Source organism: Sparus aurata, chromosome 15 (assembly GCF_900880675.1).
Source record: "Sparus aurata chromosome 15, fSpaAur1.1, whole genome shotgun sequence".
Taxonomy (NCBI): domain Eukaryota; kingdom Metazoa; phylum Chordata; class Actinopteri; order Spariformes; family Sparidae; genus Sparus; species Sparus aurata.
Genome location: NC_044201.1, coordinates 21,277,549 through 21,411,606, shown reverse-complemented (window position 1 = coordinate 21,411,606; position 134,058 = coordinate 21,277,549). Strand labels below are relative to the sequence as shown.

The following is a 134,058-nucleotide window of genomic DNA, read 5'->3' as shown; positions in this document are numbered from 1 at the left end:
AGTGAGAAAAGTTTCCTGCATCTTTATCAGGATTCGCTAAAAAAACGTTAATGGGCTTAATTCTGTGCCGAAACCTGTTTTTTCGGAAATCCGTTGAGTATCCTTTGTGTAATCCTGCCGACAAACGAAAAAACATAACCCACTTTGGGGGGGGACAATTTCACAGTATTTACTAGGTAACAATTTTAAACTCTCGATCCACCAGAACACTGTCTGAAAATAGAAAGGTGGCAGGATCCAACAAATATAAACAAACAGTTAAAACACTATGAAATTGTGTAAAATTCAGTCAGTGAAGATGTTAGGATTTCTTCCCCAAAACTACATTTAATCAAGCCTAATCCAAATCCACTACATACATCCATGTTTTATTCCTTAAATGAATGAAGATGTTGACAAACGCCCTGGCTCGCGATGTCAAAGAAAGTGAGAAAAACATCCTGGAAATGTCCCTTTGTCCCGATTGGCATGAAATTTTCATGTGTTCTACTCTGGGGTGAGACTCGTCCTCCAGCCACGTTTAGTGAAAATCCGTTCAGTAGTTTTTGTGCAATCCTGCCGTCAAACCAACCAATAAAAGGACACGTGTGGGAAAATAACCTCCGATAATAATTCAACTGGATAATCTGTAGACACATTTTCTATTAAATAAACACCCATCACAAGTTATTTACTGCCACCAGAGCTGTGAAAAGTTTCTTTTCTGTTTCAAAGACTACATTTCCAATTATTGTGCTCTAAAAAAATCAGATTGGGGCTTTAATCAGCTCTTACAGAATGGTGTCTGTAAATTTGTCCAGCAGCAGTTGTTAGAGCCACCTGTTCCTGTCACTGAAGCTGTCGCCCAGCCTTGCAGATTAAACAGGTGAGATTAAGGCAAAGCTCTGGGCAGTTTGCAGAACATCCCCGAACACAGCCTACAAACACCCCTTCTGTGAGTGTGTACGTTTGTGTGTGTGTGTGTGTGTGTGTGTGTGTGTGCGTGTGTGCGTGTGTGTGTGCGTGCACGCTCTGGTCCATTTGATGGTCATCCAAGTGTCTCTGTGTGTTTACTTGGACTGTGAGGCAGAGCCTTCCTCTCTCGCCGAGTCGCACAGCCCCGTCGCTGGCCTGAAGATGAATTTGTGATCTGCTTATTTGTTGCAGAAAACTTTCCTCTTTTTTTCCAAATTTTTCTAGCGACTTAAAACAAACCATTTCTGTGTCAACACCACCTGCTTATGTCTTATCAGCATGCCAGTTTCTGCTCCTTTAGCAACTGCCATGTGTTGTCATAATGTAACTCCATTTACCACAAAGTGTTGAACGACACTTTCAGACGAGCCAGCACCTCGCACAACAAAGCGGCCCAATTATAGAGCCATTTATGTGTTTGTCAGGGGCTTCAAATGGGCACTGGTTTCTCGGGGTAGCCATATTGGCGAGGTCAGGCACAGCATCTGAAAAGGCAGCTTTATTACAGAGCAACCCATCCCTCTCTTAGATGAACACCCAAGAAGAAGAAAAAAAAATGACAAAAAGAGGAAGAAATAAAAAATGACAACTTTGTTCTTTATAACAGTTTGGCTGAGCCAGCCTGTCTGGCTGCTCTGCGGAGCGCAGCAGCATGTGTTTCAGGGATTGTCCTGGAAGCGGGAGTGCAGAAACAGCAGGGAGCAGAAGACAAACAGGCAATTCGTGACTCATTAAACACGGTGACGGTGGCCAGCACAGTGGAGGGGTGTGAGGACCCGCGTTCCAACCGGGCGATAAACCCCCCCTGTACCAGCTGGAGCAGGCATCTGTCAGCCGCACGCCGCACCACGCCACGCCACCGATTATCAGCAACAAGCCATATCTGAGTTGCCGGCCGCAGCCATTTCCAAACACCCTACACTTACATAACAGCCCTGATTGGCTCACATGGGACCGGCAGGTCCACTGACAGGCTTCATGTTGGACGGTCGTTGCAGGCCGGGTCATGGAGGGAGGCAAAGCAAGTCTCTCTCTCGCTACACCAGAGGTCAACTCGTGTCATTTTGTCATTTCATTATGAGCAGCAGGTTGGCAGTTTTGTTTGGAAGGCCCCTCTGCTAACATGGCCCATAACACCAAAGCGAAGAAAGGACACCAAACCCAGAATAACAACCTGTTCCCAGGGCAAGAGAAGTCCAGGTAATTTCAACTATTAACTCACATACTGCACAGACAGCTGAGACTTACTTAAAATAGGCCATTGTCCTTTTAGATGTCCTTTAAAGAAATAAAAAAAAAAGAAGTACGAACACTATTGCGCAGGGTATGGGTTGAGACCCAGCTCTTTCTGACCTGCAACAATTTGTGTGTAAAATTGTTTTAAAAGTGGTGGAATGTTACATATTTCAGTGCAAAATAGAGATAAAGCAATGTCTTTAAAGGTCCAATACGTAAGAATTTTAGCTGAAAAACAAGAAAATTGACTTGAATTACAAAGAAAGAAAAAGAAACAACAGCCTTGACACTGTGACATCTGTGTATTGTGGTGCAGAGATATATCTATTGCCTGTTCCGGCACTCTCTACTTCAGCTCTCCTGTACTCTGAGATCCTAGTCTGGACCACTGCATGCACGGCTAATCAAGCTAACTAGCTAACAGCAGCTCCAGTTAGCAACAGCTGTTGTTCATGAATTCACAGGTTGACAATTCTTGCATATTGCACCTTTAAAGCAGCTATGATTAATACTTTTAGAACACCAGATCAAATGACAATCAAATATTAAAACGGTCATGCACAGAGAATTATTTCCTGATTCTGCAGGTCATATCTAAACAATATGATAGGTTTCCTCAGCAGCATGATCATTGCAGTGTATCAGCAACAGGAATACCAGACCGTTATTGTAACAGTTTGATTCAGTTGTTATGCTTAGTAAATTCTCTGGTTTGGGTTGAAATAAGTATGTTACTTATGTAACTTAAAGGTGCAATATGTAAAAAAAATGTTAGTTTCTAACATTAAAAAATAATCAACAGAAGAAAAAAAGAAATAGCAGTTTTTAACCTTATACCATCTATGTTCGACTCACCACTAGATGCATGGCTAACTGAGATAACTCGCTATCAGCAGCTAAAGTTAGCAGTTACTGATATGTCTTCCTACCGATGTGGACTTCGTCGCTCTGCATGCCATTTCGCCTGACTTCCATCTTTGCAACCATAATTATTATTACAGGCACTAGAGGTCGCTGCTTAATGAGAAATGTAAATGTGGGTCATAATAAGCTGCTATCACAGGGTTGTTTTTCTGATGAGGACAGGCTGGTTTCTGGCATTGTTCAGCTAATTATTTTGGTTTTACAGCCCACAAATGTATTTTTGATTCTCTCTCTCACCTGTTTTTCAATGAAAAACCTCTGATAAACCCATTATACGCTACCTGCCCGGCCCCAAACACCAGGCAAACTAAGCAACTATCTGGTGAACATAATGGAGCATTTTGCTGCTTTAGCCAAAAATGTCCTCCAGACGTTGGTGGAGACCAAAAACAGAGCTATAAGGAGAAGAATTATTGGATTTCTATTTATCAGCTGGACAAAAAGATGACAACAAATTATGCTAACGTTCCTACTTGTTTGTTGAATGTAAAAATAGGCAACTGTTTCACAATTTTGCTTTAATATCCTAAAAGATGATGATATCTGAGTGTCTAGTTTACTGCAAGAACTCTAAATGTTTTGGTCAAAAAAACTTAGTGTACTCACAATAGCCTCGGAAATAGCATTTCCGTGGGATGAAAACTTGTCAATTGCTTATTTTGAGCAAGAAACACCTTGTATTAATTTAGTTTTAACATATTTTTTGTAGAATCTTTCCAGTGCTGCCCCCAAGTGGCCAATCAGTCAGTCACTGCAGCGTCAGCAATTGCTTCTTTCAAGCTGTGATACCATCTTTAATCTGTACACAGTTTCACACATTTTTTTTTTCATAGACTCCAGTTTCTTTAACAACTATTTATCCCTCCATCTGTCTCAATGAGATGAAAAAAAAAACAAATCTCCCAGATAAAATGAGGCTCTAAACCACCAGGACAACATATCTCAATAATAACTTATGACACTCTGAATGCAAGGTAATCAAATTCCTTCATCGCCTGGAAAAGCTCGACATCAGCACAACTTTGCAACGAGGTAAAAGTTTGCTCTCAATAGAATTTAACGAGCTGCTAACTGCCTAATTAAACGCTGAGAGCAGATAAAAGCATGAAATATAGATAAGCTGGAAACGCTGCCTATAGCTCTGCGGCCCATGCTGAGGAAGCCGGTGATGTCTCCTAAAGCCACAATCAGCAGAGCGACTAAACCGTGCCTCGTCCTCCGCCCGGTTGTGAATGTTTAATAAGAAAAGGAAGCTAAACATGCTGCCTCACAAGCCATGAATAACGCTGAGTCGTCTGCCAATGGAGCAGTGTTAAAAAGTGTCTAACTTTCAATGGAAAGCCAACGTTAATGTGGTGCTTTGGAAGCCCATGGCACTTTCTAGGACTGCGGGATCGGGGGCTTTAACAGCGCTCGTGGTGTGACAGAAGGGGCCTCTCCCTCTTCTCACCAGTGGTAGCCAGGGTTGTAATTCTGACTTTAGCAGTCTTTACGACTCCCTCTCCTCATTTCTCTGGAATATGAAAACATCAGCATATGGCCGCCGACAGCACCGAGGCTAAGGAGTCAATTTCCCCTAAGTAACATTGGGACGGGGGTGACATTCATTTCCGTACTGCCCCCCTGGCTCGAAAAGAGGACAGAGGAGAGACAGAAAGAGAGACAGAGCAAGAGGAGACAGATGGTGAGATGCGCAAGGACGGAGAAATTCGGAGGGAAAGAAAGAGACAAAGATGGTTTGACTCTCATTTTCTTGTAGCAGCAGGTCTTCATTGCCGCTCTGTCTCAGTGTGTTCAGTGTGCAGTTCACAGAGTTTCATGTGGCTACCAGGAACAGAAAATCTGTCCGTCAGCTGCCAAAGGTTCCAGCTCTGCTCCGTTCCTCTGAGCGCTCTTAAAAACCCGCTGTTTCACACCCATGAATTACACTATTTATGGCCCTGGTTAAAATGGGCAGTTTCTGGGCACGCTGCATGTGTGTGCCTCTGTTTCTGTGTGTGTGTGTGTGTGGGTGTGTGTGTGTGTGCCATGTGGCAGATGGGAAGCAATATGGCACACCTCTGCCCGGACAGATGTGACACAGCACATCACAGCGAGCCGGGAGAGGGATCGCAAACCTCCGGAACATCTGGACCTGTGGCAACCTTCACCCTCAGCCAACAAGCTAACTTTACCTAGCTGCTGAGGACCTGGGAGGAGAGGCGAGGAGGAAACACGGGCTCCCAACATGTCACCAGTCCCCGTGATCCCTCACATCGCATCTTCATCTCCAGCGGCACTTTGACTGACAGAGGAGGAATCCCACCTCCCTCAGTGAGGGTTGTCAATCAATTGCTCTGTGGAGTGGAGCGCTGAGGCCTGTCCCGACATGGGCCTGTCATGGCCTGCTGCACAGGAGAACATTCCCACCACTCAGGGGGCAGCCTGGCTGGGGCGGACTGGGGCTTCTAGGAGGGTCAGGGTGGTGAGAAAAACAGAGAGGGCAATCCCAGAGAGAGACGATGACGATGAGGACAGGAAACAGGCTTGTGAAAGAGACTTACTGGGGAAAAACTGGATGTGATGTCCGAGCGTGTGCTTATGTGTGGCGATGTAGCGACAGGTAATCAAGTTCTGATGTGATCCAAATCTACAGAAGTGTAAATAAAGTCCTCTGGAGGCCAGGATTACACCAAACAAGCAGTGTGGAGCTGTTTTCTGTTTCTTTTTTGCTTTTTTTTGCTTGTTTGTTTACATAGCTGATTTAGGATTATTTTATTATTTAGAAAAATGGTCTATTCGCTCGTCCCTTGGTCACAGTTGATGTATCCCAAAAACTCTGGTGATCACTTGACTTGTGGTTTCGCGTTTGTGTTTTTCAGAGAAATCTCTTGACAGCTCCTGTTATGAACTTTGTTACATTCACGACCACCTCAGGATGAATCACAATCCCTTTGACAGGCCCCTGACGTTTCATCTCACCTTATATGTCGAGATTTTATGACCAAGAACCTGCCAAGCACTGACGACCACATCAGGTCATCAGGTTTCATGCTACTTAATCGTGACCTTAAAATAAGAAAAATCTAATTTAATCCAGGATTTGACGAGTTGTGACACCCTCATAGCATAGTCATATGATAATGCTAACATTAGCAAATAGCTCGAAAAGCACCACGCTTCAGCCTCACAAAGCTGATAGTATGCCTGTACAATCTTGTACAAAGTCTAGCTCTTTAATTGAAAGATCACTAAAAATATGATATAAATATAATATTATAATAAATGTTAGGACTCCTTTGAACACACCTACAGTAAAAGGTGCTGTAAACAAGCTGTGGTTGCATCTGCATATCACAATTCTGACAATGAGTAGATATACAGAAAATACTGCAACAGGCTTTAATGTTGGAAGAAAATGTTTTTTCCAAACTTCCGAATTTGTTGATAAAGGGCTCTAGCATGCCCCTGATCATGACGCATTAAAATCATTATTATTTATTTTTATTATTATTATTATTGATGCTGCAGTTTAATGAACCCAAAACTGTTAAAATGCTAAAGTTTGTCAAATTGACTGGATCTGAAACTAATTCTACGATTTGAGAAGAAAAATAAGCGGCGAAGTCATTTTGAAAAACAAGTTTCCCTCCTGCCAAGACCGTGATGAAACATTAAAAGTATTTCAGTGCAGTGTGTTTCGCAGATAATATTCAACATTAGGTAGACCATAATAACACACTGAAGCTCAATTAAACAATCAGAGAACAATTTCACAGTAGAGCAGGCAACAGTTAATTAGCTGACTTTCCAGGGTGAGAATAAAGCAAACAATTGTGTTGTGGTTTACTGTAACATACAGGACGGAGAGACGGGACGGCAGTGTGAGACGGTCAGAGAAGTAAAAGCTGTTTTCGTGATTTTTTGCATGATTAATTAATTAAATTGTTGGGTGAGGCTTTTTACTCTGTGACTTCCTGCTGTCTTATTGTTCTATTTTTCGGAACAGACATGAGAAGATCAGTTCCTCGGATTCATTTTGTGTATCTGTTGCTGCCAAACCGACTCATGAACGACTCTTTTGATTCTAGATTTTTTCCATATTATATATCATTATTCATACTGTCTTCTCTTAGCTTTCTCAGTCTCATTACTACTTTGCAAAATAGCTATACTTTGTAAATCTTACAGTCAGAAAGATACTGAAAGATTGCAGACACATTAAAATGGATTCACTCACACGTGCGGATTAACTCGTTCCTAAATAAAAGAGCTAGGATCAACACATGCACATATCTCACTCCCTAAACAACATATATCACAGTTCCCAAAACCACATGACCCTCGCAACGTACGAGCGACAGGCGTGACAAACCTTCATCGTACACTTGCACTTTTGTAAGGCTGAGGAAAGAAAAGTACTTGAAAATATTGTGGTCTGGATGAAATAAGTACGTTACTGAAGTAACATTATTTAGAGACGTAACTTAACGACGCTAGCTAGGTGAAATAACTAACATTTGACTTTTGTCCCAGACCTTTGTTGAGTTTAAAGAAGCAGAACTACGTGGTTAGGTTTAGGAAAACATCACAGTTTGGCATAAAATAACTATGAAGAAATAATACTATGTACGTGACTTAACTTCTGGTCACTTTTCAACAGTTGACAGCAGTCGCTTGCATTAACAGCAGTTTCCTGGATGATCTTCCCCCTCTGCGGACTTGTCGCTCTACACCACTTTCCCGACTTCTTCCTTTGCTGCTGCTGTAATTATTACTACAGCCACCAGATGTTGCCGCCTAAAAAGAAACACAGATATTGGTAGTAATAAGCTGCTCTCACAGTCGACTCACAGTATATGGTTGTTTGTCCGATGAGAACAGCCTTGCTAGAATTAGCTTTTTTCTTTTCTTTATTTATGGATTATCAAAACGGAGTGAGGACTTCACTCAATCCTGGATGAAGACATGCAAACGCACCGGAGAAACCGATTCAATGGAATACCTTTTTTCATGTAGATGATGAGAAGAGGCTTTTCAACACTTTTTCTGGGTTTACAAAGAGGCGTTTATGTTTCTAGGAAAATCTCATGCACTGCTTTGTGACTCGATTATACGGGTGTATAAAGTCGTTTGTTGCCTAACTGTTACGGTAAAGCCTGTTTGAGGTACAACTGTTCATCGAGACGTCGACAGCTGGTAGAAGCCGATTCACTCTGACAGAGAAAAACAGTCCGACCCATCCATGTTATTACGACCCCCAGAGTCAACAGAAGTCCTTGGACAATGTAACACAATCAGTCTTAATCACAGAGTTTTTCTACCCACATACAAATTAAAATGTTTGCATAAAGAAACATTTCTGGACAACAACAGATTGTCGATTGATAACATTTTCTGTCTGCTTTTGTTTTCTTATCCCCCGCAACATCAAAGATCGAATCGTTTAAAAGCATTTTCATTATTTCCTGTGCCATTAGGAAGCTCCCGTGGGAATAAAATCAGACGTATGTTGGACAGAGACGTGCTGGATGCCTGTAGACTGCAGCACAGATGTCCCCCTGTTCTCACTAAACACAGTCAATATGGACCCCATCCTCTCACTTCAAACCAAAACACTGAAACTTTGCAACAGGAAATCTTTCCATTGACAGTGTTTCCTCACATATATCAGTTAATGACCCTCTGAATGTTTGTAATATACGAGACATTTTTCACTAACAGTCACTTAACTTTAATTGTATACCATGTAAAGTGAGTAAATCAGTGTCTATATAATTTATGCATATGAATGTATCATATTCTTTTACATTTTCTGTGATTGGGAGGCGTACATAGATTTTAATGAGAAGTGTAGTATCATTCTTTATTCCTTCCTTACTAAATGTGTCTGTAAACTAATAGCACTTTTTTAACTTTACCGGAAGAAAGTAAAACAAATGTGTTATCTTAATTATGTAATCGTACTATAAGTAGTTGGTTATACCCCACACTGTAAAATCTGACACAGTGATCTTACTTTAAAAAATCCGATTACCTCCAAATTACAAGCCTATGTCCTTTTCAAAGATGTTTCTTTTTCTATTATAAGAGCTTGCAATCTCTTATAGCTGGACTCTAAATACTTTTTAATTTATGAATTTCTTGATTTCAAAATTAGATTTTTTTTTCTATTTGATCTTTTTGTTTGCGATGTAAAATCTGAGAGGTAAAATCAAAAGTAAAAAGTGATTGAAACGTTTCAGCTCGTACAACTTAAATGTAACAATCTACTCTTCCTGAGGTCATCAGCCCTGACTTTTTTTTAAAGGGGCACTATGTAGTTTTGGAGAAGAAATTCAAATTCAGAACTTTAATATTTACGTAATGCAAAATCAGAAATATGTATATTTTCCATAACTGAATAAACACTGTTTTAGCTAGAAAGGTGGCAGGGTCTGCCAAATGTAAACCACACAAAACAGCATAAAATTGTGTTGTCCTTTAAGGGTCAGTTTGTTTATTGAGAGCCTGCTTATAGCCGAGTACAAATGAACGCATAGAGGGTCAGTGAAGGCATACGCACTTGTTTAAGTTAGAGTGTAAGCTCACATTACATTACAGGGAGAAATCCAACCGACAGACGCCTTCCTCCGCTCCCTCTCTCTCCTCTCCCTCAGCTCTTTGAATAATTAGTGATGTGTGTCAATATTGTGGCCCATAGTAACCATATGGTGGGTGCAGGCAGACAGGCCATTGTTGGGAGCTGTGAAATATTGTGTATCCCTGCGAGGGCTGGAGCCAGCAGAGGCAGGAAGTGTTGTCGGGACTGACAGGGACATTGTGCGCTTGAATGGGCGAGTCCTCGGTGGCAGGGAGCACCGCGGACCCAGACAGAAAGTCTTGACCCTGGCGAGAAAGGCTGATTAGGCATGGTGCTGCAGGCCTCTCCTTCATCCACCCCCACCACCTCCACCGACAACCCCTCTCATCCACACCCCCCACTGGAAGCCGTTAGAGCCCGAGCAGAATACAACAAGGCCACTTAACTCAGCGGCGCCTTTTCACTGCGCACATAAAAACACTCATATATTCATGTCAGGGGTGGAGAGGAGAGGAGAGGAGAGGAGAGGGGACGGGGTCTCGGGGCTGCTCAGTCAGTGTGTGAACTGATGAGAGTGTGTGTGAGACCGACGACTGATCTGACGCCTCTTAGGTGGAATATTTTCTTTCAGCAAGTCCAGACGCACTTTTCAACATGTATCAAAACTAAGTGATGTCATTAGCGCGCTGTGTAGAGGACAGATTGGAAATGATGCTAAGCTTTTGTTTTACAGTCCTCATCTCGCCACAGTATAATCACACAAACACATTAGTTCAGATGTAATAGAAGGAGGCCAACATTATCCTGTCACATTAACAAGCTGTGGAGTGCAGGGAAAAACCGAGCAGCCAGTGCATCCTGACACTACACAAATCCTTAAAATACCATCTAACACCCCGGCAAATATCCGACTCTCAACTCTGCAAACATTTAAATTCAGGGAATCCTTCAAACACGTCGAGGAGAGACATTTCACTGGCAAACATCTGAGCTTTATGGCAAACAGTTTATTTGCTAATTTGCTAATTTATTTAAACTTTATGTCGCAGAGAGAAAGTCCACGTCACTCACAAGATCACTGAACAAATCAATGTCGTAATTAATGATGCGTTTAAATGATTACAGGCAGTTAAGGTTAAGAGGATCCGGCGACTTCTAAAGTTTTCAAATTGAGCTCTGAAATTATGCTAATATGAACATTTCACCACCAAATTTACTACATTTTTGGATTTTTACGAAGCAGCCGGGGCTCAGTTGTGTATTTTGTAATTACAGTCGGGGGACTTATTTCCTCGCTGCAAAACAAGCTGGATAGCTTCAACAGAGGAGCGAGTTCATCTGGTTCAGCTTAATTTCATCGTCCTCTGAGTCTGCTGCTCCTCTCTGCTCCATAACTGCCTGATCAAATACGCTTCCATCCGCGTCCCCTCTCCTCCTCGTCTCTCCATCCTTCTCCTCTTTCATCCCGTCCTCCTTTCCCCTCTCTGCCAATTATCTCTCTGTCAGTCTGTCACACTTTGTAGTCTAATAAAGGCGTCCTAAATTGATGCCCATCCCGCCTTTATCCCCCTGATAAAGCACAACAATTAAGGCTCATGTCTCTTTGCTCAGGGCCTTTGATGGTGCACAAAGCTGCGCCCAGAAAGAGGGAGAGGTGGTGGAGCTGCACTCATGTTAGCGAGCAGCGCTCTGTCTCTCTTTCTCTCTCTCTCCAGTATATGAACACATGATGCAGGTATGAACCGATCAAATGAAGACAAATGTGTGAGCAACCTGCACATTAAAGGTTCGGAGTTGTCTGATGACTTTAAACTGGACTTGACAAAATTATGAGAGACTTGGAGCTCAACTTTAGCAACCGGGGCCTCTGGACTTTGATTTGTATTAAGAGGTGAGGTGACAGATGTCAGGGAAGAACAACAACTCTTCACAAACAGTATCTTTTTTAGGTTCATCATTTTATTGGAGGTTAGTACAAGAATAAGTTAACATGCTTTAATGCTCAAAAACACTAAAACAGAGTGTTTAAAGACAGATACCAGTATTGGCTCCTGTTTCTTTAAGCTTCCCCTTTCAAAGTACCCAGTCTGCTGTGATTGGTCAGCTCACACATGCCTGAGCCAGTCCCGCTAACGACAAAAAAGCCGCTGTGCTAAATAAATTCTTACATGCCATACTAGCTGCTTAGGTTATACAAATGCATGACTCGGTGAAGTAGCATGATGTCACAAAGTCACGGAATTAAAGGTGGACTACTGACGAGGCATTTGAGGAGCAGTGTTTTCTGTGGGAGAGAGGAGGACTCAAAATAAATGTCTCTTTTCAATATGGAATAAGCATCGAAACCCAGCGTCAACCCGCAGCTGTTTCTGCATCTGAACCTGCATTAATATTAATCAGCGAGTATTTTTGACAATCTTTTCGTGTTTGTGTTGCTTCTTCAAACACACTTCGAAGGCAGCACATGTGTCCCGCCTCAGTGTCGTGGATCACCAAAGTCAAGATCCATCCTTGTCCATGTCTGAACAACACTTGGTGCATCCAGCAGATGTTTTCACAGAAAAAGGGCTGAGCAGCATAAATGACTTAGTTGTTGAGATATTTCAAACTGAACCAAAGTGATGGATCGGCTGACTGGTCATGCCACCAGCCTGGCTAAAACAATACCCCTGGAGATAATCTATTATAAGCCCGATTCTCAGGGGACTAGCATCATAAGGGGAGCTCGTTTGATTTAGATATGTGGAAGTCTGTTATTTACGTATATATTTACGGACATAATCTCCTGAAAAACGAGGCCTCCGTCATTCGAGATAGAAGACAAGTTACAAACTAATTTTCATCCAAACGAGATGCATGAAATTACATTGTTGTCTAGATGCAGCTAGCTGTCAAGCCAGTGTGCAGAAACCGTCTACAAAGTGCAACAGGGAAAGAAGAAAAAATTCAATAACGTGTCACCAGAATCACTTCATACATCTGTGGCCACCAGTTGGTTCTTAAAACTTATTTTGAATTTGCATGTGTGGAGGGAATTTGGTGCCACTCTGTAGACAGTCCCTGGGTCGCCTGGCTGAACTGAGCAAGCTTTGGTTGCTCCCGACATCTTTTAAACATCTTTTAAATGCTTTTTCAACACATTATGAGTCAGGTTCAAATCTCAGAACTGTTCAGTTGTCTGACAACAGAAAACAGCTGTTTAAGAAGAACTACGACCCCAAATCACAGACGTGCCAATTTGCACAGGACTTATATTATCAATTGACTAACAACTGACTTTTTTTATTTAGATATTGTAATTTATATAATGCACTAATGTACTATGTATTTGTTTAAGACCAAACCGTCACCTTTTCCTAATTCTACAAGTCAACATTGACCATGTCTCCAGGGGGAAAGTCCCTTGTTTGACTCTTCCAACCTCCTTCCTACATGGACTTTCTCACTCTTCATTCGCCACCAGTAATTACTGTCTAACATTAATGTAAATACGGGTTGTGATACCGTACGCAGCAGGGTTGTTTCTGTTGTTTAGGTAGGAGGACGTGTTGTTGTGTGTCTGTTTTGTAAAATTAATAACACATCACAAGTAATTTCCCGGTTAACAAGGATCAAATAAACCCTGCTGTTAAAATCCTGCCTTAGCTTAATGAACAACCGACATGTCAACAAGAGAGTCATGTGAAAGCAGTGATAATGATGTGAGTTTATGTAGTGCGATAATATGACAAACACAAGGAGATTGTGTCATTATATTCCCAGTTGTCCTGCTGTGAAATGTGAAAAATTGACAAACTCCTAACTTTACCTTTTCGGGGGGGGGGGGGACCAAAGTTTGTGTTTTTCTTTAGCAAAAGAGAAAATTGTTTGGAAATGATTGATAAGAGTCTTGAAACAGCAAAATGTGGTAAACAATCATATTTCCTCAGGGTATTTCAAATTTGGTTGATGAGAATTAAAGCATAGATAATTACTGAGTAAATGCCAAAACATTTAGAACGACAAAAAAAAAAAAAGAAAAGGCAAACGTTTAAAAAACACAGCGTGATTCCTACAAGAATGTTCAACATGTTTCCTCTTTGTTTATTGATTTTTTTCTCTCTCTTTTCTTTCCTTTGGTATATGCCATGACACCAGGGGGTAGGCTGGGAATTTGAATAGTCGGTGGAAGTAAATGGAAAGGTGTGAAGGAAAGCAGAAGACACAACGTCGTTTAAATCCATCTCCGGTCTGTGAAGGATTCGGATACACAAGAGTAGCTCTGCTGCTACGGTAGACGACTGAAATCAAATCTGCACCCTGTTATTATACCGCATCTTTTCACCAGAGATGGATCTGAGCAGATGTGAACGCAGTGAAACTTTTCTCCCTCAAAGAAACACAAAATGATTGAAAAGCCAAAATAATATTCGTCTGAATCATTTAAACGTTGCATTGGACATAGAAAGCTGAACTTATCCTACCTACAAGTCTGTGTCCTTAAAGGGATATTACGCTTTTCTCTGCTTAAATATCCCGTTTTTTGTCTTGTATTAAATTTACTTAAAGCAAAAAAAAATGGTTAGCTTTTCCATCCTGTTCTCCCAGACTCACCAAACAGCAGCCTGGTCAATAGCTCTTGGCTTTTAAGTTTGACGCTGTCACTTCTTGAAGAGCCGCCCTATTATAAACAGCAAGAAAGGCTGAGTCAGGAGATGGATGGGGTCGTCAGGTGGGTTATTCCTAAGACTTTACATAAGTTAAGGAACGTACATAAATGACGTAAGCGATATACGTAACTTGTGTTATTTATTCTAACCCAAAGAAGGATCTGTTGTAACCTAATGAAGTTTTTTTTTTCTCCTAACCCAAATTAAGTAGTTTTTTTGTTTAAATCTAGCAAAACCGCGACTATCTGACAACATGAGTAACATTTCTCATCATGCGGCTTGCTTTTTTAAAGTATAACTAATCGTCGTTTAAGTACGTAGTGTTGCGAACTTGACCGAGGAGCCTTTATTTTGAAAGTCTAACTGGACGTTGCATGATGTATTAGTGTTAACTTGACTGCGGAGGAAAAGGCTGTTTGACGGCAATGTGAAGCACCAAAAATATTCAAAACATAATGTACACTGATGTATATATATTTTTGAGGTGGGACTTATTTAAGTTGAGCAGACACAACACCGGCGCTCCCCATTGAGTGAATGCAGAACCGGCGCTCTCCATTGAGTGAATGCCCATCAGTTCACTCTTGTTTTAGCTCAGTTTCTATCACTCTCCCTCTTTGCCTTCTTTGCCTCCTCCATCAGCTGGGTTCTTCTTTCTATTGCAGCGTAGAGTTACCACACTTATTCCAGTTGTTCCACCGTTACCAAACAATGTCTCTTCCTGTTTTGGTTGCATAATGGCAGACCAGCTTCCCTCATTTAATTCGTCCTTCATTTTTTGAAGGAAAAATTGAGCCCAGCGGCATCTGAATGGCAAAATGAAAGGGAGGTTTATAGGGAACCAATCTACATGCAGATGTCATTTTTCTACAATATGCCACTTTTCAATCAATGTTTACTTTAGAAATATTAGATAACAAAGTTTTGCCAGTTTGAGCAGCAAAAGTACAAGTAGAAATAACTTTATACTAGACTGATATATGGATATATGCAGAACAAGATGAGGATGCTTGAGATAATTTAGGATTATTAGAAAATCAGTTATTCTTTAATTATCGCCAAACAGGCTGTGGTCACTCTGTCTGTATTTTGTGTCTTCTGTTCACAGAAAATCTCCCGTTGAGTGCCTGAAAACATTTAGGTTTACTTTGAGGTTTTGCATAAAATGTGTTTGTCTTCTTTATCCGATCAATCCACATTTTGTGAGTGCTGTGCTGCGTCTGTGTCCCGTCTGTCCCTCCCTCCGGCAGCACCAGCTCAGCAGTATAGTTACCTGGGAGGCAGGGCCCTGTGAGTGAGTAATGCTGCTGAAACAAAAGCCCTGACAGCAGAAGTGTGGAGAGAGTGATGAGACGCCCTGCTGGTGTGTTAGCTGGCCCGGCCTCGGAGTCTCCTCCCCGGCTTTCCCTTTCACACTCCTGCCCCTGAGGGCTCGGAGTCCTGGAGACACCGGCATCCCGGAGAGGCCCGGGTCCTGGTTCACCAGTGGTCAGCTCGTATGGGAATGTTGTCGCCAACTTTTGCTTGATTCCAAAACAGATTTCTGATTTAAGATGATATGACTGGATGTTTAAAGAGGGTTATTATCAGATTTATACTTTTTTTTCTAGTTCTACTTTGCACGGAGCATCTGGAACAAAAACAATTTCCCCCCGGGGATTAATAAAGTATTCTGATTCTGACTCTGATTCTGATACTTTTAGTTCGTATGAAGGTAGCTTCACTTTGACCGGCAGCCAAATCAACATGCCTCTTACATGAAAATGCATCAAAAATAATATTTAGATAACACAAAATTTCACTCTAAATCAGGAACTACTGACATGAAGTACACTTTGCTGCCATACTTGTGTACATTTACTCAGCATGTACATGTATTTAAACTATGCGATTGTGCTCCTTTTACTTCAATAAATATCCAAATGCTTACTTCAACACTTGTCATTAAAAATAAGGAGAAAGGGGGAAAATTAAGCTTTAACTTTTGAGTTTGATGACCATTTCTCTGGTTGTTCCACACTCTCAAAACAAGCTGTAAACACACTATGGGACTGATTATTTCAAGCTTTGTCTGAGTATGAGGAGTAAAACTGTATAATTAAGTTTGATAAAAAACATGACAGTCGAAGTATCTCCACACTTATAGGAACACCAAAAAAATGCATAAACATATGAGACCCCGCTTTCCATGGCTCTGACTTGGGGTGACACAACACCACCAACTTCCCTCCGGCTCCCCCGTCTCTGCCAGCCTCTTGTGGTTGCCAAGGTAAACGTCACGGGACCATGGGATCGGCTGCAGGCTCGGAGGGACGCCCGGCTGTGATGGGGCGCGTGACATGATACTCAACAATCAGACGCCATGACAACCTGGCAACAATGCTGTTGATTCAGCAACCCAAACTGTATGGAAAGCTGGAGAGAGGGGACGATGAACATGTTGCCGAGTGGATGTGACGGGATGGGACGAGGCTGTGTTTTTGATACCTGAAGTCTCTTTTTCTGTTTCTCTCCGCGTCTCTCTTTGTTGTCCACACTTTTACATTTAGAAAGTAAAAGACATATATTTAAGCTTTTGAAATGTCTTGCAAATTTTTACTGGGGGATACAGGAATAATGTTTCATGAGTAAATGGAGACACCGGTCCAGGAGTCGGAAATGCAGATTTTGTGTTTTATCAGGATATGTTGTCTCCATCCCTTGCTTTGCTTCACAACAGTCTGATAAAGAAACCAAAAGGAAGAAAATTGTTTATTATTTACAATAAGACAACCATTACTTTTGTGCACATATTCAGGACGACTTACCTGAAATATTAAAAGCCACAGGAGAAGTTTTTAATTTAGATTTTTAAGTTTCCATCTGTGTGCAGCATCGTAGCTGAAATCAGCCTCACCGTGTTCGATGCTGCTTCTTGAAGAACCTGTTCTGTTTATATTCTTCAGACAGATCAGAGATGCATATTGTCCCCCAGGTTGTTAAGTGACTAATAAACCGGCATCACCACTAAAATCCACTCAATAACTAACAGGGAGCTGGTTTTAAGATTTAAGATCAAGGGGTCATGTGTGTCTTGTTAAAACTCTGGCAGCAATGTTCAGACTGTGCTGAAGGTGTCTAATGGTATTTTTTGAAGGGAACAGAATGGAGATCGTCACAACAGTATTTAAAATGCTGGTTTGGTCAATGCCTTATTGTGACTGCTGAAGCTCAGACTTGAGTCTAAATGACAGATGTCATTTCAGGGAAAACCCCAAATTAGTTTAAACGAGCTCTAATTTTAGGCCCCGATAGAGTGAAGGCAGGACAGGAGAAACAAACAGATAATATCGATGTAAGACTGACAATAATTATTATCTTTACTCTCTACTTGCCACGAACAACCTTTACTTTGGCACGGCTGGCTTCACAAACTCAACCAGGCCTGCACTGCCTCCATGTGGCAGCAATCGAAACAGATTTTCTAATTTATTTCTGTACTCAGCAGTGTCCTGGAGATATTCTGTCTGTGGATATATACAGCCGGATGACCATCAAAAGTTTACACATCTATAGTTACCAAAAAAAAAGAAGAATGTGAAGTTTTAGTGAGATTCTGCATCTGTGTTGTACTGTTAGCTATACTGACAGTAGAGTAGATGACGTGTAGAGCATAAACAAGTGTATATTTGTTAAACTGCTGTCAGTTTTACACATTTTTGCCCCAGACTTCTGAACCATGAAGATTTAAAGGTTTTCAGAGCTTTCAGATTTGATCCATCACCTTATGTGACAAATGATGATTACATATTGTCTTATTTGAAGCAGGAACATCATATAACTTTGCAGTAAAGGTATAAAAGGTCCCAAATGATTAATAGTGATTAGACTGTAGACTCTTTTCACGCACAGACATATGTACAGTATGTCAAACGATGGGCTTTGACCTGACTTATTGCTGTTTGTGGCTGTATTTCTTTCTCCCGCAGATGTACTTCATAATGCGTGCACTAGAGGGAGTCCTTTACTCAGTCTTCACAACTTGCTGAGGGCAAAAAGATGTACAGTAAATGCTAATTCTGTCCAGACTGACTGCAACATGAGGCCAAGGGGTCCTGCGTCCAAATATGACGTGAATTTTGATTGAAGGGAGATGTATAAATAGGACTCAGGAGGGAAGAAATTCCTTGAATTAGGTCCCACGTAGAGGAATTTACACTCCTCCACACCATCCTGACACACATCTGGAGCTCAGTCCTGGTTCTGGGGTTCTGACACTGTTCTGTGACCCTCTCTCTAAATTTACCAGAGCCTGTCACCACGTGTGTCTCTCATATTTCTGCCGGCCGGTGGGACCAGCTAAGAATAGATGAGCACTGACACAGATTAACACAGCCGATCCTCGCTCTCCCTCTCACTCTTTCAGAAAACCAATTATTTTCCATCTGTCACTCTTGCGGGCATGAACCTCCTCGCCGGCGTGTGTCTTGACCTTTAAGTATGTTTAACCACTGACCTTATCTACTGTAGTGTATGGAGGACGAGGGGGGAAGGATATGACCACAACAACACAGACAAGCCAGAGAGTAGATACTGACAGGAGGTTTTCTATCTTACATTTGTTGTATAGGGGGCATTCAAATACAGTTTTAAAGTTTACAACAATCGATTTTCCCTCACACAAAGCTTTAGCGGTGACTTTGAATGTGTAGCAGCACAGGAAAAGACGAGAGAGTCGTTCAGTGACTCCGAAATGTCACATGTAATCCCAGGATGGAGCAGGATCTCCTGCATACGAGGGGTTGTCCCTCTGGAAGAGAGTGTTGATCCAGCACTTGTCAGACACCCAATCACAGTCAGCTGACTCCATCCTGATTGGCTCGTGTTCGGGGTTACTTCGGGTGAGCGTTGAATGAGTCTTCATTTCTTTCATCCTCCATCTTTGTCTCTTTGTGTAAACTGTGGTGATCTGTGTGTGTCTGTGTGCGTCCGGGTCACATCACTCAGTTGAAGGTGAGAGTTGGAACGTTACAACATTAGTTTTTGTGAGGTCGTGCTTCTTGAGTGTTTAGATTAGCTAAATGCCAGAGCAAACACACCTCACTGTGTGCAGCTAATGCAAACAGACCATACTGAGGCCAACAAGTCATTTAAGGAAGCAGTAAAGCTGCCATTGGACAAGTGGATGTTGATGCTCAATGCAATGGCTTCAGAATTATGACACAATCTGCGTTTGAACTGGTTTTTCAATATTTTCATTAATATAAGAGGGAAAAATGCACAGGCCATGATGAAAAGAATTAGGCTTATTTAGGTGGCTGGTATCTATGAGTGTGCACAATTTGATGCCGGTTCTAGATCTGATGAGCTTAAATTATGGTTAAGAAGTTATGGGTGGTTTAACATTTAGAGGAATACGCAGCTATTGAGTTTGATATCGGATACGGCTTGATTGAATCAACTATTGAGCCTCGGAGGATGTTTCACGTCTCCATTCCAGACTACACGGATGAAAAAACTCATGTTTTGTCTTGTGTCGTTGGTTGTTTCCACTCTGACAAAAACAGAGAGCGATTCGAGTATGTCAACAACGATATATTCAATGGCGAGCCATGAGACTTTGTACTGGCATTCAGAGGATGAATTCTAACAAAACTGATGATCCTGACTTTTACCCCTGCACCGCCATTAGGTTGACTTTTATTGAAGTTTATATGTCTCGACAACTATTAGATGGACATTTTAGTAATGCAGTAGAGACATGTTCCCTTAGAAGAATGTAAGAGATGTAATTTGGTGACCCCTTAACTTTTAACGTAATGCTATCAAAAGTGTCCAATACTTTTTTTTGATTTATGAACAAATGTCGATCCGCCTCAGTTGAAGCCTACTCAGTGTGTTTAGTGCTGATTAGTGAACTAATATGATGAACATGGCAACGTGTCCGGTACACATTAGACATGCATTGTCTTTGTAAGCATGCTGCATAAAATAAGTTAAGATAAAACTTTATTAATTAACAGCTTCAGAGTCATAGGCAGAGGGAAAAGAACAACAGCAACTGAGTTATAGATAAAAAAGTAAAACATAACAAGCGAGACAAAATGGAATAATATAAAGACACAGTAAAAAAGTAATAATAATAATAATAATAATAATAATAATAATAATACAACTATATACACTATTTCCCTTTTACTCACAGATATGACCAAGGATGTTGGTGTTGCTGGCTACTGTGCCTGAATACACCCTCAGAGAGCCATTAGCATCAAGATAAGACTCTTATCTTCAACACATTCAAATCCCCACACACTTTATTGTAATGAGTCTACTGACAGTTTTAAACTCATATCGTCCCCAACCAGCAAACTGAACACCAGGCCTCCACAGCCAAGAGGAATCTGACATAGGATTACAGAGGCTTGAAGAAAAGCTGCCCTCCTATTTATGCATCTCTGTCAGCAGATAGTCTCTCCGCAATGTCGGACCATAATGTCAGACGTGAACAGCTGGGTAAACACGTGAAGTTTATCCTCTGAGGTGAAGAGCTTTTACTGCGTTTTGTCATAATCGCTCAGAGCAGTTAAAACACCATAAAGCTGGCAAGTGAAGCACCGCCGCAGAACGGATGTCTGGATAAACACAGGAGATAGGTGCTGTTATTACTGTGGGCAGTCCACCTGCGAAAGCAAAGTAACCTTCATCAAGGTAGTGAGTAAACAGGGGGAGGAAGTGTGGTTAGTATACTCTGACTACTGGAGGCCACAGAAAGTATTAGGTAACGTGTGTGTGTGAAGAAATGAATGAATATTATATTATGTGTGTCATATATAAACAAACCTAAAGATATACTAGTAGCTCTGGGGCTCTTAAGCAAAGTGATGTCTTTAGCTAAATGCTTATGTCAACATCACATGCTCAAAGGACAATGCTAACTTAGATTCATAAGTCATAGAAGACATAATTCTGACTTTTTATCGTGATCAACAGATGAAAACTAAGCGAATCTCAATGGCAGATATGAGATACGTGCTCTTGTTTCTTATGACTGAACCCAAACAAAACAGAGCAAAATGAGCACAGGCAGTCCGGAGACATATTGAGGAAATGGATCCAATTTCCCCTGAGATTCCTATCTCATATCCTTTCAGATGGGAACCAGCATTGTTGATGATGATGAAATAAGTGGATGGGATACACGTGACAGAAGTCTAGACAAAAGAAGAATGAGGCCCAGTAGCATCATTGAAAGGGAAATGATTATGATGTTGTGGTAGTGAAGCTGCAGCTTCAAATGAACCAGCCTGTTATTAGAAGAGTAGAACTAAATGGAGAGGATGGTAAACTATTGCCTGTATTCAGTGATCATTTGAGAACACCAAAACCACCAATCTAAACAAAAATGAATAATAAATGAACTGCAAATAAGGTGAATTATGATTATTTTGGATCCATGGAGGTTTCATATTTGTAATTGATTTAAATCTGAGTGACGTCATCATAAGACGAACATCGTTTTTAGTGAATGTGCCAGGCCAGCAGTTCTTAATGGACTAAATAGCTGCCATCTTAGGATCCAGTATTTAGTGCTCGTCTAATCCTTTGAGTTTGACTGGTGCTAAGACTGTGGAAATACATAATTATAAAGACAACACAGCCATCAGTCACATTAGAGACAGCATCTCGTTGAACTGTCACCTAAACCAGTCATTTTGAATTTTTGTCTTGTCATGTCATCATAGTCTATATTATAGAAGGTATAGGTCTGTTGTGTTTCATATGACTCAGCCTACAATTAAAAATATATAGTATTTATTCCTATCTCATAATATATCAGACCTGACCTAGTATATTGCATTTTGAAAGAAACTTGTCAAAAACTATTGACATACGTTATGTGCAAAGATATAGTTCACTTAGCAGTTTGACACAAAACTAGATGATATTTTACTTTATTTACGAGGAACTGCAACTTACTTGACTTGGATCTTTAAAATTGACAAACGTGTGTGATTCATGACACAATTCAGACGGGATTTTAAAATGATTAGTTTCCTTCCATTCATGAACACACAAAGTTTTTCAAAATAAGGTCGAATGCGGTCCACCGGAAGGGGCGTGGCCTCGGGATTCTGTATTTCTGTCAGGGGTCCAGAATGCTTTGCTACGCCCCTGAGTTCAGACTACGAACTACTGTCAAAGAAACACACTTTTAATTATTTTGAGGCAACATAAATCTAAAAGGATGTGTGCTCTTAAAAAATCATGACAATAAAGTACGGTTTGCTCTCTTGAAATAATAGAAATAGTTCGCATAGCATCGCCGGGTATCTGACCCAGCTGCGGCTGGCAGTCTGAAGTTCAGCAGACAGCGTGAGAAGAAAAAAGCTCTTTTGACGTCAGCCACGTTAGATTTCAGTAGTCCAAGATGGCGGAGGTGAGCGGGTTGAGGAGCAGAAATCACTTCGAACCCAACTGTAAAAGCCGAGCCGTTGACGAAGGTAAACCTTTGTTTATTTCGTCTAATAGGTGTGTGAGAGTTAGTCGACTTCGGAGCCAACGAGGGGAACTGAATTTAGACGTGTTTCACAGTTTCTGTCGTCTTTGTCTTTGTGAGTGGCAAACTCTCGCTTTTCCGTTAGCCAGACGCTTCTGTTTTCAGTTGGGGGACCCGCGGTGTCCTGCCAAATGTGGTACCCCTGCCAGAATATGTCTCCTGCAGCTAGCGAACATAGCGTCAACACGGTCCAAACTGTGTGAAATTGAGCTAGAGGGATATACATGTTCATCGGCGTTTGTTTTCTCGCTTTTAAAAACATGTTTTCCCTCCGAAAGCTGTTGTTTGAAACTGATTCTGACCCGGATACGAACACGACCGGGACACCACCTGTCGGCGGCTCAGTTGTCCGGGCCGTCACTTTCACCTGGCCCGCAGAGAGCCGGCGGGTCTGTCCGGGGTGTTCGGTCTGTAAACCCGCCTGGAGGTGCACAGTCACCGCGTGTTGGCTTCGGCTGCACCGGGGTTTGAACTTTGAAACAGTCCGCGTTACACCAGTTTCCTGCAACGAGGTTTCGGCGTAACTACTCAGAACACACACGTTAATCTTCTCATCCTGCTAATGACTCGGATATTTTTAAATACTCTATAATTAACTTAGGCAGGTCAGTTTGCCAGCAGACCTATACACGTAATTACGAAGATAATGTTGACCCCGAATACAACTACACGAGGGTGTGTGACTTTTACAGCCAGAAAAGTAAAAGTAATTGTTATACGACAGGGTCACACTATTTGAGTTTGTTCCTGCATCACTTAAGTTGAAAGTGCTTTAGAAAATGGATCTTTTATTTGACTGTGTGAACAGGAGGTATGACTAGAGCAAGTTAAACCTGTTTCAATGTCTACATGTTTGCCTTACTACTGCTTTAAGATACCCTTTAAAAACTATGAACCTATAAATCACAACAAATGAAGATAAATAAATCATGGGGTAATCATTTAAATTCATTTAAATTCATTTATTTTCCCATAATTGAACAAACAAGCTGCCCTCAGAGGAAAATAATGTCCCTGGAACACTGTTTCAGAATAGAAAGTTGGCAAGGTCTGCCAATTATAAACGGTGTAAAACAGTATGAAACTGTGTTGTTTTTTTAAGATCAGTCTGTTTATTCAATTTATGCAGTCATGAAAACAGAGTTTTGTCTATAGGCATAAAATAAGTCAAGTCAGAGAAGATGTTTATCTTCTGCTTAAAATTTTTAATTTGATTTAAAGCAGTATGTTGTGATTTTGTAGGGATGCAAGTAACAATTATTTTAATCATCGATCCTTTTCTTGATTAACCGATCAGTTGTTTGGTCTATAAGATGTCAGAAGATGTTGGAAATTGTTGTTTCCCAAAGCTCAAAATAACGTCCACAGTTGAAAGATATTCAGTTAACCGTTGTAGTCAGATGAAAGGAACCAAGAAAATATTTACATTTATGAAGCTGGAATCAGATAATTTCGACTTCTGAAAACAATACTTCTCAAAGTGATCACTTGGGCATCCAAAAAGTACGTGATTTATTTAAATGTTGACAACAAATTGCCCATCTCGCTCGGTAGATAAGTTGATTGACATCAGCAACAACTTTAATATATATATTATATGCTGCTGAAGAACTCCTTTTGGTTTTGGACTTTTGGTCAGATGGGACAAGGCAATTTTAGACATTTTATAAACCAGAAAACTAGAAGACATCTTGCACACTGCAGGGCTCCAATATCCAAATTATTTAATGAACCGCAGCAGTTGCTGTCTAATGAAGAGCAGGTTTGTGTGAAATGTCACTACTTTGTTGTTTCCTCTTTTGACTCTGCTCATTTTTTACTTGGCAACTACCCCTTTTGTGTGCGTACACTCGTATTTTTGCCTTTTATCATTCTATATGATTATTGTTTTTATTTTATGTCCTAAAAAACAATCTGATACATTTTTCTTTTTGCTAGTAGAACAGCAGAAAATGAATGGTCAAAACAAATTCACTCTGCACACTCTCAATTTAAGTTAATTTTTGTATGCTTCTATAAACTTTGTATCGACTGGTAATCAAGTAGTAAATTGTCTCATCGTTGAATTATGACCAGGAGCATCTTATCATGATAACCCTTATGTCAACTTTCATACAGCTGACTCTGTGGCAACAACATCACAAACTGCAGCTGCTTTAATGTGCACTTTGTCCTCAGATCACAGACTCCCTTTGGTCTGCCTGCTGCAATTGAACATTTGCCCTCCTTGACTCTTGTCCAGGGAGGCCTTGTCAGGTTGTCGTTTGGCTCTGGTGTGCAGGGAAGTCAGTGTACCTGCATCTTAATGGGCTACAGTGTATTCCTCGTTCTCTTTTAAAAATCTTGCCTCTGCATTCCTGTAGTCTTGACATAATAGACACAAGTTGCTTGACATAAAGGTTATTCTCCAGGTTATTTATAATGCATTGGCCAGGATCAGAGGGTGTTGAAATCCCAAATTTCAACACTTAAATTTCCAGTGTTCTCCCTTAGGGTTGAAATAAAACATTTAAATGTCGTAAACCACAAGATGTTTGCAAAATCTTTTCATAATCATGCTTGCAGTGTACTTGCAGTGGACTTCACTCCCACAGATGTGTACGTTTCTTAAATCCTACACTAAATCTCTTGAAAGAGCGCCTTTTAAAGTATAAAACCTCCCATGTTTAGCCAGCTGCTTAAGTTAAATGGACCACAGCCTTATCAGAGTCTGCCTCAGATATAGTGCAGGAGTCCAGGGAAAGGAGAGCTGATTTGGGACGCACTGGTGAGATGTAGGCTAGCTTGCATAGACACTCTCTATTCTTGCCATGCATAGTTAAAGATAGATCCTCACCAGAACTGGAGGGATGCAAGACTGAATTTACTTGTGTGTTTATGTGTGATGTACCGTACAAACTCGTCCCTTGGTGACTTTGTGTGTTTAGTTCATGGGCAGGAAAACATGTGGGCCACTGAACATCTGCTCAGTGCCTCCACAAGATAAGAAGTAATGCAGCTAATTTTAGTTCTGCCTTCGTTTTCTGCCAGCTGAGGACTGGGGCAGTGCATTAGCCACTTTATCAAGTGTGGTTGAGTGTAGCAAATGTACGTATCAGCAGTGCTAATGGTTTCTCACTGGCTGCAAAGCTTCCTCACATGCTTACTTATTATGTTTTGTCTCTCATACACATTCTGCTGCAATACAAACTCCTTGCAGTCCCAGCAGAATAGTGTCTTTGTGTGGGTCCCCTCTGTGGCTGCAGTCTGTGCCACTTCATGCTGCTGAGTGCTGCTCTGGACTTCAGGAGAACCTGCACTGCCACAAACTGGGAAAATGTGCAGGGCTAATTTGTGTGCTGAGCAGATTACTGTATCTGCTTTTTGCTTGCAGCAACTCTTCCAACACTAGCACAGCATTGCTGCTGTCCTCTGGGAATTTGCAGGACCTCCAGGTTGATCCTTCAGTGCCCCATTTGCAGTTGTCTTTTTGAGCAAGCATATTACTTAATTTTCTCAATACTACCTTCCCGCCACCTTAAAATGGCCCCGGGTTTTGACAGAGCCCAGCGCCTGGGAGTCAAGCCTGCATTTCCAACTCTTTAAAATAGTACATAAAATAAAAAACACAATGACTACATTTTACACCTTAATTAGCAGGTATATGTAGGTTTTCAAACGCAAGTAAACCCTCTAACAATAGGGGATTGACTCCTTTACCAGCGTCTGTGGACGAGTTTGCCTTTATTCATGTGCACCAAAGTGATTGAGATTGTCATGAATCTGCAACAACGCAACTGGCTGATATCTTTATTGCTTCAGCTGTTATAAAGCAGATAATTGGCTTTTGAGGGGAAGGGGCGTAATATGTGTCATATAACCACCATCTCGGTGTTACAGACTTTTCTGGTCAAAACGCCTTAAGTGGTTTGTCTCTTAAAAGGTCTCTGACATCCCAAACACGGCAGAAAAAGGGAAGCATAGAAAGCAAAATGATGGCTACTTTTTAAATATCTTTTACTTCAGCCTCTTTCAGACTGAGTGATGTTCGAGTTTTTGTGATCTAAAGGTGGATGGGAAACTATTTACATGCCAGCATTTGCGACTAGAGCATTTAATCCATTTGGTTTGGTTTGTTTTTCACCACAATATCACAGTTTTTCCGGCTTAGACCAACAGTTTATTAGGACAGTGTTGATTTTTCTGATAGAGAACCAGTTTATTTGTTGTAAATGCTCATTTGAAAATGTATTATGTACTGATGAACTTCTTGTGAAAAGGCATATTCTCTGGCAGTCTTGCTTTCTAGCTTTAGTGGTTGGAAAAGTAATTTATGTGCTCATGACTAGACACAACCTGGGGCCCCGCAGTGATGACAAGCTTGTAATAAACTTGTTTGTGCAGCATAAGATGTTCTCTTCTTGTGCCAACCTCACAGGTCATGTCTCAGAATCCAGCAGCCAGGGCACATCATTTTGGCTGTCAGTTGGACAAAAAAAAGGAATCTAAAGATGGCCCCTTGTTCTTTAGGAAATCAATCAATTAATTCAGAAAATTATTATTAGTTGCAGCTCGGCATCTGTGTGCTTTAGTAGTGAAGTGTAAATCATTGGTAGAAGCTCTTACACAACCTTATGGATAACATCTGAATGAGTCTTCATGACGGTTGGTTGTATTCCAGGTTGATGTGCCATTAGAACTTGTTCTTACTTGCTAGAGTAGACTATATATGTTTCCCATCAGATGTTTTTCTCACTGTTGGATACAGGTGGTGCATCCAAGGTGTGTCTATGAATCTGTTGGGTTCTGTTGGTATTCTGAAACCTTATTTGAATGTGCTAAGAGACACTGGTCCTACCGCTCAGTCCAGTTGAATGGCTGATGCAAACATTGAATCACTTGTAATGTTTGAATGAGTAATGCCTGATACATGCTGTCTGACCTGTTCAGTGGACTCAAGTATCTGGCCAAGGAATTGTCACTTTCCGTATGTACTTCAGGGAGTGTCAACTTAATCCTTAATGTTATTTTTACTTTGTGAATATTGTAGAGATCTAAAAACAGCTCCATGAAAGGGAAGGGTTATTACGTTTTACCTTTCTTTAAATTGAAAATATTGGAAATGCAGTTTTGTCACATAAGATGATTATTAGATGACCTTTTTTTTCCTTTAAAGAATAAAGAGCCAAATTCCCCAGGTTCAAGCTGCTCTAATATGAATATTTTCTTCATTTGATTAATTCAATATAATATGTAACATATTAATAATAATCTGAATGGAGTCCAACTGATACTGGCTACTCTGTGGCCAATACCGATAATTGGGAGTAAAAATGCAATATCAATATCTTAGCCTGTATTATAAACACAGAATATATACAGTTAATACTTGAATATGGTTATCAAAAGGTAGGTACTTAACTCATAAATCAGTTTAATAAACAATTAACTTCACAAGGAATTTAATAATTATAACTGATTGCAAGCATCTTTGCTGCATCATGTTTTGTATAAAGAAAAAAACATCATATTGGACAACAAATACAGTTATACCAATACAATTGCAATAAGCCAATAGTGGTCGATATCAGCTATAAATCTGAAGATCTTTGGTTGTTGTTCAGACAAAACAAGACATTTGAACATGTCACCGTGGGCTTTGGGAATTTGGGACATATAGATTCACCAGACACTATAGACCAAACCATAAATAAATAATAGTAATCATTATTTGTAACCCTGAAAATAATACTACCAAGATAAACTACTTTTCTACATGTATCACAGTTGATGGTTAAGCACACGTGCTTATTCTGCAGCTGTGGCAGGAAGGAATCTTGCAGTTTTGGAGGAAACGTCTGATTTAGATTAAGAGGAAAGAATTTCAGTGACAGAAGAAAACATTTGAAAACACTGTCCTGCTTACTTTTTTCCTTGTGTCCCTTTTGTTGCCCCTTTGTGGTTTTCAGTGCAGGGCTATTTTCGAGCTTGACCTAGTTGTGTGGACCAGAATGGATTACAGTATTTAGACCAGCATAAAATGCTGGAAACATTCCCGTATATAATTTGACCACATAGAGAGGATTTCACTTTCTCTTTGAGTTCTCAGAACAATAGTCCGTCTCCCACATGTAGACCAATTTATGACAATGACACCTCTTCCTCTGAAAATGGTTTTTGGTCTTGCTACACAACCCTGAATCTACATTCTTCTCCTCCTTCTCACATTACGCCCATTTGCTGTACCCTTACCTAACCAGTGCAATTTTGTTTTTCTCTGCTTTATCCTGTTCTAAAGGTGTAAGTGGCGTGGAAGATGTCCCCATTTTTCGGCATAAGCAGAGGCCTCCTATAGCCAAGCCTGAAGACCTGGATGACGAAGTGCTTCCCAGGAACAAAGCCTCAAACAAAATTGCAAGCTTCACCTCCTCGCTAGATGAAGAGATTCAGGAAGAAGAGGTAAAGTTTTACTGTATTGCCATGTTCCTGTCTATTGACAAGAATGCGCCATACCACACGATGTAGATATGACTCTATGTTCCTGTTTCTCTTTCTACTTTCCTCACTGTGTACTTGTATCTAGAAGATTTTTAAATTAAAAAAAAAAAAAATGGAGTTCAAGGTATATATACACTTGTAAGGAAGAGAATACACAAGAAAGTAGACAATCCTAACAAATGCTCTCCATTTACTATCAGTTAAATTATTGTCATTATATAGTGATCGGATGGTTATTTTCTCAACACCAATGTTCAATCAAAATACAATGATGGAAAACGGGGACAGAAACAGTAGATGAAAAAGTTTTGATAAGAAAAATGAAAAGCAAAAACATTCCAGGAGGATTCTGTGAAAAGCAGTCAAATTTCCCGACTCATTACTTCAAAAATTTCACTTTCAAAAATGAAATCAATCGTGAAAAGCCATATTCATGTGAGCGATCGTGTGATTTGCGTTTTCAGTATGTCAGTATGGATGGATATTCATTCTGAAATGGGGAATCTGATCTGGATGAAGTTACCCATGTATGTGTGGACTAGGCCTGAAAGTGTTGGTGGCATCTTGTTTCCCCTTGCTCCCTCTTGTTCCCTCTTTATCAGCTGATCTCAGCCTTGTAATTTTCAGTTCCCCCTCTCCTCCGCTAAAACTGCCTCATCACCAATGTAATCACTTAAATGTTTCTCGATGCCAGAAAAAATCCTGATTGATTGCAAACTCATGTCTCCAGGATGCAGTACAGGAGGAGAAGGCGAGACCAATCCAGATCGTGCTGGCCAACGAGGATGAGCACAGCTTTGAGCTGGACGCCGCAGCGTTGGAGAAGATCCTGCTGCAGGATCACGTGAAGGACCTGAACGTGGTTGTCGTGTCTGTGGCCGGGGCCTTCCGCAAGGGCAAATCCTTCCTGCTGGACTTCATGCTGCGCTACATGCACCATCAGGTTAGAGGAATAATGTGGAGTTTTATACCGTTTCTAAACATACACGGGTACATATATTCAAGGGAAGAAGTCAAGTGTTCTTTATGTGAGGCTGCATATTGATCAGAAAGTTTGTTATCAGGACAGAATATAATCCATCACATTATAACATGGGTGGTGGTGGCACTTTCAATTTGAACAAAGGATCCGTTTAGGAATAATAACAGTGTCATAAACTGATGCCAAAGTAGATGTTTTATGATGTCGATTTTTTATTATTATTGATTAATGTGCTGATTATTTTCTCAATTAATAGTTTGGTCCACGAAAGCTTTCAAAATACTGAAAAATATTGCAATATCGTCACATATTGCAATATTTTTGTCAGATCATATCTGTAATTTTGTCAAATTACAGATATTTTCGTCAGATATCTGACATCGTCAGATTTCTTGTTTTATACAATTTACAGCCCAAAACCAAAAGATGTATTTGATTTACAACCTTAAAAGACCACGAAAAACAGAAAATATTCACATTGAAGAATCTGTAATTGGTGAATTCTAAAATTGACTGCAAATGGTTAATCAATTTCCTTTATTTGTAGCTTTATTAGTTGTTGTTTTTTTCAGTAAAAATCTAAAGATATAAATGAATGTAGCTGTAACATTAGTGTCCTAGTAAGATTTTGACTGCCACACTGTTTTTATTGATATCAAAAAGAAGTAATTCGAAAGTTAATTAATCGTAAAGGTTTTTAGAAAGCCAAAGACATTTAGTTGTTAACTTTATCAACTTAGGAGAGGCCAGTGAGGCTGTGATCATGGGTAGAAAACACACTCTTGTGCTGTTCCTCTTACATACCATCATCCAGTCAAATTAGTGCAGTCATTTCGCATAACTTTTATATCAGTCCTGATATATCAACACAATTTTAAACAATTATTTCCCAATCCTGATAAGTTGACCTGGCATATTGTACTTTGACTGGTTCATCTTATGATTATGTTTTCTTAAAAAAAATTTAAAAAAATTTGAAACAGGTTATCGTTCTCTGTGTCTTGAAATTAACATTATGTAACATTCACAGTCAGAGATTGTGAGAACAGGTGGACTAGATAAACCAGTACAGCAGATGAGGTTACAACCAGTGCTGGCATGTGTGCCCAAATGATAGATGAGCAGATAGATGAGATATGTACTCAACCAGGTGAGGTACATCAAGGTGTATGAATAAGACAGGGTGGTGCTGCTGGGCTCAGACTGTCAGACAGGCTTTAGGAGGGGAGCTCGAGTTTATGATGATTCATTTAATGTTTTCTCAAGAGTTTCAGTCTAATTACCTAATTTTCCTGGTTGGTTTCTGCTTGCCTTTGACATAATGTCTATACATATAAATAACATGAATTAGCACATTAGACACACACATTCTTAAGAATGTCCATCCAACAACTGCGTGACTTGCACCGACACAAGTATCAACAAGTAGTCCTTCAGACCTCTATGCCAGCAGCTGGACACACAGAAACCGGCAGGATCGCCTTACGCTCACTTGGACATACTCTCTCGAACACAACACACTTTTAACGCACACACACACCCCAAGAAAGACAGAGGAATTTTTAGCCTTTCTGACAGCTGTTGAACAGCATGAACATGGGCATTCATGCAAGTCTGATCAGACCTGCATGTGTTCACATTTTTCAACCAGCACTGATGCTGTTGTATAAGGATGTCGTTCTTTAATATACAGCACTCCGTGTTACAGATAGTGTTAATATTATTGGACTGCAGGTATCTGTTAATATCAGATGACCATCAGCTCTGTCATAAGATGCTGGTCAGGCGTTCGGCAGAGATGTCATGTTGTGGTTACCGGTAATCAGTGTTCATGTACACTTTGCCTTGCAAATCAAGTATTTGCTTGTGAGGCTTGTAAACATCTCCTATTTGTGGTCAGTTGATCTCCTCAAACAAAACAGGGTCACAATGTGCTTTTGTACTTTGAGCTCTGAGAGGGTAAATCATAACTGGATGAATGCTTTTTGTGTTGCATGTTATGTTACTTGCACATTGTTAATATCTCCTCCAGGGTACAAATCACCCAGCGAAGAGCTTCTTTTCGTCTGGTCCACTTAACGTCTCTCCACAACTGTGTCCTCCATGTCAAAGTCCACTATCTGTTGTTTGGCTGGGGCTCATGCTGCTTCTCTGGCAGGATGGTCTCATTTTCAGCAATGTTGTTTTCTTTGAGTTTCTCTTTGCTGTGTAGCTGTATGCGATGCTTCAGTTATTACATTTTTTTTCAGTTTCGCGGTTGCAAAATTTGCGGTAGATGCCAGTGTTCTATTCATATTTGACTGAGACAAATTTAAATCAATGACAGTACTTCCAGCTGTTGGGTTAGGGTTGCGATAATACTGTTCAATATTGCGATGACAATATAACTTGCGATAAATAAACAAATATTATAGTTTGCATATTGCATATTAGTCCATAAAGCAGAAGTGCTGTCTCTTTTCACCACAAGGTCTTCGTCGACCACATTTTCATCGCTTTTCTCTCCTCCCTCAGCCATCATAACCTGGCAATCACCACCAAACTGATGCCAGTTAATTATGTGAGGGTAGCTAACGGCTAGCTGGGGCTTTATCTGATTGGCCCTTGTATCCAGGGCTCCGTCTAATTGGCTAAATGTTGGCATGCTCAAGGTGCATGCATGGCGCATGTAAACAAAACGATTTTTCGTATTCATCGCCTGTGAGGCATTCTTTTGCGATGTGTTTATTGCACATGTTCATATCACGATGACGATGAAAATTCAATTTATCGGGCAGACCTAACTCTTTGTTAACATATGATTAATTGATTTGGAGATGGCGACTTTCTCTACTCAAGACTTAGTTCTCTCCCTCATCCTCTAAACGTCAGCTTTTTGGCTCATGGGCAACGTGACCCGCCCTGACAAATCTGGCTTCGCAGTATAACTTAGTATAGGAACTGTAATATAGCTGCTGATTTGGAAATTATAATCCAATTGTAATCCAAATTAGTACTCATCACTGGGGAAAGTAATAATATAGACAGTAATGAGTTACTGGCCAACACTGGCTATGAGTTGCACATTTATCTTGCTTTACGGTGTTGAATTGAAGTGTTACTGTGTACACACTGTAAAATCATTAGGTTGATTATAGAACTTGTAATGAGTGTGATTCTACTGACGAACAAGGGGTCCAAAACCTTTACCACGATATAATCATTCCAGCTACTTTCTCACATGACATTGTACTATAAGATGGCAGGTTATGTAAGACTGTTTTCTCTTACACTTAAATACATTACTAAAAGACAGCTCCTCTTGAAAAATGAGTTTTCCCCCCAGGTGCTAACATGAGCCACATGCTGGTGGACCTCAGTTCATTGACCTCCTTTTTCACTCCTCCCTCCCACCTCCTCTCTGTCTCTCCCCCTCACACTTTACCCTCATCTTTCCTATCAATCCATGTGGATTTCTTCATCTCTTCTCCTCTTTCACATTCCTCTCATCTCACCCTCTCCCTTTCTCCTCTCTCTTCCCTTCTGCTGCAGAGAGACTCGTGGATGGGAGGTGATGATGAGCCCCTGACGGGGTTCACCTGGAGAGGAGGCTGCGAGAGGGAGACCACAGGAATTCAGATCTGGAGCGACGTCTTTGTGGTTGACAAGCCTGATGGCAGCAAGGTACACAGTTTATAATACAAATCATACCATGAAGCCCTTAAGTTGCTGTCAAATTTAGATGTACATTTATTGCATCTCGCCCCAAAAGGTTGCTGTGCTCCTCGTCGACACTCAGGGAGCATTTGACAGCCAGTCCACCATAAAGGACTGTGCCACTGTGTTTGCTCTCAGCACAATGACCAGCTCTGTACAGGTGAGACTTTAAGGAAGAACACACGCCATGTCTTTTCTCTCTTAAAATGTCAACATTTATGTCTTACTTTGTATATCTTTGTTTTCAGGTGTACAATCTCTCTCAGAACATACAGGAGGACGACTTGCAGCATCTGCAGGTTGGTGTTATTTCTGCTCCTCACAGGAAGCAGCAGCAAAGTTGTTCCTCTAACATCTGTTTTCTGATCATAGTTTTGTTTTTCCCTCTTATGTAGCTCTTCACAGAATATGGCCGGCTGGCAATGGAGGAGATCTACCTGAAACCTTTCCAGGTACTGGCTGCTGCTGTAGATTGTATGTACATATATGAGGGTTTCCACTCATCATTAAAATGCCTTAAAAGTCTAAACTCAGCTCAGTTGGCATTGTATCTCTGTTTCATGTCTTCTCTCTGATTCAGTTACCCATATTAGATGAAAGTAATGTTAAGTTCAAGTTCAGTAATACCCAGCCTCCTACTGTTGAGTATACACTGATTTGTGTAGTCATGTTCAATTAAGTGTTTATTTTGAATGTTAATAAATTAATTTACTTGAAAGTAATTGACTTAAATTTAGTTGCATGTCCTTTTTCTCTGCCAGTGTGGACTTAAATCTCACTCATAATAGTCTTAAAAGGGGTTGAAAGTCTTAGATTAAAGCTGAAGTAGACAGTTCTAGAGAAAGACAGCTGCTTTATTTAGTCTCATTCCCAAATGAGTGGCCCAGCCTGACTCAGTAATCAGCTATCTTTCTCTGGAATTGTCTACGTCAGATTTAACTTGTTGAAACCTGCAAAAACCCTGATTAATGCAGTGTAGAACATTTATATAGTCCTGATCACTGAATGTTGCCATTGAACATGCACCCTGTCCGTAAAATCTACCAATTCAGTTGACTGCAAGGCGAGTCATGTGTTTTGTAATGAATGTTATCAGGAGATTATTAAAGAATCAGTAAAACTGATAGATTGAGGATTTGTTTACAGCGTAACTGAAAACACGAAAGTTATGGAAAATCAGGGATCGGAGAAGTGATCAGTATGTAGCCACGTCACCATATTTATCATGTTATTAATATAATGTGTCTGGGTGGTGTGTTTCAGTCCCTGATGTTCCTGATTAGAGACTGGAGTTATCCTTATGAACACAACTACGGCCTGGAAGGAGGGAACAACTTCCTGGACAAACGACTGCAGGTGAGAATCAGTTTCTATCATATTTCTTCACATTGTTGAAGATGTTTGCGCAGCCGTCACACAGTCACTGTGCCTCTCAGACATACCACACCTCACAGTCCTGCTCAATATGGTTGTCTGTTAAGGTGTGTGCAAATTTGCTTAGCGCTTCAAGTGTGTACACATTCACATTCAAAGCACACTCTCACTGTGAGCGTCTGGTTGAATGCTGATTCAGGTGAAGCAGAACCAACACGAAGAGTTGCAGAACGTGAGGAAGCACATCCACTCCTGCTTCTCCAACATCGGCTGCTTCCTGCTGCCTCATCCTGGCCTCAAGGTGGCCACCAACCCGTACTTTGATGGACGACTGAAAGGTCAGGAACAGGAACATGTACTCAAAATCAAGTTACATATATATATATATAAGATAAACTGGACCAAAATGTTCATGATCATGTGTTTCAGACATCGATGATGATTTTAAGAGGGAGCTGGCCAAGCTGGTGCCGCTCCTCCTGTCTCCAGACCGACTGGTGGAGAAGGAGATCGGAGGCAATAAAGTCACCTGCAGGGATCTCCTGGAGTACTTTAAGGTTTGAAAACAGACCTCCAACAGGCGGCCGCTCATGTTGTTGTTGAGCACATTTGAAAACCTATAATAACATACTTCATCTAAGTTGTGTAGTGCTGGGAAATGTTTTGTTCATGTTTCTACATTTAAACATTTGTTGGATCAATAAGCTTTATGTTTTTATTTTGTAAAATTTGAATTCTTTTAATTTACGACAATTTAAATACTTTTATCATTTATTATTGTTTATGGACCTTTTAGCTTAGGTTGTACAGATTTCAGGAATATGAAGCATTTTAAGAGACTCCAAGAAATGACATCACAATAATCGAAAGTACCACTCTTGCAGGCTTACATAAAGATCTACCAAGGGGAGGAGCTGCCTCACCCAAAGTCCATGCTGCAGGTTTGTTATTGCTCAAAACTGAGGCATCTTATCAAGAATAAGACTACATTTTTATTTTCACCTCCTGTGGTCAGCAAAGCTAGCTTGAATCTCATCGTCTTCTCCTGCTTTTCAGGCGACGGCAGAAGCCAACAACCTGACTGCCGTGGCCGGAGCCAAAGACTTGTACAGTAAGAACATGGAGCTGGTAAGGACACATTCTCTTTTACAATCATCATGAATCACAATCAGTTCAGTTTAAGTCAGTTGGTCAAAATGTCCTCTTGTATCATTTCGTCCCTGTCAGGTCTGTGGTGGGGATAAGCCATACATCGCCCCGGCTGACCTGGAGCGCTGCCACGGGGAGTTTCGCGAGCATTCGGTGCGTCTCTTCCGCTCTGTGAAGAAAATGGGCGGCGATGAGTTCTGCCAGCGCTACCAGAACCAGCTGGAGGCGGAGTTGGACGAGGCCTACACCAACTTCTCCAAGCACAACGACGGAAAAAACATCTTCTACGCAGCGCGCACACCCGCCACACTTTTTGCAGTCATGTTTGTGACCTACTTGGTGTCCGGGGTGACGGGCTTCATCGGGCTGAGCACCTTGGCAGTGCTGGCTAACCTAGTGATGGGCATGGCACTGCTGTCGCTCTGCGCCTGGGCGTATGTGAAGTATTCTGGAGAGTTTCGGGAGATAGGAACGATGATAGATCTGGTGGCCGAGACACTCTGGGAACAGGTGGGTCGTCCATGTGAAAGTGTGTGTGTGTGTGTTTGTCAGTGTTTTTCTACATGGTTTTGCTTTAGGGGATAAACCATTTGGATTGCTATATTTGTACTGGTTGTTGATGTTTATATTAAGTCTGAGTTAAATCAGGTACCTTAAACTCCAACAGAGGATGTCGGTCACTATACAGATGTGCAAAAAAAAGTCTTCTTTACATTAAGGCTGAAACTAAGGATTATATTTTTATTTCCATTACATCAGTTGATTATTTCTTTTGATTGATCACTTCTATTGCTCACTATAAAATGTCCCAAATAGTGGAAAATGGTTTGTTGCAGTTTTTCAGAGCCCAAGTTTCAAATATAATTTTCTGTCGAACCAGGAATCCAAAACACACAAATGTTCCATTTACTGTGATTGTATAATTGAGAAATGCAACTAACCCTGACATTTTAGAAGCTCTATACAGCAGATAAACTAGTGTTCAATCAGTTACAACAAAAATAGTTGGCATTTATATTTCTGTCTATCCATTGATTAGTCGACTGTTTCAGCCCTTTGTAGTTGCACAGCTTGTCCACCAGAGAGCACTAACGCGTTCATTTTTAACTGTGACATGCCCCATTAACACATGCACTATACTCCCTTGTCACGTTTGATTAATAGCCACATTTAAGTGATTCATATCAGGAAGGATTTTTTAAAAAACAAATACATTGTTCTTATATTGTTAATTTAACATTTAAATGTCAGATTCTGCCACAGAAACCCACTGTTTGGTCAGACTGGAGCACAGTATTAAGGCCATCAGATTAGGAAATTTCCTGTCGAATAGAAAGTTATTGTCAGTTTATCAACAACTATTCTTATTCATATCAGTGTTTCCTCTACAGTCATTCTGGAGTGGTGGTCCCGAGGCCTGACGCATAAAAGTAGCCCTTAAATCATGATCAGTTCACCAAAATGAATAAAATCAGTGCTGCAGACCAAATCTGACACCAGCAGGGACGGATATGGCTGCTGCCACTGCTACATAAAGATCTGCAGAGATCACACTGCATATTGTGGATTGTTGGGGTGGAGATGAAGTTTTCTTGTGTTATGGTTTTTGTTCTTTGTTTTTTGTTGTGTTACATTATTTGAGACATAAACATGATATGAACATATGAGTTACATTTCTGAAAACTGGGGATCAGTTAAAGATGAAGCTTAAGACAAGATTCAAATAGTGTTTTAAAAGTAAATGACATTTTTTTTATTTGATTTTCTCCCGTGTATAGTTTAATGCATGTGTATGTCTGTTTTATCTTCTGTTGATGTCCTTGGTTTCTCTTGGGTTTTTTTCCCCTGAAGTTCCCTTATTTTCCTTTTTATTTTTAAGGTGTTTAAAAAGCCTGAGAAACAGGATTTCTTCCATCAGTTTTTGTTTCCTTCTCTCTCCTTCATCTTTGATTATCTTTGTGTTCTCACATCCCATCATCCATCAGTTTTTCACTTTTCAGCGCTCTCTCCACACTGAAACTCCATCAGCACCTCCTTTTTTATTTGCTCTCTTCATTCGTCCATCAGTTGTTGACCTGCAGACTGTACTCAGCCCTCATGTGTCCTCTGACTTCTCCCTCCTTCCTCTGTTCTCCTTTCTCCTCCTCCTCCTCTCTCCTCCGCTGCTTTACAGAAGACGATTAGAAAGGTGAGAGGTGTCGCGTCACATTTCTCACGTGATCTTCTGTCTGCCTCAACATCATCTCCTGCATCTCCCTTTCCTTTCTCCTCCTCCTCCTGCTACCGGTGTCCCTGTCTTCTTCCTTCTTCCGTCTTCCTTCCTTGATCTCTTCCCAAACATCTGTCTTGATCTTTCTCGTCTTGTTTCCCTCCGGTGTCTTGTCTGTGTGCCTGTCAGTCTCGTTCCTTGTTTAACTCTCCCGTTCCTCCCTGCTGTCCTCTCAGGTGTTTTCCAAACTCTTGGAGCCGGTCAGGAGCCGCCTGGCTTGGCCCGTGTCTCTCCTCACTTCGTTCCCATCAGGAGCGACACTGGGACTCGGAATTCTGACTCCTCTCAACAACAACTACAAGAAGACTAAATAGCTGCTGGAGTGGTGGATTTATAGACTGTTGCGCTTATTTCCTAAATTGAATCGTCAACATTTTGCTGGCTTCATTTATTGTTAATTTTCAGTCGGATGGTGCTGGATTCTTAGACTTTAACCTCTGAACTTCACTGAATGTATCCTAACACCGGCATGCCAGGACCATCTCAGGATCTCAAGGACTTGAAGCCCAAACGGTTATTAATCATCTTGGATTTCTTCAAATCTTGTTTTGTGTGAGCCGTTTCTGTTGGAGACTACTTCCTGTTTTTGTTCCTCAGACGTTTCTCTTCCCTAACCTACTTTCTTTCAGTTTCGTTGTCCCCTTTTCTCGACTGTTAAACTTTATTCCTCCTCTCACTGAATCCTCTTCTGTCTTCTTTCCTGCAGGTTTTGAAGCCATTAAGCGAACATTATATGGAGGACAACGTCAGACAGACGGTGGTTAACTCAATCAGAGCCAGCTTGACAGAACAGGGCTCGCAGCACACCAAGTTAAAGACTCACTGACGCTCCTCCTCCTCCTCCTCTTCATCGCCTCTCCCCCGTCATGTTCATCACCCTCCTGCCCACTCACTTGATGTGTTCAATCCTAGAACTGCGGAACTAGTTCAACACCAAAGCTGATCCTCTCCAAACACCCTTCATCACATCGCTGCCCCCTTCTTTATTTGCTGTCGTGGACCTGTAGGCTCGCCGTCTGCCCTGCTCTTCATCGCCCCCCAGTGCCTCGGAGCAGAAACTGCACTTTCATGAGAGGACCGAGCAGAGAAGCCGGCAGCATCGCCTCTTGCCAAAACAGGACCTGAAGGACTGTCAACTTCTCGTGTGCCATGCTGCCATAGATGCACACACTGACATATTTGCTGTTAGCAGCTAAACTCGCTTCAGGATTGAGCTGTAATTCAGGGACATCGCCGTGGGCAGCTGTAATCAACAGTGGATGCAAACTAAAATCCTTTTCTGTGCATTTAATGGTTTTGTCTTAACAGGCCAGACGGTTCAGAGCTCAGTCGACTTCCTCTTCGGACTGTTTCTTAACGTTTCCTGCAAGCACAAGTAGCAACAAATCTACTCAGAACACTAATAACGAGAAGATTTTTGTCCTTTTTTTTTTGTTAGTAAAATCAGGAAACAAATATTGATTCTACTGAATTAAAAGTAAGGGGGAGATTATTTTAACTGTCAAATGTTGATCCTCTCCTGGTTAATTGATCTGTCTTTTTCTCCAAATCCGAACTGAAAACAGACGAGTGCAGGAAATCAAACAAAACTGAATTTTTTCTTCCTCTGGTGTTTTAATCCACCTTGTGGCTCCAACTCCTCAGTACGTCTCTGCGTGTTTCCCTTTAATATTTCGTGAAAAGAGCTGTAGGACATGCGATCTGTTTTTAAGGTAGAGCCGACGTGTTTTATCTGGCTTTAGTGTCCGTAGCAGACTATTAAGAGCTACTGTGTTGTAGCATTAAGCTAGCTAAGCTTTTAGAGCTCAGGCCTCTGTAGCCAGGTAGCCAGAGAGGACTGTTATCTTGAACCATTTTCTCTTCCACTGCCTTTTCATCAAAGCTGCTGTTTCCCACCACGACTTTAGGAACTACAGTCTGTAAGTTGGATTCTTGGAATTAGAGATGTAGATCCTTTACATTTTGGAAAATATGGCAAGAGTTGGATGTGAAGATTGAGTGCTCATATTTGTTGGGTGATTATGAAGCTAAAGTTAGTAGCCAAGCCTGTTAGCTTAGCATAAAATACTGCAGGCAAAGTGAAGCAGCTGCACTTTGACCAGTAGTCAAAAACCAGATTAAAACAGGAACTCTAAAGCTTAATAATATTTTAAATGTCATTTGTCAAATATACATAAAGTGTAAAACCACAAAAACTTACATAACACAGACCTGTTACTTAGTGCTTCTCAAAGGTGTCCATTAAGGGGTTCTAAGAGGTCTCCAACTAAAAGGGTAGTAATTTCACTTCCATTCTTAAGTAACAAAATAACAGAATGAGACTTTTATTATGATAGAAGGTGTATGAAACTCACGACCAAAACAAAGTGAGGCTCATGTGCTGATGTTGGCGCCTACCATAAGGTTTCTAGCAGGACAATTTAAATTAATTAAAAATGTGTATATATATATATAACGTTGTTTGTTCGGTTTCATTTATGTACTCTGTAAATATATATCATCATTAATTATTTTTCACAATTTGTGCACAGCGGGCAGAGTCACTTCACGCAGGAAACAAGTTAATTAAGTAAACACGGCTAATCATTACATTTTACAGTGCCATAAAATATGTGCTTTGTTTTGACCCGTGGTCCAATGTTAAGTTTCAGTTGGGGCATGCCTGAAACAAATGCATATGAAATGGCCAGTGATCTTATCTGTGTCAGTTAGGGGTCCTTGGAAGTGGAAAAAGTTGTGGGTATCACAGCGTTCGCTTTATGCTGCTTTTAGCTGCAGCATCATATATGGACATGAGGGTGTATCAATCTTCCCATTTAACTCTTGGCAAAGAAGCGAGAGGCCGATCACACAGACACCAGCAAAACCATTGTTGTCTGTCTCTGGTACGGTGTGCTTCACGGGCGCTCCTCCCCTCGTGTTTTTCTAGCAGGTTTTAGAAGTTGAAATATGCTCAACTTTACAGCGCAAGAGTCGCACCGGATTTCCCATTTAGTTCAAGGGTGTTTTTAAAGCGACAAGTCTGTGTGGTCGGCCCCAAGGTGGGCATATTTCCAAAAAATGTTGAACTACGCCTTTAACTGACATGAACCGATTGTGCCCTCCTCCTGTAGGGTCTGGTAGATCTCAATCACTGGACTTCTATCTGTCTACAGTGAAAGTCGAGTGGTGATCATCTCCACAACAGGAAGCTGACTTGATGTTATTCAGTTAAATGGCCTGAACCCTTTCCCCCCTTTTATCTTTACTCTGTTCAACAGCTGCATCACATCTGTCTGAGCTCTTCTGTATCGATTCCATCCACATTTCTCACCTCAAGCGCCAGTCTCGTACTATACAGTCTCTCTCTCTCTCTCTTTGTGTTCACATATATTACAAACCGGGCATGTATGTTGACTTAAATATTTAAATAAAATTTGTATACATTTTATAGTGAATCAGTTGACGACGACTGTTTGTTCTTCTTCTCTTGATCGACGGTAAACGGTCTGTGGTTTGTTTAAGAATGATAAGTGGCTGCTGTAGGTTTACACTAGGCTTCTCCTTCTCTGTTTATAGAAACATGTGGTGTGAATACTCTGATTCTGATAGAATTTTTTTTTTTTGATTGTGACGAGTGGGTTGGAGACTATGTCTGTCTGCCTTTTAAAGATATCTCTGGTAATTTATTTTTGAATAAAATGTTTACCTTAAGAATAAAATCATCAATTGAAGTCTTTTGGCTCCCATTTGTCTTGTTTTTTGTAAAAGGTTTACACTTTATTTAGTCTGAAATCAGTTTAACTGTTTCTTTCTTACAGATTTTTATTAAAAAGTCTATCTGAAGATTTACTTCAAAGTCAACTGTCCGTAACTAATGTTTTAATTCTTGCATGTTTAAAGTCAGCAGCTCTCAACCTTTAAGTGGCGACCCTCCAGAAAAATCTGTTTGGTATTCAAGACCACCCCTTGACATAATTATACTTTAACTGTTGCTGGAGTTTTGTCCAATGTGGACTTTTTCCCTTCTTAATGGATCTTTTTTAAAGTAGGTGAAGTCGTGCCAGAGACCCTGCAACATCTTCAAAGTGCCAAAATGGGGAAAGGTTTTTTTTCCCCAGTTTGATCAGAACTCATGTGAACACACACACTCAGTAAAATCGATGTTAAAGGCGCCATATTATGGTCATTTCTGCTTCTTGACATGGTTCCTTGATGTCTAAATGGAATCTTAGTAACATGCTTTGGTCGAAAAAAGCTGAAGGATTGAGCACAGCAGGGTTCTCGAAACACCAGTTTCACAGCCCTGCTCCAGGTGGCCGGTTTCAGTGCCTTTCCCTTTAAATGCTAATAAAGTTGCGTAACATTTCAGAGGGAAAATTAGTATTAACAGTGATGACTGAAAAATTAAGGGAGATGTGGAACTATAGAAACTTTCTGGTGTTTGTTTTAAATGACCTCATTATCACAGGGTTTTTGAAAGTTGTGTGTACTGTATTTGAAACCATTGCTTCATTCTGGTGGGAGAATGTGATTTAGTGAACTGGGTGTATTCTGGGGCACGTGTGCTAATGGAGTTGAGATGGGGAAACCTCAAACCAAGTCATCTTTTTCTTACGACTTAAGTTTGTCCTCTTTGTGTCAAATTGTGACATTTCAGAGTGTTGAGTGTTTGAATCGGTGGCTTTAATTCATAAAGGTCGCTGAGAAATTACCAAGACAGAAGCGGAAAGGCTGCGTCGTCGTGACTGATGCGGAGGTGTATTCATGTGTCCCCTCTGGATGGTTTAACTTCATTATTTAGTCACATGCGGAGTAAGCGCAAGGAAAAGATCAGCGGAGGAACACAGCCAATCAGGTGGATTAAGTAAAAGATCTGATTGCATCAGCAGAGTGACCTAAAGATGCCTCGGTCTCTCCAGATGTTCTTTATTGCCAGATGATGTCTAACCTGCAGATGTCAAGAAGTGCATTTCCAAAAGTGACCAGCAGGAGGAGCCAGATTCTTAAAAATACACAGTTTTATTTTATCACAGAGCTGTTTTCAAGCTGCAATACAAGGAATATTTTATTGGCTGCCGCAGTACTCCCATACAAACACACAGACAGTATGGAAGTGCAGACCAATGTGTGCTTTTTACAAACATACGGCTGGTGTTATGAATACTGTGTACATGTAAAGCAGACTTTAAAAAAACAAAACAAAAACCACCAGAAGGCCACAAAAAAATGCAAAGAACATATAACACTGACGGGCCAAAAGGCCTTTAACTCCCCAAACATAACTAACCGAGCCAGAGTTTTAAAAATTGACTAAAAACAAGGGATGCACGACACGGCACGATATATATCAGGCCGATAATGGAACATTTACATTATCGGTTATCGGGAAATAATGAAATTATTGCTGATGAATGGGATTGATAACACAACAGTGATGTTGTTGCGGTCATGGCAAGTGTGTTTAGAAGAAGACAACAAAACTGTAACTTGCACTACATGTTTCACAAGTATTTGGAGAGGAGGGGGAAAGTTTAACACAATAAATCTTATTAGAGCGATGAATAATAAATCATCCATCTTTGTCTTTTTATCCTCAGGGGTACATAAACTACAGGTTATAGACTTATTTCAATAATACGGTATCGTATTGGCCGTGAGAAGCAGGTAATTATCGCTATCGGCTGAAAACATCCACATCGTGCATCCCGACTAAAAACTACTTCTGATATAAAACCTCTTCCATGAGAACACGTTTCATTATGAGAGATGTCTCCAAATCTCAGTCACGATGGCACATTTCATGTCACTGAAAGCTGCATATTTTTCTCTTTTTGTGCTGCGTTCAAAAACACAATATGGCTAAAAAGTCTGTCCAGGAAGACACAAACTGTAAAAACTTCACAACGTGGGATCAGAAAATGACATTTCTGCTTCTATTTGGCAGACAAAGACAAACTGAAACAAACTCACTTCATCTAAAAACTACAGGAGGGACAAAACGTCACTCTCTACGACAATGAATACTCTGTAGCTGTTAGTGGCCCAGATTACTGATTAAAACCTCGTCTGTAGGATTTAAATCGTCCTTACATTCTTTATGAAGCTCACACACACACACACATTCGCACACACACACACACACTTGACCCTAGTTAACACTGAAACTAGAGAGAGCAAAGCGGTTTACACGCAGCCACCTCATGGATCATGGCCTTCATCATTTCCCCACGTTGTCTTTATGTATTTGGTTTGATCAGAAATAAAAGCTGCAACAGTTCAGAGTGATGTAAAACTGGTTATCCAAAAAAAAAAAAAGCAGTTACGTTGAGGGTCACAGTTTACAAGGAGATGGGTTCTATTTAGAGGTTGACGTAGACGAGCCGAACACCAGAATCTAAGAGCCTCGTTTATAAAAACGTGTTTTATTTACACACCATCAGAACTTCATTTGATTACTAAAGAATGTGATTGTTTCAGAGAGAGTGAAAGAAGTGTATAACTTAACAACATAAAAACCATACTGCAACTTTTTTTTTTTTTTTTTTATAATTTTGTGCAAAAGCTCATCTAGTGAACGAGGCTCCTGAATGCTTTGTGTCCAGTCCGTCTTCATCAACAGTGTCTGAGCTCATCATTTGGCAGTTTCTTCTACATGACGAGTCCACTACAGCTAATCTCGGTTAACACTTTTGGTTTTGATTTGTTTGTCGAGTTGCTCTCCGCACTCTTCAATTTGTGTCAGAGAAGCAACCAGCTTGATCGATGGCATCAATTAGAAAAACAAACTTTTCAGTAACATGTTTCACTGTTTGAGACGAGTCTCTACCGCTCGCGTCAGAAGACCGCGGCCCTTTAGTCTTCTGGTCTGTGCTGTCTCCACTCAGCTGGAGGTTGTTGAGGAGCTCTCCCTTACAGAGTAATGACAGGGAAAGCGTTTGAGGGCGGTTGGTCTAATCTACATCTACTGAGGGGTCTGCTGGGGATTCTAGATCATGGCCCGGAAAGCAAACGAGACCGCAGCGCCCAGCGCCAAGCCGAGGGACAGGAAGAAGGCCATGATGGCCCCAGCCGTCTCTGCCTCATGCTGGGCCACCTTCCTGTTTAGAGACAACACAGAGACAAAAATCATTAGAAGGGACTGGTTCATCATGTCACACAGTGCTGTTTGTGGTGAAGTATAGATATGGACTCACTTAAAGGAATAGTTCAACATTATGTGAAATACGACTTCACGTTCTTCACAAGAGTTCAGTGCTCAGTGTTGTCTGTGGAGTTTTACAATTTATTTGACATATTTTATATGTTTTATGTTCAAATCTTTGTGTGTTCTGCTTTTAACAAACTTCTCCCTGGGGATAGCACGGTTAAAATTACAAGTCAACCACTCTTTTTCTGAGACAGTCAGAGGTCAGCATAAAAGACCGGAGGCAGGGGACACTGCCTACGTCTGATATTTGCCTACCAGCAGCCTGAAGCTCAGTAATTTATGAATTTCACCTCATCTAGCTAAAAAGCAAGGAACCTCTCTCTGGTTCGAATCCCCTGCTCCCCCGGGGTGGGACTGAGATACATGCCGAAGTATCCTTGAGCAAGATACTGAACCCCAGAATTGCTCCTGATGTGCAGTTGGCACCCTGTGGGGCAGCCACTGCCATCAGTAAGGGTCCTGCAATGAGCTGGCGACTCATTCAGGGTGTACCCTGGCCTTCGCCCATGAGTAGAACTGGATTTGGCCCGAGTAAGCCCCACAACCCCTCAGGGGGATAAAAAGCGGCAACATCCCGCAACCCTCACGGAAAAAGCGGAAAAGAAAACAAAACGAAACGAAACCTCTCTCTGTCCGTCTGGGTGCCATTTGCTTATCTCAACGATTATCCGATCTGCTTCACACTTGATGCCTCTCTCTCATTGGTGGTTGTGGTCTGACTCAGACAGTAAATGATGTAATCATCCAGATCTCAATCGTAAAAATCACACGTCTGATATATCAAGGGCGACTGTGTATTCAAACAAAACATCAGTGTGGTTTGGGTTTTGGGTGAGTAACAAGCTGCAACAGTTTAATGACAAACAACACTTTATCCATCCGATCACTTTGTCCAGTACCCAGATGTTTTTGCCATCTCAAACATCAAATTCAAAGACTTTTCAATGACTTTCCAGGCCCAATTCCCCTTGAGATCCTTTATAGCTTCAGGCTAGCTTCCTCCCCTGCTTCTGGTCTTTATGCTACGCTAGGGCTCCATCCTAAATCTAAAAAAGAGAACTCCTCCCGCAGACATGAACATACAGTGAGGGTTTGAAGTACTTACTTGGGTCCAAAGCACATGCAGAGACTGGCCAGGTATCCGTTGGAGAAGGAGAAGAAGATCATGAAGATGATGTACAGCGCGTCATGTGAGAACCACACGGGGAGGTAGTAACGAGGCTGGACGTTACACAGCATGAAGAGAGGGATGAAGACGACTCGCAGACCCACCAGGACAGGAAGCCAGAAACTGTCTTTACCCGGCTGGAGACAAACAGAGAAAAACATTTAACTTCAGTTATTAACAACACTGTGACATATTTTGGGATATTTTAATATTTTAATTTTTAATTTCTCTGGTGTGGTCATATACATGGATGTAGTCTGGATTTTTGGAGATAAATCTTTATTATACATGTATTTTAAATTGAATCTTTCTTAATCTTAACTGTTTTAAAGTTTGGTGCAACCGAATTTAAACTCAAACCATGATTATGTTTTAACAAGTTCCTCTGGAGAGATTTAGGAGCTAATTTGTTAACGTCCTCTCAATGTATTTTAATTCTATGTAACTTGTACGGTTAACAACTGTAACTTCATGGGAGAAACACATTTAAAGACACGAGTGACCAAATAACCCGGAGTCACAAAGACCCTCAGTGAAAACGGTCACGATCCTGATCAGCGTCGTCTTATGATGATAAATAAACTCACATGGTGCTGGAGCAGCTGACTACTGTTATCTGCCCTAATGTACCGAGGAGCTGCACTCAAGAGCAGGTCAGGCTGGTTTAGCAGACTGTACTCAGTCTGCACTGAATGAATTGATTCAATTTGGACCGCAGAAAATTGGACTTGGGTATTTTCTCAAAGAAGTTTTAAGAGATCTGAGTTTATCCCGTGAAAAGAAGAGGCCAATCCCCGGAAAATAAAATAATGGCAAACTTCTAGCAGAAGAGATTTTGGCCAGAAATGAGTTCATGACAATGGACACACTGCTCAGGGGACTTCTTTACATTTCACCAGATGTACATGAGGGAGAAGAGTGAGCAAACCTTCAAAATAACCACAGTCACAACTCTCTGACCACAAAACCACTTCCTTTACACAGAACACGAACGCACGCACACGCACACACACACACACACACACACACACACACACACACACACACACACACACTCTATTCTCCAAAAACAAACCTCTGATCTCAGCAACAAAACTTGTCTCCTTTATTTTCACACAGGCTGAATGACTGATGCGTTTCCACCGTTCCACTCATGACTCATTGATGTATTCCCGTGTAAACATTTTATTTGGCCGGAGGCTTTCATTAAAGCGTAAACAAACGTGTCTGCTGTCCACAGCACCAACTGCCCGCCAGACAACTGCAGATCACACTAAATATTTTGATAGCAACATTTTAAATGGCCTCTATGAGGCTACAGTGTTTATGAAGAGGACTTTTCTTATTGGATTAGTTTATTGATCAGCCTGTGAGAGGTGGCAAAGTTGGTCACTACAAACACAAATGTTATGTTCTTTCACTCCAAATGCTTTTGTTTTACTGTTTTTTGTATATTTTTTTGTCTGATGGCGATGTGTTTTTAGAGGAAGCACACATAAAAAGGTAATCATCAGGCAGGAATTACATTTTTGTCATCACAAACCTGCAGAAAACCTGACAGTTAGTTGGGACCAAGCCTGTGAACTACTTAAGCTGGCTCTGAACCCAAAGAGGAAGCCCAGTCCTTCAGAGCAGGTTAAAAAGACTGAGCACTGTTTTGTTGTTACTGACCCACATACAGACGGCCGTCAGACTCCTGCCAGCCCAGTCCATCATGTTGAAGAGGAGGAAACACGATACTGGGATGAAGTACTTTTCTGAAAATGGAGCGAGACAAACAAGTTGTTGTTAGCAACAAGACTGCCGATCTAAATACCCAACGTCCGTGAGCTTGGAAGGTGGAGCTAAATAAAGTTTAAAGCTTTCTCCCTCATGGAGGAAGTCAACTGTTATCCGCTTGGATTCACAGACTCAAAAGTAGACCCACAGTCTCAACAGAGAATCAAATCATCCTTAGAGACGTCGTAAACTATGTTGGTGCTGTGATTCATGAAGGAGAATGCTTGAAAACCTTTCCAAGCTACACTGCACGCCTACAGGGAAGAGGGGGTTTTATTTTAAGAATTCCAGAGGAGACGCTTCTGTGCTTAAAAGGATTAAAACAGCATTTTCAGTTTAAACTACATAGATCTGCAAGCAAAGCAACAGTCAAGTCCAATTTAGTGCATGACAAAGAAAGAAAAGGAAAAAGATTAGAGTCCAAGACTGTGAGACATTTGTGCCTCAGATTTTATCGCTGTCTGTTAGAGTCATTTCTTACTTTTTGGTTCACAGTAAAATTAGGTAAATTAGTTTAACCCCCAAGGACAGTAAACAATCTTGGGTGTGCCTGACTCTCCTGCATCTATTTAGTTTTTCCTACCCTATTCTAGCAGTCAGCATCTCATGTCATACATCATTTAATTAAGGAGAACTTAAAGTTTTGGTCTGGCTGATTTTAAAGTCACAGTTTCACATTTGCTCTGTCTGACAATGGATGAACGTTCCAGAAGTTTAAAAAACGCCGGCCAAGATTTGGTGTTTTTTTGCTTTTTGTGTACTATGAACTCAAACATCCAAGTTCAGCTTTTTAGATTAACTAAAACTTTTCTTCCTGAGGTTCTTGTCTAAGACTTTTTGTCTACATCTGAGCTTTCCTAAGCAAGTTACAGCCATTTATTATAATATCATGCAAGGTGTATTTTAGTTAAAGTGATCTATATATCTATATTTCATTTACTGATCATGCAGATGTGCCGATAAAGTTCAAGGAGTAAACAGAAAAGGTTAAAGAAAATCCTCACAGCGGACACTGGAGCAAAGCTGTTTGTATTTCTCAGAGAAATATATTATCTACTGAAAATGAACAAGAGGAAGAAACTGCGTTAACTACGGAGTCTCTGAATGCCGAAACCAGTCATGTGTGATACCACTCCACTGTACATGAGTTAAGCCTATGGTTAGGATCAGTGGTTTAAAAGTCATTAACATTTTTTAAAAAAGCTATTTTTAGGTTTGAGGGTTAACCTAAACACAAAACAACCGCTGTTACTGTCTGAGGTCAGGAATAAAGAATCTTCCCAGGCTAGTAAATGTCTCAACAGGGGCAAAACCCTGGCAGTCATCCCACTCAAATAAGGGATTATCAAAGTTTCTGTCTCACTAACTACTTTAGCAGTGCAACTTTGAGGAGATTTTAGATGTGCAGTCTCACCCCAGACGCCTCCATCTGCTACTGTGGACTTGACCTCGACTGTGACGGCTGGGAATGTTCCGATGGTGACGGTGAAGATGAAGCAGACGGACAGAGCCATCACCCAGATCTGATTACAGAGCACCAGACACAATAATCAATATTATGCAACCACTTTAATCTCAGTCATACATGTAGAAGGTAGAAAAAGAGGTCATGTAGAGGAATAGGGAAGTAAACATCTACAAATATTACGGGTTAGTCTAACTGTAGAAAGTGAAGTGTCACATCAGCTTCTGTTCACCTGTTTGAAGATGTTTATCACAGACACGCTGGGTTTGGGCTCTTCATCCATCAGACTCACCACCGGTCGCTTCTCTGCTGGACTTTCTGCAAAAAACAGCTCTCTGTCATCATGTTGGTCAAGTGAAATAAAATACCATCATACCCTCATTTAAGTGGGTTTTAATTGTTACGCAACACGTCCCATTACCAGCTCACAAGCTAGTAATTAACGCCACACGATCACATTAGTCAGTCGAGTCGTCGCTAAAACACAAACTGAAACACACATTTTCAGTGGGTTTGTCTTCCATTAGCAGTGTGTAGTAAACAGAGCAGGCCTAAGAGAGAGAGAGAGAGATGCCAAATGAAGGCACGTCTGGCACAAAGTGACTCATTATGATAGCATTTTAATATGATAAAGATTTTTTTTCACAGAAGTATGAATTCTCATTTTTTAAATTGACAAATTTAGATGACTCACAGTTGGAGCTCTTTCAAGGCTTGGAGATTAAACTCTCCTGACGGAATCACCCGTGTAACAGAAGAGTCACTTTGTTAGAAAACCATCTGGTTCTTCTACCTCACCACAGAAAAATGTAGCCGAAAGAAGTAAAAACCCAAAACTGTATGGCAAAGGTTTTTTTGCAAACTATGCCTGCTCAGCGTATGAAGAAACCAAAGCACCAAACCCCCAGCTTTTCATGCGGTGACACAACATTACTGTCGACTGTTGAGAGGTTGTGAAGGAATCAGTGATATTTTCAGGGGCAAACAAGTCATAAAAAATACTTATGGCAGCAGCTGCTCAGCCCACTTTATAACTGTGGAGGGGATCTTGATCCTTGTGGGTCATATTTCTCACATGGTCACAATATTTATTTGCATGTTAAAACCAAGATATTCTCCAATTTTAATGCCAAAGTCAAACTACAACAAAAGAAAAGCTTGTGTCCACAGGTCCATTTTCCATAATTATACCTTTTTTTTTGGAAAACTGGACCCTAAATATCTGAGCAGGCCTGTGACCACTGTTTGTACCTTTTCTAAGCAAGTCCATCTTGTTTTCCTCATCAGCAGAAGGTCTGGATCCACCACTCTCAGTATAGTACTGGAAAAACTCCTGTTGACGAAAACAAAATCCATAATGAGTCAATTTCATTGATCTTGCGGAGCAGAGATAAGGGTACAGGGGAAAGGACCTCATGTTCCCTGAGATGCTGTTTATTCCTACTGGATGGGTTTTCCATCACCTCACACACAAAGTCTAAAGACAGAGCTTTTATAAATCATTTATCTAAGGGCACTCAAGTCTTATCTTAAGTTCATAGGGAGCTTTCCAAAAAGTTAATAAACGCAAGCTGGCACATACTACAAAGTGGTTTTAAACAAATACCTCATGATAAAACATATTAGGAAGAACTCTGTAAAGCACTGTTACATGAAGTCTTACCATCCTGGGCAGAGCGAGGTAGGACATTATGGCCAGCAGAATAACAACACAGGCTGTGATGAAGTAGCCAAAAGAGCTGTCCTGCAGGGCTGAGCCGCCTACAGACGAAGACAAGACACACTGAGTCATGAGTGTTTTTTTAAGACATCATATATATTGATATAGCTCGACAGTTTTTCTTGTGGTTCACAGCTTTAGTCAGTATTCCTAAACCAGAAGCAACTAGGCACCAACATAAGAACTCAAGGAATATCTGATCATCAATACTACAATCAGGTTGAAGTAAAACCTGTGTAAGGTAAACATACTCTAGCACTCTAGTCATAGCAGCATAGTGAAGTACTCTGTAGACTCATAAATCCCTAATGGCAACATAATGCTAAATGTTATTGATGAGATTGTTGACAACTATAACAGTTCAATAGCTTTTATAGATTTATAGCCTCATCAGCTAAAGTTAGCATAGTCAAATGGTCTAAAAAGGGGAAATTTGTCCAACTCGATGCAAGCTGGGATCAGCTCCAGCTCCAGCTCCACCGTGACCCTGAACAGGATAAGTGGTGATAGACGATGGATGGATAGATAGATGGAGCCTGATGCAGTTGAAAAGCCAAGAAAATAAACTGTATTTTGGTTACAACAAGCTATTTGACAATCCAACCGATAACGGCTAAACTACACAATCTGCATCATGTCGTCAAGAGGAAACTCTCACAACAAAAAGGACTTCCAAGCAACTATCTCTGTTTTCAGAACTCTGTCTGTGAGGGCAAATATAAAGAGCAGCTGGTATAATTTCTTATCAGTCATTACCCATCTGGCTGACCTTTTACCAAAACAACATTTATCACTTAACACATTTAATTTTGAATCATGTTTGTACATAAAAGTGCACTTGAAAACTTTCACTTTAAAGCTTAAATAAACTTGTTAGCTACAAATTTTTACTTCACATCACTATTTTCATTATAGTTTTTACAAATTGTAAATTTCCTTTTGATCCATTATTAAATTAATTGTTGTGGCTGCAACGATAAAATAGGTGAACAAGTCCTTGATGTGTGGGACATACTGGCCAGTGCGCAGATCATGGAGAAAGCAGCGAAGGCGCCAGCGAGCCCCTGTCCGCTCATGATGGGCGTGGTGTAAGAGGCAGGCAGAATCCCTGCCAGCCCAAACAGACTGCCCTGAAGAATCGCCCCAAACGCTGGGGAGGAAACACAAAACAAGACGAGGATGTTAAAGAATTTCTTAACTTAAAGAGTTGTGTGAAACAGAAAAAACACCCCACAGCAACAGATACACAACAGGTACTGTGAGTTATGAAAAAACAATACATTTGCATCATGCTTTTAGAAAGCGTGTCATCTCTCCTTGCATGTGAAAGCAATTATTTTTCATGGACCTCTTTAAGTACCATTTTCTTGTCTTTTCTCTTTATCTCACTTTACACAAAGTTTTGACCGATAAGTTTCTTCAGACAAACTTGCATCACACCAATGGATTACAACCCGTTATCGAGCCAAGTTAGAAGTTAATTACTGTAGCTGCAGAAATCTATCATGTTTCCATAAAGAGGAATGTGCCGACGTCGATATCAAAGCCTCAAGGTCACACCGTCCTCCCCTCCAAATCAAACATGATGGGCTGTTCCTTCATGAGGACCTGGGGGTCAGGACCGGCCCAACGGGGATAAGGAGGGGGGTGAGCTTATCCCTGCTGCTCAGTGAGTCATTGTAAATAAACAAAGGCTGTGAGATTTGCAGACTGTGTTCTGAAGCTCAGTGTGCTATGAGAGAGTGGAGGATTTTCCCAACACAGTGGATGCAGAGGATGATGATCAAAGACAGAGAAGACACATGGAAATAATAATTTGCATGTGGAAATGTGGCAGAGGCAACCTCTAAAGTAAGGCACTCCAATACAAAAGCGCTGCAATTGATCTTCCCTTCATTAAGATTATAACGTTCAGTTTCTGTTTCAGAGGAACTGATTGAACTTTATGTTCATTTTGGATGTCTTACATTGTGTTGTGGTGGATTTGTATGGTGTTATTATTAGGAGTCGTTTCCAGTATCAAGTCTGTTATTAATAAAAATGCAGCCTACTGTCAAACTGACTCCACAGTTTCTGAGAAATCTTGAGACAAACACAGTGAAAGGAACAAGGACATTCATATAAAAAAAAAAATCAACTCTAAAATTGAAACACCTCATCAAACAGTTTCAACAGAAACAGAACATCACAACCTTCATGAAAGCAGCCTTAATTGCAGGCCTGTTGTATTCGACTGCATCAGTTTTGGCCAGGTGTAACTAATAACGTGGCAACTGAATGTAAATCAACAACATGTCAAGATTAATTACAAAGATCTTAATATAAAGTGTTACTTGGAATTGCTTTATTTACATAATCAGTACATAATCTATCTCTTTTTACAGTTTTCTTTTTACAGAAAACATGAAGCACTGATGATAAAACTATTCCAGCACACAATGTAAGAAATGTAGACGATCATCTTGACTTGTGCATACCTGAGTGTACGTGTAACTAAGCCGTTTATCCAAGGAGTGTCACAGAGAACCTCCACATAAAAGGGTGCCTGGTATTGCTGTACTCGGAACAGCTTGGCAGGAATTTCAAAAATTTAATTCAGTTTCCTTGTGTAACAGAGCCCTCACATGGGTGAAATGTATTGGTATAAAAATGCCGACACGTGTGGATGAGAGCAGTACAACAGTACAGAGAAAAAACCTGTTACAGGTTGAATGCTCCTGCCAGCTGCTACCACAACCAAAAATGTGTCCACTAAAAATGACATTAAACAGGACTGATACATCACTACTGATTAGTTAGAGCAAAACACATCAAAACAAACCCAACTCATTAGACAAAACCAGCTAAAAACAGCAACGACAATTCGGCTGTCGGCTTCATTTTCGCTGCACACACCCATGGTCAAACGCTCAAGGTGTTCTACTTGTGTTTCTCCATTTAATTTTGTTTACCTTTTGATTTTACATTCTGAATGACTTCCCTCACTTTGACATCTAAATATAATGAAACAACATAGTTTTACATTTAGAAACTCACAGTTGATGCAGATAATTTTGATCATTGTGATGGTGAAGAAGGGCAGTGGGGCTACATCAACCTTGACAAGAATTGCAGTTATCAGGAAAACCACGAAGATGACTGTCAGGCTGCCAGATATCCGCAGCTTCTGAGGAATCCTGAGTCACACAAAGAAAACAGAAAGAGAAATTAAATATAATTTTTTTTTAAATGTTGGGCTGAGTCCAATTAGTGAAAACAGATGTTCAAAGTAAATGTGAATATCATGTTCAAGGAAGGTTCAAAGAAAGAAAGTTAAAGTTGACAGAAAGAAAATAGTGGGTACTACGCAAGAGTTGAATTATGATTCACTTTTCAACAGAAACAATAGAAAAACATTTTCCAATAATGAGGTAAGAGGGTGAAGTTGAGATCCTCCCAACAGAAATGGGAACATAGAGGGTGTTGGGTCATTTCATAATGAGCAGTGCCTTGTTCTTCAAAAGAGGAAATGCTAAAATAATAGAAAACTTGAGGAAGCGAGGGAAAGCAGAAGAAAAGAATAGAGAGTTTGGAAGAGATGCAGGGAGAGGTAGAGACATAGATGGGGGGAAGTCGAGAACATAAATAGCATTCCTGGGTGTGTTTGTGCAGGGGAAGAGTTGGCCGTGGTCAGGGTCCACCCCAGATCTCTCTCAATCCGACTATAATTAAAGCAAACATGCTGGAGGCATACAGACATACGTTCACATAAGAGGATTATGTTACCTGCAGTGGCACAGGGTGGCCAGGGGGCGCAGATAAGCAGAGGGTAGGCAGAAAGAGCGGGAAAGTCAAGGTGTAGAATTTGCCTCGAAAGAGTTGAATGTGATGTTTTGTCTTTATAAAACATTTACTCAAATTCAGTTCTACTAATCTACTCAAAATACTCCAGCATATATTGTGTCAAAAGGACACCAAAGCATCTTAAGACCGAGACATATGTTCTTACTGTGGTCCCTTCAATTCCGATTGCTCACTTGCCCATTATGCAAACACTGTATAAAATTTGCCCTATGGGATTTAACTCAGTGCTTCCTGTAGGTAGACAAGTGTTCATACTAATGAATAAATGTGTGTCCGTGTGGAGCAGGGTGGATACCTCTGGTGTATGAAGGAGTTGAGGCAAGTGAAGATGAGCAGAGGCACCATGGCACAAAGTGTCATCACGTTGTTGAACTTTGACTCCAGCACATTGCGAGTGTCAACGCCCACCAAAGTCCCATTTGCCGTGTGATTGGAGGCGAAGTCTTCGGTCGGGTCCCTTAGTCTACTTGTGAAGTACTAAAGAAAAGGATTGAAGAAAATGCACATTTGTTATGATGGTTGCCAACTCAACAGTTGAATTAACCGAATGACTGATTAATGAATATGGAGTTTGTACTGTATGAATTTAAATTGCAGAGATGTAAACAGCAAATAGTGTGTTTCATCACATAGAACTTTATTTTTCTTTGACATTTCAGGGAAATAATCAAATGCAACTGAGTGACTGTTAAACATAGTACAGGGAAAATTTAACTGGTTATGAAACGGCCTCAATTTAATATTGATCCTTCTAGACCATCAGCAACAAGATTGGCTTATAGTTTACTAATTTGGATAAGTCATAAAATAGCAATTTTTAATGGTGGGGTTCTTAGGATGGAGGACGAGTCTCACAGGTTAAGGAAAAGAAGCTGTTCTGTAGTCTAGTGTTACAATACAGCACTAAAATAAAGTGAACTATGTTTCACTGCAGTAGTTTTTCAGACTGTAGTCTGGTCACAAGTTCCCTTTAATAGCTTAAAAGAAATCAGGGGATAAAGAAGGGACAGTCACCCGAATGAAACATTGTTAGTGCTTCAATGAGGCACACATTTTACTAAAAAATGGTTGAATTTACAAAAAAATCATTATAAAATCTTAAAAAGCAATGCATTTCAAGCTAGCCTGAACAGCTTGCACATTTATAGATTATGGCCTGTATTTCTGGACAATGTTGTAAAAAGTTTCCAGAGGTAATACTTGAGTAAAATTTATCATATCGTGCTAAAACATTACATTGGTAAAAGTGAGTCACCCATACTCATAGTATTTGAGTAAAAGTCCAAAGAATTGTACCTAAGTACTATAATTGAGTAAATTAACTTAGGTACATTCCATCACTGGATGTTCTCCGGACCATGTCTTTAAAGTGCATCTTATATCAAATTGGTTTTCCAGCTTTTCTTTGTCAAAATAAAATGAGCTCTATAAGCTATGTGAGCTTTAACAAAAGTCCTCCCTTGGGTTGGGTCAGAATAAACTCCCACTGGATAATGAAACTGAAATTCCACATTTTAAGAAGTTAACCCCTTAAAGCTCAAAAAGAATGGCTGGAGATTAGAGAGGCTAAACCGCTGCCATGATAATCCACCTGGCTGGACTCAGGTCAGCCATCCTGAGTGAAACCAGGTGGTTTTGGGAGAAAATGTAAATAAACAATCTTTGTTTTCTCTGACTGAGGTGAACTTCCTCTAAGTGGAGCCAAAGCTATTAATTAACTTGTCCCTCACCACAAGGCCACCAACAGGGCTCTTCCTGCCACTTCTATCCCTCTGTTGTTCCTTGGATTAACTGCATTTGGCAGACAGATTGCAACTTTCTTAAAATGTTACTCAGTTTACCATTGTTGCCGTCATGAAGAAATTCCACGGTAAGAGGGTTCCCAAGCCAAGGATGAAGAAAATGATCCATACTGCATTGTATCTGGGAACAAGAAAAGAGGAAGTTCACATTAATGAAGTCATTCAACTTAATGTCAACAGTTTATTCACTGGAAACCATCCAAATCTCTTTTTGTTGATACAGTAACTAAAACAGATAGCTCCTCTTACTTGTCCCGAGGTGCGTTGATGGCCGTCATGGTTCTCGTCAGACTGTCGGAGTCACGTGCTCAGTCAGGAGTTAATCAGGGTGGCACCAGGTCTGAAGTGAACAGATAAGAAATACATGTGCCAAAAAATTAAAAACATTCAGAGTTTGTCATCAGCAGCCATGCGTCTCTCCTGTCTAAATTTAGATATTTGAATGAGCAACTTCATTAATGGGCCAACAAAGCAAATAAAAAAATCAGCTGCTTTAGTGAAATGAAACAACTAACCTTTTAAACTAACACTGTCAGGCTTAGTTTAAAATCAGCTCCAAATTCACAAGTAAACTTCATGTGCAAGACAGACAAAGTTGACAACTTGGCACTGTCTATGTCATAAAACCTATGTCTAACCTAAAACCCTGCCTTCTTTTCATGTTATGAACATGTCTTAGTGATTAAAGAGAGCAACAAAACAACCGCAGAGAACAATGAAGGGTTAAACACACACTGAGGTCACACTCTGATAACAAAATTCAAAGAAGAGAGCCGCTTTCTGGTTGTTGTATAACAGTTGTGAAATTCACTAGATACACCTCACATCAGTCAGAAACACACTCATTACCTCGCAAAGCATATCATGTCTTAAATATGCTTAAATGCATAAAATGATGCAAAAGTATGACAATTTGACAATGCCCTCTTAGCATTTAAAGAAAACCATGATGTGTAAGTTTACTTACAGCTGAGTTCAATCAGGCTCCTCTTTCCACTGGTCAAATGCAACTAACGCAAAGGCCAACCAAGCTCTGCATGCTTCACTATATACCATGCAGAGGTTTCATAGGTTGACACCCAACTGTCTGCTGCTGCCAATTGGACCTGCCCTCTTTGCATCTCGGTGTCCATCCCACCCTCTTCCCTTCACCTCAAACTCCCCTTTCTCCTCACAACCCTTCATGCACATTTTTGCATTTACATTCCAAGCATATGTGTGATAGTCTTTGGCACATACTGTGCAGAACAACTCCTTGATTTCTTAACATTTTAAGCAAATAGTAAATGGAGCAACATTTAAGGTTGCAGCAAACTGAACAACTAAGAAGAGAACATGACAAAACATCTTTATATATCATTCCACAATGTTCTTGAATCTCATGCTTTTGCATATCCATCTGTTCCACTCTCTTACTTTCAATCTCTACACCCACGCCTTCTTAATTTCTCCCTCCATTTCCCTCCCGTTTCCCACTGCCTACTAATTTCTCACATCATTTCATCCACTGTTCCTCTTCAGTGCCTCTATCGTTCATCTATCATCTATGTTCTTCTCCTTTGCTCGCCTGGCCTTTATTGTGCAACTCAAATTTTCTTGTCCTACTTTCACCATTGTCCTTTTATTATCTACCATCACTTCTCTGTCAATTTGTTTCTGCTCTCATCTCCACTCTTGACTTCTCCCTCCACTTCTCTTGTCCTAGCATCTTTTCCACAGGATCTGATGGAAGACATGTGCTCAGATGGCTGTGTGACACCTTCTCCAAACAGTACAAGTTCTCTTGAAGACACCCCCTCCTTAAAAAACACAGAGCAATTTGGCATCAAATCAAGCTAAACAACACAAGGCAAAGTTTAGGCTGTCCCAGTAAATCCATGGATCATGAACACTTGGATGCAACAGCTCTAAATAAAATGTAATGATTGATTGTCCACAAATTTCTTTTGGACTGATAAAAGTTTTTAAAGGTGCTTTGATGAGTTTGTAACTACTGGTCATAGCACCACGAATGTATGAGTAGGTTTCCACTTTGTTCGTTTTCACCAGGAAACACGCAATGGTTTCATAACAATCCACACTTGGCGCCATGAAATGTGGCAATGCTTCAGCAAACATAGAGAAGAGGACTGCTGTTTAGATGGATGTAAACAATCAAGATTTCAAACTTTTCAGAAAAATCAGCTTTGGAAATGTTTCATGAGGAAGGACATGCATTCAACATGTTTACAGTTTGCATTTAACTGCATGATGCCTCCTGATCCCTTCATAAGTAAAAGCTGAGACCGGCATGTATGATTAGATTAATCCACAGTTGAATAGATTGTTGTTGCTGCTGCTGACTAACATAACATGACCAATCCCAGGTTTGATCTGGCTGGTCATGAGTGTGCTTTCAGCAAGGACAGAGACTGCTCTATATGAATGTGGCCACACACACACACACACACACACACACAAACACACACACTATAGCCCACCAAGTCTCATGTATCTAAACTACACCGCTATAGCGTCTAACTCTGAGAAACAGTCTCATGAGAAAGGTCTGTATGGCATGCAAGGTAAGACTGACATGGGACTTTATTTGGTAAACAACAAGTCCATTTGTGTGACAAGGCACTGTGGGAATGACTACTATAACATGACAGATCCATCAACAAAGCCAACATATTGACAGATATAAACCTGTCTCTATACAAAAACGAGTAAGGGATATTAGGATATTTGGTTGTTCCACTTGATTGGTTATTCTGTGACAAGTGAAGTTTTATTTTGTGTGTTGTGAATATTTTTGCTCCCTAAAAATAATGCCACACATTTGATTTGAATTTTATTGTATATTCATGCACATGCATATATGCACCCATATCCCAATATCCTTAACTAATTTTGAGTGGTGTAAGTGGTATATGTTTTTATTTCGGCCAATAGGCAACAGGAAGTTGCAAGAAACAAAATAAAAATTATAAATCTAAGATCAACCAGATGTGTCAATCACAGTTACTGTGGCTTTACAATAAATACACATAACCCGTTTGTAATCTGTAACTATTGCTTGCTTTAATTTTCTTTTGAATGCAATTTCATTAGATCTTTTACTATTTTTTGTTGCTCATTTTTATTTGGTTTTATTTTGAATGTGTTTCTAGGCCCCTGTAAAGCACTTTAAATTGCCCTTTGGCTGAATGCTGTTATATAACTACACTTGCCTAAAACCTGAACCAACTTTCTCAGGTGGAACATACTGTAACGTGAACTAATGTGTGCTGAAAATAATATGTCCAATGTCAATATTGGCATTCAGTTGGTGGTTTAATTGCCAGAAGAACTTCTAAACTCAAGTAGCTTCCGGTATCCAACTCACCCTGTGTTTCTTATGTCCTCCTTTCCGCCCTCCCACTGGCTGTCATGACAGTCAAATCCTGCAGCATACTCAAAAATGTATCATAGCCGATGGCATTACAGTCACAGTTTAAAAACACATTGGCTCAGTCATGGCCCAGATTCCTGTAAGTACGCCTCTCTAAACCTAACGTGTCATGAAAACGCGCCAGCTGGCATTAGCTCTCTGGTGTTGGTATGGTGCCCACCACTCACACTGTCACACAGGCACTTTGTAGTCTGTAGAGTGGTACAAAACTCCAGATTGGCATTAATCTTTACTTTAACTAGCTGGCCTCTCAGCGACACCCAACTCCAACAATCGGCCAGTGTTTCCAATTAATTAAATGGACCCACAATGCAGTTTGAGGTCTTTCCCCCTCTTTTTTAAGTTATCATTATTGAACCAGTTATCATGCGGTACTTAATACTGCTCTTTTAATTCAGATACCTGAATAAAGAGGAGTTGGTTTTTGACCAGTTCCTTGACATCAACAAGCAGGTGTCAACAGACATGCATTTGCGGGTTGGGTACTGATGGGGAATGTATTCCTATTTTACTACTCCATGCAAGTCTTTTTAAGAAAGAAATGAATATGCAAATTGCCTTTCACCATGATCAATGCTATAACTTGCACTGCCCACTACCTTCCCCTGGCCTGTAAGGCCACATCAGATTATGTGAAATAAATGGCAACCTTCCAGGACAACCTCAACGAACTACAACTGTGCCTCCAACACAGTTCAAACCAGACTGCAGCAATAAGACCAGCAGCCACAACATTGGGACTGAGACTTGAAGGTTAGTTGTAATATTTACAGCAATCTGATGCCAACACTAGCATCTCTCTAATGTTTGGTTCTCTTCACCATGAAGACCTTCAGACACATCAAGGATGCGGGATCCCTGGGTTCTTCCTGTCTTGACTCTACCAAGATCTTGATTACTCCCTCGGACTTGAAGCCTTCATCATCCATCATGAGGAGGACGGGAACAAGGGGGGCAAAGTGACCTGCCAAGGAAGGCGCAGTGGAAGATTTGCAAGACATGAAAATGCTTTTTTTGTTTGTTTTTCTCAGAGTGGAATATACATTTTTGTTGGGTCTTAGACTGATGGTGTTCGTTGGTTTGAGGTTCTGTAGTTTCAAATAAAGGAGAATCTGAGGCACTATTCCAATGAATTCCAATGCCTTCATTCAAATGGCATGTTAAAACATGACTTCGGCCAAGATGGCTTCCGTAGGGGGATTTGTGCATACAATGCTAAACCCATGGTTACCATTGTGGTTTTAACTCAAGTCTATGAGTGCCTTACACTCTCTGCTGTATGCAACATTTCAGGATTGTATTTTTCTTTTCTGTAAATTGTAGGTTGACAGTCCTTAGATCAGTGGCCTGATATCATCTAGAAGGTATCATGGGTGCCTTCACCTTTTGGGGACCACACGCAGTCTTAATATTTCATGTAGAGCTGCAATAGTTTGAGTGGTTGACAGTTAATATAATATACTGAAGATATTACAAGTTTGGCAATTAAATCTCTGCCTTTCTGCTGAACCACCAACTAGCAGGTCAAAGTGTCTGCACTGTGTTGGATGAAGGGGAGGGTGAGAACTGACATATTAGGCTATCCCAGAGAAGCCAATTGCTGCAAATCTCATGTTTAACGGAGATGACAATCGATCTGCAACGGTACTCGGGCTTACAACTGGAATATAAGTGACAGGGATCGAAGTGTTCAAGGAAGTGGATATAAGAAACGTAAAGAAAACTGGAGGACAAAAACATTTAAATATTTTTTCTCTTATATCTTCAGTATGGGTACATTTTTATAGAAAAGGATAGGAGTGCATTTTTCTTGTTTCACCAGCATACCTCTCTAACAGGGTCGCCTTTATTCCCAGGCTAACACACGGAATAGTTTGATGCTGGTCATATGATGAGGCAAAGGAAGAATAACCCCTTTCCTCTAGGTAATTTCCCAGTACTTATAGCGGGCGGATACTCTTACCAAAGTCAAAATAATTTTTATCATAACAGACAACAGGGAGGTAGTTCTTTTTACGCCATCACTGAAGTCTTTTAAAACGTACAAAACTTCGAAATGTAACTATGAATGCAGCATAGCCAGTTTATCTACCGAGGCCCTCCGGATGTAAAAACCTGCTGGTTTCCATTCAAGCAATCTAATTAGAGATCATTTTCACAAATGAGATACAACCTAAGCACAATTAGCTGCATTTAATTGGCTGGTTGCTGGACTCATAATTGAATTTCTCACATCAGTACTTGCAGAGTATTGTGTACACAAAACATTAGTATTAAGGGCGCTTGATTTTTCTTAACATCAATTCAACATGTCAAACAGATTCAACGTACTCTGCACTTTCCACACAAAAACTTGTGCATGGTACCTTCTTCAGTGCTCATATGCCGCACAGGACATTTTTCTTAAAATCTGTAATGCTAAATCTAAAGAGACAGCATGCACAACTACGGTGTAAATAATAACAGACAGGAGATTTATTGTAACACTGCACTGGAAACAACCAATCTCTGGTCAGTGGGTTCAAATGGCAACAAGGCATTGGAGGACTTAGACGCCACATGATCTAAAAACGCTTCCTATGCACAACTCATAAAACTCCTAACTGATGATTCATGTGCCGCTCACATCTGTGCCTGACAACCAAGGCTCCGATTTCACACCAACACCAACACACACACACAAAATGCAGCTTGCTCAACAGCCTGGGCTGAGAACATCCAAGGATACTTTATAGTTATGTTGCAGTACATTGACTTTTACAACCCTGATTCTCATTTCACACTGCTCTTCTTTCAAGGACAGCAATACTGACCCTATCATCAGTCTGCCAGATGAAAACAGATTACAAATTTCATTACAAGTCCAACAAAAGAGAGACTGTAGGCCAATCTTAAAAAAAAAAGATGCAAGATTCTCCAAATATTAAATCCCCTAGCAAAGCCTGAAATGGTTTTTGAATTTATCAAGAGAGAATAATGAGCAGCAGGATTAAAACTACCACGCTGGATTCATGCCTCTGATGTAGTAATGAAATTATGGTGGATTTGCCGTGCTCAACATTATCAAGCGTTGTTAGGAAATCACGACATGCCTGAAGTGAGATATACATTTGATATTAGACAACAGTGGGGAGCTTTGAACTGGAGCTTGTTATGGAGCCTCTGCATGTAGACTTTGCAACACCCTGACGCTGAAATATAAATCCAGATTAACCATTGAAAGTGCACATTATAAACTACTTGTTTATAATGTAAATCAGCTTAAAGCAAACTGCGCATTTCAGTCTGCATTATAATTATATTAATATGTCCAGTGAACAACAGAAATTGTGCATCTATACCTGCAAGCACAAGTTAACAATCACTAATCTAATCACATTTTGGGTCAGCTTTTGAACAAAAGTAGGACACGTATTGTCGACATGACTTTAGATAGTATTTGCAGCCAATCACCCTGGCAGCAAATGTTACGTTACCTAAGCATTTAACTTCCCATCACATTCACGCACTGTGGTTGATGGGAAGCCGATCTCACAGTCAGCAGCCGTCCCTTCAAACAGCTTGTCCACACAGGCCTTTAATGTCAGCCAATGGCTTTTCATGAGTGGCCAAATTAAATCCTATTGACAGAAAAATAAATAAATAAATAAAGATAAAACGACTCCTAAATTCGAAAAGCTCATTTCAGGGAACAGAAGGACTCCGACAGGAGTCCAAATACATGTTCACCTTATAATTTCTGCATGGACCGAGGCATTTGTGTATTCAGGGACAAACCAGGCAGCCTAGGTAACACTGTTGTGGTCTTAATGCTCTGTTTGAGAAAGACAAATAGAGACCAATACAATTAATTCAAACAAACCTCCAAAAACACCAACTGGTCTTTTATATTCTGGGAAACTGGGGTCAAAATCCAATCAAAACACAAAATCTAACTTGGCACATGTCACTGGTGTCACTAAGGCCTCTGCAAATTCGTTAATCATCAAGAGATGATACTACATTGATATTTCACAAATTTCAAATTCCCAATGAAAATGTTCTCACTTTAAATGAGACATTTGAATTTTTTTTCTTACTGGAAAAAGTGGCACAACCTGTAGATATCATGATGGTCAACTGGATTAGTTTTACTTTAAACAATTATTATTGTCTCATCCACTTTAAACAGGAAGCATTGTGGCACCAATACCATCACAAAACATCTGATCTTTTTTGAGAAAGCACAAACAAGTCAATAAAAACAGGGTGCAGCTTCACTCCAAACAATACCAGCTTCCACTCGATCACATCTAATGAATTCTTTACCTTTGATTCCTGCTTGTTACTAAACTTCCAGACATACAGGGGAGAGCGTCATGCTTTTGTAAATCTGGGATGTAATCAGGCTAACACAAATAAGGGCAGGAAACAATAGCACAGAGACAGGAAAAGAGACTTTCGTGGGACTCTAATTACAGCAGCCTCAGGGTAAATCCTAGGAGAAAACTCTGGAAAGAAAAAAATCTTTCATGCCAAACGAGGGAGGGAGCATTAAAGGTCTCCAAATCTATTGTCTTCACCCTGACCCACCCATTTACGCTGGAACAATCTCCCGCCACTGGAACAAAGCCCATCTCCAGCTGCCTGTCTTTTTAGTTGGTTCAAGTGGCTGATGATGAACCGGCAACTCCACTTATCTGCATGACAAAAAAAACAGTCAGCACTGATGGGTTTAAATGAGTGAGACTAGAGGAATCATGAGTCAGTTAAGCCTAATCTTATCTTCCAAAGATGATAATTGTTATTTTGCCAGCGTCAGCACCAGTCACCTCAGACAACATATGGGGAAACTTAGCTCCCACTCTTTTAAAACAGATGTTCCTGTGCCCCAGGGGTGGGTCGATGCTGCTGTCCCATCAGCTGTCGAGTCGGAAACAAAGCCACCATTCTGGTGTGCTCTTCTCCTTGCTTCAGGGTCAGCAGAGTCACAAATAGCACAGACACGTGTGAGATGGAGCCGAGCCAGGAAAACACTAACTCACTCTAAGTCAGAGAGATCCCTCATCATTGAGAGGAGTTAAAGTAAGCCTGTAATAAATGTTACAAGACTACTACAAAAATATCATCTGAAACCATTAAAATACGATGCAACCTGAATGACAAAAGTTAACACCATACCATCACAGGTATTGTCATTGTAAATAAGTCACTACTCAGGACTGCCAGTACACTTAACCCTCTCATTTGGAAGACATTTTTAACTATTTATGTTGGAGAACCATATCCCAATCACCAGGTAGTGCAAACCCAAAGCATTGTCCTTAATTTTGTTTAAATAATATCTTTGGATCTCTGTCATTTTGAGATATGGCATCAGAAAATTAAAAATGGCGGAAGGAAGACGAGATGCACAGAGTACCTTAAATCCTCTTATGTTCAGATAAGCGGACAGGTAAAACAAAACAAAAAACAACAGTGTGACGACTAAACAATGTTTGGTTAAAGATTTTGCACAACCAAATTGGTTGCACCCTGGAGGCCCATATTAAACAGCAAGATTAAATGTCCTCAGATTTGTGTTAAACATAGTTCAATAGGAGATCAGATTGCTGATAAAATACACCAATTTGAAAATGTGTTACTTTGGCTCTGATGCGGCATCCTCTGTCACAATGTCCAGCCCACAACACTTTCTGACTGGTAACAGTCTAAATGAATAGCCTTTAAACAATGAAATAATCTGAATCTGCAAAGTAACTACATTTATCAAATACAAAAAGTAGTTAGGAAGTATAAAGTATAAGAAAGAGGAAATACTAGTAAAGTAAAGTACCTCAAAATTGTCCTTTTGTTTCATCACTGATTGTTTGCAATGTTGACAAAGACATTGTTAATGCAGTGAATTAATTAACTCAAATATCAGTTTTCAGTCTCCCTGATTGCTAATAATCAGTATCGGAACATACCCTTTGGTGCATAGCGTCCACTGGGTTGGATGGATGAATTTTGACTCACAGAAAAAAAGATTAGATTAGAAAAAGATTATTTCTTAAATTTTTTTAAAACAGTTCCTGAACACCTGTCTTTAAATAGTGGATGCATGGTTCTTCCAAATACGATCTACATTTTTTCAAGTTATTGCCATGATTTCTCACTTCTTTATAAGTTAAAAAACATTTTTTTAATTAGATTGTGATTATGTGAAATATTCATGCTTGAAAGGATTAAGTTACTATAATAGCATCATAGTGACCTACATACACATATTTGACACAGATTCACCTGGCAGCAGGAATGTTAGTGTCTCCTGTCAAAACCACACATCCGTTTTGAGTCATCACCAACAAATACTCATAAAACTTTCATCAGAGTCTTTTCTTAACTTTCCCTACTGTCACATCATGTGGTGTAGACAGTGTTTCCCCCTCCCTCCATGTGCTACCAGTGAAGATTCATTAAAGCTGCCACTTAAGCACGTGTTCCCCCCTCAGTCATGATGAGCCACATGAGTTTACAAAGATTGTTATATCATTTATGTTTTATAGCGTTATAACCATTCATGGAGAGCTGACTGGTTTATCCCCATCCAAAAATCTGGCAGACAGGCCAACGTCTACTTTTATTACATCATCACAGATTCTATCCCACATTTTAATAACATTAGAATTAAATAAAAATGGGGCAAAATGTGAGGAAGTCAACCAGTCAATACAATCAGTCTTTCAGTCTCTACTCTCTTCATTTGAGCGGCTATCTGTCCACCACACTCTCGCTCTCTGTGACCTCCAGCCTGCTAGCTTGAACGGTCCCATCACCGCTATCTACCCGACCGGACGGACCACGCTTGAAGTTGGCGGTAAATTTAATTCCTCTAGTCAACAAAGGAGGCATGCTTGCTGGCGTCCAGCATCACAACACCGGTACCCCTTGCCCTCATACGTGTCTCCCGGGGACAGTTTAAGACATTAAAACGAGCCACTGACTCGTAAAAAATGAGCTAAATTACCCCACACGAGCCGAAAGGAGGCAGAATAACAGCTAAAAGAGAGTAACCGTTAACGTTGTTTTATAAGCAAACTGAGCTTTAAACGTAGGTTTTAAAGCAAAAACGAATTCGCACAGCCGCCTTTTGTCTCAGACAGAGGTGATAACAGACTGAGAGCAACATTAAATAAGTCAATAAAGCGCACTGTGATGTCCTACCTTGTCATTAAGTCAGTGAAGTCGTGTTGTGTCTGATCCAGTCTGTCTCCGCACGGCTCGTGCGAACTGCTCCAGTCTGTGCTACCTTCAGGGGATCCTTGTAAAAGACACAACCCAGCCGCGCAAAGCGAAAATAACACTATTATCTGTGCACGTTTTTAGCCTAAAATGAGATAAACACATGGATCGTGTAATAAAATTCAAGAATCTTGAATCAAGTGTTTCTTTTACACATAATCATTAACTTTCCCTTTATTGTGATATGCCATCTTAGCAAAGGAAGACAGCGTCAAAACTAGAATATAGTAGTGAGCCAAAACTCAATAAGCAGCATTTTATTAGAGAAACTAACTGACATTATATACATGCTAAATATAAAGTAGATAGACTGGTATTTTCTGGTGATTAAACAGCCCTGAACCCGGAGTTGTAGAACTTCCGATTGTATTAAAGGGTATCAACAGCTCGTCACCAGAAGAGGCGGAGGAACACTTCACAGAGGGCCTATTTTGTGAGGGGCCACATTAAATGTCATCTGCCACCCATGACTGTCTGAACCTGCAGCAGTCTGCCAACTCTCTGTCTGTTTTCTTAACCGTCTGCGGTTATGAATAATCTCGTTATTGAGATTCTCTCTGCTGATGTGGCACATGAGCGATGCAGGAAATCACCAAATAAATTATTATGATTTAGTCATAGTTAAAGTGATGCCAATGAACTATTATTAACATTACTTTGAATATTTCAATTTCAAGCTGTAGCATGTATATAATCCTCGAAAATGACTGCAATTATTAATGCCACAAATCATTCCTGTTTTGAAAAGACTTCAGCATCTGGTATTTTAAACAATGTAATCAGGGGGTCGAATGAGTACAGTAGATAAATACAGAAGGAAAAAAATGCATCAAAATCCTTTAAATCTCAATTGTTATAGTCGACATTTCTTTTCATTTTAACTAAGTATGCTTGTAAAAGTGATGGGGACAAAATTTGTAATTTCCTGTCCCCAATGTAAATGACAACTATGATAAAGAATAGGTTCACCCAAAAATGACAAATCTGTAATTTTCTACTCATACTGATGGAAAGTTGAGTGAAGTTTCGTTGTCGACAAATCAACCTTAACAATGGTTCTATACTGCTTGTCCGGCATAATCCGAGACTCCAGAAAGCCGTAAATCAAAAATCAAACAGTTGAGCTCGTGTATAGAGGATGTGTGTGAAGTAGCTCTTAGCTTAGCAGCTACGATGAAGACTGCAATGTGGATTTCAATGTGAAAAAAGGCGTAGATAACAACTCAAGGCTTCAGGAAAACCTGTATGGAGCCATTTTACGTTTGTTTGTTTGCTGCAAGCTCAAGAAACAACAAAACTTCATCTGACTCTCTATCCACCGGCATGAGGGTCAGTAGTGAATTATAATTTTTGGGCGAACTTATCCTTTAACACAGGATAGTAACATGGCAAAATATCTGACAGAAAACATCTTCATATCATCTAATGGTAAACACCATATCACAAAGTCCTGTGAGGTGATAATGTTTATAGTCTGTCTTTATAAGGAGGCACACTGGCTGTCTGCTTGACTTTGCGCTGTTTGTGGGACAAACCTACAGAAACGGAAACTGCTGCAATCAACTTGCTGATCTGAGTCAAACTACACAGCACATTTCCTCTCTTTCTAGAGTAACACAAAAACACCACAATTAAAAACACTCTTGCTGCGGCAGTTTGCATCAAATTAGGCTAAACAACTTGCTAGAAAATTATGGGTTGCCCATGCTCTTTTTTATTGTTTACCCCAAAGTTGCACGAGAAGAAGTGATGAACAGATTCACTGATTCACAGTAAAACACTCTCGTTTGTGTGTATAAATAAAAAGAAATGAAGGGAGCTGTGACGTGAATCAGGCGATCTCCGCACCACTCAGACTTAACCACAGTGTTTTATTAAATGCAAAGACAGCGCATGTGTCCCTGAAGGTCAAAGCTGACTGTGTTCAACAGTCTGAACACAAAACAACACAAGGATAAGAAGGAGAGGGTGTGCCTGAGTTAAACGTGTCTAACTCTAATGAAAGCAAGAGTTTTCCATGAACAAAAAGCAATTAGAAATATAATCTTATTGTCCTTTAAATGGCTGACCTCAGGGGGAAAAAGTGTAATTAATTGATGCTATTATGGAGCACAATGTCTGCTATATGTCTGCCAAAGGAAAAACACATAACAATCCTCTCTTCGACTGCTTTTAGAGTACAGCTTGTTTTCTGAAGTGTCTGTGAGATCTGACACCAACGTATAATTTCATCATAACAGTTGGGCCTGTCTGAACCGCCGTGCCGAGGCGTTGTTTACGGCCTGTTTTTGTGCTGCATGTGAGTCTGGACAAACTAAGAGTTGGTCTCTTCTGTTTGCTCATATAGCCGTGGTAGGTTCGCAGTCATCCACACCCTGTCTCTCCCCCCCCTGTCTAAAAAAAGCCCGCTGTGGTTATGGACAGAAACCATGTGTGAAGAAGCCGAGGAGCTGAGGACTGAGGGACTACTGTCTCTCTCTGCTGGTGTGAAGACACAAAACTACACTTTATTTCAATCAGTGGGCATACAAATCTCTTTATTTCCTGTAGCAGAATATGTCTCTCTGTGTCTCTCTCTCCTCTCTGCGTTCCTCTGAGGCTTGTTTTCTGGCTTGTGTAGCCAAAGGGGAAAATCGGTCAGAAGCCTCTCAGTGCAGCCTTGACCGGGTTTTTCCACGCAAAATGAAAACAGGAGAAGAAAGAGAGAAAGTGCCAAAACAGGAACAAGGAAAAAAAGAGAGCGGATGGTTTCTACGAAACTGAATGGAAAGACATTCATGGACAAATGAGAAATCTGAATGGAAATGAGAAGAATGCAAAAATATGCGTGCAGATAATAAAGAGCGAAACAACTGCCAAAACAGTCTCAACTGTCGCGTGACAGGTGCTTTGAGGTCGCTGAGGCCACTAACTGACTTCTATGAGGCACCTGTGTGAAAATTTATCTGTAAGGCTGGAATTCACATACGTCTTCAGTGGCCACTTGTGATGCGATCTCCCTCTCCCACTCTACATCAACGCAAATAAACAAGTACATCAATGGAACAGACGGACACGAGGTTTATTAAAACAACCTCAACATGTATGACATTTGCCGGATAAATAAGAAGGCCAAAATAATAAAAAAATTGGTTGCAGGTAACGTTTCACAAGGTTTGTAAAGTTTCTCCACATTCACCAACTAACAAAATTGAGCACTTTTTAAAGGGAGTCTGGGGACTTTCTCCATGGGCATCAAAGAAGTTGCCTAAATTTGTGGTATTTGTAGAATTTGACATGTTTACCTTCAACAAATAATGTCTTCTTACTTGTATTTATTATTGATGATGAAATCAATTGAAAAAGTGTGTTCAAGCAGCTGCACTTGAAACACAGAAGCAGACGGGCTGGTACAGTGGTGCCACAACAAATTGACGCTTTTTACAACGGACGAAAAAATTTACTGCATTGTACTTAATGCCGAATTTACAAGAGAACATGATTGATTTTGAATTTGTCATAGCAAGGGTTCACAAAATGTATAAAGTTTGTCCTAACTTAACAGCTCATAAAATGTAATGATTTTTAAAGGGAGTCTGGGGACTTTCTCCATGGTGTTAAAGAAGTTGCCAATGTTGGTTATTGTAAACTGTATTTGTAAAATTTGACACGTTTGCCGACATCAGAATATTAATTCTTTCATACATTCAGTGTAAATCTTCAATGGAAACTGTGTTCAAGCAGCTGCACGTTAGAAAGACAAGCTGGTACAGTGGTGCTCTGACAAACTGAAGAAAAAAAAAACACACTAATGTATTTAATTTAATGCCGAATTTACAAGAGGGCAGGATTCATTTTGAAATTGTCATTGCAAAGTTTTGCAAAGTGTCTTAAGCTTCTCCATACTCAGCAACCCTTTAAATCATGCAATTCGTAAAGGAGTCTGGGGATTTTGCCGTAGGTTGAATCGGACAGTGGATCCATTCTTTCCGTTGTTGTGGCTTCTTCTTGTTGTTCCGCAGAGGACCTTAGCTAAGTAGGTGGTCCTTCAGTGTGACCCAGGACACGCATGCATACACACAGCTAACAGAATGTGGTCTTACACGACCCAGTTCACCTCTGAGTGTGATCTCAATGAGCGGATCTCAAATGCATCCTCACACCTGTACTTAGACAGGTACAGCCTCTGCCTGTAACTGTGCGCCAAATCAATCCGATTGAAAACATGTACTGTATCTCCCCATAGTAGCTTGAAACACATTGTCAAGAAGAACCCAGAGGAACATTCAAGAGGTCACTGAATGTTCCTTTATGTTGCACGGTTGTAGACATTTTCTATTGTCAGATGAAGATCTTATGTCATCAAGTCCTTCACTTCCTGCTGACCCCGGACAGTTCCCTCTCATGCCATTTTTAGAACGGACGTTTATTATGAGCAAATAAACATCAATCGTGTCTAATTCGAGAATATCCTGTGAAGTTTGTGGTATAAGAGGCGAGTGTAGGGAGAGGAGGAGGCCATGCCATGAATGGGCTGGAAGTGGCTTTCTGACCACATACTGAGATTTAAGAGGACAGAGGTAGAAAAAGGAATTCCAATGGATGGCCTCTTCAACCCCTAAACGGCTCAGGAGACACAGAGAGAGTGATGTAAATCCCGTTTGGGATTAAGAAATCTGGGGCCTGGCTCCGTTTTCGGAGGATTAAGGCTCGGGTTGAAGCGATGAAGACAGGCAAACAAAGAAAAAGTCCTCAGGGAGGTCTGCGAGGGTGAAATCCCTCCTCATCTTTACCTTAGTAGCCCCTTCTTCAAATTCCCAACAGAGTGTGAGAGGTCCGCGAGGTTCACACACGAGTATGAAATCCCTGTCACGATGGATGATCCACAAATCCACAAAACATTCCTCTCAATCCAGTGGTGCATTTAGGGACAAGAGTTAAGTATGAGGCAGCCCATTATGGGATTCACGTCGTTAACTTGAGTCCAGCAACTTCAAAATTGGCTTCAGTCCCAAAATTCTGCATTTGTGGTGTTCGCATTCTCGTCTGCAACCATGGAAATCACCTCAAATCCTCCAACACAGACTTTTATTTGTTGAGTTCCCCCCTTCAACCTTTACAACCCTCATTTATCAGCAATTTGGCATGTGCTCAACATTGACAAGGGGCTTAGCATTTTGGATGCAAAGTTATCTAAAAAATGAAGCAACCTTGCAAAATACATTTCAAATTTATTAGCCTATAATCTCTAGCTGAAATGTTTATCGCTCTTTGGATTTGAGATTGCATCCCTCACAGCTCTGTAAACAAAAAAGCCCGGAAGCATCTTTTATGTTTCCCTGTCTATCGGCAAACTAATTATGAACTTCAGCTGAGAGAAGCATAAACAGAACCTTGAAGAAAATTCGGCGTTCGCCATCAATCATTTTTTCTTTCACTCTTCTTCCGCTCATTAAATTTTGGAATTATTCAACATTCACGGCTCAGGCTCTGTTCGGTGTGCGAGGAGGAGGACTGTGTGAGCGGGCATTCCGTTCATTTCTGCATTCTCGAGCTGTTATGCTTGAATTCAACATGCGTATTGACAGCGCTGTCCTGATGACAGGCCCGGTGCTAAAGGTTAAATCCACACTTACTCACATGGGCAGAAAGCTGCTGTTGTCTATAGGGGTTCAAACTTTGGCCGCGTCCCAACCGGAGATCTCACAAAGGGTTATTTTTCATAATTAATTAGGAAGTTAAGGTCTCAGATAGTTCATTTAACTTCTCCGTGGCAATTTGAAACCCACTGTTAAGTCGCAAGCGTCTATTCTGTCATTCTTAATTAGATACTCAGACTGTGTGTAACCCCTGTGTGTGCAGAACAAAGCTCTGGTCAAATAAGTACTTATTACATCAGTCAAGGAGGTTTTGTTCTCACCCGTGTCTGTTGGTTTGTCAGCACGATTACACAAAAACTACTGGTCAGATATCCACGAAACCTGGATGGAGGACAGGTCTCGGGCCAGAATAGATCCAGATAAAAGGACAGATCCAATGTTTTCTCACTTTCTTTAACATAGTATGGGTTTTGCGATACTCACAATAGTTTTGTTAATAAAAAATTGAAATATACATTTTATCCTGACAATAACACACATTATGATAATATCATTTGATGAATCCAGTGAAGATGTTTGGATGTGTGGTTCTATCGCTCACACTTTTTATTTTTTTCCTCAACTTTTACTTTACGAATTTGCCAAAAAAGAGAAAAAAAACCCCACAATAATAAGATAAGATAGATTTGACTGCTAGAAATTTTTTTTTTTATTATTAGATATCGCACTATTATCTAAATCACTAAATCTGTTTTCTCTTCATTTCCATTCATTTCTAAGGGAGTAATACGAGGATCTACATTTAATTTCTAAAAAGCATATTTCAGTGGCTGGTAACTATGAGTGAGCACAATTCCACTTCTTTCTTTTTTTATCAACTTATTGTTCTTCCAACACATAACATTTTTCTTGTTGTTCACTCAAAAGAAAAGCAGCTGCACTTAAAAGTTTTGAGGATCATTTTTACTTTGTTTTGTTATTGGCCTGAAATTATGTCCAAAGCCTTTTACGGTTCACTGAAAAAGCCAAAAAAAGGTGATAACTTGTTATCATAAGCTGCTGGAAAACAGGTATTGTCCTACAAAATTGGCCAGGATCATAATGACAACCCTGCAGAAACACATTGTATTGTGCTCATCATATTTGCCGATGAATCCAAGTAAAGGACAAATGCCAGCAGCCTTGACTTGTGAATAAACACTTACGGAGGGAATTCATTTGTTTCATGATCAGTAAAATATGAAATTTTGTTAAATGTTCCTGGTTGTTATGCTGTTATCAATCATGGTACAGTCTGTACCAGCATGTGGCGTTCAGGGGTTTCAGGGGTGTGTCAGCTCATTCCTCCGCTGTACATGCACATATCACATTTACCATTCAGCGTACAGTGTGTGTGTGTGTGAGTACATGAACGTAAGTGTGCTTGCGTGCAATCAGATAAGGTTTGTTTGTGTACGTACGCCCCTGTATACATAACATCATCTGTTAAATCAATTCAGGAAATCCTAATTCCCCCGCTGACGGTCTCAGCTGTTAAAATACTTCTGCTCCTCTGTGTAAACTCAGCTCCTGAACATCTAAAGATCTTGTCTTTTTCTTTATTGATTTTTGTGTCTGTGTAAATCTGTTAAAAGATCATCCACATCAGTCCTCATCCTGGTCAATCCTTTTTATCTTATCTGAGCCTGTCAGCCATCCTGTTATCCTTCCCTGACGACGAAAATCATCAAACAGAGTTAACTGAGGGCAAGGTCTCGTTTTTTTTTAAAGATTTTGGAGCACTGCCATTACCATGTTTTCTATGGCGTGGTTATGTCCATTTGACATCCTGTTTGCCCATCTGAAATCCATTACTCAATTGTTCTCTCTCTACTCCTGCGTGAGACGGCACCGCTGATATTTTCCAGTCTTGCGATTAAACCTCGACTGTTTGCGGGGCCGCTCCTCTTGTTTGCTTGACTCTGCTGATCCTGGGGGCCATCTGTTAAAGCCATCCGATCCACAGGGACAACACTCAAGGTTATTATTGTAGAAGGAGACACACATGAAAAGAAAAATAATTAAGTGATTAACACAATGATGTTTACAACGCTTCATGAGGTTGGAGGTCAATTATCCTATGGAAGGTGGCTGACGGTTATCAGCCCTTTTTATATGGACTGCTCTTAAGTAGCTCCGAGGAAAACAGTCCTGAGTGACCCGTCACAGCCCAATTTAAATGTTGTATCTTTAATTAGTGTGAACACCCCAGATGAAACGCCATCAATCTCACTATTGACACTCACTATTTCTTTTTTTAGTCCTTTAAATAAATCTTAATAAATGTATCTGTTCTTAATTCCTCTGATATGACGTCGTCTTCTTATCATCCTTCATTTGATTTTATCTTTTATTATTATTCTTGTCCTGTTTTTATGGCTTTAATTCATTTTACCTGTAATGACTCATATCGTATTTTGATGTTTGGCCTTCTTGTTTTGACTCACCTTGGTCGAGGCTTCCTTGTGTCTGGCTTGACTGTTGAGTGTTTATTCTGTATTACTGTCTTCTTCTCTTAATCGCCTTCAACTTGTGCAAAACGCTGCTGCCCGTCTTTTAACCAACACTAACAGACGTGTGCACATCACTCCTGTTCTTAACTCCCTTCATTGGCTTCCTGTCCTTTATAGAATTGATTTTAAACTTTTAATGTTTGTTTTTAAAGCTCTTAACGGCCTCGCCCCATCGTAATTATCTGAGCTTTTAACTGTCCGTAATCCTGGTAGAGGTCTGAGGTCAACTAACCAACCATTGCTGGAAGTGCCCAGGTCAAAATATAAACACTGGGGTGACCGAGCCTTTTCTGTTGCTGCTCCCAGGCTCTGGAATAAGCTCCCCGCCGAGATGCGTGTTATTTCTGACCTGGGCCTCTTCAAATCTAGGCTAAAAACCTATTTATTTAAGATGGCTTTTAATACCCAGTAGTGTGATGACATTTTTTATCTTATTTTATCTTATTTTATCTTATTTGATTTTGCTGTATTTTATTGCTTTCACTGTTTTTATTGTTTTAATTGTTTTTATCTATTCTTTTTACTTATTACCTGCTGTAAGGCACTTTGGTACACTGAAAGGATTGTTGTAAAGGGCTGTATAAATAAAGTACATTTACATTTACATTGACATTCTTGAGTTCCCAACTTTCTAAACTCTTTTTAAAGGTGCCGTATAAATAAAGTTTATTGTTATTATTAAAGAGAAGAAAAGAGGTTATATTCCTTGTAGTTTGGCTGGGTTAACCCATATCCGTAGCTTCACGATTAAGGTGCACCCACACATTTTTCGTCCATGCTCATTAATCAAACCTAATTCTGTTCCAAAAGTATTTTCAGCAGCTGAAACCAAATCGCTCCACTGCATGTGGCCCGCACGGCACTGACAGGATTGAGATGCATGTCCCAACAACTGTGTGTGAGAAACGTGTCGCAGATCAGAGACGGGTTCAACTCCACGTTTTTACCGACCGAGATCCAACAGTAACATTATAATATCGCTATTAGAGACATTTGGATTCTTATAGAAAAAATGTAACAAGCTGATTTAAAGTCAAATGATGATTTTTATAGTTTTCGCTGTGCTGTATTTACTTTGAATGTGTTGCTGCATGGCTGCGGCGTCTTTATAGAACACAATGAAATGCGAAACCTTACTTTACACATGGAAACCTGACAGTGGTTGGTATTTACAGCAGGATTTAAATGAAGAACGATGTCCAAGGGCCTTAAGGTTACACAACTTAAAGCCTCCTTAAGATTTAGGTGAGAAAATGTTTCTTAGAAATGAAAACTTAGCTAACTCCCTCAATTTTACACATTAAAGCGTGTTTACAGGTTTTGCTGAGAACTAGTATAAAGCCTTGTGTGGCTCCAAAAGAAGCTGCGTGTAATCTGAAAAATCACCTCCTCCAAATCACCCTGTAGCAAAGATGCATTGTGGGTAATTTTGGTGCTAGAGGAAAACAGTCCACTGGTCTAGCAACGCACATTTTCTTCTTCTTTTTCAGAACCTGGCATCCACGTTACTCTCTGGTAACACCCTGAATGTGATGCAACCTCTCCTCTTCACTTGAAGCCTTATCATGCCATTGTTCTGCACAAACTTGTAGGTGCAGCTGGTTGTTGTGATGTCGTTCAGCGCACGTTAGTTTCGATCGGCTTCGCGATTAACAACAAGTTTCCTCCACGCCTGCTGTTATGACAACTGAATCATGGATGAGAAAAATCCCAAACATGAAGTGTTTTTTTTAGAGACGTAAAAAAAATAAAAACTGCTGATGACGGTAACAGATAATGAAACAGAAAGGTGAGGCAGGCCAGTGTTTGTGCATTAAGGCGGACTAATGTTGGCAAACTGTTGAGCGATTCTGAGGAAAGGATCTGCCTTCAGTACAAAGCCATTCTGTGGAAAACTTTATCAGATCACATTCAGCTTCCTGTGGAGCCACTAAAGGCTTTATTCTACCTTTTTAACATATGCAGTGTTACTACACAAGACCTGTAAACACACTTTAATGTGTAAAATTGGCGGAGACACCATTTAAGTCTGAGCTCGGGCAAATGATTAACATTATCAGTCAATAGGTTTAAATAACTATGTTTCAAATATCACAAGAAGTTACAATTTACCATCAAAAACAAAGAAAAGCAGACAAATCTTTAATCTCAGAGGCTATAAGTTGTCTTTAACCACGTCAGCCTCCAGCTACACTTTCAGGCGTCATGATCATTGAGATGGTAAGTGCTGAGCAGGTCAACCAGCTCAGCTGACTAAACTTTGTGGAAGTTCAATTGTGGTTGTCTAGAAAATGAACAGTCTAGTCAAAACAACACAGACCTCAAAAACAGTCTCTTTATGCAAGTTCTTCAAAAATGTACCAAGTCATAAGACTTAAGTGTAGTAGTAGCTTAGCAAGCAGATTCCGAATCAAAGTGCAGCAATATCTGCAGACCTGAATCAGACAAACGCACACATCGTACCTTCAACTATGACTGAAAGGGTAAGTTTTATAAAGGGAGTCACTCCTTCAAATCTTAATATTGTTGTCATTGGCCTCTTACTTAGTTGGCTTCTGCTGGAAATCCTTTCCACAGTCTTACTCAGCAGAATAAAGTCACAATTTTAGCCTTAAACTTGCTATTATCCTCTTCCAGCCTGTTCTTTTAGCTGCATCCTGACCTGTTTTACCCTTGTTCCTGCCACGCCCAAACACCTGACTGCCTCGCCCACCTGCTCACCTGTTCCCACGTACAACACGATCCCTGACAATGCACATACCGGTGCATTTGCACCTGTTCCCAGTCAGCTAGGCTTAGAGATTGGCAGGGAATTCACATCTGCCCGCCTGGTGTCTTGGACCTCTTCCTGCATGACTTCTTTCTTTGACTTCCAGGTTTCTTCCTCTCTTCTGACTCTGAATAAAGACATTATCTTATCCATATATACTTTGTTCTCAAGTTATTCTTTTGGGTAAATAGTCAAAGGCAACACCACAAACCTCTGTTAACAAGTCCCCCATATCGTCAAACTTGATTTTGACTCCATTCAGCAGCAAACTTCTGCATCACACTAAGATCACAAACCTGTAAAGCTACGATATCTTCAACAGCAGCATGAATAATCGTCAACAGTAGGATGAACAAAACGTATCATATCTGGCATTAGCTTTGACTTGTGACAAAAATGTGAGCACAGTTCCAGAGACCAGAAAAATGCGTTCCTGATTTTTCCACAAGGCTGGTGTTCAGTGCCAGTGGCGGAAACAGTGTGAACTCTAAGTGGAGAGGAGGAAAGTGAGGGTGAAGGTCAGGGTGGGGAATTCACTGACATCTAGCAGACATCCCCTACAGGAGACCAGAGTTTCCCTGAACTTAGCGATACTGTATGCTACAAACAGATATTGTAGAAAAACAAGAATCTTCACCCTTCTGTTTGTTGTATATACAAATCCCAGGTCTGTAACAATTTGTCAGACGTAATGCAGTAACTACTAAGCAAAAGTGCTAAGAGTTACATAATGTTAATTAATTGTTTTGTCTATAAAATCAATTTCCCAGAGCCCAAAGTCACGTCTTCAAATCGTCCAACAGTTCAAAAGCCAAAGACTCTTCATATACTCTCATATCTGTCAAAGAAAAGCAGCAAATCCTTACATTTAAGAAGCTGGAATCAGCAAATATTTGACAGGTTTGATGGAAAAATGATCAATTGTTGCTCTAAAACTGGATTAAACTCCAATTGCAGAAATCCCATCAGACTTATTTGCTTATTTGAATCGCTTACAAAGAGAAACTGAAAATCTGTTTAAGTGCAAAAGCTGTGAAGTCACGTTTAAAAGAGTTTTTCATAAAAAAGTAATTAAATGTCACAAACTGGGTCTCCAGGACCCCAAACAGAACATCAGGCTTAAACTTTTACACTTAACTGAAAAGTTAAAAACAATTAAATTGAACGTAGAGGATTAATCCAACATCGATGTTCTGGCCTGTCGAGGTTACACGCTCTGAATCTGGGCCAACCAGGACCAAATGGCAGTGACCCAGAACCACCACATTCCCACAGATGCTCAACAGATACACAGTAACGCGCTTGTATGACTCTGCTACAAAATCCATGCGGGCAGAATCAAGAGACCTCCCCGTTATCTGTGAAAGAGTCAAATTGTTCCTCTTGAATATGAGGTTTGACTATCAGTCAGAGCCTCTTTGTTTCACACACTTTGGCATGAAGTCATAGAGGATTAGCAGCGCTGCTCCTAAAACACTCTGTGTTCACTCTGAAGCAGTGCAGGTATAATAAAAAAAGAGACCAATAAAGCCGCTTGGAACAATGACAATATGCGGATGTTATTTAAAAGTTTCAAATGGCAAACATATGTACACATGTTTGATATTACTCTGAGGCAACATGGCGACGTCATGTAATATTATCCTGATGAAAGATGCCTTCCTTACCCCAACACATTCTTTTATTGTGAAATATATTCTGTATACATTTTTGCCAGTGTGCTGAACAAAAACCTGTATGAAAATGTGCTGATGAAAGCCAAACTGACCCTGATTTGCCTCCTCCAAGTGCAACAAACTGATAAGTGTTGAGTGTGTATGTAAGATGCTTTACTCAAGATGTAAAAACAAACCAAAGCTTATTTACTTATGGAGAGTTAATGAGACCGCATTCCAACGTGTTTAAACTAAATGGAAACTGCAGCAAGAATTATTTTCTGAACAAATATGCTCCAAAGTATGTTACCTCAGGGATTTTTTTCTTTTCAGACTACAGGAGCTCTCTCTCAAGCCAACCATCCCTTTCTCTGCCCCTCCCTCAGTCTTTGACTCCTCAGGTCATTTTACATAGGAGAGAACAAGATACTGCAGATAAACAACACAGCTGGAGGGACCACACACACACACACACACACACACACACACAACACACAAACACACAAAATGTAAGTGCTGAAAACATCAGTCGATTGACCAAGAAGTAATTTTAAACACTTTAAATAACTCATAAATTGTGAGGTTAAGGCACAAAAACCTCTTTAGGTAAGGGTTAGGGAAAGATCATGTTTTGGCCGTCACAAACACGACAGGAGATGTTTCCACGTCTCGTCAAAAACATCCACTCTTTGTTGCAACAAGCTTGGCTGGAAATTATCCCGAGGTATCCTTAGAAATATCCACTGGTACAGATACATCGACTGTCTGCTGTTGTCTACCTTCCTGCTCTTGCTTTGCCCTCAGTAAATCTCCCTGATTCATCAATAATGATGACCTTGTGTGCTGGAGGGCGTCTGGCTGTTAACACAATGACGCCTTTGACGTTCGAATCTTGTGGTCACCTGGTTTGCCCCGATCATGTTACTGGACTGCATACTGATGAGCCGCGACCCTGCGACTGAACTTTTCTAATTATAGTCAGTTAGTTGTCACAGGACGCAAGAGAGAGATCAGGTGATTATGAGAGTGGCAAACAGGGATAGGACAGCTGTTTTATTGTTCACAACGAGGTGACGGCTGATTAGCAAACCTGGTTCCGTCTCAATTTATCATGGAAAACGGCTGCGTTTAACTTCTAGCCTGTGAATTCAGGTCAGCTACTCGAGAAGATGAATGATTTTGCAGACAAAGGCCGATTTACTATTAGCAGGGAGGACGACTCGACCTGTGGAAGAGGTGTGTCAAGTCTGACGATGTCGACAGGGTTATACAGGTTTGGGCTTGAAAGTTGTAACAATGCGCCTCAACACGAACTGGAGGTTTGGAGACTGAAAGACATGGGCATTCACCTAATGAAAAGATGCTATTATTAGATGCATTATGGGAAATGTAGGCCCATATGAAGCACTTAAAGTCAGGATATCTCAGCCTGTCCTGCTTTTGATCCCTCTTTTTTTTATCTCTGTCTTGTGAGTCCCTCGTCAAAATAAAAGTGCAAACCTAAAGCACCCTTTAACTGTTTCATCACTCAGATGTCTTAAAACTTGCATATTTTGTCTAAATGTCATGAGAAAGAGAAAAAGATACTGTATACTGCACTATACTACTGCACGGTATACTGCAGAAGCTTGTACCTACAACTGTTAGATATTTCACTCTGATATAAAAACATGAGACACTCCTAGATGAAACATGCCTCGTCTTGCCTTGCCTGGAGGGTATAGAGATGTGATGTATATGCAGTTAGACACGTATGCTCACAAGGTTTTTTTTTAATTAAAAAAGACATTGACTCAAACTAGCAAATTACGTTTTGTTCAAAAGACACAGTGGCTTGCTATAACGAGAAACAGACCACAAGGGAACTTTCTCATTGCAGAAAACAAGCAGTTGTTATGCCTTGCGTTCCTGTTCAACCCTTGTTTTATCTGCTCCCCGGGTAAGGACCGAATTTGGGAAAAGAGCATTCAGCTTTGCCGCCCCTTTGGCATGGAATACTTTACAGACTGAGCTGAAACTCTCTAAACTAATTCCACTTGGAGCCTTCCGCTCTATCCTGAAAGACAGGCAGCGGAAACTCACTGAACAGTGCCTGTGTTTCAAATCTTAAATTATTTGTTTGTTGTGCTACTGTTGCATCTCTAAAATTGCATGTTTTATTCTATCTGTTACTCTTTGTAATCTGTGTTGACATGTACTGCTGTTATGTCTCGTGCTGCTGACCTTTTTGGCCAGGTCACCCTTGTGAAAGAGATCCTGATCTCAATGGGCTTTTATCTGGTTAAATAAAGGTTAAATAAATAAGCAGATACATTTTTAGATTTACACAGGATTTGTTATTTCTACACTTCCCACTCACTGACTTTGCATGCAGCCATGCAATGCATTCTGGAAGGCGTTGGGTTTGGAGAGACGGGATGTTGTGTTAATTACATAAATAAGGAAGTCATGACTACTTAACGCAAATTGAAAAACTAGAAAAACGAAAATGCTGTTGAGTTGAAATGAAGACAGCACCAGCACAGCTTATTTCTCGCCCAAACTATCCTCAGAAACACATTTTAGTCAACTATTTTCTGAACATACGAGAAAGTTTCCAAACAAGCCGCCATGTTGGTCCCATTTGAGATCTGGGAGTAGACAGCCCACAAGTGGTGTTCATCCAATCAGGTGTTGCCTGAAGGTGTTTGCATTGTTGTGGGAGGATGTAGCTTGTGTTGTCAAGCATGCTGAGAAGCTTTGGGAGCCCTCGCATCCAAAAATGCCCCCGTGGACACGTACCACACGCCTTTAACATTTCCAGTCAAAGCATGATCTTTTCCTAACCCTAACCAAGTGTTTGTTGTGCTTTAACCTAACCAGAGCATCAGCACAGCATTGGTACAACTTTAAACTTGTATAAACCTTCACCCAGCATTCGTCCAGGCGCTGGGTCGTCTGAGCATCTTGAACTTTCTCCTCTTTACGTGCCCGACGCTGCTCGCTGCATCAACGGAGCGGCTTATCACCGTGAGAATAGCAGCTTTCTCAAAGCCACGGGACGTCTGATAAGTGAACAGCTTCAACAGTTATGAAACACACTCCACCAACACTGCATGAAGCACACTGAGGGGGGGGGGGGGGGGGGGGGCTCTGAAATGTGTGTGAAAACAGAAGTGTTTACATGCTCCAGTAGTGGTTTTTAGCTCAGTGGGGTCTATTCTCGGAGCTCTTTCATGATGCCCCCCCACTGTCGTGTGAGTGTGTGTGAGTGTGTGTGTGAGGAGGATCTATATTCTCACACTGTCACCTGCTGCGATGGCTCAGCTCAGACAGTGCCCAAGTCTCAACCTTTGGCCCACAGCAATTTCGAGTCCAAAGGGAGGTCAGCTTTCAACTTCCTCCGCAGCTACAACAACACGCAGCGTGCAGGGAAATATCACAGGTCTTAATATAGAGTATAAAAGCTGCAGCACGCATGCATGATATCACATATCAACCATCAGTAAATACCCCGAGTCACACATCCACCTGCGCACCTTCGGATCTGCGATGCGCGCGCCACGTCCATAAAAAAGAAAAAAAGAAAAAAAAAAAAAAGCGCACTGCGACTTTATGACCATTTGACCTTGCCACCGTTTTACCTGGGGCTCCAGCACCTCTCTGGAGGCAAACATCTGCATTCGCCGAGCAGAGAGCAGCAACGCGCACCATCCACTATCTCCCCCCGCCTCCTCCTCCACCCCCGCCATGGTTCAGTATTTTCGGTCCGAGCACCGTCCTTCACTCTCTGCCGTCAGGAGGAACACGCACTTACCCTCGCGCAGCCGGCCTGAGATGCCCTCACATACGAGCAGCACGTCGGTTCTGAGGCAGCAACCTTCATGCGTTCATTCATCCGTCTGTCCGTTCCCCTCTCGTCTCTTTCAGCGGCAAAAGTCAACTCAACGCTCCGCATTCACACAGCTGGCACAGCGGGAGACAGGGGGGGAGGAGGGGGAGGAGGGAGGGGGGGGGGGGGGGGGGGGACGCACTAGTTAACAGTCCGACAAATAGCAGGCCAGCTGGTTTACTTAGAGATTTTCACAAACCCAGAAGATTATGATCCTGTTAAAGCATGCGTCAGAATCCAGAGCCAGATATACTGGGTCAGAGAGAGGGGGGGAGAGAGAGAGAGAGAGAGAGGGCACAGTTAGAGGTATGGAGGCTCATTTCAGACAGGTAGAGATAAAATAAATTAAACAAAAACTGGAGAAAAATCCAAATAAACATACAAACAATAACTAAGTAAAACAAATTAACATGAAAGCTTAATGCAACAACAAGTCAAGCAACAAGCAACAAGTCTGCATAATGAGTGAAAGTTAAAATGAGATGAGTCTTAATTTTTGGTGGAAAAAAACTAAATTATGAGATAAAAAGTCTACATTATGAGGAAAGGTCTTAATCATGAGAACACAAATGTCATAATGAGATCAAAAAAGGATGAAATTATGATATGTAAATAAGAAATTATGAGCTAAAATGTCCTAATCATGATATAAAATGTCAAGATAAAAAATCCAAATAAGATAAGTTATGATAATATGTTAGGAAAGCATAAATTTGAGATAAAAAAAAAAATACATTATGAGAAAAGGTCATAATTATGAGAACAAAAATGTCAAAATGAGATTAAAAAGGTCGAAATTATGGTATGTTACTTTGAAATTAAGAACTAAAATGTCATTATTATCACATTAAAAGTCTTGTTTATTCTTAAAAGTCTTAATTATGAGACAACAAGTAGGACAAAAGCCATCACTTATCTCCTAATTTCTACTTTGTACCTGATATTTATGATTTACCATGGGATTTATTTGTATTAAATCATCTAAAATGTCATTATTTTCTTTTTATCACTGGCAGAAATGGGCTTCCATATTAAAGTTCTTCATTCATACAATAAACTACTCTCTGGATCTGTGACCCCACTGGATTTCACTGCCATGTTCTGTTTTCTGAGGTCAGGATGGATGGTGGGTGTACAGAGCTCAGCACTTAAATACAGTTGACCACACGTATGTTTAGATCCTGACATCCCACGTGTGGTTAGCTTCAGGCAGCTTTGGTCAGAGTTATGGAAACTCAGGGGTTTTGGTTGAACGTTAATGAAGAAGAATGTTTCTTTCTTGACTTGGATTAATTGATTTGAGTCACATATCTGCCAGTGAAGACAACAGAGCTGCATCCACAAGTGAAATCTGGTGACGAAGAGTCTGCAGATGGACGTCCGAGTTGTGTTATCTGAAATCTGAGGGAGGAAGCGACTTGTGCAATGCTCAATTTTTTAAGGAAATGACATTTAAAGATCAGAACAAACAAGCAGATTATTCTGCAGCACACAGGAAGAGAGTTAGAAATGTTAGAAACGTTGTGGTTGTGACTTATTGCCAAGGAATGAGCTCGAGCCCGTGCTTCTCGTCCATGTTCCTCGCTGAAATCATTTTGATAAACCACACTGCATAAATAAAGTGGGAGCTGACAGGCAAGGGATCACTTGATCCGCTTATCAGATGTGTAAAGGGCAAGTGTGTGGAGGTACGTGAGGAGACGAATGTGTCGGGGAAAGAAACCTCGCTGCAGTAACGCCAGCAGCAGCAGCAGCAGCAGCGTCAGTCATTCCCCCTGCTTTTAATAGCAGAGCTGCTAGACATATTAAAGCTGCAGTGTGTTGGGATTAGCAATAGAAAGTAAACAATAAGGGGGAAAGTATCATCTGGAGTCGCTCAAGCGTTTTTTCCACAAAACAAACTGTCTTTGAATTTGCACCGTGCATTTGAAACATCCACTTGCAGACTGCAAAATCAAAAACAAGTATTTCTTCATCAAGGCATGTCCTCACCGCTCGTGTTTCTGCACTCCCACATTAACCAGACATGTCAAAATGATATAAATATATCAAACTGTCTCGGGAGGATGCCCACCAGATGTTGGCTGTCCGGCTCCACGCCAAACCCACTCTGATCCTGTCACATCTCCCCCCTCCATCCATCTCCTCTGCACCAGAGAACTCCCTTCTGGATCGCCTCCATCCACACCTGCTGGAGATCTGGATTCCCCTTTCAGATATACTTTGGACTCACTCGGTGCTGCGCAGAGACTTCATCAGGGTTGGGTTCGGAGAGTAACTCAATGACCCAGTTATGCAACCGAGGGCCAGAGGAATTCCTGATGATTGAAATTCTCCGTAACAGCTTGTGGGTGCAAAATGTCACTTCTCACACAGAGAAACTGCCAAGCTAAACCCCCTTTCTCGAGCCTGACCCACATAAAGAATATCCCCACAATTCCCTTGGGTAAGTTTCACATAATCTAACTTCACAGAAGATTAACCTCTTGCCCTCCTTTCTTCAGAAAACTATGGGCCAGTTTTTCTTAAATCGCCATATTCTGGGTCACATACATACAGAAGAATTTACGGTACAGTAGTCTAACCCGATTTGTAGATTTAAATGATTGGATCCCCATTAAGGCTAGACATGTGGGAAACCGCTCCCAAGGATGTGGTAGTGTGTGCTGGTGATCCAGCGGGGTTACATAACCAGATTATAGAAGTTGGTCCTAGTCTTGAGGGTCACAGAGGCCCGATTAGCTCTTTGGCTTTGCAATCTAAAATCTGAATTGCCGGAAGCAACTCTCAGATTCTTGAATGAGCTCCTGTTTCTGGGCGAGATTTTCAGGCCACCTGGGAGAGAGCCAAGTCGAAAGCTTCTAGGTCCCTAAAAAAGTCACGGGTGACTGCGTGTGCGAGTGTAATTTTGTGGCGGAAAGTGAGAAGTTAATTATCAGTTCAGATCAAATCTTTGAACAACATTGGACGTGCTCCCCCACAGAGTCTGTGGTTTCATGAAATAAGATTTGGACTCGCAGCAGTCTTCACTTGGCTGTCCTGGAACTGAACATTCCAAAGGTCAAGATGATAACACAAACATACTTTGTGTATAATTCATAAATACTTTTAACAGCTGAATTGTGTCAAAACAGTCAAAATGCAAAAGTTGGACAAGCTGTAATGATTTTTGGAAACTCTTAAAGGGCCCTCACTGACTTGTTGGATAGATTAAGGCTCCTGTAGTGCCACCTGCTGGTAAAAATACATTCCTCTCCAGAAAGTGGATGGTTTTTGCATTCATTGTTTATTTATTTATTCTATTTTCTATTTATTTATCTTGTTTACAGAAAGTAAATTGGGTATGTATATGTGTGTGTGTAAATATGTAGATATGTATGGGGGGGGGGGGGGGGGGGGGGGGGTAACTGGATGCTGGTGAATACATACTTAAATCATTTTAACATACGTAACTAATTGTGGGAATAGTACATGTATATAGAAGACAAAAGAAATCAATTGCCTGTTTCCCTGTGCACTAATCTCTCATTGGTTCGTTTGTTTATGAAAAAATATTTCCATGTTCAAATAAAGATTTCAATTAAGAAAATGGTTAACGTATGTGCCGACAGCTATATCTCCTCCTGTGGGCAATATAATAAAGAAAAGGTCCACTGTTCTAAATGAGATGTTATAACTACAGTGTAAAGGTTCGGTCACGTTGAGTCTATGTGTATGAATTAAATAACTTAAATCAAAACAAATAATAAAAATGTAGTTTTGGATAATAAATTCAATCTCAGAGTTTTCAAATTTTTTGGAATAAACTGATTAAACAAGCTGTTTTCAGAGGAAAATAAGGTCCCCAGAACACTGTTTGAAGCTAAAAAGGTGGCAGGGTCCGCCACATATAAACAAAGTAAAACAGGATGAAAATGTTTTGTCCATTATGGTCAGTTTGTTTATTCAGGCATGAAAACAAAGACAGTTTATTTAGTTTGTTTAGGGATAAAAAAAAAGAGAACATTTAATAAAAGTCATTGAAGATATTTGTTTTCTGATTAAATTTTGTCCCCAGAACTACGAAGGATAGAAATGGAATGCTTTTAAAGCATGGGGCTGCGTTCGTACTCGCAGTTTACCAAGTAAGATGGAGCTTATTATTTTTATTATTCAAGCTGCCCCTTTATGTTTTTTAATTTTTTAAAGGCAGTGGGCAGAAATGGAAAATGGTTTTGTTGTTCAATTGTATGATGCAGAAGTCTGAGTTCTGACACACTTGGGAACTTTTCAAATCTTTGCGTCATCATTGATAATATTTGGGTGGTTTATTATGAATTTGGGAGGATTTTGAGGGCTAGAAAACATCAAACCAATCTGGCAACACTGCTTCAATAATGGATTACGTTCTATTGTATTTCTTTTTTTTTTTTTCTAGGAGCTTCCTTATGTAAAATGTTTGTAATGTGCTTTAAAAAATTCTAGGAACTTTCTTTGAAAGAACTGGGCGATTTGCAATTAATTTAAGAGAAGGGAATAACTCAACACAGTCTTTCAGTGTGATCAGAGGCGTTTGTACACGCACTCTGGAGGTGAGGTCACACATGTCCCTGAATGTGACTCTGGAAGTGATGAAATCCCATCAGATTTAGGGCTTAAAGTCACATCTGTATTTAGAGCCGTCTGCCTGGGATTGGATCACCCACAATGCATTTTAGTGCTGACATCAGCCTCCAAGTGGGACAAGGATTGCGGTCGTTACGCAACATGAACTTCTGGGCAGAGGCAACCTCACAAATCACTAAAAAACACAATGCGAACATGTTTCCCCTCATTTTAGGCCTCCGCTCAAACTGACCTAAAAACTTCTTGTCTTTTTTTTTTACCTCAAATCGTCCACAAGACTTTGAAAACAGGCCTTTATGTAACATTTATGCTAAACAGTTGTTTCTGAGAGGGTCGAGGGGTTTGGCAACAGGAAGCATTCCTCATGCACGGTGGTTTAGTGCGGTCCAGATAAAACCTAGTAAGCAAAAACAAAGTGATAAAAAAAACGTTTCCATTTGTTTAGACAAAAAGCCAAGGACACAAAAACTAACACAAACTAGACATGGACGCTTGTTTCACATGATTTTACCCAAGAGTCAACAATAATTTATCTAATAATTTAAGGCCTCACTTTGAGAAACACTGGTTTAGACTGACAGATATTTACCATCAATCCCTCCTCACAACATTTAGGAGAGAATACAATGTCTCAAAGACCATATGACTTTCTGACCTTAGCAGGGTTTCAATATTTAACTATATTCAAAACTGTATTAACAAGCATTTTTTTGGCAAAGATTTACCCGCTCAAACATTAGACGGATGAGATCATCATTGGGAAAAGAGTACCCACAAGTCCAAGTTGAGTCAAAGTAAAGACTTCATGTTAAATATTACCTTGCTAAAAGTGAGAGTTGCTAATACAAATATACGGATTTGAGTAAAAATCTTAAAGTGTCTGATCAGATGTTCTATCAAAAGTTGTTTTCTGGAGACAAACTACTTGATTATACCTTATTCTTAAAACATGGTAAAAAACAAAAAGTTCTTCCTGCTCCAGTTAACTAATTCATTTTATTCACTGTTTACAGCAAATCTGAGCTAAACCACAAAAACAGGTGACACAGATTTACCGTCCGTCAAAGTCTGCTACATAGAAAACATAATGACCAAAAGACAGTGTATTGTCTTGTTGTTAACAGCAGTGTTATGACTCAAAATAGGAACTCTTAACAATTCGGGTTCTCCTGACAGTGAAAGTTACTCCCACTCACCAAATAAGAATCATTTTATGATTCTTTTTAGGATGAAAACCAGCTGCAGAAGTCTTTTCCTGCCCCACAATTTTAGACATTTTAACTAGAATTTAAGAACTTTACAAAAAACAATTTGTACTTTTTAAAAATTAGAATATGTCTCTTCATAAATGATGAAGGATTTTTTTAAATCTGACAATAAAAAACACGACAGTAAATCATCATCTCTGAGTGGCTACTTGTGCTGCTGTGAGCGCATGAAAAGTAATATTATCACAACAGAGCTACTTTTACACTTAACCGTAAGAAGAAGAGGTGCAATGACTCGATTTAAATAGTATTCCAAGGCAACTATTTTGATTCTTGATCAATCACCAAGTTCATTTTCAAGCAAAAACATCAAACATTTGTTGGGTTCAGCTCCTTAAATGTGAGGATTTTCTGCTTTTCCAAGAGTCTTTGAGTTCTAGACAAAAGAAGCTATTTTAAGATGTCGCAATTGAGATGGGTTAAAAAAAAAAAGTTTTAATAACTCAATTAAGTGTGAAAATAATAAATCAATTAATCTAATGGTTAGCTTCAGCCCTAGTCTGTAGGTGTAAGGCGCTTGATAAATGTGAACTAGAGGAAGAACGTTTTTACCAACTTTTATGTTGGCTGGTTAACGTTTAAGTTTTGTGCTTAGAGGTTTGATCAATCTGGCCTCCTGTGGATGACAAAGTCAATATTTCTGAGCGTGAGTCCTGAGGTGGTATTTCAGGTGTGTGCTCTGTAGAAACCCTCTGCCACAGATGTCACAATGGTGCGGTCTCTCTCCTGTGTGGGTCCTCATGTGCTTCCTCAGATGTCCGCTGTGGGTGAAACTCTTACGACAGAGAGAGCAGCGGTAAGGCTTCTCGCCCGTGTGAATCCTCATATGTATCTTTAAATCTCCTTTCCGGCCGCACTCTTTCCCACAAACGTGGCAGCGGTGCAGTTTCACCCCGGCGTGGCTGGCCATGTGTTCGGTCATAGCGTTCGTACTGCTGAGGTGTTTCCCACACATGTGACAGCAGTTCGAGCCCTTGTGTGATTCCAGGTGCACATTGAGACTTTCAGTAGACTCAAAGGTCTCTCCACACACTGCACAGAGGACATCTGCGTCCTTCGAATGCATCCGAAGAGCGTGATTTATCAGGTGGCGATTGGAGGACAAAGATTTGTCGCACAAATAACAACGATAGTCAGCAGCCACTGGATTTTGACGACAAAAGTCAGTGAAACCTATTAAAGACTGCTGACTTAGATCCGTCTGTGAATGATTTGTAAAACTTACAGCAGGTCTTTCATTTTCCCTTCCATCTTGGACTCTTTCATTCTGGATCAGAGTGTGTGAAGTTGAGGCAAGAGGTAGATCGAACTCTACAGTTTTAATTTCCCGCAGCTCCTGAAACTGCTCCTCAGTTTCATCGTTTTGAGGTTGTAAAGGTGGTTTCATGTCCTCCTGTTGATTTTCCTTCCAGGCAGATGAATGAGGTAGAAATGAGGCGGAAGCATCACTTAACTGTTGAACCTCCTCTTCTTCTTCTTCCTGGTCCTGCTGCTCACTGGCCCAGAGTTCATGATATTCCTCTTTAATGGGTCGAGGCTCGAGGTCCGTCTGACAGATGCTGCTGCTCAGCTCCTGCTCACACTGCTGCTGCTCAGGGGGAGGTTCGTCTTTACACATGGACAACTGAGGAAAGTCTGGAAAAAAAAAGAAAATAATTCAATAGATATTGACAAAAGTGACTTGTTTCTCATTCGAGACACCAAATAAAATCTAACCTTTAGTATTAGAGTTCTCAGCCTGCTCAGTTGTCCTCCTGTTTCCACACTCTTTAAATATCTTTTACATAATTCACCTGTATCACATATTTTGTACATCCTGGGAGAGGGATCCATCCTCTGTGGCTTTTCTTTAAGATTTTTTTTATTATTAAATAATTACATATAATACAATTTATTTGATTTGCTGATTTGGAAAATGGAGGAGATTAATGCAGGGGCGGTTCTAGGGGGGGGGGGGGGGGGGGGGCAACAGGGGCCAGTGCCCCCGTAACTCTGAGGGGCCGTCCACATGAGTGAAAACGATCTTTTTTTTCTCCGTCTTCCTCGTCATCGTTTTAAGAATATTTGCGTCCATACGGATCCACTGAAAAAGACCGAAAACGCTGTAGTTCATATTCCAGGCCTCTAGGTGGCGCTTGACATTCACCAAAAACGGAGAAGAAGACACGGAGCATGCGCATTAAGCTTGCGTGCTGTAAACAAACAGACAGTAGACGGAGAAACCGAACACAACAAGAAGAAGATGAAAATGGCTAGTGCAAGGAAACCAGAATAATGTGTGTGGACCGGTAATGAGGTCGAACTGCTGCTGCGACTCACACTCAACTACAAGGCGAGTAAGTTGCAAGAAAGGCTCAATATCTTCTGTGGCACGAACACGAGCATGTAGGCCGCCATCGTTTTGTTGTTGTTGTTGTTATGGGACGTCGCGGGGTGGGGCGATGGCGTCATCGTTTTGGAATGTATGCGGATTCACCGTCCACATGAAATCTCCACCCTGAGACCCGTTTTCAAAAAAGTGCGTTTTCAGGATCCGTATGGATGGTCGGCCAAAACGATGCAATACGTCTGCATTTTTGGAAAAAAACGTTGTCGTCTGAACGGGGCCTGAGTCTGGACCCCTCTGTGGCCCCCCTGACAGGGAGTCTGCATTAATAATACAATGACAGATTTCTTGCAATGATTTTGTTCTGAAGGGAAAGGCAGAAATAAAGTGTCTCGGCAATTCACTACCCAATCAAAATTGCTGAAATTGTAAACACTGCTTTGTCTGAATGAGGGATTTATCCTTTTTTCCGGGTTGTATGTGCCCCCTTACAAAAAAGCCGGCCCCAACCTGGCCCCCCTATTAAATCTGGTCTAGAGCCGCCACTGGATTACTGTTTGACTCATTACCATGTAGGACATCTGTGAAGGTGCACTGGCTTATAACTCAACTGGCACTACTTTTTAAAAACAAAACACAGTCAAATAAATCACAAAATCACAACGTTACAGAAGGCAACTATACAAGTTAACAGCAATTTCCTCAGTGACATGATACTTCAGGCCATCTATTCTAGTCCAGTCTGACACTGACAGGTGAGAAAATAAAATAAACCCACCTGTCCTCTGGTTTGACTCCAGGAGCAAACATCTGAGTCGTTCAATCTCCAGTTTGGAGCTGGAAGCTTCCTCCTCATATTTTACGATCGTTCTCTCAAAAACCTGAATTATTTCCTCCGCAGCGGCTGTCAGTCGCTCGTTGACGACAGCCCTGAGGAGCAGCCGAGCAGACATTTTACAGAATTACTGTTCTATGAACGTGAATAACCGCAGAAGGAGGTCCTGCGTTGTCAATTTTTGAGTAGTGCTAGCTTAGAAGCTACGGAAGTGACAACAAACCACCACAGAGGAAGAGAGTGATGACGCGTCAGACCTCTGCTGCCCCCTGCAGGACGACAGCAGAACGCACAGGAGGAACCTTAAAACACATTGTGGTGAGGACATTTTACTTAAAGACCATGATTTATAGTTATTATTCAAAAATCCAATCTTAAATCTTTTTTTGTTTAAAAGCATTTTATCATCATTGTTTTAGCCAGTTTAACATTCATAGAAATATGTTTTTATATCATATCTATATTTACTGTGCAACATCCCAGTGCAATTAGATAGTCTCCAGACAATTTTTCTCATTTCAAAATCGGCATCAGTGCTTCTTTCAGTTGGAAAAAAATGTATGACCTTACCATTGAACCAGGGCACGTCTTGTAGTTGGTATAGATTTATATTGAACCACATTCGCATGACAATCAGTTTGTCAATAAAAAAAAAAACCTTTTTTAGAGGAGAGGCTGGAGTCGTGGCCTGTGTCCAGTGCTCCCAGTGCTCCCAGTGCTCCATCTTGTTCGCCTTCTTTGCCATCTGTCCCACGCTCAGCTCAGATGAGATGAAAGGACAGTCATGATGTGAGCTGTACCTGGCACTGTGTACGTCCATCTGCAGCAGGTACAAACCATCAATAAAAAGTCTGTTTTGGAGCCATTGTTATCAGTGTAACCAATCAAATTTAGGGGACTATACCCCATGGACATAATGCTCCATAATGTAATCGAACACTTGCATGCATTCCTGATGACCACTAGAGGGAACCAAATAATTCCAGATACAAATCATCTAATGCAGTTTAGAGCTTCAGTAAGAGTTTAACATGCTCGCTGCTCATTGACAGAAAACAGAGCAATGTTGTTCAGTTCTGACTAAAAAAAACAGTCTTGAGTCTAAGTCAGAGTAAGCCATTCTTGCTCAGAACCCAGAAAAAAAGCCTTTTTAACAACTGTCTACTGTATTGAGAACAACATGAAATCGAGGTACTTTATGTTTTAGTGCAATTTTAGATTCTTCTTTACTTTTGTTGTTTGTTTTGTTCTGGACCTTGAGACGACTAGCAACCTTTTTTCATGGATCCAAATAGATAATTTATAACATCCATGCTAAAACACAGGCACCACTTTAAAGGACACGTACTCAAGAGTTTCATGTCATTTAAAAAAAGGCCTAAATGAAGAATCAGTACTTCTTAGTCCTTAAAACTCCTTGTCATACCTTCTCTTTATTCACCTCTAAGATGCTCACCTCTTACTCTGTAATTTCCTTCTGTCCCACTGAAAACAGCTGGAGTTTCCTGTCCAGTGACAACAGAAATCTGTGGAATTCATGCACAGAGACCAGACCTCCTCTTCTCTCTCACTTTACATGCAAAGTTATAGTTTATTTAGTATATTTACCACAATACTGTAACAAAACATTTAGATCTGAACATCACGTCTGGTGTTCAGTTTATTAAAGTGATCTGCACTTAAAACATCTAAAATGTGTTGTGTATTTTCACTGAAAGGTGAACGTGTGTTATTAGTTTAAACAAGAATAAAAAGTACTCAACTCTTCTATAGCTATGACTGCTGATTCAGATCACCAAATGGTATTGATCTTAGTTCTGTCAAGTCTTTGGGTCATCACAGCTAGATTTGATATGAGCAAATTGATTATACTTGTGGAAAAAAAAAGACACAAACTCTGAAAATTATAAACATGATATAATCAAACAGGTGTATTAATGTTACTGGGTGTCACTAAGTAACTAAATACATTTACTCAGTAGTGAGTCTAAATAGGCTATACTTTACCAGAGTATTTCAATAATTCAGAGCTGCATATTCTACTTTTACATCACTAAACGTATTTAATACCTCTACTAAGGCTACTAGTTACTTTGCACATTTATTAATAATACAAAATGTAATCCAAAAATAAATTATTATATGTTATTAGAGTGTAATAGCCAGCTGTAACATTAAAGTGATTTACACATCAATGCATCAATAATTATAATTCAATAATGTATTATTATTTATATATACATTATTTAGTTATACTTGTACTTTTGATACTTAAGTTCAATTGAGAGCAAATACTTTGAGTAGTGTAAATAATTTATTTTTACGCATGACTTTTAGTCATTGTTTTAGTATTTTTTTGCTGCTGATATCTTTGTTTGTCTGCACTGGGGTATGTCAGGCTGCTGTCACCTGTCCTTTAACTTGAACACACCTCCAAAATAGTGGGAGTGTCATCTGAGATTATAGAAGCTATCAAGATGACTCCCCGCTATCGGATCCAACCTTTGTCAACTAGGTCCATAAATTACAATATCAAACAGGTGGAGGACAGTCATTTATTTCATCCTGTTTAAAACTGCGTGAGGTTCATTCACTTGAGGTGTAAGTCTTCAACTGTGTAGTTTAATCAAGTTTTTCTCCTCACACGTGTGTATGTTAATGATGACTTCAAACACTTGTGCGCATGTGCGAGGCGGGTTGCATCCTGGCGTCTGGATGTTGCCGTGGAAGGACTCTTCCGGTCCTCAACATCATCTTTGGTGCAGCAGCAGCGGCAGAGCGGTACGACAGAGCGCAGAAGTGTAGTCAGCCAGCAGCGACACAGACAGCAGAAATGTCGGAAAGTGGGAGTCAGGAACCCGCCGCGGCCCCTAACGGGAGCAGCAGACCCAGACCGCCCGTCGGCAACAGAGTGACCGTGGTCCTGGGGGCTCAGTGGGGCGACGAGGGGAAGGGAAAAGTTGTGGATCTCCTGGCACAAGACGCGGATATGGTGTGCAGATGTCAGGTTGGTTAGCCCCCATGCTGCGTTCACTTGTCCGCTCCCGGTTAAGCTAGTTACTCGCAGGTAGCTAACGGCTGCTCGCGAGCCAGAACGAGTCAAGTTAAGGTGTCAGCGCCAGCGAGCGAGTGACAGCGTGCTAGCTAACCAACATCTCTTGTCAGTGTGATGTTCTCAGTGTTTTGCTAATGTCACCTTGAATTCCTGCTAGCCTCTTAGCTCCCCCGACACCTTTTTATGCTGTGATGAATTGACTCCTGTCGTGTGCACATGACATGTAGCCGGAGGTGCGTTTGGCTAACTGAAGTGATCAGGCGCATCTCTCAGGACGGCTGCGCTCTCAGCCAGCGTTAGCTCGACAGTTAACGTCGGCTGCAGGATGACTTCCAGCAGCAAGTTGGATTCATTCTGTATAACAGCTCATTATATAACAAGTGCAATATTATTTTACTGTATCATCATTAAATGTTGCTATACTACTCACATAAAACTTATTATGTACCTTGAATCTGGCTTTATAAAAGGTGTAGGAACCCTGACATTTGGTGTCATATACTGGCAACAACTGGTGAATTGTTTCTGTCAATTATTTAGGGAATTTTTCAAGCTAAAATTGTCGAACTTGTGCTGGTTCCAGCTTCTAAAATGTGATGGTAATTTAAGTGTCCTGGTTTTGGACTGTTGGTTGGACTGAGATTTTTGGGGCTGATGCCGACATCGATGTTGGGGCATAAAAAAAAATTCTGATATCGGTCGATATTCTTAAATAGACACAAAATGCTTTTCTTTCTTTTTTTTTTTGCAACAATACGATTTAACCAAGAATGTAATCATTACATATGACCCCAAACATCTTTTTCTGTATTGTGAGAAAACAAACAAAAAAGGGTTTATATCGGCACATATCTGAGAACATATATTCTGATACTGATATATATATATATATATATATATATATATATATATATATATATATATATATATATATATATATATATATATATATATAATCTCAGTATGTATCTGCAATAAGTCAATATCGGCCGATATATACATTGGTTGGGCTCTAATTTCTCTTATTCAAAAATGTCCCTTGGGCTATGAGAAATATTGAAAACTAGAGTTGCAGCATTACTGTAAGTTCAGCTAATTACCTGTACGTGTATAAGAATCTTTTCTTTCCGTTTAAACAAACTAATGTCCTCATCTTGCAGGCTGCACTTAAACTTATCTATACATGCGCCACACACACTCTGTCTAGGTTTGAGGGGCCCATACATACACAGCCTTATCATTTCAGACAGGTTGGGAGGGGGTGTACATGGCGCAAAGCGAGGCGCCAACGTACATACATGCATAACATGTGGGGATAACGATGTGACATATAGCTTCCTTGACAAAGCCAATGTAAAGTCAGGATTTGAGGGGTGTGTCAAGTGTGTGCTTTGTCTTAAATAGATTATGAATGATCTTCTATAGGTGATATGGACATATGGCACAATCAGTGTGTCTAAAGAGACTGGTTTACCATCTAATGGCGAATATATATTTACCTTCAGTATCACTTTTAGCATGTTGGTTCAGTGGTGCAACTCCTGGCACTTTGAGCTGAATTTGCATGCAGCCTGGTTTACTCATGCAAAACGGATTGGATTGGATACCCTGAAAAAGCCTTGAAGGGACTTGTGACACGGTCGGGGATGTCTGTACTTTCTGTCCACTGTGTATTTCCAGGTTTCCCATGTCTGGTCTCCTTGGAATAGGAATAGGTGAGAGATAAGTGTGTTAAATCAGCAGAGGAAGGACGAAGCTATGATGGCCAAGAGCCACATACTTAAACCACATCCACTCCAAGAAAGCTGAAGTCCGGCCAGCTGCTAGTGGACTGGTCATATTTGGTCTACTGGTCTCTGGAGCACTGTTTGTGGCTGTATACAGCGTTGAGTCAACGTGTTTGGACTTAAAATAATAATAACCTCATGTTTTTGTCGGTAGGGATTGTCTGGGCAACAAAACACATGAGAGCATCTCAGTTTGGCTGTGTGCTCGCTCAACAATTTGTACTTCCTAATTTAGCTTAAAAGACCTCAAACCTCCACAGCTTCACTGTAGTTTAGTAGACACTTGCTATAGAGTGAAAGACTCTTTCGATTGTGGAATTAAACTGCTCTGAGCTAAAGCAAAGCGGGTGATCAAGTCAAAATGATAAAGCTGTAAATCAGACTCTGTGTTGAATATCTTTCAGTTTTGTAGTGTTGGTCATACAAAACAAGCAATTTAAAGGCGTCACTTTGGCTTCCTTTTGACAGCTCATAACTGATAAAATCGCTTATGAAAATAGCCTCTTAATAATAGAGACAACGTTGCTAATCTTTTGACTACACGTGTTAACTCTGTGGGATTCAGAGGACTGTTATTTGTCCGTGTTGATAACAAGTTGACATAACAAGGATTCTACTCCCGAGCCTCTGAGCTTCCTTGGTCCTGCTGTCCTGCCAGGAGACATGTAAAAATAGACCAATTTCTGGCCGTGGTCCTGCACAGCGTCCCCTCCATACATTAGGGTGTGTGTGTGTGTGTGTGTGTGTGTGAGCGCGTGCGTGTTGCGTTGATCTTTTTTTAAAATGAGCTTCACCAGCAGTCGTGCTCGGTGTCCCTTACAGACCTTTAAGATAGTAGAAGTCATAGTTGGTCACGAGAAGGGAAAGAAGGGTGTGTAGACATCTCATGAGACTGATGGTATTATTGTGTAATATCATATATCCTTGTCATTATCCATGTTTCACCACTTAAACAGTGGAGATATTTGCTCATTAGCCTCCTTAAAGGCTCCATTATGGATTCAAAGTTGTATTGGGCAGTAGTGGTTGAATAATACCAACAGAGTTAGCACAAGCTGTGGCTGCAATCAAAGTCACAGCTAATAATTAATAATGAGGGAGAGGATTTAGAGCGAGCACTAGTCTGATTTCACAATGGAAAAAAGCAGAATAGAAGTCAGTGTGTTTTGTTCCAGTTGATAATTTCTAGCCACACATGAACGTCGACCAGCTGATTAAATGATATTACAAAGCAATAACTGTGTGTGTCAGTGCTCGTTCGCCAAAACAAGTGGCTTAGAAATTATGTCGGCTCTGGGAAAGTATAAAAGGCATTTAAACACACAGTAGCCGAAGCTGTTTACCCGTGGGATGAGAGTTTAGAGATTACTTGAAATCTTTTTGGAGTAAACATTGGTTGAATCTTCACTCCTGTTGATCAACCTGACTGCAGCAGCTTTCTGTGTAGGTCACCTCCATTGTTGGGTGTATATGAACGACATTACAGAAAGTAGAGAGGGAACAAAGAGAGAGAACAAAAGTCTCTTGCGAGTTCTGAGTTCAGTGAGGTTTGACCTGAAGTCAACCACAGAGGCGCACACCCTAGTTGAGCAGGTGCTGGCTAGCTTATGGTTAATGTACAGTAAAGTAAACTGTCTGTGTTTGGTAATAGACACTTTGTAAACACAGTATAAGTTAACCACTGTTGCTGATAAAAATATGTCTGACGCGACTCAGGATGTTTTAAACCTTCTCTCACATGAGTTTAGCCTCACTTGGTGACCAAATGAAACGCACCTTACCTTGAGTAAACTTGTTGACTGGTTTTGTCATTATTGAAAACATTTGGTAATGTAATGCAGATAACGTGTAGTTGTTTTTAGACATTTTAAGGCAGGATTCTTGCATTTGATATATTTTAAAATTATTCTCTTGACATAGAGAGAGTCAAAACAATCAATTGATTAATCAAGAAAGTTAATCAAGCTGGAGAATAACGACAAGTTGTTGAACTTTGTTAATACTGAATTATGTCGGTAAAAGGTAATGAGGTTTACTGATGAACATTGCTGAATGTAATGCCCTAAAACCTTTGAGTTCCAAATTTTGATTATCAAGATGATGCCTCAAAAACACCAAATATTTTTAACTGCAATTCAGGCTAATTATTCACTTTTGGTTAATTATACATATCTGAAACTTTTCAAGTTAAATAGATGATATTTCCTGTTTGGGGGAGTAACGCTCTGAGGAGCCCAATCATGTTTACACTATGGCGTTACTTGGTTATTACTGTTATTATTATTTGGTTAGGAGACACTTTTTGCCGTTTGTTGCACCCGATGTGTTCGCTTTAGAGATGTTGGTTTGGCTAACAGACTATTGTGTGTCAAACATGTTATGTCATGTACAAAAGTGAAGCCAGCCAAACAGAAATAACTGCACACCTTCACTGGAAAATAACTCGTTCCTTGAGTTTCATGCAACAATACTGAAAAAGGGAAGGTGTGGCACATGCGCTTGACCTTAAGACCTCAAATCTATTCAGGAGGTGGTTTCTGTGCTCACCATAGCACCTTGCTGCTGAGAGACACGATGTCAAACACAACACAACTTTGATGCATGATATTGATCATACTAACATTTTCTGGTTCCAGCTTCTCAGTTACATGGTTGTAAATGGAATCTTTCAGATCTGACATTTGGAGACATGACCTTTGTCTGTGATTCCCTACGCTTTATAGATTAATTGAGGGGGTAATTGGCATTAATTATGAAATGATAATCACCAGTTGCAGCCCTCGTACTAAAAGTACAAAGTCTTATTTTATCATTTTGGTTTGCACAAATGTTCAATATGTTGCAGTCTGCACACAGTTTGGTGTAACATTAAAACATTTTTCTTCAGTTCTGCTCCTTTATGTAAGAACTTCTTACATTCGGAGGGGGATGGGACGGATCGTAAATGTATTTAAAAAGCAGAGGCATCTGCCTCATTTTCCATCTGTTCCCCCTCACCACCTACAGGGTACTGCTGTGGCCAGGAATAACCCCGCGTGGTCAGAGCACATGCTGGGCTTGATTTATATCCACAGGCTACAGTGCTGGGAACACATCCTGGTCACAGGACGAACTAAGTTGAATTGGCACCTCAGGTACTGAGCAGTGACGCAAGCTGCAGAGGCACGAGCAGATCTGCAGCTGCCTTGTCACCCTTGCAGCAAAAAATAAAAATACTTCAAATTCTTCATTCATTTGCTCCTCTTTTTCTCACCTCGTTTTTCTGTGCTCTGCCTTTTTTTCACTGCTGATATCATCCTGTATTTTTTTCCCCGTCATCTGTGCGTCAATGAGCTGCACAGTACAACCCGTCAGACTGAAACGTAACACGGGTCAGATTGTGACGTCCTGGTCCTAGGACTCGCTGTTCCCCTTCTGGGCTCCACTCTAGTGTCTTTATCTCCATTGTCAGCTGTGCTAAATCATTTGCAGGCCTGTATGAGGCGTCTAGATTAACACACAGTGTTAGTCCTTGCCTTAAAAACATCAACCAATCAGAGTGGTTCAAAATCAAACAGTCCATTGGCTGGCTTAGACACAGACAAGAGAAGTGTTAGCATTTTCATTTCTCCAAATGTGTGCTTGTGTCTGTCTGCTGCTGCCTGGAGTCTTATTTTAAGTGAACATTAGCCACTGAATCATGATTGTTTCGTGTGGGTGACTCTACATGGCAAAAACCATTTCAGTTTTATTGTTCTGTCGTTAAATGTCTTCAATCATTTCAAAAGTGATCTTGACGGGTCATATCATGTAGGGTTCTGCCAAGTGTTAGGTGAGCTATTAAGTTAATGTCAGCCAGTCGTTATATTTAAGCGCACAGTTGTAGCTTGTAACAGGATTGTGCTGCTTCCTAAATCACCCTAAAAGACTGGAAGAACATGTATTAACTTACATATTATAATTGTTAACATTTAAATACACAATGTAAACAAAAAAAATGGTCATGGTACGGTGGTTGTCCCTGTCTGATTTCATAGCTGCAAGTGCATCTTCTGCTGGGACTAGAAGAAACTAGAAAACAATGTAGAACAGGAGGTAGAGCTGAACATTCCTGTCTGAGTTGATTCTCTCTATGTATTTGAAAGCAGAAAGACTGGTCAGACAGGCTTATGTAACTAAACAAGTTATTATCGCAAGAGAATCCAAACGAGATGGTATTTCCTTAAATAGTGAAGCTATAACAGTTAGAACCTGTTAGTCTGGTCGCATTAGCATGTTTTCAGTCTGTCATTACATCCGCCAAGGAAGATATGTTTTCATCTGTGTCTCTTCATTCTCTTCTGTCAGCGGGATTACACAAAAACTACAGAACAGATTTTCACAAAAAACTTAGATGGATGATGGATTTTTGGTTCAGAATGGATTTAATTAACTTTTAATGCTGATATAGAGAAAGGGACTGATGGAGGATGTTTTTTCTGAGCGTGTACAATTGGATGCAGATTCTAATAAAATTTGGATCTAGCTGTTTTAGATATGTTTTCATAGAGGGTAACTAAATGTTAATAAATAGAGATAGAAACTGCAACTACCATCAATGAACATATGAGATAGTGGGGATTCAGACATCTGTGTTTAGGCTCTGTTAAATTGGACTAAATTCCTCTATTAGACTGTTGGGTGTTGGCGGAGGTGTGCACTCTACTGAGTTCCATTCCAGTTTCTTCTCTGTTTTTAATGAGACTTTAGTTGGAATCAAATTAACTTCTGTAATAAAAACCCCAGCTAAAAGAATTTTGGCCACGTAGGAGGGATTAACAGAGAATTAAAACAATCCTCTTATACGTAGAATTTCATCTTGCACGTGAATGAAACACTCGGGTGGTTGTTGTCGTTATCGTTGTGATGTTCTGTCTCTACGGGGACTCACTGGACCCTGCTTTTGGAGTTGTATTATATTCTTTCCACAATCATGGCTTTCAAGTGTATGCAGTCCTGTATTGCACCAGCAGTGCAGCGTCACATATCATGTCGTCACATATCTCGATGTGTTTTAGCATTTAACCCCTTTCGATCTTTTCTCTCTTTACTTCTGTCACAGCTCTGTTCTGTTGACGTGTGGTTCGCAGCTGTACTATTAATACTTGCTAATAGTTTCAGGTACTCTCACAACACTACATTAATATATTTGCCGATCTTTTTGCCGACCATAGACTGAAATTCTTCCTTTTACTCTTTGGTAACATTTTTGTGAATGAACAGAGCAGAACCGCCAGGCTTGTCAATGCCAGTGTGCGCATGAATTATGCTAATGTAGAAAAAAAAAACGCTCCTCCACGTGAGGGGAAGTGGCTGAATCTGACAGTTTGTAACACCTTTGTTCAGTTCAGACAGTTTAGGGAATCCGTTGGCCGTTGTTTTATCATTGCACTTCTTCCGTGTCAAAACAGACAGGCGAGCTTGTTAGAGGGTTGCTAAACAAAATTCCACCTCCAGCTAGATGTTTTTTTGATGTGGGAGCAACATGATTTGACAGGACGTAGTTTTGGGTGTAGAACATCATTACATAATGTTTAATTCATAGTACCAGTAATCCATTTTACCTTGCCTTTGGTTTAAACTGGAGTGAGACCTTTACTTAAGATCTGAGTGCAGGAGTCTCTCAGCAACAACACAGAACAGTGGCCATTGGTTTATGTATGATGCTTGTTGCTACTTGCCAAACTATTCGTCCTGCCTTCCAGCTCAGCCAAACAAAGTTGCACAGTCCATTAGTCTCATGCCTGTCTGTGCTTCCGTTTGCCTCTCCTCATCGGTCTCTGTCTCCTCTCTGCAGGGCGGCAACAACGCAGGACACACAGTGGTGGTCGACTCGGTGGAGTACGACTTTCACCTCCTCCCCAGCGGCATCATCAACCCCAAGGTCACCGCCTTCATCGGTGCGTAATGCACGCAGACGCACACACACTTCGCTCACACACGGTTGCACACAGGCTCTCGTTCCAAGGCCGTCTCCCCTTGCTATTTTCTTGATGAATTGATCGAGATTCCTTTTAGCCCTGCGCTCGTCATCGCCGGCTTAACGGCCTCCATTTTGACAACTGCTCCAGTGAGTGTGATCAGCTTGACTCGGAGCCAGACTGCAGGCTGCATCACATCCACTCATCTGCATTAACTTCATTAGCTAATGGCGTCTTGCTCTTTCTTTCTGGCTTTCAGCCCTCCGCAGATCTGCACTTTAACATGTATGGCTGTATGATCTGTCAATATCTAATCACATTTCCTTTTTGATGTATGACACATTAAGGCTATTCTGCAGGCTCAAACACTCAGAAATACTTGCAGCATGATGTGTCAAGTGTGACATTTACTTGGGTGATGGTGTTGCAGTAAATTTTGCGCTTGTGCCACCCATATTTATATTCATCTCCTAGGTTTTATGTTTATTTTGAATATTAAAACAAGATAAATCAGACACATTTTGCAAAAATTAAAGCTACCTTTTCTTTTTTTTTACTTAAAGGAGCAACATCAACCACTTCCTAGTGTGTTTTTCTGAGCTGTTCTTGTCATAAGACAGCCAATAACCCCAGCAGTATACTCTATGAAAGCATTTTCGTAACAATATGTTCAATTTAGTGGGGGCTTTTATTCCAAAGTCCCCAATGGTGCGTCGATAACTGTGTACTAATGTGAAGGCACCTACTCTCTCAGTTAATTCATGCTCTGCACATTAAACTTAACAGGAAGCAAAAGCTGTAAAAATGGAGGTGATTATTTTTATGTTCCCCTGTAGACATGGTCTGAATCTCCCTCTCTGAGTCTGACATCAGAATTTGGGTTTTGTTGGCCTGTGGAACGTGTTGTGATCATCTTTCAAAAGGCAACAGGCCGGACTGTCACTCATGGTTGGCATTCTCTTGTCACTGCTGTCCATTAAAAGCTTCAAAAGGATTATTTCACTGTGATAAGAGACCCAACTGGGAATATAAAGCCTTGGCATTGCTTTCTTGGTGATGCTGTTTTTGTCTATTTGGTATTTGTAGCCATGATAGCAGCTTGGTTTTACTGCTCTGTCAGCTGGTCTACCACTCTACCCCAACAACAATTGGATGCGTTGCTGCAGACTCTCATCTTGTACATAAAGCAATTGATAACTTTCCCCAAATCTGACCAGTGTTTTCCAGATGTAAAATAGAATTAAACTAAACATAACAAATAGAAAGTTAATCTAAGATTTTACTGCTATCATCCTTAAAACTCTAGACCATTTTTACTGTGTCTGCTCGCCCTTTTTTTTTAAGAAAATCCAGATTCTCTTGCAGAAACTTCTTACTTAGGAGTACATATTTTCTGAGACTGAGCCACAAAACAACCCTGATCATTTGTACACACATTATAATCATTCCACTGTCCCAGAGTAGAGACATGTTTCTGTTTATTTTACCATCATTCTCCTCCCTGCGTGTTTAAGTTCATTCATGGCCTCCAGCAGTGGGAGCAGATCTGTCTTCAGCTCTTCTCAGTTCTCGAGCTGCAAATGGTTTATATCTGCATCTCGCACATTTATGCTTACAGCGCCACTGAAATGGTGTTTGTTGGTTTATACCCACATCTATTGCAATTAAATTGGTCAAAGTAATTACCTTGCCTCTTCCAGTTAATGCAACCCAATTAAAAAGATAATTAGTGCGAGCTGTTTGAGTACTTTGAGTACCGACTCTGACAAATATACGGTCTTGAACATCACAGTGAGGCTGCAAGTACGCGCCTCTGCTGTTTTCACATTGTCACACATGGACAAGAAGTAAGACGTTAGAATTAAATGTCTAAAGGAGATTATTGTTGAGCAACCATCATGTGAGTTTATTGCACCTAATACTGTACAAGATGGGTCTAGTAAAATCTTGGTCCGACTTAGATGATATCTATTTGAGGCATGTCAGATTATAGATAAAAGTATATAAGACCAGAGGCCCATCATCAGCTTGCGACAAAAATCTTTGCCCAAACATAAGAGTAATGTTTCAAAAATCCAGCAAAACACAAAAGGTCTCACAAAAGTTCCTTAATTTGTATATATGTAGGGCTGCCGTCACTAATCGACTTGTAATCTTTAGTGTTAGACTAACCCAGAGCTGTTAAAGACAATGCTAATAGCAACGAGAGTTAATGTTTCTGTGTGTGTCAAGTAACCAGCAAGGAGACTGAGTTTTTGGAAATGTGTTTTAACTGAAAAACATTACAACATCACAGGAGTGTCATTGTTCAAAACACAGGAATAAAAACTCTCCAACCTCGCAAAAACAAATACTTGTGTGTAATGTTACAGACAAATGAACTGGCTTCTATTGGCTTCTATTTATTATGGTTTCGTACAGTTTTGTTGCCTAGTTGCCTGGCTCTGGTTCTAGTACTGATTCCGGCGCCGCTCCCTGCCAGCGTTATCCTGAAAAGCCTTTTCACCCCGCAGTCCAAGACTGCTGTTCTAACAGTGTAAACACCATAAGTCTCTCTGGGTAGTTACGGTTAGCAGCAATTAGTGACTTCTGTGTTGCAACAGAAAAAATCTGTGTTGCAACCGTCCGGGCAAGATGCTGCTCCCAAATGTTTTAGTTTTTTGTTAAACTAAGACTCTTCTCATCAACAGTTTAGTCAACTTTTTAGGGACAGCCCTAGTATGTAGCCATGTAAGTCTTTCCCAAAATTTTATTCTAAAACAGTGCTCACAAAATATTTTGTCAGTCAGTGTATTTCAGTGTCATTTGGCTCATGTAGTTGTGGGACGTAGCAGCCTGTTGGGGTTACATCATCATGATATTGTGTGTTTTTATCTTTTCACAAAACCATCAAAAATCTATATGGTTCCAATTTATCCTGGATTGTAAACTTAAACATCAACTAATTAAATGTTTTCCTCAGGCAATGGTGTAGTGATCCACCTTCCAGGGCTGTTTGAAGAGGCAGAAAAGAACGAACGCAAAGGAAAAGGTGAGTTGTTTTAAACACACACACGGTTCATAAAGGGTGTTGACAAGACTTTGCTTCAATGTTTGGAGACTCATTGTGTGTTTGTGCGTGTGTAGGTCTGAAAGACTGGGAGAAAAGGTTGATCATCTCTGACAGAGCACATATCGGTGAGTCCTCCCAGGTCCACCCCTGGACTGTTTTTATTTATGTGTGAATGTATGCATGGGAAAAAAAAGTGTGTGTAGGTGTGGATGTGTGCACCCGCTTTCTCTGAGGTGTGTGAGAGTGTGTGTCCCCTCTCTCCCTCCTCCGCAGTGTTTGACTTCCACCAAGCGGTTGATGGCGTTCAGGAACAGCAGAGACAAGAGCAAGCAGGCAAGAAGTAAGAAACCTGTTGCTTCAAATAATGGCTGCTGCACACTTACTCACTCGCACACACACGTGCACACACACACACACACACACACACACACACACACCCACCTTTGATTTTATGAGTCACTGCCAACACCTAGTAAAACATTGAGGTAAGTGCGTACACCTTTTTTCTCTGGAATTTCACTCTGTGATTGTAAACATAACTACAAACACTGAAGCAGCTCATTGATAAAAAAGACAATTGCATAACTTCCTGCATTCCTCAGCTCTGACGATGATGTCTGCCAAATTGGTATATGACGATGTCTACAATGAAACATTGTTATGGACGATGATATCGTTGTTTGCCAGTTTGAGGCAGCTTGTCCCCTCAGTTTTGTCTTCAGGCCACAGTTGCCTATTAGCTCACGACTGTAGCTGCTGCTGTTTCCCACCGCTGCTCTGACATGAATCTCTAACTGTCTCACACAGCTGTTGTCAAAACACTGCTGCAACAAATTTAACTGAGTATCTTTGGTTTGCAGAACTGAGCTGGTTTAATAAGAAAATAATAAATGGGACATAGCGACTTTGTATTGGTGCACTAACCAGCAAAATACTTTTCATTCCCTCTCCCCACAAATCACAAACAACAACAACAACTCTTGCCCTATTGCAACTCTGAGGGGACACGCCACTTAATTGTGCTCTCTGGTGGGGAGCCTTTTAAATCCTAATGTTATGATGGCCAGGGATTAGAAGTCGATGGCTGTCAGCCATTGGCGATGGACGATGGCATTGCTCATCGAGCCAACCCTAGCCCTGATTCTGGGCAAGTGTCTATGATGTGTGTGCAACATGGTTTGTTCTGTCCTCCATGTGGCTTCATGACCAACAATGAGTGTTAAGGAGCGAAGCGTCCTGCCTGTCTGATGTTGTTGACTTACTCAGATTGTGTTTATTTCTAAATTTTTGTTGGATTTGACTATGAAGTTAAATGTGGTTTCTTTTCTGTCTGTTTTAATTGTGTTTATTGTTGTTGTTTTTTTTACTTTGCTGTGCTGAAGATCCTAAGTCTACACAGGATGTTTTATTTTGAAAATTGACCTGATGCTCTATGCCGTTCTGTGACTGATTTCCTGCATGGCTTGTAGAGGTGTGAGTCTTCACTGGCCTCACCATTCGATTTGATTTAATTATGATCAAATCAAGTTTGAAATACTCAGTTTTCTATATTACTGCACATGGCTACATTGTCATCATTTAACACAAGCAGTAAGATAAATGTAAATTCCCCTTTTATTTAGAAAGTCTAGTTCAGGCTACCTACCAAGTTCATAAAATCTGACACGCGCCTCTCGATGTCTGCTGTCAGAAATACTTAATAATTCACCAGGTCACCAGTAACCGCTTTGTTGGATAAACTTAAAAAGTGATGATATGTCAATCCTTTGTCCACAACTTGTTCTTGCTGCCCACAGTTAATGTTGGTTTAAAATAGGTTAGTAAAATACTGCAGTGGTGCCAAATTACACAATTTTAAGCGTGTCAAGTTGAAAGGTGTTTATCTGAGTTAAGTTCTCACCTCTCACAAGAAAGAAACCAACATTTCCTTCTTTATCAAATTGCACACACTGGTAGATTCATCTTCACTTTCCATATGTGCAGAAATGTCTGTCCACGCTCACACACATGCTTATAGTCTCAACACTGCTCTGCCTGGAGGCGTCCTCAAGAGAGGGCAAAGGGCAGACAGACAGAGAGTGTAGCAGTGCTTCATCACTAAGAGACTGAATAAACTGGTTTATTTTTTAGTTTTTTTAAAAACAATTTAGCCCCAGTCCATTATTATCCTAGGCAGTGAACCATGCTTACTCATGTGAGGAATGTTAAGCTGATACTGTGAAGAGTCCAGAATATTAAGCTCAAGGCAGACCCTGTGTAGGCCTGTTCAAAGCTGGGTTATCTTTACCAGCTCAGCAACCGAAGCCCCAAACACCCAGCCAGCTTCTGAGTGTGTGAGAGAGAATGCATGTACACCAGGGGGCCTTAATGGCAAAGTCATTCTAAGCTCTCCGCAGATTGTATGACAGGCTGGTGGATTTCCAGATTTTCCAGTCTTGCCTGACATGCAGATTTTTTGCCTAACTTTTATTTTTTTATCAAAGCTAAAAAAGATCAAGGAGAAACTTTGTGTCCTGTTTTTCTGCAACAGTGCCAAAGGATGTAACACATTCTTGTGGAAGTTTTTGGTCACAGTGAAACAACAATTAAAACCAACGTTCATTGATGCGTCGCTCAGATCGTTCACAACGCCCATTCTTAGAGTAGCTATAGAAACATCTACGCAAGTTTAAACAGGTGTTGTATTTCCTTTGTTACGAATGTATTAACGTCAGGACATACTTCAGTCTGTCTGTTCATTGTTGCTTCAAAAGACGTGATTGATTACAGATGACAGCACTGAGATCAGCTTCACATCTGCTTGTAAAACATACACGTTCAGTTACACTTGTGTAACACGTGTGCATGAAGCCACCTTCTCTTTTTGTTTTTTAATTTTATTTTTACATTAGGCAGGGAATCTTTTCGGACTTTTTTAAGTAGCAAAAAGTACATTCACTTAAGGACTTGTGTTTTCATTGCATGCGACTATATCCCTCTGCTCCTTTCCATTTTAGAGGGAAATATTGCACTTTATATCCGTTTATCTTTCAGCCATAGTTACTAGTTTCTCTTTAAATGTAGAATTTTACATAAAATCACATGATAAACTTGATATACAGTAGAAAACCACATGCAGAAAAGGCAGCTTCTTCTTTGCTAAGAGAAATATTTTAAAAAATCACAACAAATGTAAATGGCAGAACTTGGATTTATTTTTCTTGTGATCTGAGGTTTATCTGTGATCTTTTGGAGGGGACTGATCCCTAGATTGGGAGCCAATCAACTAAAATACCTGACTGTATATAATCTAATCTGATCATGTATAATTTTGAGTGCAGGAGCCTAATGGAGTATTTTTTACAGTACTGAACCTTCACTTATCCAAAGAATCTGAGCACGTATTGTGATCGGATACTGCATGTTTTACATCGGCTGCGGCTGATGATAAAACTGAGGAACCCCAGAGGATCTTTGGCTATTTCCGTTCTGTAGTTTGCATGTACAGCAAGTTTGCATGTGTAGCAAGTTTGCTGTGGACAGCCTTCCTTTTAAATAGACTCAGTTAAGAGGTATGTGTTGAGTGTGTTATTTGTAAACTGGCATAACATGTTATTTGAGTTCTCTCATACTCTGTCATGTTTTAAAGGGAGCGTATTGTGTCAGTGAAATGTCTACTGAGTTTCAACTGTTATCACTGTCTGTGGGGATGCCGAAACTGGCCCAATGACAGCGTTGAATATTTTTGTTGTTGTTGGTGTTAAATGAAGTATCAGTATTGGACTAGTCAAATAGTTTCTTTAATGCATGTTTCATCTACTGGGTACAGAGGTGTTAAAGACTTTGTCAGCGATTAGATGCATGACACAATGATCTTTGACACCGTAAATGACATGTTGTAGACTGAGATCACATGCTAATGCTACCTTTATTTTTCTTACCCCCTCCCTCCTCTCTTGGCCCCGTCCAGCCTCGGGACAACAAAGAAGGGTATTGGTCCAGTCTACTCAGCCAAGGCGGCACGTAGCGGTCTCAGGATATGCGACCTGTTGGCTGACTTCACTCAGTTCTCTGAAAGGTCTGTGCCAACATCTCAGGATTATCTCTGTCTGGGTTTGTTTTGATTAAATCTGTATTTAACGTTATTTGCCAAGCATGCAAGATGGCTCTCAAAAGACCAATGTGTGTTGAGTTAAGATTAGGTATTAATTAAAGATGTGAGAAATGTAATTCTTTGTTTCCCAGCCGTGACACAGTCGCAGTCGCTGCAGTGTAATCCTTTGAGGAAACTCTGACTTTGGCAATTCTATCAAATTAACGTCCACCAAATAGTGCCTGTTTTTGCCACTGACTTCCAAGGTTGTTATTTTAAGTGCCGGACAACATTACAGAAACAATTCCTACAGAGATGGACATGTTTGTATAAAGGGTAAGATCCTTTTTGTAACCAATACCACACCTTTCATTCAAGGAGATATCTCCAAGGTGAGTTGTTGCAGCTGTTGCCTCATCTAAGATGATCAAAATCTGCTAGCAGTGACTTTGGAAAAGAGTTCTTGCTGTTAGTTCCTCTGAGTAAACTCCAAACTCCTCTTTTCAACTCAGTCTCACGTGTCCACTGTCGTCTTCCTTTAACAACTCCTCCTCTTGCAAGTTTTCAAAGCCAAACTTCTCTATGAATGCACCTCGTGTTTCTGGCAACAAGAGGGATTTTATTGTTCAACAAAATTGTCAGTCTCCATAGGAGTGATGTGCGTAATGTTGCCAGACATTAAGAATAATATCAATAGCCATTCTTTTAGTGGATGTAGCTGTGATAGTCGAAGTTGCCTCAAAGGATTACATGGCAGCCATTGCAGACTTGTCACGGCTGCCGGCTGAGGTGATCGACTATTATAAACTCTAAGTATTAATCATTTACCCACAAAAACCGAGGTTTAGAAATACAAGAATGTCCCTTTTAATGGAGTTCCTGTATTATAGTCCCTGCTCCCCGTCCATAAAATGCCTAAGATGTCAACCTTTCTGATGGCTCAGGAATCAGAGTGCAACTTCTGACTGGTCACACCACTTATTGCATTCAAAAAATAGCCTTTTCCATTACTGGTCTAGTCTGCAAAATCATCAAAGGTCTTCAGATGTGGTGGAGACACAAACGGGTGCCTTTTATAGGGCCATTTTGTTCCACAGTCTAGTTCCTGGGGATATGTTTGTGAACTTCCTTTGTTTCCAATCTAATTGAACCATGAAGTAAAATGGCAGCAGCCCGCTTGGGAGTGAGAGAAAAAAACTAATCAAAACTGATCAATGTTGGCTGTTACAGGTATAAAGTATTGGCCCAGCAGTACAAGGGTATGTACCCGACTCTGGTGATTGACATAGAGGGAGAACTGGACAAATTAAAGGTAGTACAAGCTAAGCAGAAAAATATTTCTTGAAACATTATTTTCTCCTGTTTGCAGCAATTTTTTTGTTGATTTTTAGGACTACGTGGAGCGGATCAAGCCCATGGTGAGAGACGGGGTGCACTACATGTACGAGGCTCTTCATGGTCCTCCTAAGAAGATTTTGGTGGAAGGAGCAAATGCAGCTCTACTGGACATTGACTTCGGTCAGTATATCGCTGCGTATGATGTGAGAGCTTGTATGTGCAGGGCATTTAAGGACGCCTGGTTTTTAAACTTTATGGTTTTGTATTTTTTTTGTCTTCGTGCTAACCTTTGCTCAGAGAAGAAATGTCTTTCTCGTTGCCAAGCGCTGTTGAGTGCATTTACAGTGACTTTGTGATGTTGCCCTGAAATACTTAAGCTTTTTGATGCTCTTTACAAAAGCCTGCTTGGAGCTCGGAGTAGAGATGACGGTGAGTTTACTAACTGCTACTGATGCACTCCAGCATCCAGTTGACGTGCACACTCACAGTAGAACCACTTAATGGCACCTGACTGTGCATGAGCACTAAGGCAGTCTGATCACAATTACAGAGTAATCATTAAATCCAGAAATACTCTCAAAGGTTGTTTGAAGGCATGACGGTCGTGTTTTGGCTGTCAGATAATGACACACACTAATCTTCAGGATGTTGTTGTACTGTATGTCACTGCGATAGAGCAGACGTGTCATTGAGGGAAGTGACGGCAGTGAGTGGATTAAATCGCAGTCAAAACACCACGCTAAACGTAATAACTCTGGTGGTATGAGGGCACAGTGTGCTGCAGCCAAACCTCTCTTTCTGACTTGCTGTGTCTCTTCTTGATTAGTGGCAAATGTCACAGTAGCATCAAGCCTTGATTTAATCTGTTCTCAGTCTCATTTTACACTAATACTTTGTGTTCACGTAACTCTTATCAAGACTTACTTGGAATTTGGGAGCATGTATGACGTCAGCTTAAGGACACTAACAGGACACTCTGACTGCTGAAGCCATCGAGCCTGTTCTTTGGTTACAAAACAGTCTGGGATGATTTGGATGTGCAGCCTCCAGGGTCGAGGCGTGGAAACTCAGTCCTTGTTTGCTTTTATCACAGTAGTTCTAAGATAATCTTTGAAGCACAACATTTTTTGAATATCTTCGAAAAAGCTGAGGTAAGTGGTTGTCACCTCAGGGGTGAAACAGAAGACCAACCAGTTAAGTTGCTTTACGTTGCTGAGTGTTCTGTTTTGTGTTAAAGAAATTTCAGACGGGCGAGATTCCTTCTCACAGGCAGCTCAATCTTCTAGACACCAGTTGGTGTCAAGCTAAACTTGCAGCTCGGCCCCTATTTACATCAAACATTGGACTCTGAGTTTTAACTCAGAGAAATCTGAACACACAGACCTGATATCATATCATGTGTATCATTCAAGTGTTTACTCCTCCTGTCATTGCAGGGACGTACCCGTTTGTGACATCGTCCAACTGCACGGTTGGGGGGGTCTGCACAGGTCTCGGCATGCCACCTCAAAATGTTGGGGAGGTTTACGGGGTCGTCAAGGCGTACACCACCAGAGTCGGCATTGGAGCTTTCCCCTCAGAGCAGAGCAACGTAAGAGAACACACACAATAACTTAAACACAGGACATAAAAACATCAGAGCTAGGTGTAATGTGCTAAACGATCTATAGCAGAAGGTGATTATAGGAAGGTTTGTTTTCAAACAGCACCACCCAGAGGAGGTTCTGCTGCACTGCCACCAATAACGAGCTGTAGTAAACTTAATTTGTTATGGTCAATAAAGCTGTCAGTGACACCTGCTCAGGACTAAAACTGAAACCTGAATGCAGAGCATGATCTTTAATGACTATAAATATTTTTAGTTTCTGAGGCTGGTACATTTGTCATGTCGAATTATAAACTTGTACAAATAAACCTTCACAAGACAGTGAGCAGCAAAGACCTGAGACTCATGAACTGTCTGTGCTCATCTCATTGTCCTCAGGACATCGGACAGCTGCTTCAGACTCGGGGTAAGGAGGTGGGCGTGACCACAGGCAGGAAAAGACGATGTGGTTGGCTGGATCTGGTGCTCATCAAATATGCACACATGATTAACGGCTTCACCGCGTGAGTGCACTTTGTGTTTGTGTTGATTTCTGTAGTTTCATGTGTGTTTATCAGAGCAGCTTCTTTACCTGAATTAGCATTGAAAGTGTTTAATGTGTCACAAAATGTAACGATAGTGTTTGGTGTTGTCTTCCATTATTTTGTGACGTTTTTGTTTGTTGTATTCATAAAAAGTCTTTTTTCTCAGAGAAAGATGAGTATTAGTTATAAGCTGTTCCATTGAGAAGCTGTGCTGTCTGAGAGCGCACCCTTTAATAACCTCCCTGTTCCCTTTTGTCCTTCCAGTTTAGCTCTCACCAAACTGGACATACTTGATGTGTTGGCAGAGATCAAAGTGGGTGTAGCGTACAAAGTCGACAACCAAACTATACCTCACTTTCCAGGTGAGCCAGTGTGTGAATGAGTGCTTCTTGTGTAAGCTTTAAAATCAATCGAGCTCTAAAAGAAAAAACGTTTCTCTTCTTTCCTGTTCCCCATTTTTCCCTGAAGATACACGTAGTTAGGAGAGGGTTAGAGTGTTACAGCAGTGCGATCAGTCTCAGAGGAGTTGAGTCTTCGATCTGTTGTCATAGCTGTTTAATTTCGGTACCCTGTAACACTAGTGGTGTGATATTACGCCCCTCCTGTCCGACCTCAAACCATCCTGTCATTGATTCTGTGCCAGCCAATCAGGAGGTGTTGCATCGCGTGGAGGTCCAGTATGAGACGCTGCCGGGCTGGAACAGCGACACCTCGGCTGCAAGAAGCTTTGATGAGCTGCCCGAGAACGCCCAGAAATATGTCCGCTTTGTTGAGGAGCATGTGGGAGTGCCTGGTATGACCGCACACACACACACACACACACACACACACACACACACGCACACGCACACAGACACAGACAGACACACACAGCCATTGCCATTTACAGGTTTGAATCCAAAACACACACAAACTGCTACTGAGATGCTTCAGTGTCATGATTAACTGATAAGCACAGCTTTGCTTGTGTCTCATTTATTTCTATCTGTTAACTTAATTTCCTGATAGGTAATTGATAAGGTCAGGCTGGTAGTGAAGTTTAAGAGCGCCCTCTGCTGGACCACAAGGCAAACTACTTCAACCAATCTGTTGCCCTACTAGATGTTACATTTGAATATAAAGATGTTATTACAAGTTGAATATTTTAATTTTTTCCCATGTTCAAGCAAAGGTTTGACAGCCCTGAAGCACATGTGTAACCTGACTTTATACTTCTGCCAAGAGCATAGACAAAACTCTTTGATTAAATATTAATATTAGCGCTCACTTATAGAACTACATCCAAAACTAAGACCGAGCAGGATGGAAGTGGAACACATATCAAAAATCCCCATGACTGCTATTTAACATTTCCAAAGGAAACATTGGAAGTTGTTTTTCTCCAAACACGTACACCATGAAAAAGGAAATAAAAAGCTGATCATGCCGAGACGTGTTGCTAGAAACAAAAACAAAAAACAAACGTTGTCTTGTCAGCTTTTAGACGCAGACAAAACGTGTTCCTTCCTAAAGTTATTCTCCAATGATCTTATCTTATTACCCACTTGCCTGAGTTTGTTTTAACATATTGATTAAACTTACCTCTGCTTCTGTTTCCTCAGTCAAGTGGATCGGAGTGGGCAAGTCTCGGGAGTCCATGATCCAGCTGTTCTAGAAGAAGGGCGGAAGCAAAGAGGACACACAGCAGCCAATCAACTGCACCCTTCTGCCCCTCCCCCCTCGCACACAGCCTACCTACCTGTCTCAACTCTCCGACAGAGACATGACCATCATGTCTGTGTTGTTAATGCTTTATCACTGTATCATCAGACTGCCCCATTTTACAAACCGGACCTCTCTGCATCAGACTCCATCAGACTGACCTCCCAGCGTCTCATCTGGATTTTTAACAGTTTTAAACTTTAGGGTAACAGTTCCGCAGTCAAGTCCTTTCTTTAATTTGTCTCATTTACATTGTAGCCATCTATTACAGAGGTACAACACAGTCAGCAACACCAGCTGCCATCAGGTCTGAGACAGAACATGAGGGAACGGACTCAACACACACTAACACACACTGACTCAGACTCGGGATCACTGCCTGCAGGAAGTGTCCACGGACTTGGTCAAACTTTGTTCAAGTGTATTTTTGTTAATCTATGCTGTGTTTTAAATGCGCTGTGCCAGTCTGGTGTAAATCGATTTTAAGAGTTTTAACCTTTGCACTTTAGATGCTTTGGATTATATCTCCTTTATGTTTTATTCTGCCAGGTTTACAGCACATCCTGACATGATAAAGGGATCCTTTAATATTTGTAATGTGTCTTTTTGTGTTTGTTTTTTCGTCGTCCGACAAAAGACGTCTGTTTCTCACGAAGTCTCATGTTCTCCACCAACCAGAAAAAAGTCAGATCAGCAGGCTGCCATCTTTCTGCTCACTTTCTTTCATTGTTTATCTTTTTATTACCACTGATTACTTTTAATACTTTAAAAATGTTCTGCTGAAGTGTAAAAGAAGGCATCGGTAACAACTTCTACACAAAGAGATGATTAAAGGGGCTTTGTGTGGTTTTGGAGAAGAAATGTAAACTACAAACGACATTAATGAGGTGATAACACAAACTCAGAAATATTTACTTTTCCCATAACTGAATAAACAAGCTGTTCTCTGAGGAAAATAAGGTCCCAGAACTCTGTTTGAAGCTAGAAAGGTGGCAGGGTCCGCCACATATAAACAAAGTAAAACAGTATAAAATTGCCCTTTTAAAGGTCAGTGTGTTTATTCATTTTATTCAGTAATGAAAACGAGAGAGAATTTGTTTATTTAGTTTGTGTAGGCATAAAAGATAATGAAGATCTTTCTCCAAAACTACATATTGCATCTTTATATAGAGATTGATAAATACTGTATAAGACAGTTGGTCATCTTTCTCCTTCTGCCATTTCCGGAAAAAACAATGATTATTTTCAGAAACAGAAAAACCGTTAAATTAAGCCAATAAGAGCTTCCTGCTGGTTTGATGTCATAGCTGGACAAATGTTGCTTAATGGAATATTATTTTAGAAAAACTTTGTATTGTAGTGAATGAAGAGAGGGACAAATAATTGTTTTTATCCCGCTTGAATGGTGCTACGACTCACACGTATGGTGTTTGTCAGTTTAAAAGATTTTACAAGTCAAGAAGGTTTCACAGTTTTTCGTAAATACAGTAAAATACCATCTAGTTTTGTGTTAAAAACTAAGTGAACTACATCATCTTGCTCAACACACGTCACCAACACCAACATAGCTGCCAGCTATGGTACTAAATGTACTAAAAAAGATGAAAATTATAATAAATCTGCTGCAGTTATGTGAAAGGAGACTTTGTCAGTTCTGTGAGCTGCTAATACGCAGGAGAAGCTCTGTAATCTTTAAGTTACAGGGTTTGGTGACTGTTTAATGTTAATAATGATGAATTTTACAGTCTTACTGCAACTTTACTGACTTTGAAATGTATGTTTTAAATCTGGCGAACATCATATGTGTGATTCATGACGCAATTTAGACGGAATCGAAAAATTATCAGGTGATCGATTGTCAAAAACTCTGCGTCCATTAGATCTCTGCTTTGAGGTCCAGTGTGGAGGATTTAGTGACATGTAGCAGTGAGACTGCAGCAACTGAACACCCATCGTCTCGCCCTCCCATACGGGGACAGTTATAACGTGAAAGGTCAGCTCCAGAGGCAGTGTTTGATTTGTCCATTCTGAGCTGAACATGTAAAAAAAAACCGGCGTGTAATATGGCCCTCTCTACAGATATAAAAGACTTGTTCGAAGGTAACAAAGCTGTATTTAGTTTTGCGCCTAAATCCCTCTAAATTCTTCACACTGCACCTTTAAGTGAGTCATCCTACTTGGGCTGATGTGAGCTGGCACTGTTTGGTTTTAGGGACACTTCCATCATGCAAAGCAGTGGGCTGGATATTAGAGCTACCACTCGGATGTTGGTGTGAGCATTGTTTAGAAGCTGCAGACGTGTAATTAGAATAACTGCACAATGACATGAATGTGGCATGAGACCCGATTTCGGAAAGCTCCTCCGCGGCAACAGAAGACTAAAAAGTAAAACGACTGAATGCTCCTTTAATGAGCCCCAAACTGTGTTCGATTGGCAGAAGTGGAGACGGAACAACTCCTGCTAAAGCTGAAAAAAAAAACAAGAGGTGTAGAAATTGTGACAGATGTCGCACCAATTTGTCACAAAAGTTTAACCAAACGATTTTAAAAATACGCTACAAGGTTTATTTGCAGAATTTGTTCTTGTTATTTGCGTCAGATATTAGAAACACAACCTGTTTTGCAGAGGAGGCACCACGGTTTAACATTTTGGAGGTTTTTTTTTATTCCAGAAAACAGCCAAGTAGAAACACGATGACATGAAGAACTACACTACCGGAAACACAGTCAGTTTAGTCAAACGATCGATTGTAATGTTTGGTTATTATATAGATATATATTTTAAAAAAAGGATCCAATTCACCTCTCCTCTGTGACATGAGCATTTATCTCAGGACATTTTTAAAACAGATGTATGAATTCTTCCTGCTCGTTTTGTCTTCGGATCGTGTCTAACTTCCTGAATTATGAAACTCAACAAATCTTTGTTGTCTCAAATTAGCAGAGCTGCTCCCACTGATGGAGAGTAGGACTTGTCATTTTTCGTACGGTTCGTCTTGATTCATTGACACGTTATTGTTCCTGTCTGCCCCCTCGTTCTGTTATTTTTAATCTCCTCTGCCGTTATAATCAACATGTTTCTCTTCACTTGCTCACACTGCCAGCTCTGCCCCGATCCTCTCTCTCTCTCTCTCTCAACCTGAAAATCTGCAGTATGTGTTTACTGCTCTCCTCCCTCCTCTCTTGTCTTTTCCATCCCTCTCTTTTCAGCCCATTGAGTCTTTCTAAGGGTTTGTGACATCCGGTTCAGACTAAATGAATGTTTTAGGCTAAGTACGCACAATACACACACACACACACACACAGAAACCCTCAACACACAAGTTGTGGTGTTAACTCTTTTTGTTCTTGCTCATCCTCTTCTCGTGCAGATTTTTCAGTCATTTTTCACGTCGGGGGGGGAAAAAAAAAAATCGTCACATGTCCTGAAAACTGTATGCTGACATGGTGTTTGGTGTCTGTGGAAACTTTGGGATGTCCATGAGAATTTAAAATAAAGTTCTGTGGGTTTGAATGATGTTTGGCACAAGTTTGTGATATCAGGGAGAGGGGTCGAAACATGCATCATCATCATCATCACGATATCTAGCCAGTGAGCTGTCGATATAATGGGCAAGCAATTGGTATATCGACCATGTTAGCTGTTGAGAAATCTAGCTATAGACCCGATCTGCCAGACCATGAAATATCACTGACCGCTGACCTGAATATCACTGATCATCTCTTAAATGCGCGTTGACATGTCGGATGTTGTTAGACACATCTTAACACCGCTGCAGACCAAATACATCCCCCTCATAGCTACGGCATGACTGTGCCTGACAACATTAAAATGTTGTTGTGGTTGATCGACGCTAGAGGTTTTAATCCCGTGGTTGACTTGAGTCGTGTGGCCTCTGTGGATCGGACTTGTGGATTGCGCAATCATATTGGGATCTAGGCACCTTTGGGGTCATGATGGCTAGGTGCGCTTTCCTGCTGGGTGGGGGTCCCACTGAACACCGGGCCATGCCGTAGCCACAGGAGGATGCACTTGGTCTGCAGCGGTGTCTAGGTGGGTGTTATGTGTCAAAGAAAGAACATCCACATGAATGCCAGGACCCGAAGTTTCCCAGGAGATCTCGATGAACATATTGACAGGTGTGTTGCTAGTTAGCTCTCCGGTTAGATACCTCCGTAGTCAGTCACATGCAGGCTACAGATATGATATAGTGTAGTCTCATTTATTTAAGACACAAGGCCAAATATATACACTTTAGCTTCAAACCCACTGTAGACCACAGATTTTGTTCATGGGCCAGACAGGTTTTTTTATCCGCCCTCATATTTGGCAAACAAATGAAGCCAGAACAACATCTGTTCAGTGTGCTCCTGGATGTTTGCAAAGCTATTCCGCCACATCTTAGTTCTCTAGTTCCCTTTGAAAAAAACAAAACAAACAAAAAAAACATAGATATCTTTGCAGAACACGCCTGCGAGCTCGATTGAGGCCGTTTGAACGTGTTGAACTGAGCACAGGTGTAGTTTATCAGATTAACGATGGCCGCTCTGCCTCATTTCACTGAGACATTTAACAGATCCATTGTTTTTTTTTTTATCATGAGCAGCACCTTTGACCTTTCTCTACCTCGACAAGTAAAAAAATCTCAGCTGTGGAAAAGAAAATCCTCTGTTTAGGTTATTGTCGTCTGTAGTCGGAACAGTATCGACTTGAGTGTTGTGTTTGAGGTACTGAGAGAGACGGACGTCCCCATAATGCCTCCAATAATCACAGTTTTGACGGAAGTAGCTTTATATTCACTCATGCAGGTTTTAAGCCATTAATTCTCTTTACAGGCTGACTAAACTACACTTATTTGACACAGATACTAATTGTTATGCAAATTAAGATTTTACATTAAAACCCTCCACGCAACGTTGGTCTGACAACTGATCATTTTTGCTTTTCATATATTTGTCAGCTGTTCTGGTAAATAGTTGTTTGCTTATTTTCTCTCATAATGTGGCGACAGGTTTTCCTGGTGAGCACTAGAGGGAGACGTCTGACTACAAATGACTGAATGTCAAACACTTATTAATGAACCAACAGCCCGACCGAGAGCTGCTCTCTCCTCGGGAGTCTTTAATGGACGGCATCAAGGAGTCGCAGACACACAGAGGTTACAGATGGTTTCAGATACGCTGTTAACACACTGACAGCTGCACTGCCAGTGGGTGAAAGTAACTAAGTACAACTCTGTGACTGAACTGAAGTATTTGTACTGGGATAATTATATTTTCTGCGACTTTTAACTCCAGCAAATCACAAGCAAACACCGACTTCGGTTTCACTTCGCTACATTTGTTTGATAGCTTTAGTTTTATAGCTATATGTGAAAGTGAATAGAGTGTTCATACAGTAGTCTTCGTTATTATGTTTTTATTATTCTGTTTTTATTCATCGATCCATCACTTCTTCAATCTGCATCCGACTCAGTAAGAGATCGATAAAGATCTCTTTTCTTTCCTTCTCTTTTCTTTTCTTACCCTCTTTTCTTACTGTATCTTGTTTCATCGTATCTTTTTTATCTTTTCTGTTCTTTCCTTTTTTATCTGACTGTATCTTGTTTCATCGTATTGTTTCATCTTTTCTGTTATTTCCTTTTTGATCTGACTGTATCTTGTTTCATCTTACTCTGTCACGTCATATCTCTTTTCTTCTTTTCTTTACTTTTCTTTTCAAACAGTATTGAATCATATCATATCTTACATTATCTTTTCTATCTTCCCATCTTTTTTCTTTTCTTTTCTTTTCTTTTCCTACCACTTCACTTCACCATCCTTCATCGTTGCGGCATAAAGTGATTTCCACATTAACGACCTCATTACTATAATCCAGTAATATAATCAGCAGAAGGGACCCCATTTTGAAACTCATTCTTTTTACTTTTGTTACTTTTTTTCGTATATTTTCCGCCGCTGACACTTTGACATTGTGACTGGCTGACTTGCAGAATTGCTACTTTAACTGTGTCACCACTCGGAGAACTTGAGTTTCCGCCGATGCAAACATCTCCCCCTCTCCTTTCCTCTCTGTTAGTGTTTACTATTAATACTCTCTGTGACCACAGCTCGGCTTCGACCACAGCCTCACCTGCAGCTCATTTCCCTGCCTTCACCGAGCTTCCTCTCCCTATTTGACTACATCTGAATGCTCCAACAACCTCTAAAAAAAAAAAAAAAAAAACCCACAGACTCTCGTGCACACAGGCAGAAATCCAACCCAGATGAGTTTGGAGACATCAACCTGGACAACCACAGCCACAGCTGTCCAGAGTGAGGTCATCCTATTGAATTAGCCGTGTCACCTTGAAGCACACACAAAAACGCACACAGTGGCATCTGGCATGAAGCCTAGCCGTCCTCAGTATTGTGTGTGACGCCGCTGATGAGAGGCTGGACGGCGTCACAGCGGGCCGAAGGGCACCGCTGCCCGGCAATTTGGGTCGGGGCTGCGCTAATTTTGTGACCGGCCCGGCCCTCCCTCCTCTTTACCCCTCATCATCCATCACCCCCTCCCTCCCCCCCCCCGTTCTTGTACAACTCATTCAATCCTCTCCACCCTCCAAACTCAACCTCCGCACCCCGCCACCAACCCCTTCATCCCCTTCTATGCGCCGCTCCCCTCCTCCCTCCTTCATTTGAATCCCACAGTGAGGCCTCTTTGTCCAATGGCTGCCGCTGCATTGTGCTGCGAAGGGAAGCAGAGTAAATGGACAAGCAAATGAGTTTTCTCCTTCAGCCAACTGTGGTGTTAGGACGCGCACACACACACACACACACACACACACATGCTCGGATACACTCACCTACATGCGCCCCTTACACAAACGTACACACAGATACCATTCAGGGAGACTTTTCTCAAACAGAACATCTTTCATTTGGGAGTCCGTGACCTTTGACCCAGACACAAAGGCCTCTTTATGAATGGAAATGCCAACACATTACAGAGTGTGTAGACCTCGTCGCGTCTATCATGTAGACGTGTTTTTTTTTTTTTTTTTTATTGCTTTCATGCTGTACTATGGATGTTTTGTAATGTCTTATTTATTTAAACCTGCATTATTGATGTTCTGGCCATTTGTGTTTCAGTACAGTAAGCTGAGAACTAAACGTGTAGCAACATTTATATTCATTCAGTCGTGTTTCTGGACACTTGATGAATGAAGGTCCAGCACCTCTTCTTCTTCTTCTTCTTCTCCCTCTTCTGTTCCTGTTTTAATGCCTCGACTTTCCTCACGTGTCCACACTTGATTGTGTGGAAGTGACACTGTCCAACCTTAGTTAGGTGCATGTGCGAATATGTCCCCTTTTGATTCATAGCTGTCGGGTGCTGAAAAGAGAAATTTCAAAACAAAAGCCAAAATCGAATCACAACTTTGAATTTGAAAGTCAGATTGAGGATTGGATTTGGAGATTGGTGACGCCCCGGGTCTAAAACCATCGATGACTAAAATGAGTACGAGTTTAAAGCAGTCAAACAGTTGCTCGAGACAAAACACAACCCGAAACATCAGCACCCGAGGGAGAGCAACTTAAATTCACAGAAACCAGACGTTTGCCATGTTAAACCCGATTGTTCAATCAGCTGTGTGGCTAACGGTTATGAGATCTCTCAGTAAATGTGCCGCGGTTAAAGGAGTAGTTCAACTTTTTGGGAAATAAGCGCGTTTACTTTCTTATAGAGTAGTTAGACGAGAGAATCAACACCACTCTCCGTAGACCGGAAGCAGTTTTCCTCGAATCCAGGAAGTCACTGCTCTCAGCCAAAAACAAGAAACACAGCCTTTTGTTTTTAGACTTCAGATTAAACAAATGTTTTTTTTTTACATGCACAGAACCAGACAATTATGACATGTCTCGCTTCATATTTGGTGCACAGATATAAGAATCATATCTCTTCCTTTAAACACACAGTATGTCTTTTCTGCTGCTATGAGACAACAAAAGACGTAGATCGACAATGTTGCAGACGAAGAAGCGTGGGATCATGGGACTCACTTTTGAAATCTACCCGACGTCCCTGTATTAAAATTCGACGTTTGACAACTTCCTTCCTTTATTGCAAAAAAAGACCAAAAGAGACGCATGATTACCTTGAACAAACATGTGCAATGATATGTAAACAAAACATACAGCGGAGATCTTTTTCTAGACATTTAAATGGAGAACATTAAACATTATGTATATATTTGAGTAGCGGGGGCTTAGTGGTAATATCCTGGAGCTGACCTCCAGCTCCTGTTATCGTCTCTCTGTTAAGGTGGTCCGACTCCTGTTCAAAGGTCAGCTAGCTTGTAGCATTTAGACCACAGGTGTGTTTTTGTTGGGCAACGTTTTTTCTCCATTCTCACATTTTAAAGGGGGACATTCCACCCCAAAGCGCACTGACAGTTTAGCACGTGAAATATTATCTTTTTACTGGAGTTTGGTGCAGTTTGCGTCTCTGCTCGAGGTCTCAACTCCTCCAAACTGAAGGTCGGGTCAATGTCTTTCTTTCTCCTCTATGAGAACTGGACAATTCTTATTATTTTAATGACCTGGCTTCATCTTCCGTGTCTCATCGTGCACTAGCAGTATTGTTAAAGAAGCGTACCCATTCATCATTGTGATTTTGGTGCCCTTGAGTAACACAGAAATCCTCTACCTGCTCTGCTCCACCACTGACCCATGACTCCAACCTCTTGAGGAATGCCTGGCTGTAAAGACGCCGTAAAGTTGTTTTTGCTCGCAATCTCTCTCGGCCCTCTCTCACCTGCTTCAATTCTTCTCTCCTCCTCTTTCCAGCCCCTTCCCCTCCTCCTCCTGCCCTCCCCCCCTCCCCTCTTCCTCACCCCCTGAACTGTGGCTGCTCTGTAAAAGAGACCAAACGCAGCAGATGTGTGACGGCCGACACCGTTAACAGCTGTCAGCTCCTATATCAGCTCCTGTTTTGGTCTCTAACCACACACACACACACACACACACACACACATACAACCTACGGTATCTATACGCTCTGAGGGGAGATCAGCAACAGTTGTGGAGCAAACTTCAAGGGTGAAAAGCCAACCAGTTCTTCGTGTACTGGAAGAATTATTAATACTAGAAAAAGTAAAAAGAGTTGACACGTCAGGCGTCACAGAGCGACAGCAGCATCCATGAGGACGGGGCACGATGTATTCACAGACGGCATTTTTGGTATTAGGCAAGTAAATAGAATATTTAGATTTACAAGTAGAAAAGTGTCCAAAAACAAAATGTATGAAGGCATCTGTTACCTTGTGTTGTTTTTCCTCCTCTGTTTAGTTTATGCATACGAGGAGGCTGCACTGCTGAGGGTTCAGATGCGTCTAAGAGACGTCATTTTCAGCGAAGACACTGAAAATATTGTGCGTTTCATTCTCCATTTTTCCCGCCTGGTCAGAATGCTACAAATGAGATGCTTGTAGGACAATCGAACTGTGTGTGAACGTCCCTCACACCCACACCTTTCAGTGTCAGAATTAGGGGCTGTGTCCAAAACAAACAACCCCACATTCATGTCCACTTCCTGCAGCACACCCCTCTTTATGAAGGCAGGTGTTTTTCAGCCCTTCTTCGAGTGTGGTCACTGGGAACAGGCAATTACACTTTTGTCTTTAAACACGTCTGGATGTCACTGACGAGTTTGTTTCACCCGTACCGCGTCCGAAAACTCATCTAGCCTCATTGTTTCTCTCTGGCATCCGTCCCCTGCTCAGCATCTGGCTGTCGTCCAAGGCCTTCCTGCCCATCTCTGGCAGCTCCATCCTCAGCCTGTTGCCCCTTACTGCTTCCCTTCCCTCAGCTAAAAGCTCACTCATGTCTGGCCTTTAGCGCGGCTTCAAACCCCGCTCGTGGTCCCAGCCTGTAAGCTCCGGCCCCCGGCCCCGACCTCGACTCCAACCTCAGGGTCCCAAACTCTGGCCCTGAGCTTTTTACCTTCTCCCCAACCCAGCTGCTGTCGCCTTCCCAGCCGTCCAGCTCAGCATGAGAAGCCTAGCAGCTGTTGATCAATGGGCAGCCGGGGCCAACGCCTGCCTGTCCCCTCCCCTGACCTCCTACCCTTACACTTACACACACACACACACACACACACACACACACACACACACACACACACACACACACACACAGATGCACGCACACACTCCCCAGGGAGGCAACAGATGGGGGTCAGCCAGAGGAAAGGGGTGTGGTGTGCTACAATGGGCTGGGTTAGGTGTGTGTTTGTGTCTGTGTGTGTGTCTTTAAGTGTGTGTTTGTTGAATATCTCATTCCAGAATTACAGATAGATTCAGGCACGTCTTCTGTGTGTGTGTGTGTGTGTGTGTGTGTGTGTGTGTGTGTGTGATCTTTGCGGGGCTGTGGCCGGCTGGACATTTGCTAGCCGCGTGTCTCCAGTATGGACAGGTGTTGGCGTCGGCAGTGTCCAGACTCGTTTCGGCAGCTGCTGTCACCCCTCTTCTCCCCCATTTCGCTCCTCTCATCTCTCCCTCCCTCCCTCCCCCCTGACAGATGTAGCCACACCACCACCACTACCTCTCAGCTTTTTATGGGCCCAGCCTGTTTTGACTTTAAATATTTGCCCAGGAGGCGCTTGTTCTTTTCAGGCGAGGGGAGGGAGGGGTGAGGAAGAGCGGGGCAGGCATGAAACCCGACACACACACACACACACAAACATGTCTGTGTATGGATACGTTCACCCAGTCGTGTGCACACACACCTGTATGCAGAGGTGGAGGGCTGGTCCCTCTTGTTTTTGTCCCGTCGGGATAAAAGCATTAACGGCTAACAGGCAGAAAGAAAACCGTTCGACTCATCTGTTGCCCTGATGTTGAAGATCTGCTGGAGGCTGTTCACAGGATCTTTAGAGGGTTGGGTTTTTTTCTTTTGGCTATTCTAAGACCTTGTAGAAACCTGGTTTCTCGATTTCAAATGTTTATCCATCCATCTCCACTAGTTTCAGTGTGCTTTAACAAAGTAAGTGAATGTGCAAAATGTAAGAATTTTAGTTCAAAACATTTTTTAAAAAGTAGCAAACCTCAAAGACACCAGCCACCTAAATACACCTGACTTTTAAGTGAGAAGTAAATTCCTGAATCTGTCCCTGTAACCAGATCTGCACCAACAGTTCCTGGGGTCTATTCTGGGCCGAGACCCATCCTCCATCCAAGTTTCGTGGAAATCCATTAGGTAATTTTTGTGTAATTTTGCCGACAAACCAGCAAAGCAGCGAACAGTCACGGGTGAGAACCTCGTCTGAGGTAATTAACTTTAATTGTCAACAAAATGTGAAAAAAATTACATTTTGGACATCATGTCAATGATGTCTCTGTATTGTGCTGCAGAGATATCTACTGAAGTTAGCATGCCAGCTAGCTAGACCGGCCCATCTTGTCACGTAATACCACTTTGTGCCTCAAGCGGCTTGAGGTGAGCACTGACTAAACTGAAGCCGGGCTGATGATGAACGACCTTATCCCTCTTCTTTTCCCCTGTCTGAACTCACCATAGCATTGCTGTCTCTGGAGTCCTGATCAGCGCTGTAAATCACCTCTGTAACTCTTGGAGGCTGTGTTCAGTCCTAGCTCGGACTCTGGTCCCTATTCCCGTGCCACTCCAAGGTAGCATTCCCCGCTTTGCTTCTCCGCCTCTAGGCTGTTAAGAGCTCCTGCGCTTACGGTGTGAACTTCCTTGCAGCTCAGAACTTCCAGTCTAGGAAGTTTCATTAAAAAGGACCACTATCTGCACTGCTGATGCACCAATATGGCTGCAACACCGAGCTAACTAGTTAACAGCAGCAAGAGTTAGCGGTCAGAAGTTCCTCCGGTGATGTGAAATCAACAGGTGGCCAATTCTCACATTTTGCACCCTTAAGCTTCAGTCTTAAAGCTCTAATGAACGTGCTGAATACAAACTGGCCAGCGCCTAACAGCAAACAGACACATTCAGAGGTCTATCTGGTGAACATAGCTGCTGAAGAGCCAGATAATTCTCTTGGGAGCTGGTGGAGACCAAAAAGGAGATAAAAAAAGAGAGCAAAGATGGGACATGCTTTTATCAGTTGCATGTTAATGTTGCTGCATTTCTGCTGGTCATCTCACCCGTTCAACAAATCAACTTTGTACGGTCATCTGTCAACGTTGTGTTTACAGCTTGTTCAACTGGTCAAAAAAGTTGATTGCTTGCTGCTGTTAAGAATATTTTCGTCTCATCATTTACAACAGAAAGTCTATTTTTGCATGATAAATGTAGACAACAGTCCTGACATGACAAAATAATCTCACTGTAAACCAGAATCTCATGAACTGAAATGAGAGTTCTTCTATTTGTGTTTTAATGTAGTTGCGTGCAGGTATGAAATATTAGCTTACGTGAAGGGGGGAATTCATGATTCCTTTTGATTCTGCACAGTCGTGTGCTGCAAGTATTTCCAAATAATTCCCTCCGGGTTTAGAGCAACTGCACAGCAGGTGGAGCAAATAGCTCAACAAAAGAAGAATCAATGCCTGGCTACACCTGTTGTCAACATTTTCATATTCTGCACAAGAACAACAGCCGAACACACCAATAGACTAAAAACTGTGCGTCAACAAACACTAATCTCAAGGTGACACATGCGATGTGAAGTAAAAAAAAAAAGAAGAAAAATCTCCAAGGAGCGACTGAAGCCTCAGCTTGTGATCCTTCAGAGAAAGAGAGGGGGGAAGAAATGCAAAGAGAGAGGGGGAAGTTAGAGAAGAGTGTGGGTATAAAAGAATGATATACAGTTGGGGGTTTGGAGTTGAAAGATAATTAGAACAGCAGTGAAGGATTCTGCTGCTGATCCCAGAAAAAACACCTCCGCCAGCTGGGTTCAAAGTCCAGGAGGGAGAGGAGACAAGGAGGAGGGAAGACGGAGAGAGAGGGCCACAGGAAGGCAGAGATTTGGGGATCTAGCAGAAGAGTGGTGGAGCGCACCTTGTTGTGCCATCTGGGCCGACTCCCCCACCACAAACACACACACACACACACACACACACACACACACACACACACACACACACACACACCTCTCCTTCCCGTTCTCCTCCCAGCCCATTAGGACGGAGGATTAAGGTGGTGGCAATTACAAGACGCAGCCGACAGGAGCGTACCTGGCAATACATTTAACTGTCCAGGGGAGGGAGACGGGAGGGAGGAAAGGTGGAGACAGAGATGTGGGATGGAGAGGGAGGGAGATAATTAGATGCACACATCAGGATTGTTGTGATAACATTGGAAAAAAGTTCTTCATCGCCACCCCGCCCAGCTCGTCTTCAAAAAATGGCCGAGTGAGCAAGTGAGTGCCAAACAGATGCTGGCGCAATTGCTGCTATGCCCCCCCCAACACCACACCACTACCCCAACACCACCAACTCTACCCCTCATCCCCTCCACCCACCCTCCTCCCTCCCTCCCACCCAGCCAGCCAGCCAGCCAGCCAGCCAGCCAGGGGGGGCTCCGGCTATGGATGGCGCCCATATGGCCGCAGCTGATGGGGGTGATTGTCGGTATTGTTCACTTTGTCAGCGATCCTGGGGATGCGGGAGAGAGCTAATGATAATGCAGAGTGCAGATGTGCTCCGGAGCAGCCCAGTCGTTAAGCAACAACAGCTTGTGTTTTGTGTGTGTGTGTGTGTACGAGAGAGAGAGAGAGAGAGTGCGCATGCATGTGTGGATTCCTAGGTTTGTGTGTGTGTGTGTGTGTGTGTGTGTGTGTGTGTGTGTGTGTGTGTGCGTGTGTGTGTGAGAAAGAGAGTTACAACCACAGCTGCCTGCCAGCCTGTCTGCCTTCTTGAGAAGACCTTCTGGAAGACCTACAATACGCACGCACACACACACACACACACAACACACACACACGCACACAGCTGTTTTTAATGGTGCTCTCTGCATGTTTATTTATCAAAAGTGCCTCCTGTGTATGAGGTACAGTAGCTCAGACTTTAAGGTAAATTCTACTTTTTTCATGAATTCAAACTTTCTGAAGTGGTCGAGCAGCAACAGCACTTTCATTACTAGATAATATAATAATAATAATAATAATAATAATAATAATAATAATAATAATAATGATAATACACTTTGTTTATATAGCACCTTTAAAAACAGAGTTTACAGTGCTTTGACAATCAAGCAAAAGCGAGAAACTCTGGAAGACAATATAACAGAACAAACACTCAACAGTCAATCCAAACACAAAGACGCCAAGACCAGGGTGAGTTAAAACGAGAAGGCAGAACAGCACACGTAAGAACCCAGTGAGACAATATGATTAACCACACGTTAAAGGAATAAAAGCAGGCAAGATCACAGAAAAATAGAGATAAATAGAGATAAATAAAATGATAAAATTGTTAAAGGATGATAAGAAGACGACATCACATCAGAGGAGATGTACAGTAGGAGCTTTCCGGATGACATCACACAGATCTGGTATCGGCCATGTCATGACTGATCCTGTAAAAACAGCGTCTTCGTAAGTGCCATAAAAACAATTCATCATAAGGATTAATGTGTTCCACACAGTTAGGTATACGTTTAAAAAGAGAGCACTTTTATCAGAGCTGCGGTATCAGATTTGGCACCAGGAGAAAATAATGTTGATTGAGCTGCAGTGAGTAATCGGGTAAATGGACTGTCAAATTAATGGCCAACTAATTGGAGTGATTTTTGTAAGAAATAAAAGTCAAAATTCTCTGATTCCAGCTTCTGAAATGCAGTGTTGTAAAAACAATTAAATACTTACATAAAACATACTTACTCTACACGCTGTGATAGACTGGCGAGCTGTCAGGTTCTCACTCAACATGTGCTGGGAAATGATCCGGGAGTGAAAGCTTTCCACTTATCTGTAATGCTGCATGTTTCTTTCATCAGTCCACGTCCTGATTGCTCCTGTGTCAGAGGAAAGAAAGCGGGAAGAGGATTCGTTGGGTTACCTTGGAGACTTTGTATTCAAGGGGAAGCCCACATGAAAAAAAACCTTTGTGACAGTTAAAAAAAATGACGTTTCAATACTGATACAACCAAATAATGTTCTTGACCTTACACAACAGAGGATGACTCTGTTCCAGACCACGAAACAGTCCGACAAAACAGGACGCTGGTGTCGCCTTTGTATTCGATTAGCCAGTTCAGTGAGAGATGATAAACTATCCAGCATATCACAAGGAGCATGTCCAACAGTCCAGTGTCATGCACAGAGGTGTTTGAGCCTATACAAATGTTAGTCATCAAAAAGGCGATATAGAGCTAATCAGAGGTTTTCCAAGACTGCAGCCGTAAATAATAATTGTGTCTCGGGGAATCGTGTCCTGCTGTACAGAAGGAAAAGAAAACGAAATAGACAAGGAGAGAAGAGAAGAGGTGACAAAATGCTTGATGTTCACGCACACATTTTGAGTGGAAGTGAAGTCAAACAGAAGTAGTCGGCTCTCTCTTGTTGTTTCATGCTGCAGCGCCTGCAGGCTACAACGCTGAGATTGCAGCTTGCGCTTGTGTTTCGTCATGATTTTCAGTTTACACGCAATCCAGAATGAATTGATGCGCGCAATCGATCTTAAGGAGTTTGAAGCGTCCGCTCGTTGTCCTCACTCGTATACCAGCGGGGACCAGGATTTCTTTGAGACGCTAACATCAACATGCTAACATACAATGGCAAAACTAACATGCTGAAGCCAAAGTGTTGGAATTTGAACTTTGACCTTATGGCGGACCACGATGGAAGGATAAAAATCCAGTTTCTAGGATTTAAGGTCTGAAATTGAGGATTTTTTGTTTATTTAGCGGCCCCCGTAGGGGCGGGTGAGGTGAGGGTTGTTCAAGCTGCATCACACTCCTCAATAAATCCTACACACTGGCCCTTTTAGTGATCAACAGATGATTACAAATCTTCCTGTGGTGGACATGATGGAGAAAGACTACAAATGTGAATCAAAGTAATTTAGAAGCATCGTCTGGGGACCATGAATGTCTGCAAAATCTTGCTCTAATCCATCCAGTATATGTTGACTTATTTCTCTGAATAGATCAGATATCTGACCTGCTGGTGGTGCTTCAGGAACTGTCAGGGGATCACCAGAGTCAGTGGGATATATCATCTGTGTACTATGAATGTCCGGACAAGACATCATGCCAATCAAACCAATAGTTGTTGAGATATCAAAGTGGTGGGCCGTCCAAAATGGTAAAATTTCCATCACAAGGGAAATGTGAGAAAAAAAGAATATGCTATGTTTTTCTTGGTTCTCTCCGACCCACTGTTACAAATTTGAAGGTTCCCGACCTGGTATTTGTGAACCACCTTCCCACGTGAACGTAGCAGACCTGATGGTATACAGTGTACCCGTGGCGATGAAAGTGTGACTGGTTGTTTTTTCGACGTGTTTGCACAGATGCACAATAAGGCAAAAATTAAAGATGCAACAGAAAGAAAAGAAAGAACTCTTTTTGGTCTTTCTCGTCTGCTCTCCTCCTTCGCCACTTCTTCCCCACCACCATACAGATGGTCCCAAGCTGCCTTCAATAATCCAATGCACAGCCATGCCAGTACACCCCAGGCTACACCCCTGATGCTACACTACTCACACACATATACAAGGAGGCAGTGCCAGTTCCCTAGGCAGGACCCCTGTCTCTCTAGCCCAGATTGGATCAGTTTGGTTCAGCATGGAGCAGTAACACTGGGCCTTAGGGCTCTACACGGGCCTGCAGGGCCCCAAGTTGGCCTCGAGTAGCTGAGGCTACATTGGAAAAAAGCTCTTGGGTTTGATTGTGTTATCTTTTGATGATGACTATTGTTATTATGACACAAGCTGGAGATGCCACATGTTTCATCTCTCTGAGCCCGGGCACGTAAGAGCTGACACAGACAATAAAAAACAAGAAGAAAGGGAGACGCGCGAACACGGGGGAAAAAAAAAAAGGAACTTCTTCAGAGGAAAAAGGCGCGGAGCCGAGACGAAGAGTTTGAGCGGAAAAA

At 41.0% G+C, this 134,058-nt stretch overlaps 4 protein-coding genes across 11 annotated transcripts; 2 read left to right on the top strand and 2 right to left on the bottom strand.

Moving 5' to 3' along the window:
* The first annotated feature begins 22,504 nt into the window (after positions 1-22,504).
* atl2 (atlastin GTPase 2) lies at positions 22,505-42,374 on the top strand. Of its 3 annotated transcripts, XM_030442001.1 has the most exons (16): positions 22,505-22,808; positions 29,142-29,302; positions 30,072-30,284; positions 33,855-33,986; positions 34,075-34,179; positions 34,268-34,318; positions 34,415-34,471; positions 35,283-35,375; positions 35,593-35,731; positions 35,823-35,950; positions 36,278-36,334; positions 36,450-36,521; positions 36,621-37,052; positions 38,716-38,730; positions 38,988-39,324; positions 39,518-39,647. In XM_030442001.1, the coding sequence occupies exons 1-15, from the start codon at positions 22,736-22,738 to the stop codon at positions 39,123-39,125; spliced, it is 1,866 nt and encodes a 621-aa protein (XP_030297861.1). In that variant the 5' UTR covers positions 22,505-22,735; the 3' UTR covers positions 39,126-39,324; positions 39,518-39,647. The 3 variants fall into 3 exon arrangements, with proteins under 3 accessions (XP_030297861.1, XP_030297862.1, XP_030297863.1); XM_030442002.1 differs by lacking the exon at positions 38,716-38,730; XM_030442003.1 differs by lacking the exons at positions 38,716-38,730; positions 38,988-39,324 and having other exon boundaries at positions 22,513-22,808; positions 39,518-42,374.
* Positions 42,375-43,793: 1,419 nt separating this feature from the next.
* LOC115596728 (equilibrative nucleoside transporter 1-like) lies at positions 43,794-84,994 on the bottom strand. Of its 6 annotated transcripts, none has more exons than XM_030442107.1 (14): positions 68,396-68,470; positions 65,783-65,889; positions 58,027-58,117; positions 57,817-57,898; positions 56,271-56,452; positions 55,169-55,308; positions 53,148-53,282; positions 52,076-52,173; positions 51,664-51,745; positions 50,645-50,730; positions 50,362-50,470; positions 48,840-48,925; positions 47,106-47,305; positions 43,794-45,890 (listed from the first exon to the last, which is right to left on the bottom strand). In XM_030442107.1, the coding sequence occupies exons 3-14, from the start codon at positions 58,053-58,055 to the stop codon at positions 45,779-45,781; spliced, it is 1,341 nt and encodes a 446-aa protein (XP_030297967.1). In that variant the 5' UTR covers positions 58,056-58,117; positions 65,783-65,889; positions 68,396-68,470; the 3' UTR covers positions 43,794-45,778. The 6 variants fall into 6 exon arrangements, with proteins under 6 accessions (XP_030297967.1, XP_030297969.1, XP_030297966.1 ...); XM_030442109.1 differs by lacking the exon at positions 65,783-65,889 and adding an exon at positions 59,410-59,576 and having other exon boundaries at positions 68,396-68,457; XM_030442106.1 differs by lacking the exons at positions 65,783-65,889; positions 68,396-68,470 and adding an exon at positions 84,826-84,994.
* A 4,259-nt stretch (positions 84,995-89,253) lies between these two features.
* LOC115596725 (zinc finger protein 502-like) lies at positions 89,254-95,466 on the bottom strand. The gene is made up of 2 exons (XM_030442103.1): positions 93,878-95,466; positions 89,254-92,408 (listed from the first exon to the last, which is right to left on the bottom strand). Exons 1-2 carry the CDS (start codon positions 94,050-94,052, stop codon positions 91,405-91,407), a joined length of 1,179 nt encoding a protein of 392 aa, XP_030297963.1. The 5' UTR covers positions 94,053-95,466; the 3' UTR covers positions 89,254-91,404.
* A 1,136-nt stretch (positions 95,467-96,602) lies between these two features.
* Positions 96,603-117,605, top strand: adss2 (adenylosuccinate synthase 2). Its single transcript, XM_030442102.1, has 13 exons — positions 96,603-96,941; positions 104,592-104,694; positions 107,678-107,746; positions 107,842-107,892; positions 108,041-108,107; positions 111,717-111,824; positions 113,070-113,151; positions 113,231-113,357; positions 114,614-114,768; positions 115,162-115,286; positions 115,572-115,669; positions 115,951-116,100; positions 116,909-117,605. Exons 1-13 carry the CDS (start codon positions 96,618-96,620, stop codon positions 116,959-116,961), a joined length of 1,512 nt encoding a protein of 503 aa, XP_030297962.1. The 5' UTR covers positions 96,603-96,617; the 3' UTR covers positions 116,962-117,605.
* Positions 117,606-134,058: the final 16,453 nt, after the last annotated feature.

What these genes read in the sequence shown, in the direction of transcription:
- LOC115596728 (XM_030442106.1), bottom strand. Translation starts at nt 58,055, where the DNA reads ATGACGGCCATCAACGCACCTCGGGACAA. An exon ending in AACTCCTTCATACACCAGAG is followed by an intron (nt 55,309 to 56,270) that starts GTATCCACCCTG and finishes TGTGTGACTCAG; the next exon opens with GATTCCTCAGAAGCTGCGGA. An exon ending in AGCAGATGGAGGCGTCTGGG is followed by an intron (nt 48,926 to 50,361) that starts GTGAGACTGCAC and finishes CTCCATTTTCAG; the next exon opens with AAAAGTACTTCATCCCAGTA.
- adss2 (XM_030442102.1), top strand. Translation starts at nt 96,618, where the DNA reads ATGTGCGAGGCGGGTTGCATCCTGGCGTCTGGATGTTGCCGTGGAAGG. An exon ending in CAAGGTCACCGCCTTCATCG is followed by an intron (nt 104,695 to 107,677) that starts GTGCGTAATGCA and finishes TGTTTTCCTCAG; the next exon opens with GCAATGGTGTAGTGATCCAC. An exon ending in CTCTGACAGAGCACATATCG is followed by an intron (nt 107,893 to 108,040) that starts GTGAGTCCTCCC and finishes CCTCCTCCGCAG; the next exon opens with TGTTTGACTTCCACCAAGCG.
- LOC115596725 (XM_030442103.1), bottom strand. Translation starts at nt 94,052, where the DNA reads ATGTCTGCTCGGCTGCTCCTCAGGGCTGTCGTCAACGAGCGACTGACA. An exon ending in GGAGTCAAACCAGAGGACAG is followed by an intron (nt 92,409 to 93,877) that starts GTGGGTTTATTT and finishes TTTTTTTTCCAG; the next exon opens with ACTTTCCTCAGTTGTCCATG.
- atl2 (XM_030442001.1), top strand. Translation starts at nt 22,736, where the DNA reads ATGGCGGAGGTGAGCGGGTTGAGGAGCAGAAATCACTTCGAACCCAAC. An exon ending in TGCGCTACATGCACCATCAG is followed by an intron (nt 30,285 to 33,854) that starts GTTAGAGGAATA and finishes CTTCTGCTGCAG; the next exon opens with AGAGACTCGTGGATGGGAGG. An exon ending in TCCTGGACAAACGACTGCAG is followed by an intron (nt 35,376 to 35,592) that starts GTGAGAATCAGT and finishes ATGCTGATTCAG; the next exon opens with GTGAAGCAGAACCAACACGA.